The 144179-nt window shown below is 42.1% G+C and overlaps 1 protein-coding gene across 1 annotated transcript; it reads left to right on the top strand.

Moving 5' to 3' along the window:
• The first annotated feature begins 8043 nt into the window (after positions 1–8043).
• CRHR2 (corticotropin releasing hormone receptor 2) lies at positions 8044–120508 on the top strand. The gene is made up of 12 exons (XM_075705405.1): positions 8044–8161; positions 8304–8423; positions 49482–49567; positions 56776–56882; positions 72623–72740; positions 77283–77436; positions 80966–81026; positions 88034–88106; positions 101253–101338; positions 105703–105838; positions 107589–107630; positions 120368–120508. The coding sequence occupies exons 1-12, from the start codon at positions 8044–8046 to the stop codon at positions 120506–120508; spliced, it is 1242 nt and encodes a 413-aa protein (XP_075561520.1).
• Positions 120509–144179: the final 23671 nt, after the last annotated feature.

Below are 144179 nucleotides of genomic sequence, written 5' to 3' on the forward strand. Positions count from 1 at the left end.
TACTCTGTATTTTAGGAGGTTTCATGCATTTATGAAGGATTCAAGTTAGGTAACCCAAGGAATAGAAATCTATTACATAGGGTAAAGCCTAAGCAGTAATACTGAAAGACTCTCCCTAGTGACATGCTGGTGATGGGCTTCTTCCCTTCTGCGGAATGTCCAATTTTTGCTCAGTCTAATATCCAGTAGCCTGAGTGGAGATACATACTAGAAGACAAAGTGCTTATAAGAAAATTTGCTGTTGTTGCTCCCTGTGGAGTCTGACAGTGGCGAGGCACTTGTGGGGATTTAGAGGAGCAGTGTGCACTGATACTGTCCTGCTAGCTGGAATTAATCTTTAACTTTTCAAGATCATGTGCCCATGCATACATATCTTCAAGTGAGATCTGATCAGCCCTTATAATCAATGGATATCTGATTTGATTGCTTAGATATGGGTGTCCCAGAACATTTGAGATGCCTGAAGACAAATTGCCTGGCCTCCAGCTGCCACTTCAGAAGGTGTGAGTCTTCCCTAGGTCCCGTGTTTATCTGCCAGCCTCATGTGGCTATCTCAGATACGCGAGTATCTCAAATGATGCTGGACATGTATTTTTGGGCATTTGAATAAAAATCTAGGTCCTCCTTGGCTATAATGGCACCTTAGATACCTCATGAAAAGCAGAGAGTCAAAGCAGTCTGAATCTGAGAGCTGGCAACTCTATAGTGTTTAAATCTGTTAGAGTCCTGGATTTTGCACCTGGGTTGGGCAGAGATGCCCAAAGCAACATGTAAGCCACTAGCCCAAGGTCTCAAAGCCAGACTGATGATGCTTCTCAAAAAAACAAGCAAGTATGAGTTGGGTGGTTTAACACTATGAATTACAACACTGTAGCTACAACGCTGTATGTTGGGCAATGAAAGCAAGACCCATAACCCAAAGAATTAATTCTCTTACTGCACATGTTAAGGTTGCTTAGGATGCCCTAGTGACTAGATCATGGCAATTTGGACCAGGCTGGTTTTGTTGGTGGCTACATCATTTTCTGAAGCATCTGATTTTGGTCATTGTCAGAGATGGGCAACATGATCATATGTTATTAATATCTTGTTCTCTGCTTTCTGAGCTACATGATGTTTCAAAGCCAGTTACCATGCAGAGTGTCTATGTTTTTTCAGAGGAAATGGGGGATTGACTTCTGAGCATTTTGTTACCCTCCATCTTTTCTTTCTGTGCTTCCTCCCAGCTTAAGACAATACGAGATGACTACTCAGGTCTTCCCAGCATGCACTGAAAGTCATCACAACAAAGCAGAGTGGGAGGCAGGGAGAGCAAAAGCTTGACTGGTATGGCCTGAATTAAGCCACAAGAAATCTTTTTGCCTAATGTGTTGTCAGGAGGAGAGCAGGGCAAGACCCCTGATTCTATACATCTTGTTTGGCAATGGTCCCATTGTACTTAACAGAAAGAAAGTGGGACTAATGAGACACATTGTCGTTGTCATAATTTGTTCAGATGTGACCTAACCCCCATTTTTTTTTTTTTTTTTTTGCTTATGCTGTAAACAGAGGACCAGGCCATTGCCAGGCATAAATAAATATATAAAATGGGTCCTTTGTGTTCTTGTAAGGCTGTGAAGCATTGACCCTGAATCTGACCTTGTATAAAATCACAGTTATTCTGGAATGAATGTTTCTGTGCTCTCATATTGTAGATAGTGTTCTGCACATTCATCCAAAACACCTCACTTTAAAAAAAATAACATTGGCAGTTTATGAGTGTGTCAAGGTTGGTTCTTTTGTGTGTTCTTATAAACTGCCTTCAATGTCTCATCATTTGTCTCATGTAACATGATTCACTTGTACAGGTTTTATAGCTGTAGAGAATGACAAGTGTATTAATGTGCTGAAAGAAATATATTAATGTGTAGCTACAAGCCATTTATTATTTATGCTGTTGAATCTTTTTACACCCAAAGTAAATATTTTCTAACATCAATGAAGCTGCAAAGATTCATCACCAAAGACCTGCATTTTTGAATTTTATCTTTGCTCACTACAGTCATACTTCATTTCTAGCAATAAAGGGTGTCTCCTGTTTCTAACAAATGAGTCTATCAACTGAAACAAAGATCTGTATTTATCTATGTCTGATATTCCTCTCCACATACAACAATTTGAGACTCTGCACATTCTGTGTAAATCTCAAGTACATGCAGTAAGGACCAGATTTTGATTAGAAGAGTAGTACTCAATTTGAGAAGCGGTTTTCTTTAACACTCTACTCATGTAGCAGAGTATAATTCATTGTGAGAAGCTGTAGCGTGGTGTGGCAGAGAAGGTAGCCATATATGACATTCCTCTGGTAGTTCTAGAGGTGTACTGTCTGTGAAGATCTTTAAGCTGTTGTTAGTCTCTTGCTGCTTGAATTGTCTTGTTCCATATGGTATGAGGCTGTCCTGTTCCCACTCTGAAAATTGCTTTTACGTTCATTGCAGGCATACCTGGTATGAGAAGGAAAGATAAATATTTTACCAGGTAATGGTCATGTTGTCACTGCATTTGAAAGTGCGGTCAGATCCATTTTGCAGTGCATGTTGAGAAGGAGGGCCTTCAAGTTTATGATCCAGAAGCCACGCTGGTAAATTAGTAGCTTCCTTAAAGTGTATGATCTTGCATTCCTTACCTAGCTGTATAGTCCCACTAACTTTAAAGTCAGATGCTGAAAGGTCATTGCAATAATTAAGGATTACTGGGGGACATTTTTCAAACAGAAAAAGGAGAGATGAGGAAAAACTTAATGTGCCACTTGAAACCCTCCTGCCTCATATTTAAAGGTAACAAAAATGTAGAGGTAGACAAATGCAGAGGTAGACACTAAACTCCAAACTAGAGCATCTGGGCTATATGAGCAATTAGTTGATGACCCTGTATTTCTGCCGTCAGGCTTAATTCTCTCTCTTGCTTGTCCTCTAGGGCTTTAAAGACTTCATTTCTACAAATAAGAGATGCGTTTCTTCTCCTCTTCCTTTTCCTTCATCTTTCTCTCTGTCTGCCATTTTTCCATCAAAATCAGGGTAAGGAGTCCTTTCTTTGAGATTCACCTGAGTCTTTCCCTCACTGAGGATGTCATAAACATCACAGAGTGTTCATGGTGTTTCACATGAACCTTCATTAACTCCATAAGGGCCAGAGAGAAGTGAGGTTCAATCAGAAGGCGTTGTACTTGGCCTGCAGACCATAGCGCACTTTTGAATCAGTTATTTGGGTATGTAGCTGTCTTGCTTATCTTAACGCTGCAAACACAGATCCATGACTGTGTTAACAGACCAATTTATAATGTTAGATGATGAGTTTGGATGTGGATTTACTTGGATTAAAAGAAAGAGACTGAAAGAGCCAAGACTCAGACTCTGAGTCCACGTGATACTTCCATATTGGTGAGGTAAATTCCTGAAAGCCAATGGAACTAAAGAAAGAAGGGTGTCAGTGTAACCAGGTTGTTTGATGAATGGTGTGCATTTCTTGTCCTAAGCTTTGTGTTGCATACCAGAAGAGATGGGGGTGACTGTTGTGCCTGGAAACCATGAGCTCTTCGCATCAATGAGTAGGGAAACGGATGATAAAACCGTCACTGTAGTGGGAAAAGAAGGCTGGATGAGGTACAGTGGGCGTTTCTTTCTCTGAGGAAGGGAAATGAGGAGAGAAATGGTGCTTTTTTTTCTTTTTTTTCCAATACCTATCTTGGGTATTGAAATATATAGTGGTCTCTTGATTTTGTGGAGGTTGAGTGTCTGAGGAGAAGAGGTCCCTCTAGCAGGCATGACCAAGGAGCAGGCAGCTGGATCTGGAGGTACTGCCACCCCACACAAACACGTTGGCTGCCTGAGTCTGCCCAGAGATGAGTTTTGGTGTTGCTGGTTAAACAGCACAATGTCATCCTCCTCAGTCACTGTTAGTGGAGCAAGTTAAAAGCCATCCTCTGGCTAATTCTACCACCCGCGGGTTCGGCTGAGTTGGAGATTGAGAAAACAGCTGTGTAACAGCAGTGCAAGGGTTGGCATACAAAGATTTCCATTACCAGGGAATATTGTATCCCATTTATGAGCAGAGCTCATTTTTTTTTACTAGAACAGCTGTAGGTCACTTTCCAATATCTCATCTGGAAAAGAGGCTTACTGAGCTGTGTATGTGTTTACATGTTTATTTGTCTGTCTTGTTCACTTCCATAACCTTGCATATTCAGATGTTCTTATACAGATTGGTTGAGCATGTCTTGCTTACGCACACAAACCAACCAATGAATACCACCGCATAGGAACAAGCCTGCTTTTAAGTTGACAAAGTTTTTCTGTCTGCCAAGTGCAATTACTAGCTTTCTTGGGTTACTCAGTAATTTTTAAGGCAGATCTTTTCTACCTACTGCCTGGCAAGATCTAGTAACTGTTTGTATCAAATGCATCATGGATAGGTACTGCATCAGCAGAGATTCGGCAGTGTCAGCAGCTACAGTATTTCTGTCAATCTTTCATTTAATTGCATTTGCCTCTTATAAGGAGCAACATTTTCACGTCAAATGAGTCAAATTGACATGGTTGGGATTTCACTAGATCCAGCCAGAGGGAAACTTTCACTAAGCAGTTAATTGTACGCAGGGAAAGTTGCAAAAGTAGCTTTTCATCAAGAGGCTACAGTAGAACTGGGAAGGGATTATTAAACAATGGTGCTAATTTGTGGACTGAGAAACAATAAATTATTTTCTTCATTCTTACTCCCAGACAATTTGTTCATCACCTCTGTATTTATGTTTGGGGTGGGTTTTTTTGGTTGTTAAATATATGGAATGCAATAGTATTATCTGTGCAAGAAAACTTCTGGTTTTCTAAAGTTAGCTGAACTGAAAAGATGGAGGGAAGAATCATTTTAGACTGAAGATTTTCTAGCTCTTCTCACTGAAAATAAGGAATCATTCTCTTAATCCTGAAAACATATTTAGTTTAATTCAGGGCTGTTGTTTTGGGAGTTAAACACTATAAAGAACAGTTTTGAAATTAAATCCAGCTTACTGTTTGACTCTGTAATACTTGAACCTTTTGACAAATCTTCAACTGTTTATGCTGAAAAATACAGGGCAGCATTTAGTAAAGTGAAACATTTACTGAATTTAAAAGTAGTTAATTTTTTGAAACTGTCTTTCTTTGTGTAATTTATTACGTGATGCATTCCTCAAAAAATTCAGCAAACTCCAGTGCCCAAAGCCTGCAGACAAATTTTTGATTGCAGTGTGGTAGGGGCTGCACAAATAGCGTGAGAAAATAGACAAGGCAGACACTAGGTGAGAAATGAAGACTTTTGGCAAGGATATGTGATTTTTGCCCTGCAGAGAGGCAGCAGAAGCAGGAAAAAATATCTTATCAGCATCCTGGACAAGTACCCTACTCACTGATCACTTCTGCCTCAACTGAAATGGCCACTGGCCTCAGTGATGCCATTGGGCACTTACAAATGCGGTCTTCTGAGAAGATCTCATAGCCATCACTGAGAGACTCTGCTTGAGGAACAAAAAGAAATTTTCTGAACTCAACTGCACTGTCAGGAAGAAGCAAAGAAACTTGAAGTGTAGAGCTGGAGATACTTTGAGGGATAGATGTCTGTGAATTGCTTAGAGGTTTAGAGCACCCTTTATCCCCCTCACTTGAAAGTTCAAGAAATAGGTTTTTTTCCTCAAAGTCCTGTTTAAAGACGAGTATGGTGGTGGTGGTCATGTCATGTGAATGATGCTAAAGAAATTTTCTCTCCTGCTTTTGGGGATTAGAGATGTGTGGGACAAAGAGATCTAGTAGTGTTGACAAGGGTCAATTTGTTGAAATGCAGATTTCTCAAGAAAGGTTTCAATTTTGGGAACATTCACTTGGGGAGGAGCTCATGGCTCCAGAGAGAGAGAGATGCATTCACTTGCCTCAGAATATCATGCTGCTTAGAGAGTTAGGCCACTTGTTATTTTTGTGGGGTTTTGCATATTTAAAAAAAAAAACACCTTATCCCAAAACCACAATGGCACTCCTCCCCTCTCCCTCCATTGCAATCTGAAAATGTTACAAAATCTCCAGATTCCCAGATGGCAAAATAGCTTCCTCCTCGTTCTCTCATCAGTGCATGTTAATTGATTTGCCCTTCTAACCCCGTGATTTTTTCTTTTTCCTTTCTTTGGATAACACAGTTCTTTTGGTCCTTGAAGAGTAAAGAATGAAGCCCTTCAGTCTTTTTGTAATTTATTAAGTGATGCATTCCTCAAAAAATTCAGCAAACTCCAGTGCCCAAAGCCTGCAGACAAATTTTTGATTGCAGTGTGGTAGGTGCTGCACAAATAGTGTGAGAAAATAGACAAGGCAGACACTAGGTGAGAAACGAAGACTTTTGGCAAGGATATTCCTCATTAAATATGAGGAAAGGGAAAGTGCAGGCCATTGCAGGGTGGGAGACAGATGTTATTGGAAGTCCTATACCATTGCTTTGAAGTCAGTATAAACACCATGTCCAATCTAAAGCTGTGAACACAGACTGTAAGCAGGAGTTCATTTCTGGATTCCTTTTATTCTGTCAAAGCTTCTTCATTGTCCTTGCCTTCTGTTTCTGCATTCATCTCTGCTACTAGCATATATACTTATCTTGCTTTTCTCCCTTAAAAGTCAGTTTTCTATTTGCTTCCTAATATCCTTCTGAATCCGTGATCCTAGATGATCTTCTTAACAAGTTTTTGCCATTTTTTCATAAAGATTTCCTCATATCCTAAAGTAGCAAGTCAGAAAGGCTGGTTAGGTCTAAGCTGCTCTCCAGCATGTCCCAGAGTGCAGAACTTCACCCAGTTCCCATTGTACTGAGCTTTGATTTCCCAAAAGGTGATCAACCATCTGGGCAGCTCCCTCCAAACTTCTTCTCATCTTTCCCCTTCTCCAGACCCTGCTGATCCTGTTCCCTAATTACCTCAGTTTGTCAAGCCCTTTGCTCTTCCCTCTCTCCCCACATCATGGTTTCCTTGCTTAGAGGCTCTTCCTCCTGCTTCCTGGAGCAGTCTGGGTGCTCATCCTTTCTGAAATGCTTGCTCCCTCCTACCGCTGGAAAATGAGACCATGGCCTCTCTTTTCTTCCTTGTCCCCTGAATGATCCATCCTCCTCTCCAAAGCTCTGCTCTGCTCTCTGTGGCTTGCCCTACTGAACTGTCCAGCCCATCCCATCTGCATGAGGGGCTGAAAGATGTGTTTGCCTCTGTGCCCTGCTTTTCCCAGGCTGGGTTCCCAACCCTTCTCTCGGTCTCCCCACCCTGCCTCTCCTCTGGGTTGTTATTCCAGATTCCTTTGTTCTGATGCCTCCTTTCTATCAGACCATCTCCCTCATCCCAGCCTTTATTATTTCTCTTCTTTCTCAAGGCCTGCTCAGGATCCAGTACTGCACCTACAGGACTGGGTCCCTTCTTCCCCCTCCCTGTCCAAGCATCTCTGCTCATCCTCAGTGCCACACAGTAAAGGCAGGAATGGCTTTGCTTCACAAAAAGCCAGAGGAGTTATATTCATCTGATGGCTTTTCCTTTTCTCCCTGGCTCTAATTTGCAGCGAGTAGTTTTGCAAAAGTGCTCATCCCTGAAGCCAACAATAAAACTGTCTGTGTGTGTGTGTGTGTGTGCGCGCGAGAGTGAGAGGAGGGAGGGAGAGAAAGCAGTACAACAGTCTGGCAATGTGAGGCGGCATTGGAGAGCTGCTAGACCAGGGAAGCTGGCGAAGAGACGCAAGCCCCTTACTCTGGGCTCAGTGTGATCCCATTGGTTCCTGAGCTGCTGTTTTAAAGCAAAGAAGAGCTTGGAGGATTGAACTGCACAGCCAGACGCAGACTCTCAGCCAAGTTGTCAGCGCGCTGGGAGGAAGAGAGGCTCACACACACGAGATTGCAGGGTGTCCGCAGCTTGATGTTCATTTGTTTCCAGAAAGGAAGAAAGGAGAGGGGACAAAAAAAAAAAACCCAGAAGAGGGGGAAGGAGCCTGATCCAGTCCAGCAGTCCCGGGGGCAATAATGGATGTGACCATATCTCAGTTCATCTTAGAAGAATTTGATGTCAACTGCAGCCTCCTGGATCGTTTACAAGAGACTTTTTTAGAGAGTTCCTCTATCCCTTTCCTGCGCTTTGATGGTAGGAAACGTTACCTAGCGCAGGGCTTGGAAAAGCTTTATAAGTGCTAAGATTCGGTTTGCTTTGTGATGCAAAGTGCGTCGCTTTTGTGCTTTCTCAACTGCTTCTTTTTCCCTTTCTGTCTCCTTTTTTAATGCAAAAGGTCCGTACTGCAATGCCACAACTGATCAGATCGGGACCTGCTGGCCCAGAACCTCCGCGGGGGAACTAGTAGAGAGACCCTGCCCGGAGTTCTTCAATGGGATCAAATACAACACCACGAGTAAGTACAAACTTGTTTCCTTCTCCCACAGATCTGGTGTTGAGAAGGCACCTGGGGAGACCCAAAATGTATTTTCCATTAAAAAAAAAAGAAAGAAAAAAAGTGTTTGCCTGGGAATCAACATTTCCTCCACATTCCAGGCTGTATATTCAAAATTCCTGCCTGGAATGATGCAGATTTCTCAAAAGCGCAGACTTTTGGACAGCAATTTTTCTTTACTTAAGTGTATTTAGGTAGATCTGGGCAAAAATACCCTCTGCAATTCAGGGAGGGTATACTGTGGTTTGTGTGTTTGTTCTTGTGTAGATATGTGTAGCTGAATGTAGCAGTGCTTCAGCCATTTAGATAATTAAAGATGCTTGTGAAGTACTTAGTCTTAACACCTAAGAACTGTATTTTGAAAGGACTCTCCCTTTGAGAGGCTGTATGTGTGAACAGGGGGACAAACCAGGCTGGAAGTTGTATCTAACAAGCAGAAGGCTGGGGTCTGGAATCTGTTTAGTAACTTCATCAGCAGCTGGCTTATGAGGCTGGGGTGGCTGCATCATTACTGCAAGGGAAACAGTAGAGGATATTAATACAATATTCAAAGCAGGGGAGTATGGGGGCTCCTTAGAAATCTCTTGGAACTGATGCTTTAGTCTTAGAGGTAAACAATCATGATGACTCACTAAAAATTTATTATTCAGGCTGTCGGACCCAGGCACTCATTTCCTTTTCCTTATCTGTCAATACTGTTTGGACCTTTCATGAAGAGTTTTTAACATATTATTTCCAAATATGTGTACCCACTTGTTTGTCACTTATTTTTTCAGGCTACTCGGTGTGCTTTTGACTGTGGGGACATTTCATTCCACGTTTCACTCTGAACTGTTGCTCGGGTGTTAGTAGTCTAATTTTCAGGTAGTGTTATTGTTGTGTGTCTAGCATTCTCAATAAGTCATGTAAAAGAATGACCCTTTCATCATAGGTCCTATTTTTTAACTTGTTGAAAGTGAATTTAATCTTTCCCCAGCTCTAGGTGTCAAGGATCAAAAGTTCTGTGTGTTTGCTATGCAAAACAAAACCCTCTTCCAGATTTGTTCTTAGGGATCAGATTCTGTCATCCTTGACTTTGAGCAGAGTAAGGAGAGAGAACTGCAGATCATCCTCAAACCCTATATTCTCTGACCTGTGCTCTTTGCAATAAAATAGGTGGGAATATGCAAAAGGCTGGGTTATGCTGTCTTTGATTATACCAGATAGTCCACTACCTTTACAGTCCCAGTTGAGATCAGAAGAAAATTTCTGAGAATTAAGGCAGCTCAGACAAGAGCAAGCGTATCAGAATGGACCCTAAAAGAACAGCCATAGAAAAGGTACCTCAGAGAAGTAGGGGTTTTTTTTTTTTCCATTTCCTTTTCTTGGTGGAGGATGTCAGTATTTCCACTGCCTTATTTTTGTTTCTCCAAAAGGGAAGAAGGAAGGGAAAAAAAAAAAAAAAAGAAATGCATTATGGATGATTCCTTACTTATATCGTAAATGCAGTGGAGAGAATTTAAATGCTTTTCCTGTGCATAGAAGAAAAAAAATCTTGAATGCCTCATTTTATGTTGATAAACTCTGTTAATGCTTTCAGTAGTTCACCAATGACCTGATTTAAAGTTCTTCCCTGCTCCTCTCCTTCTCAATGGTGGCTAATGCTTGTATTACAGTACTAACAAATTTTCTTAAATTCATTGCTCTTAAAACAATGGCATGTTAATTAAATTAAAGACTGATGAAAATACGTTATTGAAATGCTATATATACTAATATATATATATATATAAATGCTATAAATACGTTATTTTGTCATAGTCTGGGGAAATGGACATTTTTCTCCTTTCAACAGAAAGTGTGAATAGTCATGTTGAGAAAATGTATGTCTGCAGGAATGATTGGTAGTGCATACTGGTGCCCAGATGTGGTAGCGTATGCAGCTTGCAATAGAGAACTAAAGTACACTTTAACCACTGTAGGTGGCTTTCAGTTGATCTTATACTCTTCCACGTGTGTTCCTCCAAGTTGTGATGCAGAAAAGGAAGGCAAGAACTATACTGAGATTTGAGTCAACTTGTACAATCAGTAGCTTCTTGGGAGATAGTAGGTGATTAAGGCTTGGGAAAACAGTAGGACAGCAGGTTAAGATTTGAATACAGAAATGCAATCTCTTCTGTGATTTGAAAGATGTGGCAACTAGTACATGCAGAACATGTCCAGAGTTTGGGAAGGCCAAATACTGGCACAGTCTGACTACTTTTACTTGCATGATTTCACCAAGTTAGTTTGTGGGCTGACTAGAGGGCCGTTTGTGGTGGGACTCAATGTGCTAAAAACCTAGACTGTGCACCTTGTGCAGATGATAAAATAAGCACAGACAACTGGTAAAAAAAGGGAAATAGATCTTGCAAATTTCAGAGGTGAATAATCCAGCTGCAAAGTGAAGGTTTGATTGGGAGGTGGCTTGGATCAACATAAGATGTCTGCCTGGGACACATAGTGTATTTTTGTCCTGTCTTGTTTTGCATTTTAATGAGGCAAATGGAGAAATGATGGTGTGTAATATTGTGCTGAATTGTTTTAGAGAGCAAAATCAGACAAGTTTGGAAAAAGCACTGTTCAATGCCTTTCTTTTACTAAGGGCTTATCCAGTTCTAGGACATAACTTAGGTATTTATTATACTGTCATGCATCCCGTGTTTGTGAGCTGCCACCTTTTAGGAACTATAGTATATCTTTAGTTTGGTTTGAGTATATTTCTCATTCTAATGTGTACAAAAATTTTGGATCAATTTCAGTATTTTTTTTTTTTTAAGAAATGAAGATCTCAAAGATTCCAAGTTCCTACCAGTTTCATAAAAGTAGCTCATCAGCTAGAGGGAATGAACCCAGTAGCATTCCCCGTAAACAAAAGCTTTTGCATTGTAGATACTAGAAAATTCAGACTTCAAAGTTCCCGAACTGTGTGAAAATACCAGACTCAGTCAAGCACAAGACACTGATCCATGGCAAACCAGGCTGCCCAAGTTCTGGTATTCATGGAGCTATTTCTACGCTTTATTGTAGTCTCTGTGCACGTAGTATATGGAATTCAAGACAAAATGTGACAAGTAGGTCACTCCACAGATCAGCCCATCAAAGGCTGTGGATGGACCTACCCTGGCTTGGTATCCATCTTGTCAGCTATCATGTTCTGATTGTCACCCTGTCTAACTCAGAACCTCTGAGTGCTCGGATGGGGAATGCTATCAAACCCTGCAATATTCCAGCAAATTTAATGAAAGGGTGTTTGAGTCAAAAAACTTAAGAACAAGAACTGGTGCACAAAAAATCCCCTCCTGTTTGCCACTATAGAATAAACTGTTTGCATAAAATATTTCCATTCTAACTGCAAAAAATTCCCGTGGTGATTTTGTGCATGTGTCTATGTTTCTGTTTGTCTCTTGGGAACTGCTGAGTGACTCAGGTAAGTTTCAGCTGGATTCATAAAACAAAGTCTGTCAGTCTGTGAGTATTTTTCATCTCTGACACTTTGTTACTTTAGTGATTTCTTTTCTCCCTCCTTATTTGGGAAATAAAGTCATGCTGACAAATCAAGATCTGGTTACCCTGTAGTATGATTTGTGAATATAGGCAAAATGTTCTTTGACCAAGGATCTGTAAATGGTGCCACCCACATACAACTTCTCAATTTTGCAGCAAAGCTTATGTATTATTCTCAAAGTGGAAAAAAAGAAAAAAAAAAGGAAGAATATATGTGTTGGTGCAGTGTGTGGCTGTGCACTTGTCTCTGCTTGCGTTCTATATTTAGCTAAAGATGACAATATCATTGCTGCCCTCTAGATGTGTTTGTACTTTGACAGTGTGAAGCTTTTATTCTTGTTTTAGGAAACAGATTAATTCACTTATTAGGATATCCTGAAGCTTGATTAATTCAGCAAATGGGCAGTAATGAGACTCTTTTTGCTGCTTGCAAAAATGTGATCATACATGTAAGTACTTACACCTTGTTACAGGCTAAAGTATGTCTACTTTAGCTCTTTCCTTTCGCTACAAATTGCCCTGTGCAATGAGGAAATCCAGGATTAGACGTTCATCTGATGGACAATAAGTGTTGACTCTTGTAGCCTTAGCTGTCTGATTTGAGTTTGTCTACAACAGCCAGAGCAGTGGAGAGGTGTCCTGTGGTGAGACCTGTCCATTAGGGGCTGGTCAGTTTGGTTTGCACTGGTTGCAGGCAGGAGGTGGAAGCATTGGAAGGGCACCGGCTTGCAGATTAAGACACACAAATCTAGGTATTTCCATGTAGATATCAACAGCTAATTTAAGTATCTAAGCTGTAATACAAGTTATTGGAGCTCTAATTGATATAGGGGATGAAGCCTAGAGAATTACTGAGCTCAGCCTAAATGTATAGATCAGTTCAGGAGCCCATGCAGAAGCATTAGTGCCATTTGATATGTCCAGGAGTATCTTGCCTGGTATCTAGTTCCTGTTTCAGAGGTCCCAAGCCTTGTGTAGGTTTGTGTTTTGTCCTCCAGGCCACATAGGTGTTGCAGATACTCTTAGAGAAATGGTACAATGCCTGTGTTTAGGCAGCTGAATTCATCCCTGGGTTGAGCTGAACTGAACCCACACCTGGGGATTGGCATTAGGAGGCCAGACTGCTTTTGTGATCAACAGGAACAAAAGGTCTCTATAGCGCTAACACCCTCCCTGCAAATCCCCCCGCCCCCAGCTCTCTTAATATAGGAAAGCTCTTTGACCGAGATAGCCACTTCAGATGAGTGTTTTGGGTATTGCAAAAAGCATCCTCATCTTCTCCAGAGACTATGCTGCTGAAAACAGGCACATAAACACTGCTAACCTTGCACTGATGGGGATTTGCTCCCTCCTTGCCTACTCCTTGTTCTGAGGGTATGTACACCATGGTGTACACACCGTGTCCTGGGGTGCATCAAGCACAGCGTCGCTAGCTGGTCGAGGGAGGTGATTGTCCCACTCTACACTGCACTGGTGTGACCCCACCTCGAGTACTGTGTACAGTTTTGGGCACTTCAATATAAGGACATTAAACTACTAGAGTGTGTCCAGAGGAGGGTGACAAAGATGGTGAAAGGCCTGAAGGACAAGACTTCTGCGAAGTGGCTGAGGTCACTTGGGTTGTTCAGCTTGGAGAAGAGAAGGCTGAGGGGTGCCCTCATCGTGGTCTACACGTTCCTCAAGGGGGGCAGTGGAGGGGGAGGTGCTGATCTCTCTCTGGTGACCTGCAACGGGACACAAGGAAATGGAATGAACCTGCATCATGGGAAGTTCAGATTGGACATTGGGAAAAGGTTCTTCACTGAGAGGGCGGTCGGTCACTGGAATGGGCTCCCCAGGGAAGTGGTCACAGCACCAAGCCTGTCAGAGTCCAAGGAGCATCTGGACGATGCTCTTAGTCATATGGTTTAGTTTTAGGTAGTCCTGTGAGGAGCGGGGAGTTGGACTCAATGATTCTTATGTGTCCCTTCCAACTTGAGATATTCTATGATTCTGTGATTCCTTGGTGGCCCTATAACCAGCTGCCTTGTTGAGAATCATTTGGAGAGGGTTGGTGACTTAGCAGCTGGACTGTTGTTCACATGGATGGACATGGGAGAAAGCCATTGGCACAAGTATCACAGTGGTACCTATTGACATGGCTTACTCCACACTGAAAGAAAAATTCCTGCAGTTCTTTGTTGTCTTATCTTGAACAGAGGCAAATAATCTTTTGTGTGCTGATGGAAGGGTGAAGAAGTGAATTAAGAGCTCTTCTGTTTTGCATCCTCCGTCTTTTGAAAAGGGTTAAAGAGATGATTTAATTTTTAAAAGACCAAAAGAGCTAATTTTCATAGGTTAAACAGCCATTCTTTTATCAAGATCTAACCTCTGCTGCTTTTCTTTCTGATTAATTATTGTTCAAAGTTCTTCTGGAGTGGTGGCTTCAGCTTGCATATGAAACATGAGCGTTGCTTGGAAATCATTGGTCACGGGGTCTTGTTCATGCTATATGGGTAGGAACTGTCCTGATAATTACAGAAATGTGCACTTTTATAAGTGGCTAGCCTAGAGGCTCAATTAACATTTTCACTTGTGTTTTATCTTGTGTATTTTATTGTCTTGAGCACTTCTGTTGATCACATTAAGATGACTTACTTTTTCCTCAGAGGTTATTCTGGCTTGATTTCTAAAGGGTGCATTTTTGAAAGCTAAGTCCCTTTGTAAAAGACAGAGACCCTTTATGCTCTGGTGGCCTTTCATCTTTATTGGAAGGAGAGATATAAAATGCCTGTCAACACAGCCTTGTAAGTATGAGTGGTGATTTCTAGAGGTATAGCTGGATGCAGTGAGGAGATGCAGCTGAGGTGTGGGCTGCGGAAAAGGACAAGGTGAACAGAAGCATCCCAGCCTGAGAGGCAGGAGATGCTAAGCAGTTCTGGTGCACTGCCGTTCGGATTGAAGGGCTTTTTATATATTTAAAACACATTTCTGAAAGAAGAGTTTCAAAGATCAAATGCACCACTTTCTCTTTTTGCTATGCAGTGCATGTCTGTTTTCAGACTCAGAAAAGTACTACGAAGCCCTAGAACCACTCCGACCTCATCCCTCTTCTGTAATCTTGTTAGATGTCCAGAAGGCTTTTATTCCACTGGACTGTTTAAAGACAGAAGGAGATTTGGGGTAAAAAGAGAAGTTTTGTAGCCAATTTTGATTATGGACTCACTACAAAAGAGCTGTAAAAAAAAAAAAAAAAAGAGTCTGAAATCTTGCAGAAGCCATGTTTTAGCCATCCTGGGGTGACCAACACAATATCTGTCAGCTAGGGAGTCAAGAGTACATGAATGTTAAAGGAAGGAGACAGATGAGAAACGAAACAAACATGGCAGAGGAAAAAGAAGGCCAGAGTTGGAATTCTGGGGGAGGGAATAAAACATAATTTCTAAGCTCATAAAGCTCCTCTCTGAGATCAAATCTGCAGTTGATTAGGTCAGCTTGACTCCAATAGCGCCATATCCAGATTAAGATTTCAACCATCTTTGCTCATTTTCTCTTGCTAGTTTAGGTTGAATTCTTCCACAAATACAGCAGTGGGAGGCTCTTGATTTCAGTGCATGCACAGATGGGAGAGGCTTTACTTTTTTTTCCTCAAGTTTTTCTTCTTTTTTTCTTTCCATTGTGAAGCATAATTTGTGGTAAGAGATTGCTCTGATTTTGCAGTGTGGAAAAAGAATGTTGAAAACAATATTTAAAAGGAAGAATGAAAATAACCCATCTTTCTTGCTGCCACTACTATCATCCTGCAATACGTGTGATTTGTTCATTAAGCACAGAACAGAATTTAATTGCATGTAGTAAAATAAGATTGTTACTGTTACTTCAGTCATGTTCAGGGACCTTTTCTCCAGCTAATTAAACGCTGAAGTATTTTTGTTCTTCACTTCTTATGTTATGAGGTGACTTTGCTATGATCCTGTTGTGTCTGTTTGAGATTATCTTAAGTAGGCTTGACTGTTGAGGCAGACTTCACACATTTCCCAGAGCCAGGAATTGCTGCTGCCATTCTGCACCAAGCCCATCTGATACTCTGCCAACGTCAATCAGACCTGACAGCAGTAGCAGGAGGCCCAGTCCCTTGCTTTGCCCTTCAGGATAGTGACCCTGAACTCGTGGCAGAGGGGTCATCACCCAGGACTGCTGGGGAAAGTGGCTTGTCGCAGCGAGAGAGCGGTGACGGGTCTCTGAGAGGGCTCGGAACCTTGTGACCCTCAGAAGGGTCAGCAAACACAGGGTTGCCCACATTATTTTTGGAGACTTCCATGCCCCTCTCTCTGAGGAAGCTGCACCATCCACCTCTCTGTCACTTGCATCAGATAGTGAGCTGTTGTCTAAGGTGACAGCAACTACCAGCTGGCAAACAGATGGACTGAGGTTCAGTTTCTTCCCACAAGTTAGGAATTGCAAAATCATGTGATTCTGGGGCCAGGGGAGGAGTGGAAGAGGGAATGGCTCAGGAACGGTGAGGAAGGGAAGGAATCAAATGCATTACGAAGGGAGACAAAGCAGGAAATCCTTATCTCACAATGTCAAAATGAGAGGAAAAATCCCACTGAGCTACATCTAGTGTGGGGACTCTTGTGGATGTGGGATTTCTTGTATTATTGTGCCTTATGACCCATTTTCCATCCAGCCAGGCTGCGGGAGGATGAGGTCTGAAACCCTGCTGCAGAAGGTGGAATCAGGCTGTTCTCGCTGGATGCTTGAGACTGTCTGTGACTCGCTGGGTTTCAGCCTCTGTGTTTATTATCACAAAACTTTAGGGAGAGTGTCACTGAAGGAATGGTCACCCGTAATTCCACCTCTCAGCCACAGGGTGTCACTTAAAGTGCAGGTAAAGTAAGCGTCCACAGGCATCTGCACTCAGTCACTTGGGGGTGGAAATGATGGATGGGGTGAAAGAAAACTGGTGTGAATAGGGGTCCTCGACTTTGTCCTGCTATAATTACCGACAGTGCTGCTTCTGCAGCTTCCCCATCCTGCTGGGTCATAAAAGAGACTCACTGAAGTGAATTGGGGACAAGGACGCAGTGGAGGAGGAGGTGGAGGATGTTCTGGAAGGAACCCTGCTGTCCTTGCCTTTTGGAGCACTTGCTTGAGAGCAGGTCACTGGCTGAAGGTAGGTGGTTGGTGGTGGTTTCACCAGGGCGGCTCTGAAAGGCTAAAGGAATCGAAGTGCTAAGCTTTGTTCCCAAGAAGGTGTGTGTTATGTTAGAAGGTGTGGAGCTATGCAAAGCATAATCTAACCATTCAGGGGTGAAGCATCTCCACTGCAGAAGCTTAAGAAGCCAACAGGAACCTGCATTTGGATGATACAGGGATTCCTTCTTGCTGTGCACACCATGTTCATTGCTGTGCTGCTTCCTATTATATCAACCTGATCTCTCCTGCCCGAGTGCTGTCCCCTGGCAGGTACTGTTAGATTTTTCCCTGTGGACTCTCAGGTACCTGACAGATGCTCTAGATGCTCCCACATAACAAGAATAACAAATAGGTATATTAACAGTGAGACAGTACCTTCCTCAGCTGTGCCTGCTGAACTTGCCTGTTCCTCATGGGAAGACTGTTCTGAAGATCAGTAAGTCCATTGACTGGATTTAGGTTCTTTCTATTTTCCTCTCTGTTCTTCAATGGCATGGAAGTATCTTTGCTGTTCATGTAATGGTGAATCTTTGCCACTTCTGTGGCTTGGAAGAACAGCACTTCAAGCTGTGTCCTGGTCCCAGTAAAGTTCTCAGACTCTGAAAGTCATGCAAGACTTTGCTCACAGTCTGCTGTCCTGTGAAAGGGAAACTCTTACTCAGTTTTGGACCTCAACATTGCTTATGACTTGACATCCAGATTAGAATAGCCACTCTTAGTAGCTTGGGAAGGTGATGAGAAATATGGTTTCCCATGGAAATTGGAGGGGAATGGATTTTTAGTAGATACTTTCCTTTTTCAGTGCAGTTTCATTCTGCTCAGATGTTATTCGTGGAGTTTGTAATTGGTAGCTCTTGGGACAAATTCATAAAATCAATAAACCTCGGATTGCTTTATGCTGACTTCTTTCTCTGCAGTGCTGGGAATAATAGAAGGCCAGCTGCTGCTCAATATGAGACTTGTGCAGTGAGAAGCAATCCACTGAAGCAAATGATAAGAACAGAAACTCAGTGTTTAAAAAAAAAAAAACAAAACCGAAAAAAACTCTCCAGATCTCAAGAAGAGTTTTCCCTGGGAAAACGGAAGAAGAACGAACCATTCCCAATGCAGTTGCATTGTCCAAAACCTCTGGTGGTTAGAAAGCACTGACCACACAGTGACACAAGAATTAATGCAGTTCCTTATCCTCCTAAGTCAGCCAGGGAGCAAATAGAGATTTGGAAAACAGAAAATGTGTCACAGAAATGAATCAAACAAACAAACTAGGAAATTACTTTGCTAGTGCATCATCACCATTTTAACTAAACTTAGATGTGAACTCCTAGTGATTCTTTTTCTCACTGCTAAGAATTTTGACTTAATTATTGCTGAATTATGCCAGTAATACCTGACCCATCAGCATTTGTGTATTTCAAAGTACATAATGAACAGTCGTTACTTCCTGCAGAATCTCCAGGCTTGCCACATTGATTGCTGCTTTTCAACTAGAGCAGCTAATGCAGAGTTTGGAAGCAGAGGGTTGTCGTGGTTTAACCCCAGCCAGCAACTAAGCCCCACACAGCCACTCCCTCACTCCCCCTCCGGGTGGGATGGGGGAGAGAATCATAAGGGTAAAACTGAGAAAACTCGTGGGTTGAGGCAAAGACAATTCATTAGATAAAGCAAAAGCCACGCACGCAAGCAAAGCAAAACAAGGAATTCTTTTGCTGCTTCCCACCAGCAGGCAGGTGTTCAGCCATCTCCAGGAAAGCAGGGCTCCATCATGGGTAACGGTGACTTGAGAAGACAAACGCCATCACTCCCAATATCCCCCCCTTCCTTCTTCTTCCCCCAGCTTTATATGCTGAGCATGACATCATATGGCATGGGATATCCCTTGGGTCAGTTGGGGTCAGCTGTCCCAGCTGTGTCCCCTCCGAACTTCTTGTGCACCCCCAGCCTGCTCGCTGGTGGGGTGGGGTGAGAGGCAGAAAAGGCCTTGACCCTGTGTAAGCACTGCTCAGCAGGAACAAAAACATCCATGTTATCAACACTGTTTCCAGCACAAATCCAAAACATAACCCTATACTAGCTACTATGAAGAAAATTAACTCTATCCCAGCCAAAACCGGTACAGGATATTTTCAAGGATCCTAGTTTCTGTGCTGATCTTAATACACTTGACAAACCAAATGCTCTGAGCTCTGCTTGGAAGCCAGTGGGGACAGGAAGGTATTTAGTTGCTGGAAATGGATTTCTAGGTATCATAAACTGGGGACACCCTATTCCTTTCCAAGACAGTAGGGTAAAATGCAGGGGATGATGGAGGTGATGAAAAGCAGGGGCACTTCGGAGAGACCTCGCGGTGTTGGGCTTCCATAGAGAAAGTGCATAGCAGGCTCCTGCCTGGTGGGAGTTTCTTCTGTCCCAGGAGCTCTGCAGGGGTGGGGGGAGGGAGAGAGACCCCTGACTTGGGAAGCCCTGTTCTTCAAGGGCTTATGTTCCTGTTCTGCGAGCTCCCTGCCTCACGATGTGGATGGTGATATCTGGGATGGGAAGTTGCAGGGATTTGCACAGTCGTGCACCTGTCCTCTGAGTGGCATGGGAGCCAGGTAACACTGCCAGCAGCTCCCAAGACCTCTGTAGAATGAACTCCCTTCATTCTTCCTTGTCAACACTTTGTACTAAAGAAAGCCAGGTTCCCACAGATCCACATTTGCTTCATTTTGGCCATCAAATCTGATCTTCTGAATTTCCCACTTCACATGAATCTCATGTATAAACTCAACCAGTTGCCCCATTACTGTGCCAATATTTAACAAATGTCTCCCTCTCGTTAGGACTCTCTAAAAATGAACGTTTCCACCTGTCAGCTGGCAGCACTGCACCAAAGCTGACTGTGACTAAGGAAGCCTTCTTTGCAGCACTAAAATAAGGTTTTTTTGTTTGTTTTGTTTGAGAAGTGAGGGAACAAAGTACTATTTGGATCTGCCTTCTGTTTCAAAGCCTAAGTCTCAAAAAGCACAGGGATGGATCCAAATGCAGCTATGGTGGTGAATTGCATTGCCCAGTCCAAGGGAGAGAGGATGTAGCAGTATGATGCTGAGTTTTGCTGCTGTTCTTTTTCTTGAGAGAGAGCTAAAAGATCACCACCAAGGTCTTGTCTTGTAGTTGTTATCCCTATCCACCTACAAACCCATTCTCTGCCTGGCCTTGTCTTTTTCTTAACCCCTTCATCTCTCCTGTATTCACTGCACATTTCTCCTGTAAAATAAATTCTGGCAACAATAATAAGAGCAGTTTTATTCTTACACAAGCACTTTATTTTATTCCTTCAGTGAATGCTGAGGGGAATAGAAGGATCTGCAAGCTGAACCAGGGAGGCGAGTGTGTCAACAGCACAGGCATCGTAGTAGCGTGTTTCAGTTTATAATGTCAGGGGAATACGTAAATGTTCTCCTGTAACTAGAAATATGATAAGTAATAGTCGGATTTTTCAGCAAATGTGTGTAAAGTATTTCCTAGAGATTCGTATTGTACTGATTCTGTTAGATCTCAGCTGCAGATCCATGGCTGAGTTACGGTGATTACATCAGCACACGGACCAGCAGAGGTGGCACACCTGACCACACTCATTCCAATCACAGGGCCTTGAGAGAATTTGCGTTGTTATTTTTTCATCACTTCCTTGACTGGTTAGATAACTGCATGCCTCCTGTCTGCCTGCAATGCGTTACCTCTTCTAGCCTCTCTCTCAAAACCCCAGTGCCATTTCCCATTCTCCACAGTAACCTGACTAGGCACAGAAAGTACGGTGAATGGCCAGACACGTGAATGAGTCACTGATGCACTGGGACCGTATGGAAATTGGGTGTGTGTGCACCCAGCTTCTAGTAAACCTGAGCTAAAATTCACCTTATGAAATCTCTGCGAAAGAAATTGATTTCACTGTGGTAAGTCAGTTACGTGTCCAAGTCCTTAAGTTCATGACTAGCTTTACTCAGGTTTTACCAGTTCCTTCCAGAAACGAAGCGTTTCTACTGATTTTGAGTGCTGAGCTGAGGAAGTCCTGGCTTTGCTTGGTGAAAAAAAATATGGTGTGGCAACTTGATATATTGCAAGTTGTACTAGATGAACTCTACTGCTCCTTCTAACCGGCACTTCTATAGCTTTGGGATATCTCTAATTTCAAATGGATCTTTCAGTGGTCTCTATCATCATTCTGTTGTTCTTCATGGACACCTGTGACATGGCACTTAGTGGTGGGGGTTTTTTTTATTTTCTAGGATACTTGAGCTATAAGCAGAATATGAAGAATTAGTATTACCTGATGTACAACAGAGCGAGAGTAGTCTTAGTCTTTTGTTTTGATTCCGTATACCTATTGATGTCTAATGTGTAATTTTTCTGCACCATTTTAGTTGTTTTAGTTCATCCTTTGCTTGCTTTTAGGGGAATCAAGTGAGACTCACAGGGCACTGACCTTTGTCTAGTTGCCATGTTACCTTAATGAAAATCAGCTGGAAAAGGCAGGGCTAATTGCTTTGATTTAATCCTGAAATGTCGATGACTCATTGATGGCTCATTCAGAAAAGCTATCTGCTCAAGGTAGAAGGACCGGATAAAAATAGCTTCCTTGAGATGAAGTTAAGCAGTTTAAGTGCTGGAAGTTTCAAATGTCTAGGTCCTGAGTGTTGCTTGCTGGGAACTTGAACTCTGACTTTGGTATCCACATCCTCTTCTACCTCAGGGTAAGAGGAAAAAACCTTCTGTTCAACTCTCAGAAGAGAGCACCAGTGACTTGGTTCAGATGTCCCTCTGACAAGCCTGGAGCTTGCATCCAAGCAGTGAGCTAAATGTCTGATGCAGGAGCCCCACCACACCTGAAAGATGACTGTTTCTGAGACCATCTGGGAAATATGTAGAACAGTTCTCAGAATTAAAAGATTTTTCATCTCACTGAGACTGACTGGCTTCCACTGTTAAATTATTTCTCTTCTGCAATTACAAAAGGTTTCAGGAAGAGTGGAAGTATGAGGAAAAAAGGATGGAGGAAGAGCAGAGCATCAGCCAAGCAGACTGGGAATGGAAAGGGAGGTTACTGGTTGAGGTGAAAGTGAGCAGAGAGACAGAGACTTTGTGCCTGGAGAAGAACATGAGTTAAGAGTCGCTGTGGGAATGGGTGAGGGTGGAGTTCCTGCAGAAGACTTTAGTGAATGGGTTAAGTGATTTAAAATGTAGAAAAGCTATTGTGCAAGAGTAAGAGCTGGCATGTGTAGCATGGCAGGTTGTCCAGAGGTGAGAAGCAGCGACCAGCTCCTAGACAATTAGGACAAAGTGCTGTAAGGTTAGGTGGAAAGATGGCACAAGAGAACACAGGTGAGGAACGGCTCAGATGTTAGTGCTGTCAAAGAATGCAGTGCATGAACACTGACAGGGGGATAGGGCAAACATTAGGAGACCTGCAGAAAGCATCTGTGGGGAGGAACTGGAGTGCTGTGCAAGCTGGCCACCAGCTGTGAGACAACAAGCAAAAATCTGAGTTGCCATCCCAAAGAACAGCAGGTGAGAGAAGGGAATTGTTGGTTAAATACCAGTTATAAAGAATAAGTGTGATACATGCTGTACTGCATCCAAGGCAGGCAGCATAGAATAACAGACGCAATTAACCGACAGCAGCGCCACCAGAGTCTCTGAGCAAATTAAAACTCAACAGAAGAAAATGTCAGAGCCAATGTACCTGTCTCGTAAATGAAAAGGTGATGTGCAGCTTTTTTTTTAGCATGTTTGGCCTAAGTACTTTCTCTCTTTCCACGCTCCTATGGGAAGAGATGTTCATAGACTAGTTTCCTTCATGATCTTGCTGTCTCTCCTCTGGCTTTCTCGTTCCCTGAGTTGGTGGGCAGGCATGTGACAGGACCGCAACCTCGCATTAGAGCCGCTTTGGTTCTGACTACGTTGCCTTGAAAGAGCAGCTTTCAGTGTGACTGCAAAGACTTGCCTGACCACAGCTTGCATTGGTCCTTCTGGGACACCACTAGCATGTGGGGTTGTTCTGGTACCCTGCTGCAGTCAAGAGACAGCATTTGTGGTTGTGCCAGTTTGAAAGGGATAGGACTAGGGTAGTTCTATGCTGAATGCAGCTTGGAACTGTCAGAATAGACAGTAAAGGCGACGTATTTCATACCTTGCAACTGACCTCAGGCAAGCTGCTTCAGTCTCCTGTCCTTTGGTCTTGCCCTTTGTAAAGTAACTCCAATAAATCAGGAACTCTGAAGCCTTCCAACTCTATAAAGACTTGTCTTCTGCTTTTTTGTTTTAGAGTGCAAGAAGTTCCCTGGTAATATTCCTCTATTCCTCAGTGTCATTAATTTCTTTGGGGCTGAGCAGGGCAGTTTTGAGGACAGAATCTGTGTTCTGCAGTCCTTTGTAAGAGTTTTCATACAAAGACTTTCAGATGTACAAAGTGCTAAGCAGGCAGTTGGATTTCAATATCTTAATATCGTCTCCAGGACTCTCTTTCAACAATAAAAATCTTCTATTCTCAGCACAGAAACGTGAACTGAATGGAAAGCATCCCTTTGTGTGTTCTGGGAAAACTGAAGTTACTGTAATTAACATCTTCAGAGTTGCAAAAATATCTATGAGCTTGGATATTTAATCTGTGTAAGTGATCGCTACAGTTACCAATATATTTCTGTGTTTAACCATATGTTTTCACGGCTCATCTGTATCTCTTTACTTTCATGCCTTATTGTCTTGATGCAGATCTGCTGGTTTGTAGCACCTGCAATTTTTCTGTGTGCCAAAGGAAATGCTTAGTTATCAAAATCACATTTATTCAGCTATTCGGTGCTCTTCTCTGCAATGCAGAGTTGTTTCCTAGGCTACATTTGCTAGTATAATACATACTCTGTTGTCAGATACCCCATCCAGTGGATTTTGCCTCATTCCTTGATCCAGTGAAGATAAATTATTGAACTGTCCTGCTTTATCAGTGGAGATTGTCTTCATTTTCCATAGGCTGCGTTTAGTTTTTCAAATATTTTTTTCTGAAAATACACTTCAAATACATCGCGCAACATCGTAGCACAAATGAAGAAGAGGAATTCAAGCTCTCAGGCACTAATGTGAGAAAGACAATATCGGAGAAGAAAACAGCCTTTGATCAGGCTCTGCATTGCCTTTTCATGCTAAAACCAAAGCAAGGGTGTTTTGATTCTCCGAAGGCTTATTGCCTGTTGGATATCAGCCCCGTGAACGCAGTTGCAACTCGTCTGCCTGTGAGCAGTGCGGGGGGGTGATGCAGTGTCACTGGGGTCTGGGCAGGCTACAGGCATAAGAAATGAAGTGGTAGGGAAACCAGTAGCTTAACTCTAGGTTAAAGAAAGTGCAGAATCAGGGCTTATACTTAAGTGAGTAAGTAGTAGAAGAAAAAAAGCTATTTTCAGGAAAAGGGGGAAAGAAGAGAAAAGTAAAGAAAACTAGGAATGGGGAAGGATTAGTTTTTTACTGTGCATTGTGGGGCTTTGATGCATCAGTGGGTCTGATATAGCCTAATACAGAAGCTGAGGATACCGTCTCTAACTTCATCCCATGCCCCAGCTCACAGACACTAATCTGTTTACGAGTCCGCTTCTGGTTTGCTGCAGTTTACAGCAGGTATTTGCTATAAATCAGTGTCTTTTGAGTGCCTCTAGTTAATGGTCATCTAAGCTTTCTGTGCTCTGGGACAAGACAGACAGCTAGAGCCAGTCAGTTTTACAGTTGCAATCCTTATTCATGAATGGGTGTCATTAACTTTCCCCTCCGTTCAACCTTCACAGCTATTTCCATTGCCAGCAATGACTGAGATGAGCTAATTACACAGATTATGCAATTTTGCTGTACATAATACATATAATTTTGTAATGAAGGAGTAGTGCTAGGTAGCAACAGTTCACAAAAACCTGCCTTTGACTACAAGGGTCTGGCAGGAAGCTTTGCAAGAGAAACTTTGCATAAAAGAGTTAAGTAAGAGTCAGATCATTGATAGGGAAAGAGATCTCGAGACATTTCTGTGCTCTTTTGGAAGTGCTAATATATCCACAAAAATATTTTTTAATAAGTAGGTTTCAGCTCCAGTATTAGCAATGTCCTGAATGCTTAGATGAATCTGATGAATGCATGCAAATATAAATGATGCTTTGCAGTTTTAGAAGAATTGATTTCTTTTTTTTTTTTTTTTTGCAAGATCAGGCAAGAGGTTTCTTTTTGTTTGTTGTGATATTGTGGTTTGTTGTCATGGTGTTGTTTGTTTGTTGCAGTATTTTCTTGTTTGCTTCTTCCTGTATGGACCAGATTATTGATCATCATTGATAGTAAAAGTTACCTTCATTTTGCTTGCATTGTTGTGCTGCCTAGGGACCAGATCTTTTTTTGGTAGGCCCTAAACAAACTCTGGAAAATATGTGCTGCCCCAGGCAACTACTAGGAGTCTCTAGAAGGCTGGAAAGTGTGAGAGAGGAAAGAGAGGAGGTGTACTGGATTTACTTGGCAAGGTTTTGATAGCAGGGGCGCTGCAGGAGTGGCTTCTGTGCCAAAAGGCCAGGGGCCACCCCCCTGTTGGACAAAGCCAGTTTCAGCTCTGTTTTAATTAAACTGCCTTTATCTTGGCCCACGAGTTTTTCATTTTACTTTATCCCCCTGTCCTGACGAGGAGAGGCAGAGAGCGAGCAGTCTGGTGGACAGCTGGCAGCCAGCCAGCCAAGGTCAACTGACCAGAGGAGGATGTGAAATAAATACAGCAAAATTTTGACTTTTTTTTTTTTTCAAAATTGGTAAAGCTTGGAAATATGGTTATGGGGACTGAATGCTACAGGGCACAGGCTGTTGTCCTAGGGAAGTGCTTCCAGAAAGATAAACCGGGGCATTTGAATGGCATTTGCAGATTGAAATTTCTATACAGTCTACCCAAGTTGACTTAAGTTTTAGTGGCATATCCTACCTTGAATACGGAAGATCAGTTATTTCTCTGAAGAACCACGCAAAGAGATAGGTCTGCTCTGCGGAGGTGTGATTGAAGTTGTTGACTGTTACAGATGGACCTAGTGTAGCTTGGCTTAGTACTGATAACATCAAAGCTGTAACAGCACAACCATCAGTTTCTGATCTTCTAGCCCAGCTAGGGCTAAAAGGCAGAGACGTCCATGCTTGGGTATGCTACTGCAGCGTCACTGCCCAGTTCGGCTTGGTTACGTTCCCATCGCTTCTCTGTAAATGCTCCATACAGTCATGATTCTTATAGAGCGGTTCTGGTGATCTCTGGCTGTATTTTAAGCCAGGTGTAAATGTTTTAAAAACACGTGGTCTATAGCTAAATGCACTAACTGGTGTTCAGTCTCAGAAAACAATGAAGATTCATTGTGCTGACTGAAAGACATTTTTATCTCATAACAGTTTAGTGAAGTCATACGGAGAAATTCGCTCTGCCTGCAGCACATATCCTTTCCCAAAATAGACGCCAGACTAAACTGATTTGTTATTTTTACCTGAAGTTCTAGGTTGGTTGTCTTACTTCAGAAGATTTCAAAATTGATCTTCTTTCGTTGAAACAATGTCACTGTTCTGTAGTAATTATCGTCATTCCCTACAAATATTTTTAAACTTTCCTGGAGTTTCTGATAGCACATCCTCTTTAACATGGTCCTTAAAATTCCTCAGGGCTGTGAAAGCTGAATGTATGTTTCTACCTTCTCTAACTTAGCTCCAAAGGTGAGGCGCTCAGTTTTCAGTCAGTCTGGTGCCATCAGCTGATTTTCAAGGAAATATACCATGACACCTCCAGGCTTTTGTTCACTAACTGCTCTCCATTCAACAGATCTTGAGGGAATTCAGTTTCCACTGTTTCAGCAGCATTTGTGAATCCATTTCCCTCACAGTTATCAAAAGGGAAGTTGTCTTTTTACACTGCTGTTTCACAGGATATTGGAAAGGGCAGGTGGTGAAGCTCTTGCTCTTCAGCATATTTTTTTTTCCCCTTTAACTAAGTAGTACTCTCCTAAAGGCTCTCTGAACGTTGCTACAGGAACTAGCACTGATGTATAACTGCATGAACTGCTTACTTCTGTTGATCCAGATGTTTCATCTGGTTACAGAATGAAGAAGTGTTTAGAAAGCTGCAACAGTTAAGGATGTGTTAGTGCTACTATATGGCTCACAAAATCCTTCTACAAATGTATGTGTAACTCAGTGTTTAAGTTCTGAGATCAGTTATTGTGACTGATCATGAACAACAGTATTTCAGGATGGAAAAATGTATAAGTGGAAAGTAAGTGGTAAAAAGGGAGAAGGTAGAAAGATTTAAAGGAGGATTTGTAAACTGGCTGTTGCCACATGTAATCAAGTAGCATTCTCTGCAGTCTGAAGCATCCTGTGAATAGTTTTCATAATTGATTTTCAATACTGAGGTAACAGAGGCACTTGAAGTAATTAGTATATGTGTACTGCATTGTAAATCTATTTAAACAGATAATGAGCTACATTCTTCTCTTAGACTAAACTAAATCCCAAATAGTTCTGTGAAGCTAAATGTTTCTTTCTGTCATATTCGGGATGTACAATCATGTAACAGCTAATTATAGCAATTAACTGAATTTCACAGATGATGATCAGAAGAAACTGCTACATGATGTATGTTGCATGTCCATGTTTCAAAAATAATGAGAACAAATTTTAGTTAACGTTGTACTCTCACTAGGAAGTCTGCTAACCTTCTTCTGTTGATTGATCCAAAGATGAATACTTGTGCATAGGAAAGGAAAAGACATTTTATCCTAAACACTTCATGTGTAATTGCAAAAAGAATCTTCTATCTACGTAAACATTTAGATTCTATTTTAAGAGAAGAGTTAAAGGGTGGTGCATCGAATGATCTCATTTTACATGATATAATTAAGATCAGATAGCTGAGAAGAAAAATACTCTTGGTAATGATTTCCTTTAAAAAATCTTTAATGGGAACTACTCCAGGATGTTGGAACTGTGTAAGTGACAGTAAAGTTGTCTTTTACTCACTAATGTTTCATTTGGGAACTGTTATGCAGCAAATTTCTCTTTGTAATTTACAGCAGGTGAAATGAAAGTTCAGCTGCGAACTCCCTAATCTGCTTTTTTGTTATGGATAGGTTGAGCCTGGCTTTGCGTCAGGAGTGTCAGGAGCACTTACATAAAAGCCATCCTTCCTTTGGTGTGCTCCACGTGGTCATCGCTTCTGTGGGAATGCAGGTTTGTTCCATGCTGTGTGGGTTTGATGGAGGTTACTGGCAACTCTGTCCTGGAACTGTGTTTGTTATTAGCTGTGACCTATGACTGAGTTTTTTTGTTATGCTATTTTCCAGTTTCTTCTTACACTGTTTCTTCATAACCTTAGCTCATAGAAACTTAGGCAAGGTGCTGTTTTCAATTTCATGTGAGTACATCTTACAGCACAGTGAGGGCCTGGGTCTCTGACTGAGGCTTCTGCTACTGTAACTGAAGTCAGTGCTATACAAAAACTCCAGGTGCCACTTCAGAAGAATCTAATTCGGAAGACTGAAAATGTTCTTCTGTGGTTATTAATTTGTCACTACTCCTGCTAAAATCATGGAGGGATCAAAGTCCAGATTTGGGAACTATTAAATTCTTTTCTGCAGGTATGGCTTGCTTCATGTATGCACCCTAGGTGACCCTCCCATATCATGCCCTTCCTGAAAGAAGGTACAATTCCATTTAGATTTTATTACTCTAGAATTCTTCTAGGCTCCATGCTAGAAAGCTGTAGCATTGTACTTGCTGAACCTCAATATCCAGAACAAATTCTTGTTTGGACCATATACATAAGGAGGGATTTATCTCACTGAATTTTAGCCATCTCTGAATGATGACTAATCTAAGCCTGTCATCTCAGTTCCATTTCTGGTCAACAGAGAAAGATGCATAGACAAAATCACCCTCTGGACATACCCATCTTTAGTAATGACCCAAGAAGGTTCCACGTCTGTACTGCTTCTGTGAATAAAAGAAAGTACATGAGGAAAGCCTGTTTTACCTTGGCTTGAAGATGGAAAGACTGCTTGAATGGGCTTTTAGAGCCATCATTGCAATGCAAGCAAAAGGGGGAACTCAAAGAATTCTTTACGTGTAGTTTCTGACAGCTAATTAGACAGCCTTGCCAGACTGGCTGAGATGTTAGAACCGCTAATTAGAACTTAGCACTATCAATCTTTGTACCACATTTTGTTACTTTTTAAAAAACTTTGTTCCTTTTCTTTACTCCTCTCCTTCTATCTTGTCTAGAGATAAGGTCTGACCCACATATAGAATTATATGACTTCAGGGGTGGCAGATGCAGTACTGACAGAAAACCTGCAGGTCTTCCAGAAGGTCTTTGCCATTTTGCATTACTCTGTGAAAGGGAGATGATAGAGCAGAGATAGACTGGGTCTCCCTATTGCAGTATTTTAAAATAAAATTCATGGAGCAAAAATGGAAACAAACACAGTGTTAGAGCTTAATAGAATGGCACTTACTCTCTTGAGGCACTGGGCCAAGATGAACGTTTCCAGTGGAAACTGTAAGTGACTGCTTATTTTTCTTACAGAAAAGGCTTCAGGATTTGGGTGCTCGTTTGTGCAGAGGTTTTATGTTTCGCTGCCGATTTTTTCCTGTGCACATTAAATTAAAAGTACGTTCAAATTGTCAAGCTAACATGCTTTTCAACAGTATTATGTAGCTTTTCTGTACCCCAATCATAACGTGCACATGAAGGTTGTATTGCCATAAACTGAAATTCACTCTTCTGCAAAGGCAATCAAGTTTCGCCCTAACTTAAAAAAAAAAAAAAAAGTATAGAAGTTAAGTTTTAATTCATCTATCAAATAAAACAAGTCTAATAACACCTTTTCCACATTTGATATATAAGCCAGTAGCTCATTGTTATTTGGCAGATGAAGTCAAAGCTGTGTTGCTTTGAAAAGTGTTATAAATCTAAGACACCTTTTCATGCACTTTGGCTTTTTTGAAGTCCAAAGCAGTTTGTCTGCCCATTCATTTCCCCCCCGCCCCCCCTTCTACAATACAGTTGTTAATGGCAAACTTGGGTTTAAGATTTTATGGTTTGGTATCAAGCAGAACATGCATTAAGCAGTCCTCACTTGAATACCCGATGGTTAAATAGTGCACACTGAATTTGCTCTTGGGGGGTTAATTCTGTGGTAGAAATGGAAATGGCACTGTGGATAAATCTGCCTCGGTGTAAGAAATGTAATGTATGAGTTCTCAGTAATGTGTTTCTTTTCATAAGAGAAAAACTATTACCAAAGAAGGTAGTAAGTATCTAAATGGGAGAGTGTCATCTAAGTGGAAGTGAATGATGAGCACTAAACACTTCTCCTAGGTGAATGAGCACTTTCAAACATATTTTACTTGAACTTATTGCTCTCTTTGTTCAAAGGAAATGATCAATCTCTTTAAAGACACCTTTTTTTCTTCTGTTTCTCATTGTGGTTTCTAAAGATCCTCTTCTTGCATTCTCACTGTAAACAACCAGTCTTAGTGCCCATCTTCCATGTCAGCATGACAGGAAATCTGCAACTATTTAAAGAGCAAGCAAATTCAGCTACTGAATCACAGCAGCATCCTGTCTTATGGTCCTTTGTGCAGTTCTTTGTATTTAACTCTAAATCTGATGTGTGCTGAAGCATCACCAACTCTTTATCCTCTTTGAAACACCTAGAGCATTTTACTCCACCTCAATTTCTTGGCTGATGTCCTTGCTGGATGCATCATTTGTTTGGGGATGATGCTGGGGTAAGAAGACTGCTTTGCTTTCCTCATACCTCTTTCTTTCCATCTTTTGTTTCCCCAGTGCCTCATTCATGCTTATCTTGTCCTTTGGGAACCACACTAAGCTCTGCAGATTGATCTGGACTAAAAAAACAACCAAACAAACAAAAAAAGAGTAAAAACCCCCAAAGCCTACACATGCCCCACTTTTATTGGTTATTTTCAGTCTGGATCCAACTGATGGTGTTTCTTCAGAATCCCTGGAGCCAGTATTTTGCCAAGGAAGGTGGTACATAAATCTGTGGCTGATGTGGCTGAGGGGAGACCTTATCACTCTCTATAACTATCTGAAAGGAGGCTGTAGTGAGGTGGGTGTTGGTCTCTTCTCCCAAGTAGTTAGCGATAGGACAAGAGGAAATGGGCTCAAGCTGCGCCAGGGGAGGTTTAGGTTGGATATTGGGAAAAATTTCTTCATGGAAAGAGTAGTCAAGGATTGGAACAAGCTGCCCAGAGAGGTGGTAGAGTCACCATCCCTGGAAGCATTCAAAAAACGGGTAGACATGGCACTTCGGGACATGGTTTAGTCTAGTCTACCCTTAATTGGTTTAGTGTGGACTTGGTAATGTTAGGTTAATGGTTGGACTGGATGATCTTAAAGGTCTTTTCCAACCTAAACGATTCTATGATTCTATGAAACCATCAGATTTGGGTTCTGAAAGCTTCAGTTCTAGAACTAAAGAGAAGACCTTCATAGTCAGCTTCAGAAAAAGAAAAAAGTGAAATATAGGGAAAGGTTTTCTTTATCGTTAACATGGTCACCTTTTCTTCTTGGTTAGACCAAATTCCTTCTCAGCAATCACAGAAGTGGAAGGGGAGTTTCAGCTTTCTGGGACAAGGGTCTGATGGCTTGGAAACAAGCACAGACAAGCATGGGCTATAGTATTAATTTATAGTATGCACCCTTTTGCAGGAAATTAAAGAATAATAATTATAACCAGAAGTAAAATTGACAAAGATGGCCTGAAAGTGAAGAATTAAAGGTATCAACAGTATGACTTTAAAGCAAACCAAATAATGTCGTTCCAGATTGATACAGAGTACAAGGAACTTGCTTGGGAAAGAATGAATGTTGAGGAAAAAGCTGAGCTAAGTTGAAACAATGAGAAGTGTCATTTTTAGTGCTCTGAGAAGTCTCCAGAATATTATGGGGCCTGATCTGTCTTTTTTCATACTGGGAGGAGAGTTGTATCACCAGCATAAGATTCATGTCCTGTATGTAAAGCAGTGCCTGTAACTGTTGAGAACTGGATGTGCAGCGTTTGCAAAATGTGCAATGTTTTGTGCCAGCATGAAGTAACTTGGTCTTTCCATCCACTTCCTTGTAGTCATGGAACTGTGTGGTGAATTAATCAAAGCGAATAGTGTTCTTTGCCAACTTTGGTAGTACCAATTTTGGACACAGAGTATCACCAACCTTCACTTTTCAGACACTTCAGTACCTGCAGGTGATGCCTAACTGACTCTGGGAAGTTTGCATAGTGGTACCTATTACATAGTTCTCTTCTGCTGGGTGATTGAGCTAATTCCAACGGTGATCAAGGCCCCACAGCAGTGCCTGTTTAGAGAGCATCTTCTCTTCCAGCGCAGGTTTGGGAGAACAATTTCTGTTCTCGCTGTACACAAATCCCTACCCCTGTTTACTGCAACAGTTCCCAAAACTTCCATTGCCATGGAGCCTCTGTTGCCTGTTGGCACTAAAAGGCTGCCCAGATGCTTATTTATTACCTTGACTGGTGCTGGGAGAGAAATACAAGGACACCTCTACAGAGTAGCCGTCTTTCCTTGAGACAGGCTTCCACGACAAGGTAGTTTGCGTTCAGGGGATTGAATACACTATACCATTATAAGGATGGCTCTTGGCCTGGTTTGAAATCCTGATCCTTTTCATGGTAGGGCTTTATGAAGAGTGTTACAGACAGCAATGAGATCGCATGTATATGGGTCTTAAAAAGATGCATGCGATGATGTTGAACGTGCCACATCATGTTTGCCAGGCTACGGTGAACCCAAAACCATATGGAATGGTTCAGAGATGGCCTGCTAATCATTCCTGGTCAAAATGAGCTCAGGCTCTTAAGATTCATCAGAGAGCTTAGCCAAGAAATGAAGCTGCTGAAATGCTTTTCTTAGACTGTCACAGCATGTGCTGACAGCACCCATTATATGCTATAAAATTAGAAGAGATTTTACAATCCCCTTTCTCCCTCCCATGCCATTTCAAACCCCCAAAGAGACAATAATTATCAGGTGATAAGAAAGCACCTTCCCACATAACAGCAGGTTTTCCAAATGAGTGATGCACTGTATTAATAAGGTTATGTCAGGGGAACAGCCTCTTTTCTACCTGCCTGAGCTTCTGCAGATTATTCATGGTCTCGCTGGCCAACATGTGATCACTCAACTCCTTGTGCACAGGGGGTTTCTTGTAAGGAGAAGGATCACTTGTGTGCGAGCTGGGAGATGTCTTGGGAAGCTGGACTGAAACAGAGACCAAGGAGCACTGCAGACAGTCCCATCTTGCACTCAGAGTGCCAAATGCATATCTCTGAGCTGCCTTTTCTGATTCATAAGGTAGTGTGTGCATGAAAACAACCCTCACAGAACAATATGGTTCTTCACAGTTCCCTCTCAAATTAATCTTGTACTTTTTCACTTCCTTTTTGATACCACTTGCAAAACAAATTTCCTGGTATCTGTCCAGTACTAGCATACATTAGACGAAATATTATTTCTCTCAGGTTTCTGATCTCACTTAAAGTTTTGACACATGCCGTCATAGAGGCAAGGATTGGCACATGATTCATGTTTCATGCTACATTTTGAGAAAGCATGCAAATGTAGCACTGTTTACAGCAATGGAAACAGTAATATAAAGCGTAGGAAGGGGAGCCCTGGGTGGTTTAAGCAGTTGGTGGACTTTCAAATTCAGGCTCTAACAAGTAGGTCCATTATCAATGTAGCACATATCAAAGTCAGCTAATGCCTGCCACCCTTCTTACCAGATAAAATATCTTTGGACACAGTGTTCTCCATAGCAGTGTTGTGCTTGGTTTATGTTATTTATTCAATAAACCTTTGCACTGGTTTCAAGGATGGGAAAAGAAAAGCTGATAGACAGGGAGGCAAAGCCAGAGCTCAAGCCCAGGGCTCTTTAAGGTAATTTCTGTAATGTAAGTTTCCTATTCCTTATTGTGGCCATGAAAGAAAGAAGATTTGAGCTGGGTGTTGCTTTTCTCCTGGAAAATATTTTCATGCAGTTGTTTTTAAAGCTTATTCTGCTCCCCAGTGGGAGAAGGAGGGTATTTATAGGGAGAGACAATCAACAGAAAGTGTAGTGCTATTATTAGCTGTAAAAGGACTTTAAGACTTAGAATTACTGTTGTATTTCCCTGTATCTGCAGGGACTTTACTTTCTCATCTCAAACAAACCTAATCTGTGATGGCTTAAAGAAGCTATTTATGACCTGTCACATCAGCAGTCATCTCCACAATCAAAATTCAGGCTCATGGTGTTGCTGAATGTTTTGCTTATCCTGTAAAATAGTATGATTATGGGGGATTTTGTATTGAGAAGAATTAAGTTGACTTCACAGAAATTGGAAGAACTTGCCCATACTTATCCCCTTTTTGGAGTTACATTTTTAGAAGGAGAATTGTGGCTCAGCAAAATGGCTTCATATCTGCCAAGAAGCATCTGGAATTTTTATGCTCTTATATCAGGTTTAGTTATGAAAGCTGGCAGGCTTGACTTTGGCAAATGGTCACCCGTCTCATGCTTGCAGTCTTGTAGACAGTCTGTTTCTTCCCTGAACTCCCCTGCTGGGTATTTAGGCTTAAGGAAGACACGGTGCTTTCTGGCAACCAAACACAGCATAAGCTGACAGTAGCATATGCTGTGTTTTTGTCCAGACATCCTAAGACATGCAAGTGTGACAGGATCTGTCGGAATCATCCTGTAAGACTGTAATTTTCTGAATGACAATGATACTTTAAAAATGCTGGACCTATGATCTGGACAAGAGTTTGACGTGAAAAAAACAACCAACAAATAAAATCCCTGTAAATCTGAACAATTGTTGTGCTTCATGATGGACGTTACTGTGCTATCCAGAAAACCCCAATGCTGACTCCATGATAATCAGGTTTTGTAGATCCTCTTCACCTTTTAGCAAGACTCATTCCCTGTGTTGTGTGTGATATCTTTCCTTTTGTTCCTGGGTTGCTCTTATTTTCTGAGGGCCTTTGTCTCTCCTGTGTGCTGCTTTCCTCTCACAGCCTCTGCTGTTGGACTGGAGGTTTCATCTGAATTCCATGTCAAAAAGTGTTTGAATTTTACCAGGCAAATATCATATGAATGGACGCATTTTGGAATCCAGTCCCATCCCTAGCTACCACCTCCTTTTCTCAACCACCTTTCTCATTATTTTTACAGAGCTCTTAACTGGGACCAGGTCAGGATTCCCGGTGAACGTTGACTCTATGCTCCATCACAAACCATTCATACAGCTGCTGTGCCGTGCTTACATGATTGCAACTCACATTTCATAAGGTCACCAAATTCCTGAATAAATTCCAGGCAGTGAAGGCTCTGTGAGAAGAACATTGTTCCCCACATTCCCACTTACCTCAGCAGAAATTAAACTAGAGGAAGGCTGCACACTGGGACTCATTTACCTCAACAGGTTGTACAAATTATCTTCTCGAGTCAGCCGTCCTAGGAGAACTCCAGCCTTGGGCTCCTTTCCCCTCTCTCCCACTATTGTGTTAATCAGATCATAGCGCCTCTCAATTCCACTGTGCTTTACTACGGGTAATAGAGTACAGTTACACCTCTCATTGTCATTATTGCCATCTCTGTGTGCGTTCAGTAATTATGGCAAGTGACTAATTGAATTCTGAATTTCAACTAAGAGGCAATTACTATAAAGATCAAACATCATTATCAGCTGGTGCCCTGACAGCTTTCCAGAAGGGGGTTAGGCAGGGAGCTTCATAGCTCTGTGCTCTCCTAGTCTGTCAGGCTGAGCAACAAACTGTGCTTCAGCCCTGGATAATGACTTTTCTCTTCCAGTCTTAGTGCTTCCCAGAAACTCACTGCCACTGCAGAACAATGGGAGAATTAATGACCCGTTAGACTAATCACCAGTCTTAGTGCTTCGCAGAAACTTCCTACCACTGCAGAACAATGGGAGAATTAATGACCTGTTGGACTAATCAGCAGTGAGAACCTTTTCTTAGACTACACCTTTCTCACTCATGTGTTTTTAGGTATCTACATAGGTGGATGTTCCCACATATTCTGGACCACAGAAGTTTTCCTAGCAATTTGTGCATGTTTCCTATGAACATTAGTTGGATGATAGCCTATGTTTCTTAACACAATCACATCACTCAGACTCAAGTGAGGGAAGTCTTTAAAACAGGCATAGGCATGGTTGTTCAACATCAAATTACAGGCCCATCCAGGCCAATATTTTGTTTAGCCCAGACACCTAAATCTAGTTGTCTATATGAAGACGCTTATATGTGCTCTAGGTGGTTAAGTTCCCGCTATTGTCAATAGAGATGTAGTCAGTGGAAGAACATAACGTAAACAGCCACTGATCAGCTGAATCTGAGTCTAGACTGTGCTGGCTGCAATCACTGGGGGTCAATTCAATTGCTTAAACTTAAGAATCTAGCACTATTTGGATGCCCTAGATTGAGTAGATGCCATGGACACCATGGGCTGTCTCAAATAGTACTCGATGTCTATCTAGCAACATGCATATTATAACCTTCACTTACATATAAGCATCTGCATCATGACATCAGAATTTATATGTCTTAATCCTGAGTTCAATTTCATCTCTAGGGAGGAGTATAAAAATAGGGTAACCATGAAGAGAGATTGCTCTTGGGTGCTGTTTTAGTTTCCAGTGATCCAAGTTTCCATGACTTGCTGAACTAGAGATGATATCTGTGCATGTTAAATGAGTGACAAATGTCTGATCTTTCTTGTGTATGATACTTGGCCTTTCAGCAAAGATTAATTTGAATAGGTGTGTGTGTGTAAATGGTAAGTCCAGCATGAATTTCAGACATTTCTCTCACAACAGGTTTTTTAGGAGTCAAATAAATTCTGGTTTCTGTTCAGCTAGAATGAAGAGGTTCAGGTTTTTTTGCTTTTTTTTTGCCTTTTTTTGCCTTTTTTGTTTTTTTCATGTGCTGACATCCAGGTGAAAGGAAAAGATGGTAAGCTGAGGAATAGTTGAATACAGATTGCTTCATGATCTCCCTCTTTTATCTTTCTGTGTAAAGATACATGCAGGTCTGAGTTGAAGACCATTGGGTTCCATGTGAATTGACATTTGTGTATGTGCTGTCTCAGGTAATTAGCTGCAAAGTGCAAATAGCCTTGGGAGGTCACAAACTCACCCTGCATCTTCATGTCAACTTCAGCACAGTAACAAAATACAGAAGAAAGTAACCTTCATTTGTTTCAAAACAATGAACTTCGCAGGCTCTCACAAGCTACACTTTTCATTTCAGGTAATGCAGCACTTTTTGACAGACACTGAAAAGGAGGGCTTATTTTTGGTTTTGCCCTTCCTTAGTGCTTTTGACACATGTGGCCCAAATTCTGTCATGTCAATCAGTATGAGGAAAAAACGTGTGCACTTGCATGTTTGTGAAAGCAGGGTTAACTGAGCATTTATCAAGTGCTAGTGAGCCTGTTCACTTGTCTCTCTCTCCCTGTCTTCTTGATGTTCCCTCAGCTGTTTCTGTAACAGCATGGTCCTGGCATTTCAAAACAAGAGTTTTCTTAATCACAAGCCATGAAATAATTTCCTAAGGAAATTAATAGTTTATAGGGCTAATAATTACAGACATGAATAACAATTCTGTTTTGTTGAATGATTAATAGAAGGGTTACACACCAGGAGCTGCAAGGAGGTGTGACAAAGCAGCTTCCAGGATAATTCCCCAGTCATCCTTCTGAGGAGTGATCGTTTTGGGAAGGGGCAACAATTTGGGGATTCCCTGCTGCTGTCTACACCTCAATCCTGAAACAGTTCAAAACGAAGCTGTAAAGAAACAGAATATGCACTGTCAAAGAGATGTATTTTACAAAACAGTTTTTGTTAACCCTGGAGGAATGAAAAGAGCGAAAAATACTGCAAGAAACTGTGGTTTTATTTCCAGAGGAGAACTGTGTGGGGTGACTTGCAAGGGATTGGAAAGTCAAAAAGAATGGGTACTTTCTTTTGTGTATAATTTTATATTAACAGGTATTTCACTGAACAAAGTTAAAAAGAGCCACTTTTCTCACAGCGTTGCACAATTCAGTCTATGGGATCTTTCTTAAGGTGCTAAAATGGCAATGCTTGCTGCCAGGCAGCCCCAGCCTAGGACAAGAGTGACCTGCTGAGCACAGTAGAGATACGTCAGAATCAGAAACTCTGGACTGGGACCTACTTAGGTCAGTAATGGGAGTGTGGAGAAAAGAGGTGGGGACAGAGAGGCCAGGCTGCGGGCCCTGGAATCAGCTGTTGTTAAGAAGGTGAAAGCATAGCCCAAGATCTGACCACAGCTCATCTCAGAAATGAGAAGCAAGGGAAGAGCTGGCTGACCCAGGAAGGAGATGAACACGGGATCCAGGTCTCGGCAGGGTTTACAGTGAACAGGGCAACACAGCAAGTAGGTTCCTAGCCAGCCTGTCTAGGAGGTAGCCAGGGGTTGCCTGGAGAAGATTTAATAAAGGTTGATTCTTGGACCTCAGCACTTAGGTGAAAAATAGGAGATGGAGAAAGAGGTACAGACAAACAGAACTGTATACCGCAGCTGCCCTTTTATACCTCTATAATCCAGAAAGTGTCAAACCTGCTCAGCTTGTCTAAGGAGAGTTGGGTTCAGCAGTGCTGTATATGTGAGTGAGAGGATCTGTGTAAGAGTGGGCACAAGACTATCATCTTTATCCGTATGCCTAATGGAGTAGGCCTTGAGCTAGAAATCCAAAGAAATGTTTTTCTAAACTGGAGAAGTCTGGAGAACTTCTAAACTTCTAAAAGGTTCTGTTCCTGCCTTTGATTTTGACATGTTATATGACCTGGGTGAATCACTTGAGCTTTTTAGCAGATAGGAAATCGATACAGAAAGTGAGCATAATTAGACTGCTTGAGCTTCTCATAAAGCATTTTAGGACTTCTTGGCAAAGTAAAATGATAGAAAGCCAAGCAAAGTTTCTTATGTGCTTGAAAGCCTGGAGAAACATCAGGTTGGTGAGCTAGACAGAGCTGAGGTCAGAAATATTTTTCTAGGAGAACATTTCTTGCCTAAAGTATTATTTATCTGTCTTCCAAGACTCTCTTATAAGGGCATTATAATTCTACATAAATGTCAAAAAAACCCCAACCATGACATCTAAGAAAACCTCTCTTTGCACAAAGCTTGGCTTTCAGGATGATGTTGGCTGATGTACAAAGTAATAAGCATTGGTTGGATAACTGTTCTTTCCTCTCCTTATTTTTGTCTGAATATCTCTCATTCACAAATAAAGTATGTGGAGAGGTATTTTTCTTTTCAGTCTCATGGACGTCTGACTGCTGTTACAATTACACCACTGTCACTTATGATTTCTAGAAATAGCAAGCAGTGTACTGGTGCATTGTGAATCCTACCTGGCTCCAGCTTGCCACTGCAACAATCAGAAGAAACCCACCAAAGAGAGAGGACAGCACATGAATAAATAATTTATAGCCCCGTGATTCAGTCCCTATTTTTAGATGCTTGCTGGTTTTCTGAGACTTTCTGAAAAAGAGCTAAGAATAGTATATACATGAAGTGACGTATCCTTTATGCAACACTGTTTTTTTCTGTCTCATTTGATCTGAATCCTATGAAATCTGAGCAGCCAATCTAAGGAATTTATATCATGCAGTTCCTGTTGGATTTACTGGGGATTGTGGCGGATAAGTATCCAAGAGAAAAATTTGTGCTTAATACCAAGCAAAATGTCTTATTTTGAACGTTAGATGAATAAAAATTATTTGGAGGAGACACTGTGAGAAACTCACAATATCCCAGTGCTTAGGACACTCTGAAAGGAAGGAATCCATTGAACCAGGTTCAAGTTCCTCTTGAAGTCCAACAGTGGAAGGGCCAGAGTAAAAGTACTCCATGTTATGAGTAACTTACGGGCTACGATGTTCAGTGCTGGAATGTTTTATTTTGTTTTGTTTTACTCTTGTGTTCTTTGAAGTTTTCTAAAATTTTTCTTTTTGGGGGGTAAAACCTGGGTCCAATGTACCAGACTTAACAAGAGATACTAGTTGCCTCAAAACTGTGTATTTCAAAAGCATTTATTCAGCTCAGAAAACGTCACCCAGCTTTAGGCCTGGCACTGACACAAGACAGGTTTTCTCCACTGTCTCTTCTGATTTGAAAGGCCAGCATTTCACAAAACATGTTTTAATGTTGCGTACCTAAAGAAAAGCCTCATTTATTTGTGCTTGCTTTCCATTGGCAAACTTAGTATAAATACCTCCATGTTGGGGCCACTATTGACTGGTTGCTATATAGTCTGCTTTGCTGTGCCCTGAGGCCAGTGCAGGAAAGGACTGGTAAGATGTGCTGAACAAGGCTAGTTGCAAGTTGGCATTCTAAAATTACGAGGTTGAACTCTGCTTGTGGTAAATATGCAGGTCTAACCTACCCTGAAAAGGAAAGCAATTTACTCAACTTGGTCAGAGGGCAATACAGAGGCAAAAAGAGTTTCATAGTTGTCTTAAAAAGGAGGGGGGCAGAAAAAGGATATTTAGGATATCAGCAAAAAATTCCCAGTGGGGAGACTTAACAGACTGTCTGAAATAGTTTTACAAAGCAATTTCCAGAAGTTCTTGGGGCTTACACTTTTTAATCTGGACTGAACAAATCCTGTTGGTAGGGAGGTGGACGACATGACCCACTGTGCTTTCAGTTGTTTGCTGCATCTGTGATTCTCTGAGATTGCCATAGTCACTGCTAACTCCACATTCCAAAACTTTGCACTTTCTAGGGAGTTTGTTCAGTGGGGGTTCTGGTTTTCTGGTTGAATGACCCTTCATTTCAGCTTGGCTGACAGCTGACATGGATCAGCAAGCTGTCAAAGAAGTCAGATACCCTTAGCTGTGCACAGCTCAGAACTTAACAGGCTGTGTTTTATTTATTTATTCATTTGCCTATTTATTGTCTTCACTCCAGTAGCATATGAAGATGTCTCATGATTATAGAGCCACTCTGTATGCGTGGGATCCAGGGCAAAAGGTATAAGTAGTTGGAGAAGGCAGATTTCCATTTTAATGATGACTGGAAAGTCATGATTAAAGTCAGAAAGTCATCTACATGAGACACAACAAAATGACTAAAATCTTTTTCAAAACCAGCTTAGTTCCAGTTGTCAAGGATCTAGTTGTCAAGGACAAGATCCATTACAGTAGTGCTTGCATTCAGTGTCTGGAATTGTCTTTCACCTGCTAATGACTGGAAGGATGTGGTTAACTTCCTGCTGAGAATTATATCCACTTACCTTTACGTTGCTCCTGTTTCTTGTTTGTTTCATGCTTTTAATAGACTTTTACTGACTAAATACAAGCCTGCCACCAGGCCAATCTATACAGATTGAGTTACCACTACCTAAAAGACTTTATGTTCTTCAACAGGGTCAATTAAAAAAATAAATTAAAAAATGCCACTCATCAAATACTCCTCTTTGCATAGTCCATTTGGAAATGCAGCAATCATCTGCTGTTGGAAATGAAATTAGGGTCAAGGTTTTACCTCCCAAACTGATGTAAAACATTGAACCTAAGCTGTGTTTTAAAGCTGTTCCAGAGCATAATAGTGTCCTGTTAATCAGAGAATCACAGGATCATTGAGGTTGAAAGGGATCTTTGGAGGTCATCTGGTCCAGCCCCCTTGCTCAAGCAGGGCCACCTAGAGCCAGTTGCCCACAACTGTGTCCAAATGGCTTTTGAATATCTCCAAGGAGGGAGACTCCACAACCTCCCTGGGCAACCTATTCCAGTTCTCAGTCATCCTTACAGTAAAAGTGTGTTTCCTGATGTTCAGATGAAATCTCCTGTGTTTCAGTTTGTGCCGATTGCCTTGATTGCCTCTGGTCCTGTCAACTGAAAAGATCCTGGCTCCATCCTATTTGTACCCTCCCTTTAAGTATTTGATAAGATCCTCCCCCTCAAGCCTTCTCTTTTCCAGGCTGAACTGTCCCAGCTCTCTCAGCCTTTCCTCATATGTGAGGTACTTCAGCCCCTTAAACATCCTTGTGGCTCTTTGCTGGACTCTCTCTAGGATGTCCCTGTGTCTCTTGTACCGGTGAGCCCAGAACTGGAAACAGTGCTCCAGAGGTGGCCTCACCAGTGCTGAGTAGAGGGGGAGGATCATGTCCCTTGACCTGATGGCAGTGCTTTACCTAATGCAGCCCAGGATACTATTCACCTTCTTTGCAGCAAGGGCACCCTTCTGGCTCATGTTCAACCTGGTGCCTATCAGGACACCCAGGTCCTTTTCTGCAAAGCTACTTGCCAGCTGGGTGGCCTCCAGTGTATACTGGTGCATGGGGTTGTTCTTCCCCAGGTGCAGGATTTTGCACTTCCCGTTGTTGAACTTCATGAGGTTCCTGTCAGCCCATTTCTCCAGGCTGTCAAGGTCCCTCTGGCTGGCAGTATGACCCTCTGGCATTATCAGCCACTCCTTCCAATTTGGTATCATAGAATCAGAGAATCATAGAATAGTTTGGGTTGGAAGGGAACTTTAAAAGTCATCTAGTCCAACCCCCCTGCAATGAGCAGGGACATCTTCAACTACATCAGGTTGCTCAGAGCCCCGTCCAACCTGACCTTGAATGTTTCCAGGGATGTGGCACCCACAACCTCTCTGGGCAACCTGTTCCAGTGATTCACGACCCTCATTGTAAAATATTTCTTCCTTATAATTAGTCTAAATCTACCCTCTTCTTCCTTATAATTAGTCTAAATCTACCCTCTTCTAGTTTCAAACCATTACCCATTGCCCTATCACAATGCCCTGGTAAAAAGTTTGTCCCCATCCTTCCTATAGGCCCCCTTTAAGTACTGAAAGGCTGCAGTAAGGTCTCCCCAGAGCCTTCTTTTCTCCAGGCTGAAGAACCCCAACTGTCTCAACCTCTCCTCATATGAAAGGTGTTATCTGATGTTATTGATAATCAGTATTTTAAATATAATCTTCATGTAAGCACTTGCAGTTTTGAAGCAGTGAGTTACACTGAATACTAAGACTTATCGCAGTCATCCAAATTCAGTGGTTTCTAAGAAGCAGAAAAATCACAGTTGGGATGACAAATATTACTGTTGCTGCTCCATTTGCTGGTTAGACACAACACTGAGGTCTTTTTAGATGAGTCTCTAGCAGTGTTGTTAATAAAGTGTAACGTGTTGGGGAGGAATTCCTTTTGCAAGAGTTTAGATGGCTAAAAGTCACACTTCTATTCTGGGATAATGGTTCCTGAGCTTATTTGTGAAAAACTGCTCCCATCCCGTGCAAGTTTTCCCAGAACTAGTCTTGTGATACCGGTACTGAGTGGCAGGGATGCTGAAGAGGGTTATAGGCAAAGCTGCAAACAGAGTTTGGATGTCTCCCCCATCATCAAACACCAGCTATCATGAGTGTGAGGAGCCCTTCAAAATGAACAAATAAAGTCTGCAGGCTTCTCTCATGCCTTTCCATGCCAGATCAAAATCATTATCCATTATTATTGGTGTATGGGCTGTTTGGGGATACATTGCTCAAATCTGGCTTGATCAGCTTCTCTTCATTTAAAAAACAACAAGATATGCTGGGGTTTCTTAAAAATCTTGTTTGCCCCCAAACCAGTCAGAGTTGTGATTGTCACGCTCAGGTTTTTGATAAATGCAACACTATTTTTCTTCTTCATTCAAGGAGCTTTTGATCTCCACCTTGGAATTTCTCACTTGCTCTTGAATGATTATGCTCCACGAAGAAAAGATCAGGTTCTATATAGTAGTATGTGTGTGTAAGTGGGTATGTATATAGGAGTGAGACATTCCTGTAGTTATTTGATTGTTTCTCTGACTTTATTCAGAGAAGAACCATAAAAAGAGACTGAGCTGGGCACAGCTTTCCGAAAAGCTGGAGTGAGGGAGATTTGGCACCATACTACTACCTAGAGCATCGTCACCACACTGCTCATTCATGAACACTTACCAACAGGAGATAATTTCTGAAGACCCTGTGAAATCTGCAGTGATAAAAGTTCCCTGCTCGCTGAAGAGGCTCCTAAGGACTATTTAAGCTACGAGTGAACAGTGACACATTGCCAACAAAGACTTTATGAAGTGGGTTGGAAGTGTTGTTCGCTAGGACTTCTCGGCGAGCGCTGCTTTTACAACAGCTTTGTACTTCAGAGATTTACTGTTCCTGCTACGGGTAGCTGGTTGCAAGGAATATGGTTTCCCAGTTCTATTCCTGCCAATGCTTTGTTACAGTCATGCTCAGATCTCCTACCTACCTTTTTATGATTTGATACAAAGTTTTTCAGAAATGGAGATCCCTTTTACATCACCTTAGAGCCCATGAGAACTGCAAACGTTGGTACTTCTACTGTGTTTGTGTATGTGTATCTATATTGCGTATGGAGCTGAAATGTTGGCTGGTGTGTAGCGTCAAGGTCTGGCATTGGGCTGTCAAAACAGCAGCCACCACTACAGAGCAGGAACAGTAGTGGAAAGTATTGCAGTATGCTGTCTGAGGGGCTCTAATTGCTGCGTTTGACTCTGGGAATACTGCCATTGCTGTCATCGGCTTTACTGACAGAATATGACTATGCTCAGCAGGACTGAATCAGCCCTTAGCGGAAATATTAAAATGAATATGTTATACTGGCTGGCCTGGAGGGGATGAAATACATTTTCTGGAAGTTAGCAACCTGAGTGACAGTCTGAGCATTACTGGATATTTCTTTCTGTTCAGGGAGTTCCCTTTTACCTACTTTCCTGTCCCCTGGACTGATATGTTAAGCAGAAGTAATCAAGTGCCACAAATGTTGCTAATAATCTACAACAAAAGGAAATCAACATTTTCAAAGTCAAAGAAGAGGCCATAGACTGAAGCATAGAAATTAATATTGGATGATGTGTCAAAAGCTATGTGTATAATGGCTGTGTGTTGCCTGTGTCATCATGAGTCATCTACTGCTTGTTATTAGTTTGCATGAAGATTAAATCTGCTTGTCCAGTTGTATTATATGAGTGCAAGTGCACACAGAGCACAAATAACCACAAGTTATCACCAAAAATCTCTTTATTTTGTGTATCTGTTCTTTAGAATAAAGTCAGAAAGGAAGGAGAATTTATGAGAAAGTACACTGAGTTCTTCAGTATGCCATTTGTCTAAGGAAATGAAAATTGGCGCTTTCTTTTTTTTTAACTAGGGAAAAAGAAATAGTGCTAATAGCTATTGTTGCCCTAGAAAGATCATGTAACTGTTCTTTTCTTCCTGAGTGTTCATTGTTTATTTCTACAATAGAGTTCTCCATCATGACTCTTCCATTTTCTCCTTATTTTTTCATGACAATCATTAAGAAACAGTGAACTTAATCCCAGACTGTTTCTGTACACTGTGCTTTAAAGCAAAGGGCAAGAATGCTTCTAGCACAAAGCACATTAATCTGAGTTCTCACTGGAAAACCAGGTGAGAAGGAATATTCTTCAGCATATTCAATCACCAAAGAGATTATAAGTCTCTTGGTAAGATCACCGACTGTTGGTTTCCCTCTTCTCTTCCTTTACATACTCTGAAGCTGGGGGGCACGTATCTTCCATTGCTGTCTTTCATTAGAACCAATGTATCTGTCATCTTTTTGGCATCTCTTTGCTGCTTTGATCACTGCTACAATTCTGTATGTCCCAGTAACTCAGCCTCTCATTGAGTCCAGCGTCTGTTATTTCTTCAAGTTCTCTGTGCTGCTTTTGACAGTAAGTAGAGATGCTATGAGGCAGCTGTTTGCTGCTATGAAAAAGACTAAGATGATTATTTGAAGTTGCCATTATTTTATCCAGGGTCTTCTGTGCAGAGATATACGAGGACACACAGGAAGTTCAGCACATGCCAGATGTGACTGACTGTCTGTGAACGCAATCAACCTCTGTCCAGTGCATATGCGGTTGGTCCAATGTCCCCAGGAAATACTAGACTCACTTACTGTCTGCCATGGGATTCATCTGTGCATGAACAAGAGCTGCTTCTTCCAGATGCCTGCAGTGAGGCTCTCACTCTCTAGTATTACCTCACTCACTAAATCAGATATTTCTCCTTTAAAGCACTGGGTAAAAGATCTGTGTTATGTTATTAAAATAGATATATGAAAATATATTCAGTATTTCCATGTGGCTATTAGAACTAATGCTGTAAGGTATTTGCAAGAAAGACAGACAGACGACCTTTGCTTTGGGGTATAAATTACTTATGACTACTAGAGTTTGGAATGAGACATTCCCAGAAGTCAGATCTACTTGCTGCTTTTGTTTCTGAGAAGTGGCTGTTACTGGAGGAGATTCTAGACTAGAGAAATTCAGAGTTTGATTTTATCCTCCTCTTCTACAGATACTCGCCATGTAAGAGTCTAGTGTGACAGCTCGTAAACCCAGATCACTGTTGTAGATTATTAGCAGCATTTGTGGCACTTGATTACTTCTGCTTAACCTATCAGTCCAGGGGACAGGAAAGGAGGTAAAAGGGAACTCCCTGAACAGAGGAAGAAGTTAGTGTGGATGGGGGGAGCACTCGTCATATTTACTTTCTTTTTCACCTAAGAGAAATCTTTGAAGGGAGCCTTGGGATCAAAGCGGTCTTCTTTCCCTAGTTTTGACACTCCCCCTCTCTTTCACCCAACTTCAAGCTATTTTTGTTTTCTGTCAATTTCTTATCTAGAGGGAAGTCAGAAAAAGAAGAGTGGTTTTCCTTTTGCGTGGATAAATAACTCCTTGATTCAAATGCGCCTTTCCCTCTCAGCTGTTTATGTAGACCCGGTTGGACATTCGAAGTGTCTCATTGCTACAGAGACTTAAAATCAGCAACCATTCTGCACAGAGAGCTTCAGCACTGGCCAAAAGGAGCGGCCAAGTACAAGAACTTTCAAGGGTGTAACTCGGATCCAACCACCTGAATCCCACTCAGACCTGATCTCAGAGAAAGGGGGTAAAAGGTGCCCCAAGACATATTTAGCTTGGGATGTTGAATAATAATAAACAGAGCAGTGAGGAAAGAAGTCTAATCACCTGTTTAGCCTTCAGGGGAAGATTGCACAAAAAAATTGCACAGAAAATGGCAATCTATACCTGATTCAGCACTGGGGAAGGGTCTGGAGCACTGGTCTTATGAGGAGCGGTTGAGGGAACTGGGGTTGTTTAGTCTGGAGAAGAGGAGGCTGAGGGGAGACCTTATCGCTTTCTACAGCTGCCTGACGGGAGGGTGTAGTGAGGTGGGTGTTGGTCTCTTCCCCCAAGTACATAATGATAGGAAATGGGCTCAAGCTGTGCCAGGGGAGGTTTAGATTGGATATTAGGAAAAATTTCTTCATGGAAAGGGTAGTCAAGCATTGGAACAGGATGCCCACAGAGGTGGGGGAGTCACCATCCCTGGAAGCGTTCAAAAAATGGGTAGATGTGGCACTTTGGGACATGGTTTAGTGGGCATGGTGGTGTTGAGTTGATGATTGGACTGATGATCTTAGAGATCCTTTCCAACCGTAATGATTCCTAGTTTTTAATTTCATTATAAATGATCCAGCCACCAAGCCAGGAGGTTGCTATTCTACCCTTAATTGGTTTAGTGGTGGACTTGGTAATGTTAGGTTAATGGTTGGACTGGATGATCTTAAAGGTCTTTTCCAACCTCAGCGATTCTATGATTCTATGATTCTGCAGTAAGAAAGAGAGGGAAGTATATGAATTTGTCTGTAAACTAGTGACAAAAGTGGAAACTGAGGTCCTTAACCTTTAGCACAAGTTTCTGTAGTTGACCCAAATGTTACTAGTAATTTTACTTTACTTGGCCTTGTCACTCCAAGAAGAAACAGTGAAAAAGTACAAATAGACAAATAGCAGTATGAAATCCCGTGATCTGTATGGATATGATGTAATCTGGAGCATTGAGGTGAACTGTTCCTTGTTGCTTTCCACGTGAACTTTCTTTCTCTGTAGGAAAAAACACCTTTCAAAAGTCTTTCTACCTTTTCAAATGGCTGTTGTCAACAGCACTTTTAGAAACACTTTATCTGATACTTTTATTTGACATCTTATTTTCCTGATGGCTGGGTGCTGAACTAGCACTGAATGACCATGGCAGAGGCCCAAGAAGAAAATGGGTAAAGGGTAGCCAGAACATCATGAAGAGTTCATTAGAAAGTTGTTTATATGTGTCCTTTGGGGATCTTTCTGAATTTCCTGTTTTACTTTAATTCTCTTGCTTCTAAGACACAGTTCAAAATAAGCATGGAAAAAACCTATTGCTTGGGATTGAGTGTGCTTTTGATGGGTGGAGGAAGGTAGTTTGTTTAGCAAAACTGCATAGTTTTCTCTCTGAGTTCCTTGTGATGAAGAGGAGTGCTTGCCAGAAACTGAACTCCCCTCCTCACCCCCAATATTACAACATGCAGTTCCCAGAGCTCCTCAGGGTGACACTGCAATTGGACATGAAATCTCTCTGCTTCGGTAAAGTAATTAGTGATTTTCACTCACATTCTGGGAGAACTAGCACCTTGGAAAAGGATCAGAAGTGGTTTCATTTTCACAGACGATGGGTGATCACATCCTAACCTAGGTGTACGCATTTCTGAAATCCACTCAGAGAAAATTCTTGTAAGGCCTCCCCAGCCTGCCTGCCCCAGGGTTGGCAGATGTGCTTATCTTGCTCCTTTTTCAGGTTCTTTGCAGAAGTTTTACCAATAATGTTGTTCATAGGAAGACTCTAGAAAATCAGTATCTTCAGGAATGTAGCTTCTAGTTTACAGTGGGATAAATGGGAGGGGAGTAGAGCAATAAGTTTACCATACACATACCATTCTCCTAGATGGAGCGCTAAACACCTGAACTTTTCTGCCCATTTCTGAATACATAATTTAACTGCTTTTTAAAATACTGTACTAACATTAAGCTTTCTTTTTCAATGCTCTTCTCATACCTTTGCTGTCTTCTGAACCCATATGCTGTAAGAAAACATTATCAATAAGTATCTTTAAATACTTGCTTTATCTAGATGTGTTTATGTCCATTATTTCTCCTCTTCCCTCCTCAGCAGGCTGTTCTAGTCCTCACAGAGGTGGGATAAGTTGATTTGCCTTGTGAATAATCTGTTCTGTAACTTTTTCTTAAATGTGTGAAATTGCTAGGCTGATTAAAGTCCAGCACAGAGTGTTCATCTCTTTTTTATTTTGGTCTGTACCAGGAAATGCCTACAGAGAATGCCTGGGCAATGGGACATGGGCTTCCAAGATAAACTACTCTCAGTGCGAGCCTATTCTGGATGACAAGGTCTGTATTTTTCCCTTCATTCTTCTCAATGACATTTCTCAGCATACATGAATGCAAAGCTAAGCTTAAGGTTAACATACTAATTTGGGACTTTTGAGACGGATTTAATTTCTATCTCTGCAACAAATCCTCCCTGTGAATTCAGGCAAATCACTTACCCTCTCTCCATATCCCCTACTCATGTGGCTTTTTAAAAAGGATGCTTTATTACACTCTGTCCCTGATGATGTATGTTTATGCAGATCCTTCCTAGCTTTGTTCAGAGCCTACGGCTGCTACAGTAAATGTTAGTAATAATAACAATAAGACCAAAAGCTTCTTTGGCACTGAAAAATAAGCTTTCACCAGCTGATTCCACCCTGTACCTATTAGTTCTGAGGTGTCATCAACAACTGGCCTTTCTGGATCTCAGTGTAATTTTTCCTTCAGCAAATATGTATAGGGGCAGCAGCAGAAAAATACATAAAAAGCAGACTCGGGTCCCAGCTGTCTTTGAAATATTGAGCCAGTCTTGCATTATATAGGAGTTTACAGAATTAAATTAGCATATAAGGTTAAGCTCCTTCAGAAAGGCTGCAAGCAATTATGCACAGTCCTTTTCTTGTCCAATGTCTCAGCTTTTCCATCCTCACACCGTTTAAACCTGGAAGCCTTTCATGCTATGTTCTCTTCCTCTTCCTCCTGTTTTGAGTGCTGTGGTGAGACACAAGCACACATAGGCTTTGTGCCATTCTCTCTGCCAGGGGTGACTTTCCCCTCTAAGAACCAGGGTGGAGCCCAGCAGCTCAGGCCTGTTTATGTTTTGGGGTTCATTCCACTCATTCTGTCATTGGAGTTGTGCCATGCCAGTTGCAAACAGAGAGGAGGAAGACAACATCTCACCTGCTAAGGGCTGCTTGCAGAGCTAATCTGGATTTAGTGCTTGGGAACTATCTGGACTAGTGCTGTACCTGAAACAGTCATGATGTGCTTTGGCTGTGGCCCAGCATCCATCCTGTAAGATCCATGTTGTTGCTGAATGTGGGCTTTGACAAGTGAATCAGAAAACAGATACCTACACACCAGCTGCTGAGGAGTGCCTACTCTTACCCACTGGCTAGGTAATTTGGTGGTAGCCCACCCCCCCCACACCTCCATTTGCTAGAGGCTTCTAGAAGGTAAGAAAAATTGTACCAGTACATGACTGCCATCCAGAGGGACTAAAACACGTTCCAGGTGGTCTAGCATAGTGGAGAGGCTCCCATGGCAATTTAAGCTGATCTAAGTTGGGACCACCCCAGTGCAGCGCCTCCTTACATTTCTTTCCCACATGAAATAAAAAAACTAGCTTTTTGCTGGGTCATTTTTCGGATGAATCAGTTCCCTAAACCATCTTATTGCAGGAGTGCTGGGGCCCACAAGCAAGGGGAGTGAAGGCGTGGCTGGGGTTGAGGAGGACAGGAGCCCATGGTAGCAGACCATCTCTGACTGAAGTGGATTTGCACTTCTGTGAAACCACCCTCTTAAAAATGAGCAAGAGGTGGGGTGTGTAGCAGCCAGTGCTGATTTAGAGAATTGGGAACAGAGCTGGGCAAAGAGTCAAAATCTTTGATGCGGTTTAGCTGGTATGGGAAACCTGAGCTGATAGCAGCAGCCTGCTGTACCAGCTCAGGAAAATGCTGCTGTATTCTAATGACACTCAATGTGTTTGTTTGCATGACTTGAACAGTTGCTATCTCTGCACAAGCAAATACAGAGGAGTTTTATTTGAAGAGGCTGGAGAAGTGTTGTGACTAGAGGACAGGAATATTTCCTTTGCTGTTTTTGCTTTTAAAAACTTTGCAGCTATAATGATAGCTTAAAACTTCCTAAATAGCATGTTCCTTAAACAGAATAAAGTGCAGATGTTCCCCCACCCATGTTTGCAAAAGCTTAAAAACTCATCTATTAGATCTTTAAAGATTTGCGACAAGCTTTGCAAATATTAATATTTGTGAATATTTTTGAATTCTCTACATAATGCTCAGTGTTACAGATGAATACGTGGGTTGCTATGTGATCTCAAAAAAAAAAAAAGAAAAAAAAAGAAAGATCCCCACAGATTTCCATAATCTTCCATTTTGATTAAAGGTGAGATGCAAGCACACATGTGGGTCTTTCGTTATTTATTGACTGATCCTAGCAGATGCTAAGCATCAGCCAGGAGGTACACCCTGTGTTTTGTGTTTGTTCTTAATACAGAAGACAACACTACTTTCAAGCTTGGCCACTCACAGCCGGAGTGCTAAAGAATTAGATGGTTTGACTTCAAAGGTAGTGATGGATACATGGGACAGGAACAGGACTTTTCAAGGTCAACTCCATGTCCAGCGCTACATGCTTTATAACAGAGTGTTGGTAATGTAGCAAGGGAAATTTTAGGGTTTTTCAGCTGTGGGTCAGTCTTAGGGGGCATAAGCTCCTGTAACACATTCACTGGATTACATTAATACATCATTGCTTTACTTCTGGTTCAGACCTGTGGCAGTAGCTGATAAAACTGTGCTCTGGGACTGCTTTGCTCCTAGATTCCCCCTTCGGCTGGGATCTAGTTGCCTGTGTGTAGTTACATGGTGTGGTTTAAAATGTCCCAGTGTCTCCATGCATGTGGCAGGTGTGACGCAGGCCTTCTGGAATACCTGTGTCCTGGAGGTCAGTCGCCAGGACCGAGTAGGAAGCACAGAGTCTCCTGAGTGCACCTCAAGGGGCACGGGATGCCTCTGTGTGTGTAACTGTTTGTAGCCCTTGCTTCAGATGCTGGTTCAGATGTTGGGGAGATACCCAAATGTAGGTGTCCTAACAGCAGACTGAATCCCATCCTCTGAACAATCAGTTAGCTCCTTCTCCAGGCACAGGAATCAGGTACAGAAATCATTTTGATCCAACTGGCTGTTTGATGGCATAATGTGTAACAAACGGAAAGCTTCTACTCAGCCTACAAGCTCCTGTATCAAAGGGACCTTTGCTGCATCTGGCACAAATCTGTGCTCTTGTTAGAAGACAAATGAGAGTCTCAGGCAGCAAAAAATACATCTGGCCTCCAAAAAGAGCTATAAATCAGGAACTTTTGTCTTGTCTGTGTGGCCTATGATAGTTGGATATGAGTTTGGTTCTGCTAATGTTTTCAGGTGGCTTCAAGCTGTGTAGCTGAGTTAGCACCATGCTGGGCTTAAGTTAATGTATCCTGCTTAGGAGCACAGTCACATTAGCCACAGCTACCCAGCTTCCAGCTGGCTCGGAACAGGAAAGCGGTGAACTCAGAGGCATCTTGGATGACAAAGATACTTCCCAGTTGCTTCTGAAAGTCTTTGGAGAGGAAATATGGTATCTTTAAACTGTAGTGGTGATGAGATCATCCTGGCAACAGGAAGAAATCTAAAGTGACTGAACTGGGAATGGAGTGCAGAGCCACGCAGGAAGACGTGTGCTGTAAACTCTGGCAGGACCTGTCAGGAAGTTCTGTTAGAGGGAGAAAGATCCTTGTCATCAGGAGAGCTAAGAGTGCTGTCATTAGGTGGTTATTCGTTCAAATCATTAGCTGGTTTGGTTTGGACAGGTTAGCAGTCACATCCTAGCTAAAGCAAAGGAAAAAGTCCTCTAGACAGAATGACTCCGTCCTTAGCCTGAAATCTGGCTGCAGGGAGCCCAGTGTCTCTTAGATTTGCAAAGCTGGTGCCGGTAAAGACATAAAGCTGTGCTTCCTCAGTTTACCTGGTAGAAGCTGGCTGGAAGATAACTCTGCAGTGTCTGATACAAGATGATTGTCATGCATGAGGAAGAGGATGTCATGGAAGAGGATTCCAGTGATGTGACCTGCTGTGGTCCAGAGAGTCCTTTTCTATATCCTTTCTAATGTAACAACTCTCCTCCTAAGCCTGAATAGGATTTAAATATACATTTTAGTGGAGTGAAACATCTTCCTGGAAGCAGAGGAATATTGGGTGACAGTAGAAGGTTGTTACCATTTTAAATGTATGTCTTCAAGAGGGTGAGACAAAAGAGAGTTATGCAAGTATTTTACATGAACTGAGCCTGGGCCAACACATGACTGATTCTGGGCACGTGTTTTTCAGCCCTGAAGGTGTTGTCTCCAATTCTACCAGAGATACAGATTGCATGTAGGCTGGTGGAAAGTGATCTTGCCACCCTGTCAGCTTAGTTTTTCATAGGCACCGAGGCAGTTCTTGTTTCTATGATATTTGAATTTGCCTTCAGGAAACCTTGTTAGTGTCAGCAAGGGAAAAAATAAAAGTCCTGCCTGTTTTTCGTTCAGCGTCAGTGCATCAAAGAGGAACTTAATTATGGTTTTTTCCAATTAATTTTCTCGTGTTTTGAACCATACCTTCTTAAAACTTGAGTGAAGTTGAAATAGTGGTTAGGAGCCAAAGGGGGGAGCTGAAGCGTCAGATTCAAAGAGCAGGATCCTTGGCCAGGGAGAAACATTGTCATCTTCTAGATTTCTAGCACTACATGAGCAATTCTGGACAATGCTCTTAGCTGTGGTTTAGTTTCAGGTAGTCCTGCGAGAAGCAGGGAGTTGGACTTGATGAGGTTTATGGGTCCCTTCCAACTTGAGATATTCTATGATTCTGTGAATTAAGTGGGAAAGTAAATAAGCAAGGCAGTTTGCCAGGGCACTAGCTGGTCAGTACGACATTGCATTTCAGGTAGGCACATCAGTTCAAGTGTGTTTTCCTTCCCTTTAGGTGTCCCTGTGACTTAAGGACAAATAAAACTCAGTGTAGAATTCAGATATTGTGGGTTTTGTTTTTTTTTTTTTCTCCTCAAGGCTATTCAGAAAATGGACCTGTGCATGGGGAAGTTTATTTTAGGGGATTTTGTAATAGACTTAAAAATACCTTACGTGGTTGAGTTCCGTCCAAAACCAGCACATTACTCCCTGTGCTGAAGATATAAGCAGATTTCATCATGAAAATGAATCCAAGAGGGCATGCTCGCTCTCTGACAAAGTGCTGGAAGATGCTATCTTCACAGAACAATGGAGCAGATTAACTACAGCTGCTGGTTGTAGTTTTATCCAAACATTCATTCACTGACAAATTCCTTTGGAATAAAATGTTAAGGGACCTTGTTAGAAAAAATGAAACAAAGGAAGTTCAAGCAAAATTAGAAAACTGATGCCATTTGTAGGATTTTACTTTTATATTTGTATCACAAGAGAGGAAATTTAGGTGGTTATTTTTCAAAGGTCTTTCTTCTGAAGGAGGACAACATCCCAAAGCAGGGAAAGATCTGCTTAACCTGAAAAGAAACAAATGCCAAAACTAATAAATAAATAAATATCTTTTTTTCTGGGGATTTTTTTTTTTAAATAGCAAACCTCTGTCAATTTTTAACCAGCTTCAGTATTTATCTGACTGGTTTTCTACTTCTTCCTATGCATCAGGCAAAGAGAGGAAATGCTTCTCTTTTCTCTGAAGCCAGCAGCAGCACACCAATAAAGAATGTTCCAGTTACTTCAAGATCAAATTTTGTCACATCACTAAATTCACTGATTTAGAATCATAGAATCATAGAATGCTTTGGGTTGAAAGGGACCTTGAGAGATCATTTAAGTGAGAGCACTCTTGTACTTAATTTTTTGTTTACAGGATCAAGAACCTACCAATAATCTCCTCAGCATCCTAGGAAATAGACACTAATATGTTAAGTTTCACCACTTAACTTGGAGTCGCTGCTAAAAACAACAGAACCTCTGGTTCGTCAAGCTCTCAAAACTGAAAGGACACCAGCAGATTCCAGCTCTTTCAGTCTACATTGGTTCTGCCCTCAGTTTGAAAGATAAGGATCATAGCTTGCAAGGAGTGTACCTCAGACAAAAATCCACCTGTATGGAAAGGATTTATTATTTATTCTTACTGATAACTGATTAATTTTTGCATGAAAACCAAACCATTTGAGTAGGAAAGTAGCATAACCTGGCTGATTAAGACCATGCAGTTTCCTAAAAAAATAATGTTTTATAACTTTTGAAACTGCGAGAAGATGTGTCTTTGGTAGCTTTGTCACCCTGAAATGACAAAGTCTTAAAATAGCATAATAATGAAAATAAGAAATCATAGAATCATAGAATGGTTTGGGTTGGAAGAGACCTTAAAGATCATCTAGTTTGAACCCCCTGCCATGGGCAGGGACACCTGCCACTAGACCAGGTTGCTCAACGCCTTATCCAACCTGGCCTTGAACACTTCCAGGGATGGGGCATCCACAGCTTCTCTGGGCAACCTGTTCCAGTGCTTTACCACCCTCACAGTGAAGAATTTCTTCCTTAAATCCAGTCTAAATCTACCCTCTTTCTGTTTAAAGCCATTACCCCTTGTCCTATCACTACATGTGCTTGTAAAAAGTCCCCCTCCAGCTTTCTTGTAGGCCCTCTATCCCCAGTAGGTACTGAAAGGCCATAATAAGGTCTCCTCGCAGCCTTCTCTTCTCCAGGCTGAACAACCCCAGCTCCCTCAGCCTGTCCTCGTAGCAGAGGTGCTCCAGCCCTCAGATCATTTTTGTGGCCTCCTCTGGACCCGCTCCAACAGGTCCATGTCCTTCTTGTGCTGGGGGCCCCACAGCTGAACGCAGTGCTCCAGGTGGGGTCCCACCAGAGCAGAGGGGCAGAATCACTTCCCTCGACCTGTTGGCCACGCTGCTTTTGATGCAGCCCAGGATAGGGCTGGCTTTCTGGGCTGCAAGCGTGCATTGCCAGGTTATGTGGACCTTCTCATCAACCAATCCCTTCAAGTCCTTCTCCTCAGGGCTGCTCTCAATCCATTCTCCGCGCAGCCTGTATTTGTGCTTGGGGTTGTCTCGACCCAGGTGCAGGACCTTGCACTTGGCCTTGTTGAACTTCATGAGGTTCGCACAGGCCCACCTCTCAAGCCTGTCAGGGTCCCTCTGAATGGCATTCCGAGGAAATTCTAAAAAAAGGAGGGGGAAAAAAACCTTTTTTGCTAAGATTTTTAAGAAACTGTGGACAAATCCAAACTGAAATGAAACCAAGCCTGTACTTCTGTGCCTGGGCAGCATGTTTGCCTTATACATAGGCATCAGCCCTGGGGCTATTATATCATTTTAAAGTCGAGAAAAGTAATTACTGTTTCCTAAACTGATTAACTGTTCCTTAATGTCAGTGCTTAGAGAGTCATGCTGATTTAATCATGTTATCTCTTTACCTCCAGAGGAAGTATGCGCTCCATTACAAGATTGCTCTCATCATAAACTACCTGGGGCACTGTATATCAGTAGGGGCCCTTATAGTTGCCTTTATGCTTTTCTTGTGCTTGAGGTGAGTAATTTGTTTGCATGCTTCTAACTTGGTTGGGTGTGACACTTACCGGGTTACTCAAGCCCTCTAATAACGCTGTCCAGGTCGTGTATGGTCTTGAAAAATGGTCCTGGCTTTTACACTCCCAAGCATGTACGTGGTTTCATTGACTGATGCATTGGATGAGCTGGAATGGTGGCTTCCATGCGTAGGACCTAAAGCCTATTTGTATTCAGGAAGAGAACTGTACATGATTTATTGATGCAGTAAAAAATTCAGTGAGCACAGAGTGCTTCATTAAGGGAAGCTGGGATTTGAGCGTGTCAAGTTGCAAGTCTTGGCGGCAAGTTTTCTTTTTTTATAAGGCAGTGCATGATAACATAAGGCATTTTGCATTCCCTGACAGATAATGCCCAGATCTAGACCAAAGGAGATAGAATGAAATCTTTGCATTTTGCTTTGGGTTAATTTCAATTTTTCTTCCATTAAAGAACTTAGAAGTTTTCTTAAATAACAAGAGAAACATCTTTAGAGGAGCTTTATCCCCACCAGTGCTCATGAAATGATGAATGCAAATCAATGAAACTGCGCAGAAATGCTTCCCTTCCCTGGTTCAGTGGTACAGAAGGGAGTTTGTCAGGTCAAATGGATATGTCAGTGAAAGAAAGTCTATGAAAAAGAATTAAGGCTACGGGGAGAAGAGAAGGGGCAGGAGGGAAGGAAACTGAGTGGAAAGTAATAGGTAGATGTGCATCGGTCATCATATGTATTGTATATACACAGCCTGAATATTCACAGGAATATTTTTTAATGTGAGTGGCCTGGTTGGATATTTCTGTACTATTTGTGCTGTCTTGTCTAGGAGCTTTCAACCTGAATTTAGGACCAACTGCACTAAGTGTTATGCAATGATAATCCTTGAGAAAGAGCTTATACTAGTAGCAGAGGAGAAACAGGTGGAGGACCCCCCCCCCCCCAGGATTACAACATGATGATTGACAGTGACCTAAGTGAAAGAATTACTGCTTTCCTAGAGTGGAGCATCCCTACAAAGTCTTATGCTGAGTCTTCCTCTTGAGCATTCCTAGCAAGAGGGTCTTATTAACAACAGGAATCTTCTCTCACCTTAGCATCTATAAACAGAATAATCTATGCTAATGGGAAGAAAAAAAAAGCTTAAAACATTCAATGGGAACATTTATGGTGCATTCTTTTAAACTTCCATTTCAACCTTTTTACTGTGCATATAATGCTAATTCCCATAGTGCTTGGAGACCTGAATTAATTTACACTGAATAAAGAATGCAAATTATTCATTGTAACTATGTTCCCTGCTTTGATGCTGAATCTTTTATAAATGCTTGAGTAAATAACACAAAAACAATTAGATAATATGCTATAAATGTATCCAGCTTCTAATACAGAAGTGGCCTAGCTGATCTCTTTTAAATTGTTCTTCTGGTATTTAAACTTTGACGTGAAGATTTAAATTTTGCAGTCAGCTTCAGCATTGAAAATGACTACAGCAATTAGGTACTTCCCTGTACCTGCTGTGAATTAAGATAGTCCATCTTTTCAAATTCCCACTGCATCATGCAAAAAAAAAATCTAGGGTCCAGCCAGCATTAACCAGCATGAGCTACTTCAGTGTCTGTAGAGTTACACCTGTTTTCAAAAGTTCTAAAGAAGCTCCTGTGAAGGCAGTCCAGAGTCATGTTGCATTACAGATTTCCCCTACACAAATTCTAGGTTATGCACATCTTCATCACACTTACCTTTTCAAAGTGTCAAAGAGCAAATAAGTTTTGACAATTGAGTCCTGTTATTTGAGGCTTTTTTTTCCTGTTTTAGTTTAGATGGAAGAAGGCATCTACTAACTGGGTGAAATGAGAGGATTTAGATAATTCCTGGCTAAAAAACCAATAGAAGACCCTGCAGGCTAGATCTGATAGTCCCACATCTTGGCTCAAAATAGAAATCTGTCAGTTCCTTATTCCTGCCCCACTCCACCCATTTACCTCACTCCATGAGTGCTTGCCGAGAGAGAAGATAGGGAAGATCTCCGGGAGACCTACAACTGCCTCATATTTTTATGCTTCTCACCCATCACCTGCTTGATTTTCCTTTGCTCCGTCAGTGCAGATGGAATCCCAAAGGCAGTCCTGTCTGAAGGAAGAGACTGGAGCACACCTACTCTATTGGAACATAACTGCTAGGAAGGCTGTGGGATCTCTCACACTGGAGGTTTTAAGAGCAGTTAAATATCTGGTTGGCATGGCAAAGAGTATTGCTTTGATGATCAACTAGTGAGATGGGTGTTCTGCTTTTGGAGATGAGCTTCACCATTCCTGTTGCTGCCCCGGCCCAGGTAGCTGCTGCACTGATGGGAAGCTTAGTCCTCAGTTGTGCTGAAGTGGGAAGGGGAAAGAACTAGATCTAGTGGCTATTCTTCCAAAACTATCCTATTTCATCTCGTCCCCAGTTCATGTCTTCTACATTTTCTTATGCAACCCTCTGTCCTCCATTCACAGCCCACCTTCCAAGCCAGTAGAAATGTTCTACCTAAGGAACCATACAGGAGACCCCAACACAACTGAGAAGGGAGGAGAACTTAGCCAGGAACTCCCTTTTACTGCAAAGACCTATTCCAGCCTTGTTTTCTCCAGTTCTGTCACATATGAGCCAATCCTTCTTTCTTGGCTGTGCAATGAAAAATAAGCCAGTAAACACTTCATTTAGCACCTAAATAATAAAAAGTGAAGCTCAACTTATGGGAGAGGACTTGATTTTTGTTGGCATGCTGACTGAATGGCAATGAGTCATTGAGGTAACTCCTAAAGATCTAAGTCAAGGATGGTTCCTCAAGGTCTAAATGTAGGTGGTCTTAAAAGTGTGAAGACCCATGCTGTCTTGACAACGCAAAACAAAACAAGCACAAACAAAAAGAAATATGCTGAGAAAGAAAAATGAGGAATTTGTGCATAAACCAAATGTGCTGTAGAGCTGCATTGATCTCCAATGCAGAATCTGGAGAGATTTGCTCAGGGCCCTTCATAGGGCATTGTTAAATGTATCTGCACTGCTGTGAATTTCACAGTCTGCATGTTCTCATTAATAGTAAAGGTTTGATCCATCCCTCAGGTGCACACAGGCAGTTCCTGCTGACACGGCTCTCATCATCCCACATAATCACATTCTTACACTAGTAAAGCAGAAATTTTCCATAGGAGGAATCCTGCTATCAGTAATACCAATCAAGCTGAAGGAAAAGAAAAAAGAAGCAAAAGGATTAAAACACTTATTTTGTTCTTTGGAATCATATTTTTCCTTTACCGTTGCTGATAATGCAGAAACCCAAATTGTTTTGTCCTGGCTTTTTCCTCGTTAGTGTGCTGTTATACCAGCCTCTGAGGTGGAATAAGGGTGCTTTGTAAAACTACTGACGTGTTACTAAACAATGAGCTGGCAATGGCCAGCAGTGACCTGACTGGATTCAATCAGAAGATGATTTATTTCTGCAGTAGTGACCAAAGAAGAAGTACGGGAAGACAGGTATTTGTTCTGGGAAATATCTAAGTCCCTGCTGAGTTTTGTATTCAATAAAGAAGGATGGTGCTGAAAGGCAGATACACCGAAGATTAAAAATTCCATGTCCTTCTGCACAGGTTGCTGGGTAAAGGCAGCTCTAAAAAAACCAAACCCACAAACATTGGCAAAACATTTTTTGTCACTAATATGGTGGTAACAAAAGCAAATTGAGGTTTTGAGGGAACCTTTGCTTTCTTGTTGCCCCTAAGTTTACCTCTTTCTATTTCCCCTTTAAAAATCTGATTTTTTTTTTTTTCCTCATTGGCCTGAGGCAGCGCCCCCTTTCTTTCTGGTGATTACAGCCAGATTTCCTAAATCTCACATATTTTTTTCTCCCAAAAGACTGAAACACTTCTTCTTGAAACAACATAGTCACTTTTTTCTTTCTTTTTTTTTCCCCCCTAACCATCTCCCAGGGTTTAGGAGAGGAAGATCTACTTTCCTTTATCCTTCCCTGTTCCAGGCTCCTTTGAACTGCCTCTTGATCTTCAGTCTGGCTTGCAATTGGTGAGACAGCTGCTGCAGGCCTCTGCTAGTGAGAATGGAAGAGTTTGATTAAATGATTTGCAGAAACCTGTCAGAAGACATATAGAGCATCCATACAGAGCAGGTTTCATAGTGCAAAGTGATCTTACATCTATCAGAGCCTAGATACTGAGGATATATCGAGGGTAGGTGATCTGCACAATTAGTAGTGGTTTGCACTTAAAAGTCATGTGGTATCTGATGTGATTAGAGCAGAGCAGACTCCAGATCTAAGGCACAGTCCTCCCAGGCATACCTTTCTGTCGTGGAGCAAGGGGAAAAAGAGCAAGTCTCAGGACAGGGCATCAACTAACTGAATTCATGAGTTCATGTCAGTGCTCCATTTTCCCCTTCATCTCTTGGCTTTCCACCTAGCCTAGTTAAGTCTATTCCATCTGTCACTTAGAATAGCAGAGCCTTAAATTATGATTCAGGCACATGGCATTTTTTAAACTTCATCATAAATACCGGTAATTGCAGAGCATGTGTTAGTGGATGCAATGGCTATAGGTTTGGAGACAGCCCTCTGTCCCACGCTGTACTAGTCCATACTAAAGTTCTCAAAGCGAGGCAGGAGTGAAAACAACGGAGCTCTGTAAATAAGCACATACGCAATGAGACGGTCTTTGAATACAAAACATCTGAAGTGCCTGTACTGCCTGAAATCATGTGAAGTCTCTCATCTCACGAACTCAGATAAAGGACAGAAACACATTTCCTATTGATTAACCTTAGGCCAATGTCTTTGCTTCCCACTGCCTTCACTCACCCTCCTCTCACATCTCGTATCTGTACGACTTGTTCTTTAGAGTCTTTGTAGAGAGCCTACCTACCACAAAAAACACAGAGGAGAGCAAAGCCCTCCTGAAGTCCTGGAATAATACCAGTAATTAAAAGTGTACCCAGAGAGCTATATTCTTAAATTGTGGAAGGTTTCATAAGCTGCATCTGAAATAGTGGTATTGTAGCCTAGAAATCTGAAGGCTCGCAAGGAGTATTATTGCTGCCTATAAATACACCACTGTTGGATAAATATTAGAAACTGAAGAGCTACTTACAATCAAGGACAATGTCAGCGCAAGAAGAAATGGGTATAGGTGCTCTACAGATAGACATGTGAGTGGATATTAGAGGATGATTTCCAACCCATAGAGCAGAGGGGTCCAGGAGCAATGTAATGGAGGAAAAAAATAACTTGGAGTTAGACTAGGATTTCAGGAATTTATGAAGGACTTCTATTCGATGACTTTATTGACCTGGGATTTGGAGGATCAGGAGGCCACTTCCTATCCTGTGCTTGAAATGTGTTCCTAGTGGTATATTTCTGTCCTTGCCAACATTTTAGCCGTGAGGCAGTGTTTTTGGAGATGGACACTAACTTGTTTAAATTTTGGTAATAGAACTGTGCTTTTCAAGATTAGATCTATGTTGACTGACTAGCTAAAACTTGTCTGTGCTCTGTTCTCTTTTTCATGATGGAATGTTTTTGGGAACAGTGGAGCAAGCCTTGCAACTTTTCCAAGGTTTCAGAGGAAGGAAGGAAGTAAAGTTTGGTCTTCACAGTTTAGATATGAATCATGCTCAGGAGTACAATTTACTTCAAAAAAGAACATGTCCTGAGTCATCTCTGAGAAGGAGAATCAGAGATGTTTTCAAGCCTAGGTGTTTAGTTACCCACTACAAATGCACCTGCAAGTGCTCAAGTATTAAATGGTTCAATTTCAGTTTTCATCCAAGGAATTGTTCATCTACATCCCTCACTAACTCCACTGTAGTTGTTCAGCACGCAGCCATCTTCTGTCTACTCTAAAAGATGAACACTGCTGCTTCACATTACTCTGTCAAGTCAAACACGAGAGAGGTGGCAAATCCCTGATTTGTGTCACCCCTAAATGGCACATGTACACTCCTGGTAGCACGTGGACTGCCCCTGCGTGTTACGGAAACAGCAGCTTCCTGGGAGAGGTGCCCAGGTTGAACTACTGGAAACATTTCTGCATGCACAGTGAGCACCATGAGGCTAACAAATTTAGACCAAGCACAGGAAAGTATATTTGGAAGGAGGAGGCTATGAATGATCCTATACAGTCTTTTCTGAATTCCTGGCCAAATATGCAAAAATAATGAAATATTTCACACTATGTTTTGGTGCAAATGAGGCCAAGGAGAGTGTCAACAGCAGCATCAGTGCCTCAGACTTTCCTCCTTGGTTTATCCATACACTATCTGCAAAGGTAGATAATTTAATAAACATTGGTAATTGTATAATTGTATTAAAAGCAAAAAAACATAAGCCCTGAATTCCCTAGCTGGTCATTTAAATTAATTTTCCTTCAGAATTTTTTTTGGTATAGTCCCACAAGGGGATTATGAATGAGGACATGCTGTGCACTCTTAAATTTCCCAAACAGTAGCTGTAAGCCAGAACAACCACTATCGGCTCTCAGTGACTGGCTTCTGAAGTCCTAAGTCTTAATTTGTGCAATCCAGCTGCAATGGTCATTCTTCATAGAAAACATTCCCCCGTCCACAGTCAACAGGGCAATGTCTTAGATAAACCCCAGAGGGCTGCAGCCACATACTGTGCCCCTGCTACTCTAAAAGCTCGTGTCTTATGGGGTACTAAAACCTGAGCTGCAAGGTCGCTTCTGCTAAAAAGATACTTTACAGCCCCATTTCCTGTTTGGTTCAAAAATGACTGACACCTGACCTCCATTGAGCAAAGAAATTAGAGGAAATTCCTAAATCTTTTTTCAAACAGCTAAACCACAATATGAACAAGCACATGCTGTACTAAATAAAGTCATCTGTATCTGACTTTGTCATTGCTGTGAAAATAACAGGAATTTTCTCCAGTGGAAGAGCTGATTGCACAGTCGAGATTGGAGCCGTATTCTTAGACTGGAGTATCCAGTGACTGGGTTTCAATTAGCCCATTTTTAACCATGTGGTTCTCAGGGGCACCATTTCTCTTTGTACACTGACTAGGAGCAAAGCACAGGCTGATGTCGTGTCCTATAGTTATCCATACTGTTCATTGTCAGCATGTTCACGGGTAGTTTGCAGAGAGCCATTCTTGACCCCTTTTCACTGTGCTGCGCAACCAGACAGAACTGGACACAAACACTGACAGTAAACACGGTCAGTCTGGTCCTGCCCTAGGGCGGTCCTGCCTGTGGTCCTGTTCTGTGTTGTGTTGGCTGCATCCTTCCAACCCTAGGAACATCGGTGCTTTAGCGCTTTAAGCCTTCATGTCTAAAGCAGGCAGAATGCCCTGTGTCCTGTGATTAAAAATTGTCTTGAAGGCAGGAGAAAGAAGCTTTGGAAAAGTCATGGCAGAGCACAGATGGTTCCACAGTGGGTTTGGTTTTAGGGTCTATGCACATCCTAAACACTAATGGAAGCTGCCGCTTCTCTTCACCTGAGCATTTCACCCCTGTCCTCACAATAAAGCTGTTACTCTCTTCCAGGGTTTCATTCTTCCCTTGCAACTGCCCCTTGCGTTTCCTGTGGGAATATTTATATTTCCCCAGGCAACTGCCACCAAGAAGCTCATTTTCCCTGCCAACCTCTCCAGCTGCTTTTCCCATCTGTAAGCATTAGTACTAGAATATATGCAGTGATTGAACATGAGCACGCAGGGGAAACCGTGCGGACCGCGGGGGAGGTCTCCATGTGGATGAAAGCAAATAGGCCATGACAGGCTCAGAGCCTGGGAAATAACTTGCTGTTAGGTATTCTTCCCACTCCACGCCATTTATGGCTTGTCCATGAGCTTTGCCTGCCCTAGAAAAGACTAAAGGGGAAAAATATTTTTTTAAGTATTGTCCATGATTCTCCTTCCTGCTTGTTCAACAGTCATGGAATGGGAGGGACTCCAGCAAAGTGCTTTCAGATTTCTCCTGCCAACTATTTTCAGACAGACTTTGGGACAGCTGTCTTAATTGAACATCATTATTAATGGAATACTACATGAATTAATAGAAGGTTTCCAAGCTTCTTTAATAAAGTTATCATTTGCAATTATTTCCATGCAGATGGTTCAACTAATTCAGCTAGCTTTCGACCATGCTGGCACATCATTATGATTGCTAATGTTAATTGTTTGTGTCATGCTTTGAATCAGAAAATAGTAGCTCTGCACATCCCAGAGGAAAAATACCGCTGTATGGATACAGTGAGGAAAAAAAACACGAATCAACAGAAAGGCTACTTCGAGTTTTACCAGTGCTATTTTAGAAACCCTTTTATACATCTCCATTTCTGAATCAGTGAGGCCACCTGTACAGAAAGAGTTGATCAGATTTTCTGCCTTTTCAGATCTCAGCATTTCTCAAGGCAACAGAATGGATTTTCTAATTCTCTCCTTTTGTATCCAACCATACAATTAAGGTCATTTGATGGAAATAATTAGCAGTGTGTGCTTTTTCTACCAACAATCAGAAACTCTTTCTGCCCACCTCTGACACAGGCTGCAGTCAACTGCTAGAGAATTTTGCTTTTTTTTCATTTGCTGCTATTGTTCCTAAGGTGGAAGCCCAGTTGTGACACCCTGTGCACCAAGCAGTTCAGGATGGTGGTGGTATGATATCGAGTCAGGGAATGACATTTGGGCTTGAAACATGGTCTGTTCTCAAATCAAATAAAGAGGCCATTATGTGTAATTTCCCACCATACACCTGGCTTTTGATTTGCTTATTAGGAAGGCCAAAGAGAAGTATGTTTGCTTTCACCTTAATTGCTTCTTTTTGTCTGACCTGCTGCAGAGCTGAAGCTAATGCTTTTATGGGGCTCTGTGTGTGTGCATGAGGGGGAGGCATGTGCTCCCAGTTCATCTTACCTGGTTTTGGCCAGCACAGCCAGAGACATACTCTGGGACCCCCGACTCACTGGAACACGCACATTTTCGTGTACCATTGTCCCCAAATTCCTGTAAATATAAAACAAGGTACTTCATAACTCAGTCTCCCATGAAAATATGCTGTCGCTTGCTACACTCCTCTATCCAAAGACTCACATCATAGGCCTTGAGGAAGGTGGCTGTACTCTGAGCAATGGCTCCCGGCAAAAAGTCCTGCCTGCCTGATGTGAGGACACCTCTGCCCAAACCAACAGGAGGAGTGGCACAGCAGCCGGACTCTTGTGCGGCAGGCCCTCAGCGGAAACTCTTGCCTTGTCAGGAGCAGTTGTCTGGAGATCACTCAATAGGGGGCAAAGCACTGGTTCTTAAGAAATCATGAGGAGCCAATAAACCCTTTCACTTACAGAACCAGGATGGTTCCAGCGTCAATAACTTTTCTCCCTCCAAGTCAGAAACTGTAAGTCCTTCTTTTCTCTCCTTTTTCAAGGAAATCCTTTTCCTTCTGCCTGCTCCTTCACTGCACTGCGTGCATGTGCCTGTCTGACACTACTTGCTGTATTTCAGGGCGATATTTCAGGCCCAAAGTCTGCTGTCAGGCACAGCCAGAAGTGAAATTGCTGCATGAACTGTGCTGCTTCAGGAGCGCATGTTGCAGATACACTACCAATGACTCCTCCCGGCTTGCTCCCGCAGCCCACGGGACTAGCAGTTTCCTGCTGTCCACTTCCAGTATCTTTCTATCCCTCCTCCCTCCAACTCCCAAAGGACAGGAGGGAATGCAGTTGTGAGGAAATGCCTCCTCATCTAGCCCTTGGGAGGGGACAGGCAAGCAGAGAAGAGGAACCAGCACAGACAAACTTATTTTATCATGAATAACAGCTTATGAGCTCTTCATTCCATCATGTTAGTAGAATAAGCCATGGCCTGACCCCAGTGAACATAAACCACAAAAGGAGTTCGGTGACTTCTGTGAGGAGCTGGTGCCACCAACAGGGTGATTTAATGTCATTAAATGTCATCTCTGAATCAGGAAAATCTTAAAACCTCTGACTGCCAGAAGCAAGGAGGTAAGAGGAAGGAACAACTAACAGTCTACCTCCCCTGTTTCCCATACTGTTTCCCAAACTGTCTTTTACTGGTCAGCACTTGGGACGGAGTCACAGCCTACATGGCTCATTGGTCTGACTGAATACGGAAGTTCTTGTGTCTTTATGTTGTGGCCTCAACCTTTAACTCTGTTCTGACTGAATTGCTACAACCTCTTTTCTTGTTCCTTCTGTCCTTGCACCCATGTGCCAGGGAAGAGTTAGTAGAAGAGTCGGGCCAAGGCCTTGACCAACACTTTTTGTCTGAAAAGTATCAGGGCAGGAAGCAAATACAGGAAAAGGCTCTTTAATGGAAGCCTGTAGCCTCAGTCCATGGTATCTTGTGACGTGCCTCAGGCTCTTTGGGATGGTGACTTGTGCTGCTGTTCTTGGAAGCTGGGCTGCATTCAGTCCACATCAAGGGTTGTAAAACAAGTGGAAATGACATAAACAATGTTACCTGACATGCAGATGAATATGAAACCTTCTATCATCTGATCTTTTAGGCTGGGAGACTTTAAATGGCTCTGTAACTCACAATTTCTTCCCAGTGATGCTGTAATTGTGTCTGAAGTAGCAGTTCAGCAGCCAGTCCCCTCATCTCCCATTTCTCCCCTCTCTCATGTGATTCTTTGCTCTCACAAGAATCATAGAATCATAGAATCGTTTAGGTTGGAAAAGACCTTTAAGATCATCCAGTCCAACCATTAACCTACACTACCAAGTCCACACTAAACCAATCAAGGGTAGACTAGACTAAACCATGTCCGAAAGTGCCACCTCTGCCCGTTTTTTGAACACTTCCAGGGATGGTGACTCCACCACCTCTGTGGGCAGCCTGTTCCAATGCTTGACTACCCTTTCTGTGAAGAAATTTTTCCTAATATCCAACCTAAACCTCCCCTGGCGCAGCTTGAGCCCATAACAAGGTAGCTTTCTGCTGTCTGTGCTCTCATTTTGCTGATGGTGTCACTGCCACACTCTCCAAATTGTGGTATCTCCCTACTGAGGTAAGAATAACCCCAAATTTCTTAGTTTCTGAGTTGTGAGGGAATGCATTCATGCCAATCACTGGACTCTAGGAGTTCAATTCACTAACTTGGAATACAGCTCAATGTGTTTCAAATTCCACCTCCTGCCATTTACAATGTGAGGTGAATTCTTTTTCAGTGCTGTCTTTGAGGGCAGTTATTGCTGTTTCTGGAGCACAGGCTTGTTTACTTTTTCACTCCACAGAATGAAGGCAATAATTAATCAAGGAGAAAGGAACTGTGGATCTCATTGTCATAGAACACTGTTATGACTGTTTAACAAGTTTTCAGAAAGGGACAGGTCATTTTCATGAATAACAGGAGTATTTGAATTTAAATTAAGGCTCATAAATTTAATCTAGCTTCCACCTACCAAGAGCCAGGAAAAGACCTGCGGAGGACAAATTACCCCTATGAGTATTATGAGTTTCTTCCTCAGGCTTTGAGATGAATGAGTAAGACAAGGTCAGCTTTGTGTTTTAACCAAACATTAGCTGCGCTACAGGTCTCCTATTACTCACTAGCTTTGTTGCCCAATAAGGGACATGGCCTTCATTCACTGTCCACCTCAGACTCCAGTCTAGCTACACAGATAAACTTGGTGCACAGGGTTAGCTCCTGAGCCCAGCAGAACAGTCTCATGTGAATAGTGCCTGAAACGAGGGGACCCTCATCTCAGTCAGAATCCCTTTAGATGCTTTACCCATACTAAATTACGATAGTAACATTCACCAGCAGTGCCTGTAAATAAGAGCAGCTTTCTCAGGTGGCTGGCAAGAGATCTTTCCCTTGCTACATCAATTGACTTAGCTGCAGTCCTCTGCTGCTGTGCCCTGCAGCCTCCACACACTACGTTAACCCTGTTGTTTCTCCCTCCCCAGTATGAACCTGGCACAGTTATTTCTGAAGCTTTTCCTGCCCTTGGCTATGAATTGCATTACTGCCACTGTGATTTCTGTGCTAGTAGTAGTTAGGAGACAGAAAAAAACAGAAACCATGTGCTCTGGGCTCTCTACAAACAAAAACAAACTTAAAGTCTCCAGCTGGGACTCTTACTAAAAGAAAAGGAAAGAGAAAAATAAAAAAAAGGGAAAAGGTTAAAACCATTCTGTGCCTGGGGTCACGTCGCTTCCTGAGCCATTGAGAAACTCTGTGGCACTTTCAAACATCACGGAAAGGGTAGTCAAGCATTGGAACAGGCTGCCCAGAGAGGTGGTGGCGTCACCATCCCTGGAAGTGTTCAAAAAATGGGTAGACGTGGCACTTTCGGACATGGTTTAGTCTAGTCTACCCTTGATTGGTTTAGTGTGGACTTGGTAGTAGTGTAGGTTAATGGTTGGACTGGATGATCTTAAAGGTCTTTTCCAACCTAAACGATTCTATGATTCTGTGTGTTTCTCAGCCTGACTATACTGGTGTTTCCATTAAAACCCTAAGTGCTATTAACACCAGCAGAGCAGTGGCCCAGACATCACAAAAGCAAATCCTGCCTCTCACCTGTTCGTGCTGCTTTGCCAAGGCAGTGGTGTGGTGGGGAATGTGACTGGAGAGAGCCTGCAGCTGGAAAAGCGAAATGCTTTCTCTACAGCCTCTTCTTCATTGCTTGGTTAGCCCCAAAGATACGAATCTTTTTAGCAGGTGAAAGCATCTACTTACTATCCATGCCACACACAGAGTGTCTCAGAAAGGGAATGAGGCCAAGGTACAAGGTTCCTAATACCCAAAGTATGGCTTTTGCTAAAGGTAGTGGGACATGGGAGCCAACTGTCCCTGTTTCATGTCCAAAGCATGATTTGACAAGGCTTCAGGTCTCATTTTGGTAAATACCAGCTGCTGGTCACATTTATACTTTGCTTAATTTTACACCAGGAACACATCTTCACTCAGCACATGTGGCTTTTTGTAAACAAGGAGAGTTTTGATCATAATTATCTGTAGACCCTGGGGGTTCCCAAAACAGACCAGACCCTCTTGCTCTGGATCCTGAACACACATCGCTAAAAGTTTGCCTCTGTCCCAAGCATTTTACAATCCAAACAACAGTCAATGGCTAGATGCAGACAGATGGGTAAAGAAGACAAAACAAGATGACCGAGAAGTAGTAAGGAGGGCAAAGATCATGCAGCCAGTAGATGCTGAGGTTGCCTTTATATTCCAAGCCACAGAACAGAATGTGATTTTGATGACTAGGAACCTACTGGGGGGAAAAGATCTTTTTAAGAACTGAACCAAAGAGTCTACAACTATTCGTTTGATTTTATTTGCCTCTGCAGCCAGTCCAATGTCCTGCTGTAAGTCTTGTAGCATTAAAGTTTCTTCCAGCCAGATTTAGTGATGTTCTAGCATATGGGATGATTAAACTACGTCTCAATGGAGGCATGCAGCAAGGATTTTCCCCACACACACACTCCTTTATCTTCTCTTTGTCAAGAAATACATTCAGGTGGCAAGTGTGCTGGATCTGTTTTGTTGTTAGAGCTCTCAAAAGCAATTAATTTCATGCCAGTAGCTCTACAGTTTGACCTGAATTTTCTCAGTTTCTAGTCCCCTGCCTCCCTCTCCCCCTAGAAGCAGTGTTTCAAACTCCTTCCTTAATCTGCTAATCCTTAACCTGAAGGGAGTGAATAAAACATCCAGATGAACAGCAGCCACAGGATATTTATGTGCAGAACAATCAACAGAGAATAGACCTTAATAGCATGTTTTATAGTCTGTCCAGAGCCAGATGGGTTCCTGGGGTTCAGCATGAAAGGCAGTAGGTGTTATTTGCCTTGTTTCTTTGAAAGCCTAACTGTGAACCTTTGCCTTTTGTCAGAAGTGAAATTTTCAAAGTGAGATGTCTTCAACATGTCCCCTGCTAGCACAGGTTACCCTGAGAGCAATGCTTTTGGGTTTTGTAGCCTAAATAAAATTGAATGGATCTGAGCAGCTGGAGATTTGTTTTCCAAATTGACTCCAGTCATGAGTCACTGAGGCTCTCAAAACGAAATACCAATTTCATACCTGGAGCCTGAGTTGTTAAACTCAGAAGCTATTTTGACATTGACTTAGTAGGGTTATACCTCTGAGTGTCTTTCTGTAGGCTGCAGTATCTCATATGTGGGAGGGCTTCTATTTGGTTTTTTTGCTGGATTGCAGTGAAATCTTAGAGAGATTTGTGAGGGTGAAGGACATAACAGAATTGCTTCTGGCCCTAAAACTAATCGAGTCCTAGGAAAAGTGCAATAAGCATTTTATGATAACAAAATAGTGTTTGTTATTAAGAAGGCTGGCTTGTTTGTCATGCAAAAGACCTGAGGTAACAGCAAAGTTGGTTACTGGATTGTAGCTTCTCTTTTGGCTGTCAGTGGGATGAGCTACAGTCAGCTACAGTTGAGCAGGTTTGAGAACACCACTTTCTGTGTTTGTCTGATGTTATCTGATGGCTTCCTTTGCAAGGAGGGCAACTGATATGGCAAATGCAGAATCCTAACCTGATGAGCCCAGGAAATGCACTGGCTATTTGAACACCTGTGGAAGTGATTTTAGCAAAGAATGAGAAGACAAATGATCTTGTCTCAGATGATGAAATGAGTAACTTTCTGTCTAGCTTCAGTGATACTTTGGGTGCTGGCACCAGCATCATGCACTGGCAGCCTCCTGGAGCCATTTTTGGCAGCAAGCACTATTTAAGATGTCCCCTCTTCTTTTTTTATGTCACTGTGTCCCAACTCATTGTAGGTCATATTTTACATTGTGCTCATGTTTTACATTGCATCTGAAAGGGGCTGGGAAAGGACTAAAACCAGACAGAGATATTTTCTGGTGAAGGAGAATACGCAGCTCTGCCTTAAGAAAGCTTGCCACAGCCAACTGAGCTCGGGACGGGAAACCAGGCAGTCCATGCTCTCCTATTGCATTAACGGGTCTGAAAACTTTGAACTTCACACAGGCGAGCCGGTTTAAGAGACTGACTGAATGTAAATTATTCCAGTTTTGCCACTCCAGAGCAGATATTTGTCACCAAATCTCCTTCTGTGAACAACGCAACAGACTCCAGGGCAGCCTTGTTGTTTAGGGACTTATCGATTCTAGTCAATGTTATCATAGAGCTGATGGGATGGGGTGGAGAGGAGCAAAAATGATAACCAAGGATGAAATAACCTTTTGAATATTTAGGTCTTTCCAGTAGATCCTGTTTCACTTGCTTGAATTAATTATTGTCAAAGAGAGCTCCTCATGTTATCAAGAAAAATTGTTGTACATGGCTTTGCAAAAGTTATGCTGTGTGGTTTCTGGAGGAAAGGTATATAGCAAGGAAAAGCAGCACAGATTTTGCCATCCTCCTGTTGCTGTTTTATAGTTATGTCATTTATTTGTGTTGTGACTACACTGCAAAATCCAAGTTTTGGCTTTGGCGCTGGCTGTGCAGTTTACCCTGAGAGCCAGAGAATGGGACCAGACCCAGGTATGCTTGCTGGTAAAGGCTACAGACAACCTCACAGACTGTTATTGCTGACCCATTGGACAGACAAACCTCCTGTTTCATAGTGTAAGAGAGGTAATGGAGGGGGATAAACCATGAGGAATTTTGTGAGTGAACAGAATTAGCTTGTTTATTTTATATAGTCATTAATGTGTATGTGCTTATATTCACTATATACAATGATTTAAATGTATTTCCCTGTTTAGGAGTATCAGATGCCTGCGGAATATTATCCACTGGAACCTGATCACCACATTCATCTTGAGGAATGTGATGTGGTTTCTGCTTCAAATGATAGATCACAACATACATGAAAGCAATGAAGTAAGTGCTTGGAGGCAGCATGTCTCTGCCATGTAGTTTGGGGGCAGGCAGGAATTTGAATTTGTTCAACTGATATAAATGTTACAAAGGGCACCTATCGATATGCTCAGAGTGACTTTCATGTAATTTCAAAAAGATGAAGAAAGTGACCTTAGATTTGCTAAATTTTCATTTATTTCCTCATTACCGAATATCAGAGGGTTTTTTTAATGTAAAAAACCTGCCCGAATGCTTCTCTCTTATCTTCATCAACCATAGATACTTTGCAAATTTATATACTGTAAGACACAGTATTTTACGAGACACTAAATTTGGTGTTTCTTGAACATTTTTGTCAGAGCATCTTGCAGTGATGTGCACTTGTGTAGGGAAAGCATTCATTCCAGAGGGCAACATCTCCATGAACAGGGTACAGAAATAATTGATTTGGCTGTTGAGACTCTGAGTCAGCTACTTTGTCCGATGACAGTGGGCACTTTGCTGTCTGGCGTCAGTGGGACTCCCAAGAAAATAAGAAACAAGGCCTGAAACAGTACAGTTGTTGCTTATTGGTATCTTTGTGGGTTTTTTTTACAAAATTCCATTTTTCTGCTAGTCTCTTCTTCACCGTGGTGCCCTTGAGGATGAAGTTCTGTGAGACGGGCTGCATCCAGGAGCAACTCCCTGTCACTGAAAGGGATGGCTCATTCCTCCAGGGACCCAAACACTTCACTCCAGCTCCTGCTGGGTTTTTTTGCCCTAGCTCTGTTCCTCTTCTTATTCCCTTGGGGAGGACTGAACCCTTGGAGACTGAACTCACTAAATTGCTGGAGAACTAACCTACCCAACAAAAAAACCAAGGAAGAGTATTTTGCTGGCATAGTGATCTAAGTCATCTTTCTGATGAGTGACTGAGAGTCAGAGCCAGTTCAAGGGACTGGACAGATCCACACAATAAAACATGGGAAGGCAGAAGGGGGCAAGAAGTGGGGGATCTTCTTTGCATGGCATTGAGCACTCTTGAGAAATGCAGTGTGTTACCATGCTCCCGTTTCTCTTACTTTCCATGTAATTTCATGTTCGTTCAAGTAACTCCCAGCTGCAGATGCTGGTTTGAGTGAGGACATTGAATCAGTCCCTATGTAAGTATTGTAAGAGAATCATAGAATGCTTTAGGTTGGAAGGGACCTTTAGAGGTCATCTAGCCCAACGCCCTTGCAATGAGCAGGGACATCTTCAAATACATCAGGTTGCTCAGAGACCCATCCAACCTGACCTTGAATGTTTCTAGGGATGGGGCCTCCACTACCTCTCTGGGCAACCTGTTCCAGTGCTTGACCACCCTCATTGTAAAAAATTTCTTCCTTATACCCAGTCTAAACCTATCTTCCTTTAGTTTAAAACCATTAATGCCTCCCCCTGTTTGGTCACCAAACAGCCCCAATGATACAAGGATTTTGGAGTGGATTAAAAGCATCCACTCCAAAAGAAAAAGCATTTATCTTGATTTACTTGGGCAGTAGTTCTTTCTGATAGTCCCTTGGCAGAGGTTTTTAGTGTTCTCATTCCCCTTGTAATATTCTTGTAGTGGAAGATTCTCCTTTTAGGGTTGTCCCCTGATATTTATCTCCATAATCAAGAAAAATTTAACAGTGTGCTACAAACACACATGCACACACATACACATACACCCGCTCTTCATACTCCCTTGCTTTGGAAAGCAGGTGGACTAAAGTGCCTATGGAATATGAGCTGGATCCATAGCTGATATCAGTCAGTGTGGCTCCACTCACATAGGAACTGGTCCTGCAGAAATTGAAAACCACCCCAGGAGCCTGGATATCCATTCATTTTAATGTCAACTGGGCACTCATCATCCTTGGTTAACTTTTCAAATGTAAGACTTGACATCTGAACTTTAATCCCATGCTTTGGGAAAACAAATAGAAAAGTCATTAGTACCTAGATAAAGAAGTCTAGGACTCTGAGGTTTTTGAGACATCTAGGCATAACTCTGTATTATTATTCAAGCAGATGCTCCTTTGAGAAGAGGTAGCTTCTATTAATTCACTGTTTGCTTTGTCTGTGTTTCTGACATTTTCAGGCTACAGAAGACGGTGGTATATGAGCTTTATTGTTGGCATTTTTTTGCTGTGTGATTTACTCTCATGACAGTACTGCAAATCTTAATACTGATTTCTACAGTTACAGAAAAATCAGTTGGAGTGAGGCACTCAAATACCTTTTAAAATGTGACCGCAACATGCCAAGGAAAATATAAACCTGCAAATATAAGGACAGATCCTCACATGCCTCAGTTTTCATTAACTCATCTTTTCTCTGCAGAACACTGCAGTCTTTTTGGGAAGGCGCTTTATACAAGCTTAGTGATAACTTTGTTATATTCTTATTGTGGTGTAAGTCAGAGTCAAAATAACACCACTGAAATCAATGGGAGCAACATCATTTATGCCACCTAATGATGTGATCTCTTCTGATCAGTAATAATGCAGTTACAGAAGCATCAAGGACTCAATGTGGAAACATTTTGCATGAAGTTACAGTGCTTATGTTAATAAATCGAGAAGAGGAATTGCTGAAGATACCTGGAGCCTAATGGTGGATACATATGGGGATCAAGAATCCTCAGTCAAATAAGTGAAATGGTAGAAATTAATGAGTTCTGCTAATTGGGTTTATTATATAATAATAATAATAAATCCAGAATTCCAAAAGGAATTGCTCAAAATTCATTTTATTCTGGTTTCCTATGGAAACGATGCAGAGGGAGATCTCACCACCATTGTGTGTATTTGTATCTGTCCCAGTACCTTCCCAACCCACTGGCCAATTCCACTCAGTTCTGACACAGGAACAACAGGCTCAGATAAAATTATTTTTTACAATTCTTGTGAAAATGGGCAGCTGTGGAGAGGACAAAAACTGTGTAAGTGTTGCAACTGAGGGAGGGAGGGGAACAAGAGTCTAGACATTATTTCAGAGAATTTACATGAGACTGCGGCCACAGGGAAAGATTTAATTCATGCTCATAACTTCAAAAAATCGAATATGAGACTTAGAGTCTTTGGAAACCTAATCTTACTAGTTTGGGGGCCAGTCAGGAATGGAGCCAAAATATTTGTTTGGTGTTAGCCAAAAACAGAGGGGTTTTTTTTTGGTTTGTGGTTTTAATTTTCCTTTGCTCAGGCCAAAAGGAGAAAAAAAAGAAAATTTACTTTGGTTTAAACAAAGTTTTGAAAACAAAATGTTTTATCTTCTTCTGAGTTGTTTTGGGTTTTTATGCTATTTTAATGATGAAGCCAAACTAAATTTCAAATCTTAATGAAATGATACAGAAATGAAAGCTTTAACACAACCAAAAAAAGTCTTCTGTTTATTTCAGCTCATAAACAGCAGTGATCACAACTTGTGAATGGGCTATCTTTTTCTAACTGTGCTTCTTGTCCAATAAATTCTTAGTCCACAGAATTTTTCTGGGTTTGATAGTGCATCTGCTGCTCTGTTGACTGCCTAGAGATCATCAATACCTCACACATATGAAGTCTGAAATAAAATTAACTGAGGGTCAAAAGTTTCAAATACTTTAGTAGAGTTAATTAAAAGGCTGGAGAATGGTGAAGCCAAAATGATATCAATGATACCAGCTAACACAGGTAATTAATGTCTTGCTTCAGGGAGTATGCTGAATGCCTGCTTGGTCAGAAGGAAATTTTCCCAGACTTCTTTTTGTAGCACTATGGAAATTACTATCAGCAGTTGCTTGTGATTTATTGATGTGATATTACCATCTGCCTCTCTGTAGCTAATTGTGTGTTCCACAATTGTGCTCTCACTGCACAGCCATTAGGAGAAGATACCTTTACTGATGCATTGAGCCTGACCAAAAATTCCTCTTGAAGTTATGGCAAAATTCAGCGGTGATATGTGTAGTGATGGGACTTACAGACTGAAGCACTAATGGCAGGAGTAGAGGGGATGAAGTAGCTGATAAAAGCATATCTTTAGAGTAAATATCTTTTTTATAAATGTCAGTGGTGCTTCTTCCCTTCAGTGGAAATGAAGCAAAACTGTGACATTAACTTTTATCTTATATTTTCTTTGAATTGCTCAGCAGGTGGGTTGTACTGCCTAAGATATGCTTAGACTTATGTCATCTTTGGATACAACCCTAGACTATGGCTCTACCTCTGTGAAAGATCATCTGTAGTGAAATGACCTGCCTCCTCTTGTCTTCTTTCCACACGGCTGCTTCTTAAACTTCTTGCAGACTGCTGGTGTGGACGTGCCTTATGGCATGTTAACTTCCCAGACATGCTCAGATATAGGAGATCCTGCACGTTGTGGTCAAAGCCAAGCCTCAGCAGAAAGTCACAGGCATAGGTGTGAGTTCCCAACAGCACCTAAGATATTCTGATTCTAAGTCACAGGTATAAATCTGCATCCTGTGAATGAATTCTACCATTGATTTTTAAGGAAATAACAAGACACAGAAATTTTTAAATGTTCTCACCATGATTTTAAAATATTCTGTTTCCTTTCCAGCCCTGGTGTCGATGTATTACCACTGTCTACAATTATTTTGTGGTGACCAACTTCTTCTGGATGTTTGTGGAAGGCTGCTACTTACACACTGCTATAGTGATGACTTATTCCACAGATAAGCTGCGGAAATGGGTCTTTCTCTTCATAGGATGGTGTAAGTGCCTTGTGTGTTTAGAATGCTGTTGCATGGTAACTGGCATTAAAGTGATAAAGAGCAGCAAGAATAAACTTTAAAAATCCCACTGTGGTGAAATCTGACATTCAAACCTAAACTTCTTCAGAATAACATGAGATCAGGTTTAATTCTTCACTGTGGTGATGATATAAAGCTAATAAGTTATTGCTGGATTTATCTTCTTCATTTAGATCCTCAGGCACCTGGTGTTAAGGAAAGAAAGAGGACTCCCAGGCTCAGCATTTTGGGAATGCAGCTGTTCATACCGTGTCCCTTTCACTTTGATCAGCAAAGCAATGATCACAACCCCTTACACACTGCTGCTCAACACGGCATGAAACAGAAAAGGCACTGTCCATGCCCTGTGGACCATTCAGTCTCAAGAGAGAGATGAGACACTTCTAAGTGAGGAGCTGACTAGAAGAGAAGCCTAATTATCTGCCAGTCCAACCTTACAGCTGTCTTTTGGACTGCTGAGGGGTTTGTTCCTAGAAAACAGCCCTTAACAAGGAGTCACATGTCACCTTTGTATTATCCTTGTGGCTAGTCAAAGACAGAAAAAGAGCTCATTGCATGCCATTACCTCCCTTCTGCTGTGTCAGCCTGGGCCAGAGCAAAGGATGCTGCTTTTCCCTAGCTGCATCGATATAGGCTGGTCTATCAGTACAGGCTGGGAACCGACTGTCAGAGTAGCAGTCCTGCTGAAAAGGATGTAGGGCTGCAGTGGACACAGGATGAGTATGAGCAATCAGTGCCTTCTCATCACGAATAAGGTAAAACACATACTGTATGGCCAGAAGATTGAGGGAAATTACCAATACTTTCTAATAAGCTTTGGTAAGGTTGCCTTTGGAATACTGTGGTCAGTTTTGGGTCTCTTAGGTCGAAAATGATGTGGAAAAACTGGAGATTATCCAGTAGAAGGCTGTTCAATATGATCAGGAATCTAGGGGACATGACCCGTGAAGTGAGGGTGAAGGAGCTGAGCTTGTTTAATCTGACAAAGAGGAAGGTAAGGAGGGATCTGTTAGGTACCAAGAATGATTTGAAGGATAATTACAAAGACGATGGAGCCAAATTTTTCTCGGTAACAGAAGATGTTACAAGAAGGGTCAATGACCACAACTTGCAGGCTGGGAGGTTCCAGTTGGACATTAAGAAAACAGAAAATTTACCAAAAAGGTAGTGCAACTTAGAAGCTGTGGACTCTCTGACCCTGGAAGCATTGAAAATTCCTGAAGGCTAAGCCCTGGCTGAGGTGAGCTAGTGTTGATAGTTCTGCTTTGAGCAGGAGATTGGACTGGATAGCTTCAGAGGTCCTTTCTAACCAATATATCCATGATTTGAGCTTGGCCAGGAGAGGTTTGGCAAGACAAGCCCCATGCGGGCCGCTTGTTTGAATGCAAAATCTGAGGTCAAACAGAATTAGTGAATTTGGCAGTTCTTTTCTTTTGAAAGAAGAAAGGTGGAAAAAAGTCACAAATATTTTCTTTTCTGAAAGAAGAGCGATATTTTGTTCAGAAGTGCCTCTTCCTCTCAGAATCGAGCAGAAGTAATTGAATTGCAGTTCTGAAGGCAGAAACAGCCTTTAAAACAAAATATGTCATTCAATCCAAAATAAAATGGGAGGAAAGAGGAGTTGTTGTAGAAAAAAAATATTTATGTGGGGAATTGATTCAATTTTTTTTCAATATTTTTCAGTTCTCTTACCAAACTGGAAAATCAGCTGCTTACACAGCTCTCACAGACCCCCTGACTGCTTTGGTCCCTAGTATATTCCTCCCTCCCTCTCTCAGAGCCCTCTGGGTCTCTGTTTACTAATGTAGGAGTGGTGTGAGCTGAACATACCTTTCCTCTCAGCCTTTTGGGTGCTTTCTGGCTCTGCTTTGCCTTGCCATACATGATTTTTTACCGTCCTCATTCTCAAGTCCCTGTTCTTCACTTCACAAGGAAAAGTAAGATGTTTTCCTCTAGGAGAAACGACATGGCACATTTTATCTGTTCGTGCCTAGCAAGAACACGGGGGAAACAAGTGCACCAGACCCTGTGAGTCAATGGTGAACAAAGCAGAAGACAACACAATCACTTGAAGGGCACAAGAGCCAGCAGGGGTGGCGGTGCAGGAGATCAGAGCTGCACTTTACTTCTTGCTGAGGTTAAAGATGACCACTTAGCAATTCAGTCCCTTCCCTACTGTGCTGTAGTTCTTTCCACTCTATCTCTTTAAAGCCTCCACTTCCCACAGAAGAGGCAACAAACAGGAGGTTAAAAGGTGGTGTTAGATAGGAGGCTGTGCTGACTCCTACATGAGGGTTTAAGTCATATTGAGTCATGAATTCACCTTACAGTAGCAGAGATTTCAGAGGGATGTGAACCTGGAGGTTGGAATGAAGGATGGAGCTGGAGAGACTTGTCTTATCATTTGGTTTTGCCTGAGTTGACAGGTTAAAGGTAAAGGGGGAATGGAGAGGGGAAATTCTCCTCCTCCAATTTTGAGATCGATCCAGTCTTTGCTTGGGCAATGCCTGGTGAAAAAGTTCCTGTTTCCCCAAGAAGATCTGTGTGTCAAAAGGCCAGCTCCACTTACTCTTCCTCATTTCCAGTTTACTGCTCCAGCAAATCCCCCTGAAACCAGCTAGACTCTGAAGGCATAACACAAAACAAGCACAAGGACAAGGCTCTGGACATGAGACTGGTATAACAATAGAATTGGAAAGCAGAGGATATGGCAACGCAGGGACATTAAGTGTACAAATACACCTCATCTGCTGCAATGAGGTTGCACACCAAGGAACTCTGCTGTAGCACCTTCTGGGTATAATTGAGAAAGCAAGCCCTGTAAAGCAAAATGCATGGCCTTGATAAGAACCCACATGTGGACACAGAGCACAGTGCACATCATAGGTAGAATGATATATATATATAAAGTTAAGAGTAGCTGGATCCTTTAGAAAGGGCAAACAATGAATGAATTCTGACATTGCAAGATATCAAGAGATTCTTTCTCATAATTCTGTTTCACAGGAAAAACTCAACTAAATAAATTGTTGAAAATTTTGAAAATGGGCTTCATCCCAAGAGCCCAATAAGTTTACAAGCTTCTTGCAGCCTGGGAAATAAAAATCTAAGCACCCACCTCCAAGTGATATCTGTAAGGTTTTGCCCTATCAACTGCAGGAAAATTAAAAGGGACCAAAATTGCCTTTAAGCAAGCCAAAATTGTTCTGATCACTTATACAGAAATATAGGTATGTATGTGTGTTTGTTAATAATTTTATTAACTTTTCTTACTGGTACTAGAGTTTTCTATTCCTGAGATGATCTTTTTTATGTATGCATAAAGAGGTCTTAGCAATTGCAATGTCTCAAGTATACCAAGATAGGACCACCTGTATTTAGAGTTTTCCAGTTCATTAACCAAGACTCTCCTTACACAAATCTGAATCTACCCCTGTATCATCCATACATCCATGTGTTGTGATTAACTCCTGATTTTTTGCTGTTGCAGGTATTCCTTGCCCAATCATCATTGCCTGGGCCATTGGCAAACTATATTATGAAAATGAACAGTAAGTCATGTTAACATTTGTGTTTATGTGGCACTCTAAATAAATTAAGAAATGCCTGCAGGCTGAACTGGTAATTTAGAAATAAGGCTGATTGATAGGAAAGAGGAAGGTCACATCACCTCCATCCAAATCCAGACCATCTCAAATTTCAAGTTTACTATTTGAGTCAGCTCCTGAAAATACCTTTCCCAAATATCTGTGGCCAAGCCCTGAAGCTCTCATTTTATAGCTTTATACATGATTTACAGTCAGAGTAATCTCCTTCAACGGGAGTTTTGCTTGAGTAAGAGCTTGGTTAAAACTACAGTTGAGTGCTAAAGGATTTAGCCTTCTGGGTGTGCAGAATTCAGTTAACACTCTGCCAAGAGTAGTCTTATTGCTGGAATTTTTGCATTTCTGTTTCTGGCTTTTCCAAATGGAAGCAGTTAGTGCATGAAATTGAAAAATATGTGAGATAAAGAGGCATCTGTGTTTTGGGAACTTTTCCTCCAAACATCGATACTGGTCAGATGCAGCTCAGCTTGTACTTTTCAACTAGTGTTTGGATGAATGTCTACTAGCTGTTACAGAAAAGAAAATTCTTTTCTCCATGAGTCTGTTTTTCATATGACCATACTGTCTGTCTGTCTAGTGCATCTGATTAAATGTGTCTACCTTGTAGGTGTCTGCATCTGCGCTAATCTGTGATCTCTTATGATCAGTGGTGATCAGTCAAAACAGTAAATGCAGTCTAGGGTGCATTTCATCTCATCTGGAAGATGTCCAAAGCAGGTTGGATGAATTAGACTTACCTGCGCTATTTCTCCTGACTATAAGGGAGGTGGATAGGATGAATGGCTGAGCTTTGGGCATTCGTGCTGTAGGCACGGGAGGAATTCTGTTATGCACTACTAAGTTCCTCTTCTCTGCTCCCCACAAACTTTTGAACCTTGACCAATCTCACTTCTGTAGCTTTAATGGTAACTTTGAAGGTGATAATCTAATTCCCAGGAGTTACACATATTGGCAATCAGACAGACACCCTTTCACTGAGGGCGAAGTTTTGTGTGATTCCATCCCTGCCTATAATAAACATATAGGAGAATTCATACTGCAGTCTCAAAATGCAAGAAAAACTTCAGTTGGAACCTGTTCCTTGGGTGTCCAAGTCAATCAGCCCTGGGAGATAACCTCAGATCACTGGATTTCCCTAATTTCTGTGTTCACAGACCTTCTTGTTTCTGGATGGCTCAAGGATCACAACATTCTGGGTCTGCTTCATGGTCACATTCCTTGTAGTCATCACCTTGCACAAGCCAGGGCAGCATGGCAGTTGTCTCATTGTGCTGAAGTAGGACTTTCAGCTCTAGAACTACAGCTAAAGGAACTAGTCAGCTTAAACAGCACAAACCAAAATAACCAAAACTTGTGTCTTGAAACCTGGAGAGGAGAAACACCACATGCTTTAATAATGGCAATGCACATTAAACATTCCTGTTGTGAATGAGTTCAACACCAAGGTTTGAGCACCTCATTTTCGAAGACTGCTCATCACTCCCAAGAGTAATAATGGAAGGTAGGACCCCTGACAGAAACATGCCACAATAACTGGGATTGCACTGCACACAAGGTGCATAGATGGAGAAACCACTGCATCATCTGTACCGCTGCCTCCTTTCACCATCATTGTATGCCTGCAAAGTGAACGTGAAAGAATCTCCCCTTGAGGTATCACAAGTATGAAGAAAGACATGACATGTTTACATAGGTATGTGTGCCACCTTTCACCAGCGAAGATGTAACTGGCCCAGATCCCGTGCAACAAAAGAAAGGGGGATACAAAATACAGTCAGCAGGGCAAGAAAGACAAAGTGATCCTATTTGGTATGCAGAATATCGAAGCTGTTCCTGTTGAGTCTCTAGGCTCAAGCTCTCTGCCTTGGGTGGATTATCAAATAGAGTTTATGCTTTTAAATCCATGTCATGGACAAACCCATATACTCTAACTCATATACTTAATTGGCCTCACATGCTTACTGGTAAGGGAGGCACCAGGTTTCTCTTGGTCGACCCAGACAGTTAAACCTAATGTCTTGGGATGTTTTCACCTTTCTGTCTTTAATGCTGGTGTTTGCCTTGGAGTGAAACATTCACATACATCCTCACTGCACATCACAGCTATTCCAAATGTGTTGTGCATTGAGAAAGTGCAGAATTTTGCTTCTGCCAACCACAGTGTGAGGTGTAATGGCCTGGAGCCTCAATGTTGTGCTCGCTTATTCTCAGCGGTGGGACCAAGATTCACGTACTTTACTCTGCTGAGAAATCGAGACTGGATGCTTCAGTAGTGCCATTCCTTTGATCTAGCACATGCACCCAGGCAGACAGGCAGAGCTCTCATAAATGAAGAGCTGATAAGGACATTAGGCTGTAAGGCAAAGGCTATTAAATGAAAACTGCTTTTTGCATTTGTAGTAATGTCATATGCAGCAGAGTCTCAGTAAAGTAAATGAACCGAAGCAAAACAAGAAGTGAATTACTTGCTGAGGGACTGTCGATTGTCATAAATATTCAGTCATATTCTCAAGTATTAGAGCATGTGATACTTCAGATAGCCCCTGCTCACTGCCTCACAGATTGAGGAAACAGCAGATTCTGCTGAACAGTCAAACTGAAGCACATGTAGGAATGCACCTCTGGTACATGTGTGTGATATGCACATGTGTGTATTTAACTTATGGTCTATTCTCCTCTCCAGTCCATCAGCCATTGGGACAGTTTAGACTAAACTTTGTGGCATTTACAAAATCCTTTCTCTGTAGTGGGATGATACAGAAATCATGCCTTTAATTTTAATTCTGTAAGTGTGTGCAAATATAGACAGATGAGATAAAACTAATCCCTGGCTTTGAGAAATAATTGCTGTCGGGATACTGGAGCATCTCTCGTGAGGAGAGGCTGAAAGGGTTGGGAGTGTTCAGCCTGGAGAAGAGAAGGCTCAAGGGAATCTTATCAATGCTTATAAATATCTTATAGGAGGGTATGAAGAAGGTGGAGCCAGACACTTCTCAGTGGTGCCCAGGGACAGGACAAGAGGCAGCGGCACAAACTGAAACACATGAAATTCCATCTGAACATCAGGAAACAGCTTTTTACTGTGAGGGTGGTAGAACACTGGAAGAGGTTGCCCAGGAAAGTTGTGGAGTCTTTATCCTTGGAGCTACTCAAGAGCCAACTGGGCACGGCTCTGAGCAACCTGCTTCAGTTGACTCTGCTTTGAGCAGGGAGGTGGACTAGACAATCTCCAGAGGTCCCTGCCAACCTCAGCTATTCTGTGAAAACAGGCTGATCTCCCCAGTCAGCCTAGCTGTCATGCTCCATTTATCTTGGCCACTGGGGGAATCACGTGTTATTCACCTATGAGGTCAGATCTAGCAAACTGGACACATGCGGAAAACGTGTACTCTTCTGGAGCTTCCAAGACTGTTTGGATATCCCAGTGGACAGCCCAAAATTCAGGACAAAATGGGAAACTCTTCTCCTTCGCCTGAAAATGCATTTCAACTGTAACTTCAGTTGTTTGGAGGTTGAACTGGGGTTCAAGTTATGTAGCTCATAATAGTTTAAAAGCTCAAAATACCACACAGGAAGAATGTTAAGAAAATGCTTCAACCAAATCCTTAATTTTTTCATTTTTGCCCTTACCAGAGACCGCGTTCTGCATAGCGAGGCAAATATAATTGGTACTGTGGCAAATATCCTGTCTGGGGTTTAGCAGTTCTTTAGCAAAATCTGACAACTCTGAAAAAAGTACTGTTAAGTCTCAATAAAAAAAACCACACAAATTATTAAGAATTATTGTAGTAATTTCATTGATGGACAGTTGGCAAGGGGAAGAACATCAGTAAGATCTAATTAACAATAATGATAAAACCAGTGGTGGTTTTTGTTGTATAAAGAACTACAGAGAAACATGAAGAATATTAATTAGTGCTATTCAGTAGAAGTGTGTTTACATATCTGAGTCTAATCAGAACTGTCTTCCTAAATTGTCCTCTTCAATATTCAGGGAGTGTTTGTTTATTCTTTCAGAGGTAAAAGAAAAGAAAATGGCTTTTATTTCACACAGATGGAATTAAAATTCTGATGCACCAAGTAATTTTCAGTGGTTTAGGTTTCTCTTTTTGGTTTTAAAGAAATGTGCAGTTCTGATTTTATTGCAGAAATAATGGCTTATGTTGGATTTAAATTAAGAGTTAAGATGACAGGCAGAAAAGTTTGTAGTATCTCAGCTAAGGTCCCGGGTTGAATGGTTAGAGTGTAAATATGAAATATCGCTAATCAAATGCAGACATATGTAATGTCACTGGCAAATACCTGTCCTCGCACCCTTACTCGCCTGATTTAATGGGTATATTAGAAATGTTTAGATTACAATGTAACAGTCTGTTTCATAGCCTAATGAGATGAACGCCATCCTAGAAAAGCTGCTTTTTTTTCTCCGCTAACTACAAAAGGAACATGAAGTGTCAAGCTCCCCTGTAGATGCCTGCGTTGTAGAAGTCTACCTTTGACCACAACCTTGTTTACTCAGATTGCGTGAAAGTGTGTATATACACATGATGCTTCACTCAATGCAACCTTGGTCTAATAGTGGGCTTCAGCTAATAAATGTCAGGATTTTGCTCCTCAGTATGGTCTTACAGTTAAGTATTATTTAAATTCCAAAGAGCAATGAACAGCCTTTGCTCTGGAACCTCATTTGTACCAGCTCTGTTCCAAATTCTCTGCTGATTTTTTCTAGTCCACTAAGTTCTGCCACATGCTTCAGTCTGCTTCTTATTAGTCCCTCCGCTAGCTTCCTCTGCTAGAACAGTCAGCTTCCCAGAACGCATCTTCTAATAGCTCTTGGTTCTCTGAGTTTCAGACAATATATAATAGTTCTCCCAAAATGCCCTTCAAAAACCTCTCTCAAATGTAGTTCTTGCAAGTTTTGGAGAGTTGTGTTTCCTGCCTTGGCATATCTTGTAACTGATTTTTTCTTCATATCTTTCCATCTCTGTAACAAAAAAACCCCAAAAAATCAGTTTCATTCATTTAAGGCTGGCCTGGGGATTCTTTTTGGATGATAACTTGGCTGGAGGAAGTACCTTATTCCAAGTCTTTCTCTCATCACCAAATTTTGGAAGATTAGTTGCAAAATTATCAGTTTACACTAATTTGCAGTCAGTGCACCAGGGAATAACAGACATGTTTTATATTTATAAAATATTCAAGGCTCTGTCATTCATTTGGAAGTTAAAAGATATAGAAATTGAATGAAGAAAAGGCAAACAATTGTGTGGTGCTGAATTGTGTGATACAGAATTGTGTTCCTAGATGATACCTGCTGCATATCTCAACAGTCCTGTACAGTCAGTTCAGTAAGAGCATTTTGCAATGGGCAAACAACTTCTGTTTTAGCAAGCAATGCATTTTGGAGAAAGTCTTTGGGGGCATTATGTGATTCAAAAGAACTCCATCTGACCCATAGCTTTCCTTATCTCAGTTTATTTGCCTTGAACTCATGAGGTCATGTCTTACAGACTGCAACCTCTTTGAGGCAACAAGTATTATTTCTTGCATGCTTGTAAAACTGCAGATCTGCACCTGTCTCCATGGTCCCCTTGGCTCAGGAATTACCCTTGGTTTCATGTCTCCAGTGGCACTAAGCTTATCTTTTGTTACAAGGCAAACACAGGGAAGGCATAAGTTTTGCTGTGTAGACTTATTATGTGGTATTCACAAAAGGGAAAAAAACTTTCAGACCCTTGAACTCCAAAATCTACTTCCTGAGGGATCTAGAGCTCCAATGACCTAAACCTTAAGGCATTATGACAGCAAAGTTGTCTCTGCTTGGTAGAACCAGGATCCAGACAATGTGGCTGTATCTGTAATATTAAAGTAGCTGGGCCTGGAATCGTTCCTGGGGCTGGAGTCCAAATAGCATGGAGTAGTTCACATCCATATTACTAAACCCTCTTGGCCTCCAAATCAGGGTAGCTGCAGTTTGTAGACTTTTGGGAATGTCCTCTGGTTCATGCTAGCTCCAGATTTGTTCCCCAGGAATAGTTTTTGAGTTGGCTATTGTTTGGCCTGGGTCAAAACTGCACCAAGGAAAATGTAATGGTGTAAATGATTGAGTCCAAACCTGAGCCCCATTTCTGATTCATTTACTGACTGAAACATAACTGATTTTTTACTCTCAGTTAAGAGAATGACGTGAACATCAGTATGGGTTGCTGTGAAATCACAGGTGTAGTCTGTTGTACAACACAGCAGGAAGAAAAACACTTGTAATTAGTGGAAGTCAAAGTCAAGCTAGCACTCAGTCACACATGACATGTCCACACACTGCTAGTTTGAGGCCCTTCAGTTTACCTGTGGTTTCACTTAACCTGAGTTGACTTTCCTTTGGTGATGTTGGATCAGGTATTTGCTAGCTTCAAATGATGTCTGTACTGTATGCTGGATTTGGTGGTCACCAGCTTGGTTCAAAGCCAATGGGATGAACTCCTTATTCATCCAGTACCTTATTTATACAGCATTTCTACGCAACTTAAAGACACATTTGCTGTAAGTAAAAGCCCTTTATGGAATTTAAGTGTCTCTGGGCACTGCAATAGATAACAGTTTTTTTTTCCTTACACAGAATATTTCTTTCATCCCTTTTTCAGACCCAGCAGGACACATCTTCTGCATCCTCCTTATAGCAGGTTCTTATACTTCTTGGAAACATTTATATGAACACTAGCCAAAAACATAGTGGGAACATGAATGGTCTAATGGGAGGAGAAAATGGGGCTCAGATCTGTGTCCAAACAAAAGGTGGCTTTATAGCAGAAAACTCAATCACTTGTCAATTATGTATATGATTAAACAACTTGGGGAATAAGGGAATATCTCTCTATGGTGTCCTTCATATTACAATCTAAAAGAAGTGCATTCCCCTTTATAAGTTATTTTCTTACTTGTTTTTTTTCTTACAGATGCTGGTTTGGAAAAGAGCCAGGGAAATATATCGACTACATATATCAAGGGCCAGTGATTCTTGTTCTTCTGGTAAGCATGTATGTGGGTGGAAGGACACTGCCATCTCCCACTGAGGGCTAATTTGATAGGCATCTGTGATGTTCCACATCTACTTTTATGTAAAATAAGACACAAACAAGGTCAAACGTCTCCAGCTGTTCTCTGAAGTTGCCACAGTAGCTAACACTGCAAGTCAGAATTGCAGTGATCTGGTTTTGGCTGTTTCCTTGACCTTAGGCAGTTCTTTCCTCCTCCATCTGTAGTGCTGTTTGTCTTCCTTTGTACAATGTTTTGAGATGTGGGAAGGAAAAATGTTCAAAAACAGGAGGCACATTACAATATCTGCTCATCCGCTTGAGGTTCTTGAGCACTACAGCAACTCTGACCTGCACACTGATGAGAAAAATGTAGTAATCATGATGAGGAATTGCATCTCCTTTTACAGTCATCTACATCTTCTACATCCCCATCATTGCTGTGTATTTGTTTGTTAGATTTCCTGTTGTTAAGTTTCATTTTCAGTGCCGCCTACAGTTAACAGGCTGTTTATCTGTTTACCCAACACTGTCTCCTGTGCCAATGAACAGCAGGCAGAGGAAGAAGGAAGCTCATTCATAAACTGTTTTGAACCTTCAACGTAAGTGCAGCGATGCTTTCCCAGAAAATACTGGGTGTGGATGGAAAAGATCCATGCTATTACAAAGGACAATGCTGGAAAACCCGATTCTACTCTTCCACTCCTTTGCAGTGAAAGCCACCTAGGAAGAAGGCAGATGTCCTAATAGAGAATTCACAGGGCTCAGTGGGGTCTCCTGTATTAGGGAACCAAGACTCAGTATAGCTGTCCCTTATGCCACTCTAACACCCATGGAGAAGGTGCAAATTGCTCCAGAATAGGTAGCCACTGCCAGCTTTTTCAAGGTTATGAAGCCTTGCGCTCTCACCTTGTCAGTGTTGTGCCTTTCATATGATTCAGCCTGAAAAAAGCTTCTCTGTTGCCTAGGAAGCCAGCTACTAATCTGTATGTTTCCTAGCCTGAAATCAGGAGAGTTAATTTCTGTGTTAATTGTTAAGATGCAGCAAACAGATCATATTGTGCATATCTGAAAAGAGAAAAAATGTAGTAGGAGTCTTTTTTTATGTAAAAATTCTTTTCTTTGTGTTCTAAGGAGAGAAGTACAATTGGTGTGATACACACAATATAATTGTGTGTCACCAAGGGAGCCATCCCAAAAATACAAACAGCGTCACAGTAAATTGACTCACTGATAGAAAGACTAACTCACAAACAAATCCTGTTTAGACAACACAAGGTAACAGGTTTGCAATACTCAGAGCATTTAGTTTTCACATCATTGGCTAGAAGTCTGTGAATCTACCATAACCCCTTTAGTCAAAAAGATCTGTAAAATCCTTGGATAGCATCTCTGGCAGATACCATAGGTAGCTTAGAGTCACGAAAATAGCTTTGTTCTCCCCAGAACAGCACTTTCTATTTAAAGACCCCAAAGAGGCACAGAAAATGGAGGTGCAGTTGGAGGCTGCCTCTTTATATACAGGTCATTATATCTGCCTCTAATTTAGAGCAGCCTTGAGACCCCTCTAAACTGAGCCAATAACTATACTGCCCTGAACTGACATCACATGTTGAACCTTTCTATATTGGCCTGCACTTGAGCTCTAATTAAACCATTAATGAGATAACAACAGTAATTGCACTGTGGAGTGGAAAGCAGCTGATATAATTTAGAGAAGTAACATAAGGCCAAGCCCTTCCTTCCCTCTCCTTATGGTTATTCCCATCAGAAAGCACTGCTGGGTAAGGAAAAGAGCTCACTGGAAATATAGTCTAAAAGGCAAATCTGAGAACTCACTCCTGTTACAGAACACTCCTGATTGCTAAAATGTGTCCCCACCCCTTTTTATTAAAACTGACAGTTGAGTCTTGCGTTTATAATTAAAATTTGCAACGCCGCAGTGTGTTAAAGCGACTTGACAGGCTAATTTTTTGATCCTTACGCAAATAAGCGTAAAATCGTATATAATTTATGACTCAAGCATCACTTATTGTTATTGGCGTTACTGACCCTTTCAAAGGTGCCGTGAGAAATACTGCATTAAGAACACTGAAGTTTGACGTCTACCATGTACTCAGGGCAACACAGTCAAACATCACCTCCTCCTGGTGTGCCAGTGTGCCTCTGCCTTAACATCAATGGGGACAAAATGCTGCTCTCCTCTTCCCTCCAGTGCTCAGCAGTCATGAGAAATGGAAGACACAAGGATTTCAAAAATGGTACAACTCTGACCTCTTTAAGTCACAGCTAATGAGTTGGATTTGAACTAATGAAGAATTAAAATGTTCAGTTGAAGTTCGTGTTTTATGAAGGAACACACAGGAAAATTCTGTGTGAGAACTATCCCAGCATACTGCTGGAAAGATGGAGACACATGAATGTTACTAGAAGAAATTAATATTATTTCCAAAAGAGGGCTCACACTAAACGCTCAAAGTCTAAAAACTCCATCAAATTACAGTTCCTGTCCACATGCGAGCACTCAGACTGTGGCAGTTAAAATTGGTTCCACTCAGTTTAGTTAGTTAAGAGCCAAGTGCCCAGTGTACAGCTCAGCTGAGTTTTGGTTACCTGTTAGACAAAGGCAGGATCATTATGTATTCAAGAGGCATCGTTATACCAGCCAGGGGCAATACGATTTGAATGCTCTTCTTGGTAAATATTCTTAGTTCCAGAGGGCTAAAACTTGCTTCTTAAGACACTGACTTTCTTTAAAAGATAGGAGCATTTTGTCTACCAAAAATTATTTCCACTGGTGTTGATTTTTTATTTCCTTGCCTTTATGCATGGAACTGCTGCAGCACAAGATAGCGTAACACCAAGAGACAGGTCATGCAGAGGTTCTGAGCTTCACTGGGAAAAGCAGACTGGCCAAAAATAAAGCCTTTTGATCATGGTAGCAGTCCTCAAGTCCATCCTTAAACTGTATTATTCTCTGTTACATCTCAGAGTACAAAAAATTTGAACAATGCAGTAGAGAGATTTGTTTCATTGCTTTCCTACTTGTCTTTAGAAAAAACTTGAACAATGACTCGAGCTGAAAACAGGGAAACAATTTCAGAGGCAAAGGGAATTGGGTGTAAATGCAGGTCCTGAATATTGGGCAAGAAACCTGTATTTTTATTGACAAAAAATGTGAGGGAGAAAGTGTAGGTAATCATCCTTCTTTGTTTCATTCCTGAATGAATTTTGGCTTGAACATATCCCAGGAGAGATCTAACCATCCAGCACATTGGATGCTTTGAAATTCAATTTCTGATAGCACTAGGAAAATACACTCTGCTAGGTATTTTCTCTTCAAATTAGTGGGATTTTTTAATTCTGGTATCTTTCCTCAGAGTGGCATAACCAAGTTTTAATCATACATCCCTCTCTGAAGGTAAAGAAAGGGCAAAGGGTTGGAAATACATGCCAGGGAACTGAATTTCAGCCTGGTTTTATTAAGAAAAATACATTTCTTATGTGCAATTTTAAATGTAATCCCTGTCAAAGAACTGGTGAACCATGAAAACACAGCAAGATCAGAGGATGAACCTCAGAAAATAGGCACTGGCGGCAGTTAACTGAGCTGCTTTTTTTCTCAGTAACTACTGTTGAGAACTAACCCCAGATATGAACTGCTCTGCAATACTTCTCAGAGCTAAAATTGTATTAAATTTTCAGGTTTTCAAACATACAGATCAAATATTTAGTTTTTTCAAACCTTACATTCAGCTTTAATAGATTTTTTTTCCTTTGTGCTTGAGAACTGAACAGTTTTCTAACCTCTGTTTTTTGGGTCTCGTCAAAAATAATTCACCACAATCAATGAACTGCTGGCATAAGTGGGTATATGAGCTGATAGGAAGACCTGGAGTTCACATCTGTCTCTGCCTTCATCAGCTATTTACTTTTGAACAAGTTAGATTGCTGCTCTAGGTCTCAGTTTCCCCAGCTATAAAGCAAGCTTAATGATACTTATCTTCCTTTGTAAAATGCTTTGAGATCCCTGGATGACAAGTGCTGTAGAAGAGTTAAGTGTCATTAAGAAGATGGGCTCATCCTTATTGCAGTGTGGAATTTTGCTCAGGAGACAGCTGACAAGTGTGCTGAAGTGGTCTTTATGATGTGCTAATCAGTAATGATGTAGTATTTTTGTGGTGGCAAGGTCAAAGCTTGCCCAGGTACTCAAGGTGTGACCACACAAATGAATTTTTATAGCAGCATCCTGTTCTCTGTTTTATTTTCTTCTTCTTTCTCAGCAATTCCAAACATTTTTTGTTTCCTTTCTTGAGTACCACTGGGAACTGAGATGAGGTTTTCAGGGAGCTAGCTAGTGTAATTCCAACATTTCTTTTGTGAATGAAAATACCCAAAGCTCATAACTCTTCATGTAAAGATTGCTTTTCCTCCCCATTGTGTTACCTTTATATCACGTGATTTCATGTGCCATGTTATCGTCTGGTCACTTAGTATTGTGAGTCCCTATACAGCTCTTTGCAATCAGCTTTTATTTTTGCTATCCTGAGTAGCTTAGTGTCACTAAAAATCTGTCAGCCTGCTCTTCAATCCCTTTTATAGATCACTAAGGTCTATGTAAAACAGCACAGATCTACTGGTAGCCTCCATCCACTGACAAAACAGACTATATATATATATATATTCCTGCCCTTTCTTTCTTGTATTTCCATACATAATGCTCTTCCCTCCAAACCTAAACCAGCCAAATTTCTATAGGAGCCTTTGGAAAAAGAAATTTGAATTCCTTTCAGAAACCTGAGTAGACTGTCAGCTGGATCTCCCTTGGCCGCATGCTGACTCTTTCAGAAGACTTCACAAACCATATAATCCTTCCCCTTTACACCTTATTTCTACAAATGCTGTTCTTTACAGTGCTTGCAAAGAATTTGTCCAGCTCCAGCTCAGCTTCAGGTTATGGGATATAGCAATATCCTATATATAGCAATCACTGGCTGATGTTCTAGAAGACCATGTCATGGAGAAAGTTTCAGTAATCTGAGTTTGTTTAGTTTTTCAAAACCAAGACTGTGGAAAGATACGGTGTTTCTTGGAAGTATGTCACAGAGGATAGTGGAGGTACTTAAGCTGAATAGTATTATTGACAGAAAGGAAATTATTGTAAATGACCATTAATATATTTAAGCTAAATTAACAAGACTTCTAGCATTCATAGAAGTAGGCTTCATTAGCCGTCTTGCAACAGAAGTAAAGGAATAGTAACAATTTATTTAATATTGCCCACTTGTGCAAAGGGTGTTTCAATACAACTGTTTACAATAGCTATAGGACTTGACTCAATAACTCTTCCCACCCTGTGTCCTAGTTTATCAGAGTAATGAGACTGTACACTGTTCACGCATTATACTTTTCTTCTTGAAATGTGCTGCTCTATGCTTTTGCATGATTATCCTAACACCACGTAGGTACGTAAGTGGTGTTCTTCTGAAGAACACAACTGTGTTTCTGTCTTTCTGCCATGCTGTTACATACATCTTTTTCCAACGTGTCTTTTGAAAGTATTGCAAGTGGGGGAAACAGGTTTACTAAGCAATGTAACCAATATTTATGGAATCCATTCCTTTCTTATATCATGCAATAAGATAAAATTTGTAGTGCACCTTAATCCTGATCTTCACTTCCTTTTGCTTGCCTGTAATGATCCACTCAAAATGTTGCAGTCTTCATTGCTGAAGTTTCTTTCTTTTGATCTTCTAAAGAAGTCATGAAGGTTTGTTCACTTCCCATTTTATATATAGAAGCATTGCACCTATGTATGTATCTATATGCATTTCATTTCTGTTTTCCCTGAAAAGCATCCCCTAGTTCTGTGCAAACATCTTCCTTGATGATGTAATTGCATCTCTGAATATTTTCTTAGTTTCTCCTGACTCTCTTCACATTTCTGCTTCCACTTCTGCATTGCTCTGTTCAGAGACTGAGTATTTTTTTTATTATTATTGATATATCTTTTTCATTTTCCCTTCTCCTTCCTATCTGACTGGCTTATGGTTTTTTCTCAACCACTGGATTGCTGATTAATTTAGTTTTCCTACTGTTTTTTTAAAATTTCCTTCTCTCTACAGATTCCCAATTCATCCACTGCTAGCAGGGTTGTAGTACACGACCTGCAAACTTGTGACATCCTAAGTTTTTCTTACAAGACATTTATTATAACTTTCACTGGTTTGCAAGCCTGCTGTCATAGCTACACATAGGATAAAGATAATATGCTAATTTGACTACATTCCATCCAGAATTCATCTCCAATTCTGCCATCATTGCTATTTCTGTCTTCCTGTTGTTTACATTTTGTAGCCATGGAGTCAATAGTGACAAATAAGGTGTCCAGTACCATGTACAGTCCTATATTTTCTCTTTCTATAATTTCTAATTCTGTTTGTGAGATGTTTCACAGCCAATAAGAAACTCATATGACCAGCAGCAGTTGCCCAGAAAACTTACTTAGAATACTTTCCAGATAGGAAATCATTTCATCAGCAATTTGCTGGATGGTTCCTCTTTGGAGGAAGACTCTCTCTGGAGTCTTCTCTTGAGGTTCTTAATATCAATGCATGGCAACTTGAACCTGCCCAGCCTTGTAAGTGGCAAGTGGACAATTCACAGTAGTATGCCCATGTTTTAGGTTGTCATGTCATCTTGGTCATCTTGAATGTGCTGGTGTGATGACTTGGTTGTCCAGGGGCTATCACTCCCTCCAGGCAAGAACTCTGTGTGCCATTGTTATTTTTGCCAGGGTATGTGTTTACTGGTGTTGCAACATTTAGTGTGATCCTGGCTTGTCAGGTGAAATAGTTGGAGAGAAGCCCTGTTGAGTCACATGTGACTAGAGACCCCATGGTAGTTGACTTGACTGGGGAGTGACCTGCAGTGTGTTTCTGTAACAAAACTTTTTGAGTAGAAGATGTTTCAGGAGAGACAGAAGGACTAGCACAGTAGTGTGAGGATCACAGATGGGGTTATGAGGTTGGATAAGAATTTCACTGCTGCCCTAGACTCTTCCACAGTCTCCCTGATCATGACCATCCACCACATTATGCCTCGCTCTTCTTAATCGCATCTCAGTTTTCCTGATCAGATAGCATTTTCTGGCACTTTGCTGTATGCCAAAAGGAGTCATTGTGGTGCCTCTGACCTGAAAGGGAAACTTCGGTGATAAAAGGCCCTGTCTGAGAATCATGTCAGGACAGTATGATTGAACAATTAAAATGAGGCATTAATAAACTGGCAGACTATACATTTGAGGTCAGGATGACAGTATATAATGCTCCAGCTAAAATGACTGCTCTGATGCCAATTTGGGTTACTTAATCCTGGGGTGGATTTTACCACATTGCATAAAAATGCAAAGTTTAAATAGAACAATATTGACATTTCCTGGGAGTGAAGAGGAGGAAACAGTCTAGGAAGCACAGAAGTACGAGTTTTCTGTGAAGCATCAAATACGAAGCCCAGCAGAAATGAGCAAAATAAATGCTAGCTGCGCATTTAACTCTCAAAAGAGAAGGAGAAGAGCTTAATGACTTCCCATTTAAACTCCTGAGCTTAAGGAAAACTGCAAGGAAGCCTTCACAGTCAGAGTTCCTCTTTTGCGCATCTTGGAATATTTTGGCTATTTCATCTCACTAAGGGAGATAAATTTCTTCTCAAATGGAGTTTGGCTTTTATGACAGAAAATTTTTACGACCAGAATCTTTCACTGTGAAGTTTCTTTTGGTTCAAAAGAGCTTCTGGGCTTGTGTGTTCAGATTATAATTGATCAGTGCCAAAGCAGGTGGTCCAAATGCTTTTTGGATCACTGGTTTATAACTCCATTTTGGGACTCTGAATTTTCATCCCGATTTAGAAATGGAAACACTAAACCTCCAAATCCCTGGCAAGATATGAAAACTACTTCTTTCCCATCTGTAGCTGGAGAGAGTCTTATTCCAGCAATAAGGATATTCTTAACACATCATAAATAAAAGAAAGTGAATAAGAAATAAGCTGGTTTATTCTGTCTTCAAGACCTTACCTTTGGATTCATTTTCTCTATTAACAAATATCAAGGGAAAAATCCTTAGTTCTATTTTCCATTATGAAGCAGAAAACATGTATAAACAGAAATGATTAAAAATATCAAGTGAGATTAAAGATAAATAAAAAGGATGCACTGCCTGTCATCATTGCTTCTCTTAAATGTCCCTTCATCAGTCTCCATTTATGGAACTGATGTATGGGGTTTGTTGGAGCTGTCTTGTTCTGAGAGAAATTAATTTGTTGACACAGAGCTCCAATAACAACAAGAAAGTCCTTGACAAATAATTGTATACTTTGCTAGATACAGTACAGAGGCTCTTTCCTAGGAAAACTCACTTTGCAGTAGTAAGATCTTTCTTCCTTTGAAATGCTACTATATATATATAAGTAATAAACACCAGAGGCTTCATCTTCTTTGCTTGTAGATCAAAATCAATCTGGTAGTCACTAAAACGGTATGGATTCTCTCCAGCTGAGAAAATAGTTCCATTTTCCTTTCAAAGACTTCAGCTTTTGCAAGCTATGTGCAGCAGCCGGTTCCCTGTTTGATTCCCGGATTCTGTCTTCTGTCCTGAACGAATTTAAGCTATTACTCCTATGAGCTGTGGTATCAGGCCCAGTGTGAACAAATGGACAATAAAATCCATCTGATTATGCAGTGAAAATTTATCTTCAGATTAAACACCTTTGAGTGCTACTAAAAGGTCCTACTGAGCGAAATGTCTTTCTGAAATGAAGGAGCATTCTTTTAAAAGAAATCATTAAAATTGAACACACTGCAATGTGTTTCTAGTAGGCAAGACCAGAAAAAACTGTTTTGATGTTACCACATTTGCATCTTTTGCCTTAGAATTTTTTGCTTGCTAAGATCTGTCTTTGAGGGGTTATCTTATTCAAGTCTTAAAGATCTCTCAGAGAAACCTTAATGGAGACAAAAGAGAACCCTTGATACTGGTGCCTCAACTGGTTGTCTCCACACTCTTTCTTTACACATCAGGGTATGCAGGGTGATCAGATGGCTGGGTGACAGGTCTGACATTTGTCCTTAGGTGACTACCAGGGCTTTGACAGGCATTTTAAATGAATTTATTAAATGTTAGCAAAATGTAATTGTGTGAGTAAAGGTCAAGTCTGGAGTTTGGACCAGTTTAAACTTGGGATCCTCCTAAGAATCCAGAGGAGTTTGGATCCAGGTTTACTATTTACAGAGCAGCCATTTATGACGATCAGAACAAGAAATAAAACTCCCAGGTCTGCAGTTTCTGCAGTTAGGTAAGGTGGAATTTGGGATCAGTGTTTCTGGAGCCTTGGGTGAGCAGTGAGACAGATTTTCTGTAAATGACAGTTATTACTGTAGCAGCAAAGTGCCAGATGGGTTAAGGCAGCCAGCCACTAGCCAAAGAAGTCATCTTCTGTTCCTTTGTACCTTTCCAAAAATCAGTGTGACTTTTTATTCACAACTGTTCCACTGGGAAACGTTGACTATCAAGATAGGATTTATTTAATCTAACTCAAGAGGAGAGATCTTTTTGCCTAAACATAGGTGCATAGTACCTTTTCAGATGCTGTATCAGCTCCACATGGGTCTGGCAGAGGGGATACAGATCGTCTAGAAAGCCCATGCCATTCTGAAGTAGTACTTTGAGGTCAGGCAGGATACACCATGGCAGCAAAAATGGCTCTCGGTGACTGTGTTTAGGCAACTAAATGCAGCCCTGTAATAGAGCCCTATAATATATGCCCTCCCAACAGGTCTGTCTGTGCAAGTCACATAAAGAGGCACCTCAAAGTGGGGAGAGTCATCTCATGCTGAAGTAAACATCTCAAATAGACAGGAGGAACTATAATGTAAAAGTAGCTATTTTTCTCCATCGGTTATTAAAGGAGCTGGTGGTAACTAGCTCAGGAGTAGATATCTGCCTTAGGACTATCTGAAAGACTACTCAGTTTTATTGCAGGCATGAGATCTAAAATATCCTCTCCAGTGTTTGAAAGACTGCACAGCAAAGGAGAACTTTGGGAGAAAGATAGAAGGAAAACAATATACCAATAACATTTTTGCAAGACCATCCACCTTGTTGACAAGTACATGACTAGAAACATTAATGGAAGAGGCAGGGTGACAGTCACACTGCAATGAAGACTTGAGATTACTGAGTACATCCTCAGGTGGATTTTAGTGTCTGTCTTCAGACCCACAGGCTTGACCACTGCCCATGTGACTAAGGACATGCAGCAAATAATGCAGGAACTAGGAAAAGGACTCAGGAGGAGTGGCTGATGCCCTTGTGCTGGCCTCTGTGTTCCTCTCTCCTAGAAAATGTTATAGAAATAATGTCCCTAGCAGGCTTTCCTCTCATGCCTGGGCAGCTTGTTAAAAGTGACCACTGATGTATCTGCCTGCCTGTTGCTGCTGTAGACAGCTGTGGTCTCTTATCAGCCCTGTGTCACAGGTACCAGGGCCACTCATGTGCAAAAGTAGCTCGGATGGTACCGTGGTCTGTGCTTGGGTAGCTGAATTGTCTCCCTGAACGTGGCCTCCATTGGGGTGCTCAGCTTTTGGTGGTAGCCAGCACACAGTGAGCTTCAACTGAGACAATCAGTATTAATGCTGCCAACCAGATGAGCAAGCCAGCTGTCACCAGGAATCAGTGCAAACAAACATGAAAATCTAGGTGAGAAGTGCTAATACATCCTTTGTGCATCATTGTTTTCTTTCTGCAACCCTTGGATGAGGGAGCTTAGGGGAAAGAGTAGGAAAATGAAAAACTGATTTATATAGAATAAGAGTAGAATCATAGAATAGAATCACAGAATGCTTTGGGCTGGAAGGGATCTTTAGAGCTCCCCCAGCCCAGCCCCTGCAGTGCCAGGGACAGCTTTAACCAGCCCAGGGTGCTCACAGCCCCGTCCAACCTGGCCTGGGATGGTTCCAGGGATGGGGCCTCCACCGCCTCTCTGGGCAACCTGTGCCAGCGCCTCACCACCCTCAGCGTAAAACATTTCTTCCTTATATCCAGCATTTCTAGTGAAGTAACTCCCAAACTTTTCAGCTAGCAATTCTTCTTCTGGACTGATGAATCACACTTCTGCAATTTAATTTCAGAGAAGACCAAAATCCCTAATTTTTCTGATGCATCCTGTGGCAATTTGAATTTCCAGTTCCCTGCTGTCACATCAAAGTAGGACTCATGAAACTTGAAATGTTTCCTCCAGTCCAGTTCATCATGTTAATCCCATGTGATTAGTCTTCTGGAACTTGTCCTTGCCTAAGAATCTATAATTCCATCTGGCACCTTCCATGATGATTGCAAAAGTGGCAAGTTTTGGATTGGTGCCTTTTTTGCATCCTTGATAGAAGTAACCCAAACCTGGCTCTGAGCTGACAAAGAACCTCAAGATCTGGTAGCAGAATTTCAGAGGCAGAAATTTTCTTTCTGTGGGTGACAGTAGACGCCTCCTGAACATTTCTCTTTCTGATATTGAGGCATGGTGCAATCACCAAAGTGAGGAGTTTAGGATTCAAGTCAAACCAGTGGTACGAAGCAGTTTTTGTCTCTGATAAATAAAGTGAGAACCAGTTGACTTCAGCTCATAAATATGACAAACACAATTCTAGCAAGAACAAGTATACAAACTGTACTGTTTTATTTATTTCTTATACTCCCTGAGGCCCTGCTCAGCTAAGAAAATAATTTCAAATAATTTCAAAAAATGTCACATGTTAACTCCTAGAGCAGCATTTTTGTATCTCACATAATAGGTGTTTAATGTACATAATTCCCAATGCTGCCAGTGTGTATTCAGGTCCTTATTGCACCATTTATTATAAATCATGTTACCGTAACCACAGGGAATGATTTGATGGATGCCAACATACTGTAACCATTGAAATATAGCACATTGCATAGAAAAAAAAGAGCATACATTGAGAACACCTTTAAATTGGCAGCTCTGCTACAGTGTTCATAAATAGTCAGAAGTCAATGGCAGAATTGTTCCCTTCATAGACTGCAAAATGCCAGGAGCCTTGGGACTCTCGAAATGTGTGTGAGATAAATAACTTCTCACAAGCTTAGGTTGTGACCTCAGCAATCCTGAGATAACAATTCTGTACTTCTGACAGTGTACATCGTCGACGATGTTGAGATAGATCAGTATGTTGTAAGCTACCCTAATTTATGTGTTGAAAGCAACCCAAAACTTGCTCCTGGGTGCCAAATCCTTCTGCTGATCACAGTCTACAAATCAGAATCTTCTTTTCAGTTTTTTTTTTTTTCTTTCCTGTTTACACTGAGAGGAAACTTATGTAAGAAACTTGCTAGCAGATGCCACAACAGTAATTAAAGCAAATCTCAATTCTCAGTGGTGAGACTGTAACAGAAATAATAATTACCCAGCTCAGCAGATTAAACAGGGAAGTGGTAAATCCATCATCTCCCCTTTAAAGACAGTGCAAAAAAATAGGCATTTTTCAGGTATGATTCATGGGCTCTGTTTTAAATGTCTCTTGTGGAGCGCAATGCGTAGCCTCCACTGAATGCAAAGGGAGTCCAGCGTGACTAGCTCACATGCAGATCCCTGCAGTGCAGCCTTGTACTGGGGTCTGGGGAGCCCTGCCTAACCACTACAGCCTGCTGTGGAATGGGAGGGTGGTTTCAAACGCCTGCCCTATCGACGCAGCACAGTGCTGCCAAATACTCTACGCAGGGAGCCTTGGAGGAGCTGAGCCAGAGACAGATGCAAACAGCCAAACAAATCCCACCCTTAGCTCCTTGTGGCACCCAGGAAAGGAGTAAAAGGGAGTAAAAATAAGTTTCTTGCTGGGACCATTAATTTTGTACTCCGTTTTCATTGCTGTTCTGAAAACGTTAATAGCTGTTGGATATTTGCTGCATAATCTGATATTTCTAGTAAACTTCTGAGTCTGTTGCAGTCAATGGTAAAACCAAGAAGTTGTTTTCAATCAGATCGGAACTGCAAAATGTGCCTTTTAAGGTGTATCACATCCTTTAAGCCATTGTTTGACTCATTCTTAACCTCTCTCTCCCTTCTTTTCCAGATAAATTTTGTATTTCTATTTAACATAGTTAGGATTTTAATGACAAAGCTGAGAGCTTCAACCACCTCAGAAACAATACAGTACAGGTAAGTCAGCTGGTGCTTCTTGCTGTTTGTGGTGTTAACAAAGCACTGCCTTGCCTGCCCTGTCCTTGTCCCATCGTTACGGTTTAACCCGGCAGGCAGCTAAACCCCGCATAGCCGCCCGCTCACTCCCCCCCAGTGGGATGGGGGAGAGAATCAGAAAAAAGTTAAAACTCGTGGGTTGAGATGAAGACAATTTAATAGGACAGAAAAAGAAAAGAAAATAATAATAATAATAATAATAATAGTAATAATAATAATAATAATAATAATAATAATAATAATAATAGAATACACAAAACAAGTGATTCACGATGCAATTGCTCACCACCCACTGACTGATGCCCAGCCTGTTCCCAAGCAGCGGCCATGCCCCCCCGGGCCAACTCCCCCCAGTTTTTATTCAGCGTGACGCCATATGGTATGGAATATCCCTTTGGCCAATTCAGGTCAGCTGTCCTGGCTGTGTCCCCTCCCAGCTCCTTGTGCACCTCCAGCCTCCTTGCTGGCAGGGTGGTATGAGAAGCTGAAAAGTCCTTGACTTGGTGTAAGCACTGCTCAGCAACAACTAAAACATCCCTGTGTAATCAACCTTATTCTCATCCTAAATCCAAACCACAGCACTATGTCAGCTACTAGGAAGAAAATTAACTCTATCCCAGCTGAAACCAGGACACCCATCTTTGTCTTTGCGGATGCCATTGTTGATCTCACAGAGGTCTTTCTTGTCCCTTGAGCTCATACAGTTAGGTACACAGTATTTATTTTTGCAGGCTAACCATAAAAGCATGCCTGCATTTTTTCTGTCCACTCCATTTCAATGTCCAAACAATGCAGACAGCGTAGACTTACAGACAGAGACATGTGCACTGCTGCAGCCACCAGCCTCTTTACCTCCTTCAGGCTTGCACATGCCCCAACACACATGTGAAATTTCCCCCTTCCAATGAAATATGAAGGATTCAGTTTCAAGTGAGGATAGGAACTTTAACAATTTCTATATGTACACAAGCATATGTATTATATAAACACATAATAACTCCTTTCACTGATGACTAGACCATTCATTCAGCAAATCTGGAGGATCAGTGAAAAACTGTTCACTCCCTACTAGGTTGCTTCTCTGTCCCAGTCTGTAGCTGTGTAGATGCAGAATGATACAATATCAAGACTTCCCTATAAGTCATGTGTATATACATATTAAGATCCTTGTTCACACTAATATCCTAGCAGAGCCAGAAGTAAAAGAAGAATGGAGCCTGCGCCAAAACATTCATATCATGTCTGTAATCAATAGCTGCATCATTACTGATGATTACTGTGCACATGCAGGTATTTACAGCAGGGTTTGATGTTCTTTTTAAAGTGTAGGGTATGGGAACAAAGGGCTATTGTGCCTCCTCCCTTCAGCTGGTACCAGCATTGATGTAACCACTCAATGGGTTGCATCACGGAACTGATCCTTAACTAATCATTACCTTTATGTGGGGTGGCTTCTCAGGTGGATCGGTTTCCTGAGCTGGCTGGCTGTACAACCTCACAAGCACTAGTAGGGCAGAAAGGAGAAGACAGGAATGTTTAGCCCAGGGCAGCAGAAGGAAGGTGGCCTGGCCCCTTCTGGCAGCAGTGTGGGCTTGCATCAGCCTAAACAGTCCAAAAGCAAATTCTTAGAGATCAGGAGATGCTGACTGCCCTTCCTCTCTTACCATTCGCAGTATCTTTCAAGATGTTTTGAGCATTTATGGACATACAGGTCCTCACACTGGGAAATAGCACAGGTTTTGTACAGTAAGATTGGTCACAATCCTCTAAATCATTACTAGATAAAATCTCAGTGTATCAAGCTGAGGCTTCAGTCCTGATTTCCTCAAATCAGCCTGCTCTTGACTTTGGAGGCAGTTTTGCTGCAGTAATGGGGTTTTGTTGTTTTGCCTGATTCCTTCCTTTTACTCCTGTCTGAGATTTGGGGACAAATATGAAGTTAATGCAGTGGTCTGATTTTCTTGTTCTCTGCACATTTCCTGAAAATTAAGGGGAAAATTGCCCCTTTTTCATTCTCAAACCTCATGCCATAAAACTAAAACTAGCATGAAAAAACCCTGATTCAAATCTCAGTATATTTTTATCCGTTCCGCAGTTTGCAGGGAGCGTTAGAGATATTAGATTTTGAGGCAATCTAAAGTAACTGCCTTCATCCTTGAACAGATGATGGTGATCTTATGCTCACTATAAGCTCTGTGAGGGAATCTTCTTTTTCACAGCACAGACAGAAAGCCATATAATTCCAGGAAAGCCTGGGGCAAGCCTTGCCACTCTAAAGCTGAGTACTCCAAACATTTGTTAAGCAAATATTAAATGATGTGGCAGCTACTTTGTTAAGACTGTCAGTCTATCCTGATGCTGGCAATGTTTTTGTGCTCCCCTGCTTGCCTACCTGCCTGTCTTTGTCTGCCTCTTACGGCATTATACAGGGATTCAATACAGACTTAGCAAAATTGCAGTCTTCTGTGTTTGTACAGTATCTAGCACCATGAGGTGCTGCTTTGCAACTGACATCCCAAGACACTATTGTAGCACCAATAATAAAGAATAGCCCCTAATAATTCTGTTAACAATCACTTATGCTTCATTGTGCACCATCTGTTTCTTTATAAGACAGCGCTAAGCAATTGAGTTGGGTGTGCAGGTGTGGCAGAGAGAGGGAAAGCATTTACACTCCAGACAGAATCAAAAGATGGGCATAGAGCAGGTCTCATGGCCACAGCATTCCCGCCCTGGTCAGCAGCTAAATTGTGCACTTACCACATCACCTTGAGGTATAAGAAATCACTCACCAAACCTGCAGAGAATCTCAAGGCTTCACCATAATGCAAGCCTCATTGATAGGACAGAAACTGTCTGGAACAAGGAGAGAGAGAAAGGGAGGGATATTAAAAAGTTGCCTGTTTGTCCCCTGGAGTTCAGAGTGTGGGGACAAACAGCAGGATTGAAAGGCAAAGGCTTTCCCAGAACACATTTCTCCAAGTGATCAGGCACTGGTCAAAAAGTGGTAACTAGCAAACTCACCTGTGGCTTCACAGCCCAAAGTGGAGGCTGCCACTCTTTCCCTGCTACCCTGCTAAACTCTATCCAGCCTTTTGGACATGCAATTGGGCTCCCTCTTAAATATCCTTTCCTGAGCCCTAGATACGTGTATTTTTCATTGCCTGAGGACCTTAGGAGCCTGTATCTTGGGTTACACAATAAGCTGGTGTCGTGGTTTAGCCCCAGCCAGCAACTAAGCACCACGCAGCCGCTCGCTCACTCCCCCTACCCCGATGGGATGGGGGAGAGATTCGGAGGAGTAAGAGTGAGAAACACTCCTGGGGTGAGATAAGAACAGTTTAATAATTGAAATAAAGTAAAATAGTAATGCTAATAGTAACAGTATAATAATGATAATAATAATAATGATACACGAAGCAAGTGATGCACAATGCAATTGCTCACCACCCGCCGACCGATACCCAGCCAGTTCCCAAGCAGCGATCGCTGCTCCCTGGCCAACCCCCCCCCCCAGTTTATATACTGAGCATGACGTCATATGGTATGGAATAGCCCTTTGGTCAGTTTGGATCAACTATTCTGGCTGTGCCCCCTCCCAGTTTCTTGTGCGCCTGGCAGAGCATGGGAAGCTGAAAAAGTCCTTGACTAGCATAAGCAGTACTGAGCAACAACTAAAAACATCAGCATGTTATCAACATTCTTCTCCTACTAAATCCAAAACACAGCACTATGCCTGCTGCTAGGAAGAAAATTAACTCTATCCCAGCCGAAACCAGGACAGCTGGTCACGAACTTTGGGACTGTTCCTGTGCAGGCAGGCTGAGAAATGTCTAGAACTTGGATGTCCTCCTGGGAAAAAGCTCAAATTATTTGGCCATTGTGCAAATATATGCTTCCACTGCTATCCTCAGCAAATGGTCTAGCAGCATGCCTCGAGAGATGGAGGTACCCACAGGGATTACTTGTGTTCCCTAACTCCGTTCACTCGTGTTAGACACTGGACAGAAGTTGACATGTGAATTTCCCTCTTAAAATGCTTCTTTCCTCCAGTGACTGTACATACTGAACAGCCCTGAGCAGGCGGTCCTTTTGTTTTCTTCTCACCCTGTTTGACATGTGCAAGTGCTGAACTGCCTTAAGGAGGCACCTAAGTTCCCTCTCTAACTGACCTAGGTACTTCACTTCCCTCTGAATTGCCCTGAGACTCATCCCCTCTCTCCATTAAAGGAGTGATTTTTTTGGATTGGGTCAATCTACAGTGGTTCAGATAACACAACCGTTCGTTCTTGTGTTCACTTGTGTTTTCTGTTTCCTGCCCACAGGAAGGCAGTCAAGGCAACGTTAGTTCTTCTGCCTCTGCTAGGCATCACCTATATGCTTTTCTTTGTCAACCCTGGTGAAGATGACATTTCCCAGATTGTCTTCATCTATTTCAATTCCTTTCTGCAGTCTTTTCAGGTAAGAGAGCAAGTTTACAGCTGGTATCAACTACTGCTGAAAGGATCCTCAGTGCTTTTCAGCAATGAAACTTATGGCAATGAAGTCCATGATAGAAATATTAGTTGAAAATAGCTCAGCTTTGTCCATGCTTACCTAATAGATATATAAGCATGTCATTTGGAGTGAAGATCTCCTCTCAGGTGTGTACTGGAGGAATTCCTCTCTCTTGACATCAGCACTATGTTCAGTCTGTAGCTACAGCTCCTCACCTGGTCTCCATCTAAAGTCAATGGAGAGAGAGAGATGATGTTTCATTCTACCCTAAACTGCCTGAGAGAAGGTGATGAATCACCCTCCCAAGGTACCTCTCTCTTCACAGAGCACACAGTGAGCTGAGACTTAGACTAGATGTTGCTAAAACAAAGGGAAACAACAGCTACCTGTTGGGCTTCCTTGATTAAGACGTTAGCTATATTGCCCAGCCTCTCACTCCAGCTCTCCTGCTGATGTGCTCAGCCATCAGACCCTACCAACTGAGAACTCATACGCTATCTCCTCCCTCCCCTGAATTTAATAGGAGTTCTGCCAGGATGTAAAAGGCAATGGAACGTGAGTAATTGCCCCAGCTTTCTGGATTTGGCATAAAACCAAAAGTGACTGAAGACTTTGAATGGTGTTTAGGCACACATTTCTGCTTAGATGTGTCCTACAGCTTTACCTCTGCTTAAAGACCTTCTTGAACTAGGGTGGAACCATGTTTGACATTTATATTTTACCTCTGATATCTGCAGGAACCAGCACTCTGATACCCAGGATGTCAATACAAATACACAGCACACACGCTGTCAAGCCAAATCTAGGGTTATGGATTACAAAAGTTTTAAGCTTTGGATTACTGTTTGTACTGATTGCATGTTTGGCTTTGAAACACAGAGCATCCCACCAGAAATCACAACCAAATATCCAACATGAAAAACATCCCTTTTAATCTATGAATAAAGGAATTTTAGCCTTTACCAGTGAACCGATCCATATTTTTCATTCCCTAAAATTAATTGTATTTTTTAGCTGCTGATGCTCAATGTCTCAAAAAATGCTACACTGCTTATTTCATTGTTAGTATTATGAAGACGTATGTAAGAAAGAAAACACAGGGAATCTCTCCTTTATGGTGACAATAATTACAGTCCATTGCTGAAAGCAAAATGGGTAGGATTCCGCTCACAGGTTTAGAGATGAAAGCGTCATCATGTTGTCATCTGTGCTTCCATTATAGTCATTACAATCTTCGCAGTCATTACAGGGGTCTAGTTGCTGCTGTCAATAGATTCCACAGAGCAATTCAGTTCAGGTGAAGGTAAGCAACCTGATGATACACTTGCCCAAACAAGACCATCTAAGGCCATTGGACACCCCCCTGTAAGTGTCTGAGACATCCGCATAGAGCATGACATAGAACCTGTGAGGGGTCTGTGCCATTTTGGGGAGACAGCTGGAAGCTGTAGATGTGCTTTAGCACACCTGAAGTGGCAATCCCCTTTATCAGTGGAAGAGCTGAATAGATTCTAGCTCTCGTGTCTCACTTGTGAGCTGCAAGACACTTAGTATTTTCTCATGAAGTTGTAGCATAAAGATTTCTTCTGTCTGGAAACGGGTGATCTCAACAAGATTATGTTTTTGCTCGGGATGATCCCAGAATAAAGCTCAGTCCCCGATTCTCTGTGTTAAAATACTTACCTAACAATTGACTGCTTTCTGTTCTTTCCAGGGTTTCTTTGTGTCAGTATTTTACTGCTTCTTGAATGGTGAGGTAAGTAGTGTCCCCTGCTGTCAGCGTCATTAATTCTCGGGAGGTGGAACCTACTTGAATGCCTGATTATAGGGACATGAGGAGTTTGTACATGGGGTCATAGTCCCATCAGTCTGTTGCTCTTGCACAAGTTTCTCTTAATGTGCATCTGAATTTCCCAACCCTCTTTGCAGGTTTCCTTTGTTCACAAAGCTTTATCAAATTCAGATTATTACCTGGCAAGTCAGGGCAGAGGAAAAGAAGTCTTCTCAGATTATAAAATGATTGTTCTTCATTTTAAGACCTCTTTGAATTTTCTCATTAATTGCAAATATGATTTCTGGGCATACATGAGCGTTACTTCTGATCTGGGCTCTTGTTAAGGATATGCCACAGGAGACCCATTTATATGGTGGCATTGCCATGCTGAGTTGAGTTAGTTTTTCTGTGTCGATATGTACCTCTGAGTGGTCAATACCTGTTGCATTCAGAAAAGAGGGTTGGGAACAGGGCTGGTGGTTTTCCTCAGAATTAATTTAAGGTACTGCTACTCAAGCAAGAAATGTTTCACTAATATCCCTCAGTGTTTGACGTACACCCCAAAGTGTGAGAGATTTGTATCTTTTCCCCCGCTTACACTGCTAGTGTCTCATTTACCTGCACTTAAGCGTGTCATCTTTGTCCAGTTAAAATTTGGGTCTCTGCAGAAATTAATTCAATGTCTTAATTATTCCTGCTGTATCAGCATATATTTTGTTTGTGCTGCTTCTTCATTTCATTGTGGGCTCCCTGTGTGGCACTGAGAAAGAATGGGCATGTCTTCTCACCCAGCTGCTCTGTAACATTTTCTATACCTCAGCCAATGAAGTACCACTTTTTTTTTTTTTTTTTGCTTTTCTTCATTTCCCCTCTTCCTCATAATTCTGAGGAGATGTTAACAAGAAGCCACACTGCTTTCGCAGGTTAGGCACATGCTACATTTATAAACTGGCAGCAGAGTGTTTTCAGTTCTCTTTCAACCTCCCTTCAATAGATTCCGACCACTCCATTTGCCTTTTAATAAATAAGGAGGTGAAATCTTCCCCCAAAAGTACAGACACCTCAACTGTGTGACTACAGTTACCTCAAAACCTTGCCATATATCTGAGTAGCTTCGTGACAGTACATTTTTATTTCTTGTGAGCCACTGTGCTTCACAATCTGATGAGGTTAAAGACACCAGAAGTTTGGCATGTCCCTTCAGTAGTACTTGTCATACTCATCAGGTTGACACTTTTAATGCAGAAGGAGAATATTCCATGCAGACAGCAGGCTTTTCTTCTGTCTTTTTTTTTCTTCTGTTTTGTTTTTTTTTTTTCACTGGTGTCACAGTGAACATCAGGGGCTGGAACCTGGGCCACATGATTTCATAGTCAGTCAGGACTTTGTATCACCCTAGTGCACTTCCATTTTGTCCACTTGGGCTGGGACCAGTTGGCTGTTCATACCAGGCTTTCATTCTTTTGGCTGTTCTGGGATTCTTTCAGCTGTCTTGTAGTGGGAGAAATATCTCCTTCGCTACAGCAGTCTGAAGTTTGCTGTCCAAGGCCATGAGCCAACTTCCCATCTCTTGTAACTTAAATGAGTTTAGACATAATCAGGCTTGTTGAAAGTCAGGATGATTCACCTCATATACTTCTTCTATGCTTTGATAACAATCTACTGATTTCCATAACAGTGATTTTCCCAGCTTTATCACAGTACTGTTACAGTTTGAATGGGCATTTCTGTGGGAGTCAGTTGAAGGTTAAAACACCCAACTTGGGTGATCTAGGTGATCTTGATTCATTTCCCTAAACATAGATATCTAGTGCCACTTGAGAAGCTATAGAGTATCTGAGGCATCCACATAGGTCTACCAGATATAATACAGGATCTACAGAAGATTCCCACCTTCTGACTGGGAAGTGGGAAGCCAAGTGGGATACAGTGTGGCTTCTTAAATGGCACAAGCTCTCTATGTCACTAATTCAAGCCAGTCAATACAATCTTTTTCTCATCAGCTTAGCCTACAATAGACACCTCCATTTGCTCACCTGAACAGCTCTAGTCTTCAATGGTAGTATGGACTGGCTCTCCACTGACTATAATGGATACCTAGACACTCTGCTCACATGTAGACACCTACAAATACCTGAATTTGTGAGCAAAATCTTCCCTGTAGCCATACGTGCACATCTAATGTGCAACTTCCACTTGACTGGCTAAACCATGTCAACTCCCTAACTACTTCTTTGAGATATAATATATGTCTAAAACCCCCAAATATTGCAGCATTGTCTACTTCAAAACTGTGAAAGGACTCTGGACTCATCTTAAGGTACTTTGGGAATGTTTCTGAAGTATTATAAAGGTTTTAAAGGATGGAATTCCTGCTCCGTTCTAGCTCCAGCTCTGCACAGATTAGAAACAAGTAGCAAATTCAGTGAATTTTCAGAGCTTTCTGGGTTTGTAATCATATTGTCCAGAAAAAAAATTGCATCTTATAGTATACTATTATAAAAGCTCTCCCTTGTGACAGTGCCTATCCTCCCTAGATCTCCACATATTCACAAAGCATCCTAAAAAGAGCTTATGTTTCCCAGGTCACATCCTGAAGGCCACATCACATCACACTGCAGAAGCTTGAAATAATGCTGTGTCTTGCCCCCTTGTGAAGTGAGAGGCCTGTACAGGCTACATTGCCAGCTGAGGCATATATGAAGGCCTTGGTTGTTAGCATAGCAAAAGTGTGTTTTCTTATTGTAAACTTCCATGTCTAAGCAGTGAAAGCCATACTGATTTACTGCTCAGTTAGATTTGCAGTACATTGTTTTCCTGCATTATCTGCTATGAAAAAGCCTGTATTTCTTAGTGCATGTGAACAGCATCACATCAGAAGTACAGAAGTACCGAAATATCATTTGCATTCTCCTGACATCAGTCGCTCTCAGAGGGGCATCCCTGCTAGAAGTGGTGATGAAGGTAATGCCACTCAATCCACCTGAGGTACCAGGACTCTTAGTGAGATCCACAGCAGATTTTGCTCTAAAAGAGGAAAATAGCCTGTAAGTAGTCCTTCAGTAGCCTGAAATCTTTATAAATATCACTGAAGCCTTGTTGAATTATTGTCTCTTCAGTGAGTCCAATATTCCTGTCTCTGTGATAGATGGGCTGATGACTTGCTATCTCAGAATGTTTTAAATACTTCAGGTTTTCCAGTTATGACAGGGTTGGGTTCTTTAAATGCATGTAATAGTCTTTAACAGTTATTCATCCCAGTGGCAAGTCTGGTCTGAATGATGACACAAGCAAAAAGGCTAGAAAATCCATTAATTTAGAGCTTTAATAACGCTGTGATCTCAGCTGCATCTCTACCATTTCATATTTGATACAGATACCACTGGGTACTTACAAACTTCCAATAGCTGCCTGTAGTCGAGCTCAAAACAATATGGATTGCAGATGGAAGTTATCAAAGTTTCTGTCTTTTTGTCAGTGTTCTATCTGTGAAGTTTGGCAAATGAAACAGAAAAGAATTTTTTCTGTGCAATGCCCCTTGCCTCCCTTGATTTAAACAAACATGTCCTTATTACTTAAGAGTGTTTCTCTTCCTATAAGCTCTTTTACCGCAGATCAGAGGAGTTACACAGCTGTGCTGCTTGAATAGATCTCATGTTCTAGTGGAGAAGGCAGTGCCTCCAGCACTCTAACTGAAGATGGCACCTTGGTAATACAAGATATCACCATAATAGGTCGTGGTCCTGATTTTGCAGTGATTTGGTCTGACAGTTTAGCGGTGGGATCACTGAAGGGAAAAAGTGAAGCTATTAAATTGCAGTCCATGCTAAGTATTTCAAATGGGATGAGTTTATTTCCTTATGCTTTGGAGCAGGCATTTGACCTGGGAACACAAACACCTCCCTTTCCCTCATTTCCACAACACACAATGTTTCACACTGGACTATCTTTGCTGGCTGCAGTGAGGATTAAGCCTATGGGCCAGGTCTTGAGAGAGTGTGTATCATTCGGGCCCCTCTACTGGAGATACGATCCTTCAGATTTTAAATATTAATGTCTTTCCAAGCAAATATATTATACACAAGTTATTTCAGTGAACCTAAGAAGAAGCAGCAGTTTAGATACAAAGTTGACTTTTTTTTGTATTTTATTGCTTCTGAAAAGTTCTGAAGCTGTTTTGAACAAACTGTGTGTGCCATGAATGGGCATGAGAGGCCGTTGGCACTTGACTCATATTAATTTGTCTAGAGACTTTATGGAAAAAAACATTGTATTTTTGGACACAGATAAAATCTGCCAGCACTAGAGGGCAAAAATATGCAAATTTCATTTAATCTGAGTGGTAAAGAGCATCTCTGGACTTCCAAGAAAATTTAGGATGACAGGTTTCTGAGAATTTAAGAAGTTATGAAAAATGGCATAATGAAAAATATGTATGCATTCACATTAAATGCCACTTAAAAAGAATGAATGTAGGTTGTGAGCTTCTTTTTCAGTGACTGCAAAAATCAAGATGCTCCTCAAAATTTTTTCTATCAACTCACAGATCACAAGACTGAATTTAATTTCACAAAACACTGTTTTTTTTTTAAAAAAAAAAGTTCAAGATGGAGTTTTTTGGAGCAAGGATAGATACAATGGCTTGAAACTGCACTGAAGAGAATACATTTCCACAAAATTCCTGTTGGACAGATTTTATTGCAGTTCACTAAAAAATCTTTAGGTTTTTTTACTTGATGAAATTTATTCTACCTAGATCAGTTTGCTTATAACAAGATAATAATGTATAATCAGGGATATGCTTTCATGATATCTCATCCTTATGTAACTTTGGATGAGAGTATAGATCCACAGAAACCACTAAATCGTCTCTTCAGCCTCTGTAGTACAAGCAGATGAATTCAATCCAGTGACTGAGCTTGATAACATGTGTTTAATTAAAGCCTGTCTTTCAAAAGGGTATCTGGTGTGGGATACATCTCACATGGTATCTCTGATTTTTCTGACAACGATCTTGAGAACTGAATGTTGGATAAAAACACACTATCCTATCCAGGTCACAGGCAGACCTGAAACTGAAAAAAGGCTCAGTGAAGATTATAGTCTTTAGGCATATGTAGAGTAGCCTTATAATTGTTTGCATGATATAAAACCCGGGAAAAATACTAATTATAGTTTCAGTACTGAAAGAGGCTCACTGTTATTAGGCCAATGGAGACAGTTGTCACCTTTGGCTTTTCATAGGAGAGCATCAAGGGAAGACAACAGAAGGCAGCAGTGACACTCACTAGCACTATAATCACTCTTTGTTGATCTCTAGGCTCACAGCTCACTTAGGGGTTCTTCATACTTTTGTCTCCAGGGTCTTCTTTCAGTTGTTTAGTATAAACCTTCTGCTCACAGGCAGATGGGTACAGCATTCCCAGCATTTCTAGTCTGTCTTTGATTGATTCCAGGTAAAGCATCTTTAAAGGAAGGTGGAACTTCCCTCCAGTTCCCTTTCAAGTGTGGTATCTACCTTCTCAGCCAGACCTCCTTGCTAGTAATGTTTTTCTCCTGAGAGAAAATAAAGTATTTCAGAGAGGGAAAGAGTCCATTTATAGTGTTTCAAATTCCAAATACATCTTTCTGTACGGTTGTGTTAGCTTTGGTCTTACGGCTGCTGTTTGTTGCAGTCTGGAGGCGAGGAGGTCAGATCTCAGATGCTGCAGCATCCCCCAGACAAGGAAATTAAATGTTTCCAGCCAGCCAGTGGTGAACCTCCAGAGGAATGAGAACTTCACTGATAGGTCTAGCTCCACTCCTGCTACCTCAACAAAGGCATGATGGAAACAAGAGGATAACAGGGGAAGGATCCCTGCCTCCAGAGAACACTTATCCTCATTATTAGCTGCTTCATGTAATTTCCAGTAACGACCAGTGTTGATCCCTCAGAGAGTTCTGTGATCCTTGGAAACCTTACCAACCATAATGGGAGATAACAACACATCTGTACCATAACAGGGTGCTTGTGAATGACGGTGACGGTGTGTGAGAATGACCCAAATTTATAAAGTGATAGTGCTTGATGAAGGGCTAGGCAGAGAAAAGCAGTCTCCACTAATTAAACATGGTGAAAAAAAATCATAGTGAGGGTGTTTAAGCACTAGAAGAGGCCCAGAGGTGTTTTGAGATCTCTGCCCTTGGATGTATTCAAAATGAATGGGTAAGGCCCTGACATAATTTCAGTCTACGCTGGACTTGCTGTGATCATGGCATTGGACCAGAGGCCTGAGGTCCCTTCCAACCTTAATTATTCTATAATATGTGAGTCCTATGTCCATAATAAGGTGGCTGTCCTTGATTTCTAACCATGTCCTGAAGGCATGCGTAACTAGCAAGGCCTGTGTCAGAAATCACCCTGCAAAGCATGAATTCTCAGCTCAAGCAGGTCTCAGATTCCAGTATTATCTGGTCAATATCAATAATCAGCTATGAATTAACATTTAAAATGGAAAGCAATTAGCTGACTTAGAGAGAAACCATAACCAGAGAGGAATAGAACAGGTTACTTCATTAGTATGGCTCTCTAAATTATTCTCACAACAAGTTGCAAGGCAAGGATAAATATGTTTAATTTTTTTGTGTTGACCCTTTACCCAGGCACCATCTGTCTCTCAAAATCTGTTAAGCTCAAAGTGGCTTACTTTGATCTGATCATCTTGGGAGGCTATTCATTACAATTGCCAGCTATGAATCACCACCTAAATGGTTAGTCATCCACCTGCCCATCAATCCAAGCAGACTTCACATTAATCATTCTGAACCCAAAGGACATGCATTAAGCGTTCCTTCAAATCACTGAATAAATATGAATATGGGGGTAGACTAGAGGGCTAAAGTTTAATTCCGTCTCCCACAATGATTGCTTTCTGAGCAAAGGTTTCCAACAGTGTGAGTATGAGTACTACTCCTAGATGCCCCTGAGGATGCCTGGTCAATATGGAGTCAACTGAAAGGATCAAACCTTCTCTTTGGGACCACCAGGCAGCAGTTAATTACAGGAATGCAGTCTCCTCTCAGTACCCATCTCCCACACACAGATGTGTTCTGGTAGAAAGCCACCTTCATTGCTGTGACTCCAGTAGGTCTCTTCAGACTGGGGTCCTGCCAGAGATAGAAAAATGAGAAGTCCAGGCATGGTGAAAGGTAGGAACTGGCCTGAGGGTCCTTCCCCACCTCATCTTCCTTTTCGCTACACCACTGCTGCTGTTGAGCGTGCCTCCAGAGCACTCCACAACAAAATCACAGAGGCTTGGGATGGGCTCCTTGCATTCATGTTCTCCCTCTCTGGGGGTTAGTTCTGGTCATTTGTGTCCCAGAAGGGAGCAGCATTTGCTTCCACCCCAAAATGTGTGGCAATTCCTTATAACTAGTCAGAACTGTTCTAGCTTCTTGAACAGTGATATGTGATAACAAAATTGCACTGTTGTGATCTTAGAAATAAAACTTTAACATCCCAGTCTGGCAGGTGCTGCAAAACTATCCACCTGTTATTGGTTGTATGGAACTGCTGCCAAAGACTCTGCCAAAAAACTGAATTGCAGACCAGTTAAGGAGGCTAATTTTTTAGGGAGAAAAAGAAACTTAACAATGTTACATAAAATAGTGGTGTGATGTAGGCTATTCAGGGAGAAAAAAAGCTCCAGCTGAGCTTCATTTTTGTAAGATTACAGGATTTATTGCCATGTTTCCTTTGAGCCTTGTGGATTGTTTTGACTACATCCCTTCCCTGCCTTAGGAGGATTAAATGCTGATAATGGCATCTGTATAGAGATGTTTGGTTCAATTTTTTGCCTAATGATAACATGGCCATCTTTGGTCTGAGAGTTTGGGTCTACTGGGAGCCTTGCAAAGCCATACCAATAGGGTGAGCGTTGGCTGTAGGACTGCATGTTTTCATCCTTCTCTCCATCTCTTTCATTCTTTTTGTTGTTGTTCTTCTGAGGAAGAGGAGAGGTTTTTAAGAATTTTTATGAACAGATGTGGGTTTTAGTGATTTTCAGATGTGATCTGAAAGTTTGAGAACGCCTCGGTTAGGTGATCCAATCAGGAAAGAAAAACTGTCACCCACTCACTTCTCTCCATCCCATCACCTGAATTCTTTCTCTTGACTGTTCTAAAGCAATCCTGCTGAGAGCAGTGCCCACACTCTGTAGGCACAAATATGTCGGTAAATCTGATTTGACCACATGTTCAGAAACTGTGATTATTCACAGTACGCAAAGTGCAAAGAGCTGAAAAGGGTAATTCTGAGAGCGTAGCTGTCTGCAAGAAAAAGGCAGACCAAGGATCAACACAGAGAACTGAGCTCTCCGCTCAGCAGCACAGATGAACTTTGTCATCTCAAGCAACTAAAGTTACATAGAGGTGAAGCTGATAATTTGTATTCCTGAGACTCTTTGTTAAGCTTTAACCGCTGATGATAGCCTGTGTGCATCTTTGGGCTATTACAGGCAAGTGCTGTTAATTTCAGGTCATAGATGTGCTAATGCTGACTCTAGGACACAGCACTGACTCTACAAATGCTTAATGGATGGAGGTAGTTGCTCTCATGGAGATTAACAACCAGGTTTGAAGTTGCTATTTTGCTTTGTCTTTTTCTATTACTCTTCTGCTGTGCAATAGCTTTTTTGGTGTCTTTTTTAATATGTTATTATAGCAGTCACAGCCAGTTTTCTTTTTTCTTTTCTGACCTAAAGTTAAGCTAGAATTTTGTTTCTGAGTTCAATTGTAAGAGATAAATTTGAGCTTAACCTTTTCTGCTTGCGCTCTGGTCACATCCTAATTGCAGTGAATTATTCTGTCATTAAGAAATGCTTTGCACTCACCCCTGTAAGTGCAGAGTCTATTTCCATGTGCCCAGTCCATTAGGAATGGCTCCAGCTGTACAAAACGACAGCATTTTTGTTACTACTTTTTATCTTTTCTCAAAGCTTGTAAGCAAACCATATCATAAAAGCCATTCGGACAACTGCTTGTTTAGACTGACGTCTTTATCTCCAGGTGACTCTTTTTGACTTGATTGGTTTGAAGCACAAATGATAAATCTAATCTGGCTGCACTGTCTGAGTAAGTATCTGTTCACACAAGTTGCTCAGAAACACAAAAAGGCTACCAGGTGACTTCCCCCTTTTTATAACCCAATGAAATCCTGCTGTAGGAGTACCTGGGATACTTGAATTCACAGGACTGCCAGTCTGCTATTAACATCTTTAGCAAGACTGTGCTGTACACAGAGATTTATTCGCTGCTTTTGCACCAGAGATGAAGCAATTCACCTCTTTGAAGGACTTAAGTGGATCACAGGCTCCGTGTACAAGGGTGAATTTCACTCCAGCAGAAAGGCAAAAAAAACTTTTTCTAGCAGTATCTCAGCATTTGGTGACACCTGGGGAGAAATGAGCATTCAAGAGGCAACATCCCTCTGCAGATCAAGTCCCATGTTCTTCATGGGACAATTTCCCATGACAGCGGTTACCCCTCTGACACTTTACGTGTTACTTATACCACTTGCCTTAGGGGCCCAACATTTAGCTGAGCTTTTGTATTTGTATTTGTATTCAGAGAAGCAAGATGGGGCAAGGAGTTACTCATTCCTCATATCTAAGTCACCTCCTTCAGGGGATTGTCTCACTTTCTCCATTGTCTGTTTTCAATACGAACACGTAAATAATTGGCTAAGACTAGGTATCAAGCTTTCAGATGAGATGCATCCCCCCTTGTATGTACTCTGGCACATATATTTGCCTTTGGGTGTATATTATATGCACCCTTAAATCCAGAATGAGAAATAAGTATTCCTTGGCCACTCCAGGTGGGACCATGATAGGTTTGCAAACAGTGGGCATCCAGGAAAGTGCAACACTGTGACACATCTTTCCACTGTTTCTCATGTTTTAACAGAAGGTTTCAGTGAACAAATGAGGTCAGTTTGATGAGACAGTGAAAGTCAGCAGTCCAGGCTGGCTTCTACTGTAGTAGCATACAGCTGAGTGAGCCCATCCTGACTCTGGCTATGTCACATAACTACCTCATTTAAGTAATTTTGTAAACTGACCAAACCCCATCTTGAAACTAGGGGAGGTGTTTTGCACCTACTACTTCATAATAAGAGGCTCTTCCACAAATCCCCTGCACTGTTTATTCTCATTTTCATTGGAAGTTCATTCGTGATGATCATGCCCCTCCTGGCAGTGCTCTTTTAACTTTAATTCTTCTTTCATTGGATGTTCATTCTTCCCCTTCTCCATGCAAGCAGTCCTTTCTCCTCGTAGCCTTTATTTTTCTAGGGTGTGTCCCACCTGTTAAGTGTAAAACCCGTTATTTTAGATTGAAACAAAGCATTGATTCAAAATCAAAAGAAAGAAACCCAGTGTGGCACTCTTCTCACCTTACTATAAACATCTGCATCTACTTGTCTTAAGTGTCAGACCAAGCAGCACAGATCACACACAGTCAAGAAAACAACCAAAAGAAAGAGATCCTCAGGTCCATTTTGCGCAATCTGTGCCTTCTGGAAGGTCTCTGATAGAAAAGCCAGATTTCCAGCTTCAGGATTGCCCTAACAAGGCATGAAAGATGGAAATTGCAAAACTGTTTTCCAAGTTGATACTCACAAGCCTGAAATGGTGTGTATTTCATGGACAAAGCTAGTGATGAGAAAGGATTGTTAGGTGCCAGACCACAACACTGCAGAGTTTCTAAGTAGTAGTGCTACAGACTATGGGTCTAAGTCCCTGAACGCCCACCAAGAAATAGGAGGTTTGAAACCATCTGAGAGAAGGAGCACAGGTCCCCCCTTCCCAAGTCCTCCTTATGAACTGTTGTATATTTTAACTATCAGGCCATCATTCCTGTTCATCTTGGGCACCTAATACTGACAGTGTGTGGTTTGGGTGGGAAACACCTTTGCTACTACAGCTCATTTAAGCACCTGTTAGACGGCATGTTGGAGCTGGTCTGAAATCAGGTTAGGGAGTGTTCCTCATGTTTTGAGTAGACTTCACACCGCACATGAAGACAGGCCCCAAATTTTAAAAGAAACGGAGAACAGCAGTGGCTGTTCACCTTTGGACAATTCATTTCAACACCATCTTCCCTGCAATCCCAGTGGTGATAGATACACCCAGGATGGCTTTGATCTGCCTCAGGTTCTGATAGCCGAGAAGCTGTGTCATCATGGGTTTCACGCAGGCTGTGCAAGCTCATCCCAGGCCTTGTACAGTTGCCATAGTAGCTGATCCATGTTGAGGTCTACTCTACAACACCACCACTGCTATTAATACCCAAGCTTTAGCCTGTTGGTGGTAAAATGGGGATAAGAGCACTTCCTTACTTTTGAGGGATGCAGTGAAGATAAGTACATCAAAGACTGAAAAACATTCAGGGTAAGATATCAATATTGTCTAAGTTTAGCTAAATTTATAATCCAGAAATCTAAAGCAGAGCTAATTGTCTAGGCTCACTTTATAACTGATGAAAGGAAACAGGTATTTTTCATCTAACCACAGATCTGGCCTACTTTGAACATCTGCTTTAGGAGGAGATGAATCATACCCTTTGCCCATACTGACCAGTTCTCTCTTGGTCAGGAAGAGAACTATGGGTCAGTAGCTGAGGTGTAATGTCTACATTCTGTTATTTATAACCCCACTTTTTAAACAATTATGGCTTTGGCAGAGGAGGCCCTGGCTTCATATAGAGGTTGTGTGCAAAAATGCTCTTTTTTCAAAGTTGACTGGATTTCAGGTTGGCAGTAGAATGTCAACATCCTTTCCAAGTATCATGAGTACAATTACCCATTGACTGTCCAAGAAGCCAGGCACAGATTCACCTCACCTGATTTTGTAGGCTTACCTAGCTGCTAGGTTATGGATCGGAATTGCTCTCATCGCTACAGTAAGCAGAGATCAACAAGAATATCCATAAATTGGTCTATATGTTTCATTTCAGCTTCTGACTTTGAGTCTTCTATGCCAGTTGTTTGGCAGGAATTGACTACAGTCTATGTTAGGAGTATCTTAAGCTCTCCCTCCCATTGTGTTTGAGGCTAGGTTTCCTATCACCTGTCTTTCTCTTGCTTATATACTTTATATTTGAACTAGAGCTCCCAGCTGTCTCTCTGGTTCATGCAACAAAATATGCCTGGCCTATTCATCTGGCATATTTGTAAGCATCTGCTTGAGGATGACCTTCTGTTGACTGTAGAGTAGCTCTCCACTGCCTATACAAGATGTTCACAGCGATTAGGTCAGGTGTGTCTGTGTTGCAGAAATCAATGTTTAGTTAGATGATCTGTGATTCCCCTTCATATACAAGGGAAGCCAGGGCAACTACAGGCCCTGTGATAGGTCTCTCGAAGACCTCCATCAGGTGCATGCATCTTGAGAGCTTGACTCAATTGCATAAGCTTAGACATTTATTGCTATTTGAAATGCTCTGCGGTATTTAAGACAACAGATATGAGACATGAGATATGTGAAACCCATGCTTTTCCCAGAGTGCTGTACCCAGGAGAATATCAAGTGCACTAGATGCCCATGTTTAGGTAGCTGAATCAAGCCCTGCATGTTTCATTGGCTTGACACATATCATCATTTGTCTCAGAGCTGTCTAGTGTCCCTTTACAGAGGACATCTGAGTATTCCAAGTGTTCATGTTCTTTTTTTTTCCATCAGGTCCGTTCTGCTGTCAGGAAAAGGTGGCACCGCTGGCAAGACCATCACTCCCTCCGAGCACGTGTGGCACGTGCTATGTCTATCCCCACCTCTCCGACACGAATCAGCTTCCATAGCATCAAACAGACAGCAAGCGTGTGATATGCCCCGCACATACACGCACCACATGGTGGCCTTCAAGGTTTTTCTTTCTTCACTACCCCCAAGCCCCGTTCTTCAAACTTTCTTCCTTTATTCTGCACTGCTCTCTTTTGCAATGAGGTGCCCATCACATTTTTGCGGAGTCACATCTCCCATATTCATGATGCTGCTTTAAGGCAACCAGGCAAAAGCCTCTTGGAGTAGGTGGTGGCGAAACAGATTCAAAGAAGAAAGAGATTCAGCACGGACTGCACCTTGTGGAAGTTCACAATACAAAGTCTAAAACAGCACACTGGCAGGAACAATCAATTTTTTTCTTTCTTTTTTTGTTTTTTTCCTTCTGTATTGTGCTGAACAAAGACTATTTTTAACATACTGCCTATCTCACCCTGTACATTGATTCCCAATGATTTCAACAGTTTGGTGTATAGATAACCCGTTTCTTGTTTCTTTGTAAAAATTTCTTCTCTGCAGAACTGTCATTTGAGAACATGTGGCAGCAAGAAAAAGAGCATCTGAAAGGTGGCGTGAAAAATCCGAATTTATCTACCTTCCCCATTTCTCCCTTTGATAGACTGGGAGTTGGCCAGGGCATCGCCGGACTCTTTAACACAGGGCACTTTGCCTTGCAAGAGCCATGCCCTGTTCATAAAATTTTGAAAAGGACAACAATATCTCTAGATAGCTCTATAAAATATCCTTATTCCTCTTAATCCCACGCTTTCAACATAATGTAAGTAGCCTTTGGAAAGTCTTTGGTTTTTTTCAGGTAAGAAGATTGGGGTGGGGAAGGACAACAGAACATGTTTTCTGGGTTTAAAAACTATAAAAGGGAAGCACTGTAAAAATAATAATGAGAAGAGGACGTTTGCATTGTGAGGATAGTGCTACATGCTGCACAAAGATTATCTATTGAGCATTTTGAACTAGAGCAGATGTATCTACTAGGCTTTTTATGTGATGTTCAAAAATACTGTATATTTTCAATAATAAACACTACTCTGGGTTGGTTTCAATAAAACCAGGCATCATTTTCTTTTCTGTGGAAAGGGAGAGGAATCCTATCTTGAGAGTGTTTTTGAACTTAAGATCAGGGAAAGAAATCCTGTTTGATAATGAGCCAATAAGAACAACCACCTCATGATAAAATCTGAGCAAGAGGGCATTTAAATCTGAGCAAGATGAATTGTCTCCCTTCTCAGTTCATGGTGTTACACTGGACTCTGCACTCTGCACTCCCCTTCCCTCCATTGGGCTTTGCAACAGCAGAAAGGAAAAAACAGGTTGTGTAATATATTCTCCATCACCTGTATCTCACCGGCGCTAGAGGAATTTGCTCTTTCCACTTTAGCATACTTATTCCAAATTTGCTTCACGTGTTTTAGAGGACTTTCCAGCACAAGCTGGATTTAAATGTCCAGATTTAAATTGGTCTCTTTCTAGTTTTCAGGACTACCAAGGACTGGAAAACATTTTGGATGACACTGATGTTAATCCCCTGCTTTTCATAGAATCATAGAATGGTTTGGGTTGGAAGAGACCTTTAAAGGTCATCTAGTCCAACTCCCCTGCAATGAGCAGGGACATCTTCAACTACATCAGGTTGCTCAAAACCCCGTCCAACCTGACCTTGAATGTTTCCAGGGATGGGGCCTCCACTACTTCTCTGGGCAACCTGTGCCAGTGTTTCACCACCCTCATTGTAAAAAGATTTCTTCTTTATGACTAGTCTAAATCTACTCTCTTTTAGTTTCAAACCATTACTCCTTGTCCTATTACAACAGGCCCTACTAAAAAGTTTCTCCCCATCTTTCTTATAGACTTACGTATATTCAGGTTCCTCAGGTGGTCACAAATGTGATCTTCACTTAGAGTGGGAGGGACTTTGCTCCCCCAGTCCCTGTCTTGCAGTCCATCCACTCAAGAGGTGTGGGAAGAGAGGTTGCCAGTGAACACTGAGGAAAAAAAGTTGATGAGTACCTCAGCCTTCTCCTTGTCCATTGTTACCAGTTTGCCAGTCTTGCCCATCAGGGGTGGGGGGTATGCTTTCTTTGACCTTCCTTTTCTCGTTGACATACCTGTAGAAGCCCTTATTATTCTTTGCATCCCTTGCCAAGTTCAGCTCCAGCTCCTCCTTGGCCTTCCTGAGCCCATCCCTACACAACTGGGCAGTGTCCCTATACTGTTCCCAGGATACCTGTCCCTGCTTCCACTGCCTGTTCATTTCCTTCTTGCTCTTTCATTTGACCAGCAGGTCTCAACTCAGCCATGCCAGTCTCTTGCCTTCCTTTCCTGATTTCTTACACCTGAGGATCCAGAGCTCTTGTGTTCTGTGGAAAGCATCCTTAAAGATCTGCCAGCTGTGTCCTGCTCCCTTGTCCCTGAGGGCAGTTTCACAGAGGGTCCTATTGACTAACTCCTTGAAGTTTGCTTTCCTAAAATTTAGGGCCCTGACTTTACTCTTTGCCTGACCCATATCCCTCAGGACTGCGAACTCCACCAGTGCATGATCACTGCAGCCCAGGCTGCTTCCAATCTTGATGTCACCAATTAGCTCACTTGCGTTGGTGACTATCGGGTCCAATATCGCATCCCCTCTGGTAGGGCTGTCTATTATCTGGCTTAAAAAGTTATCCTCAATGCATTCCAGGAATCTCCTGGATTGTCTACAGCTCACCATGATACTTTTCCAGCAGATGTCAGGGTGGTTGAAGTCCCCCAGCAGGACAAGAGCCTGTGAGCACGATGCCTCCTTGTAGCTGGAGTAAGGTTTCGTCAATAAACTCCCCTTGGTCGGAAGGCTTGTAGTAGTCACCAACCACAAGGTTCCCTTTACTGCCTTAGTCTCTGATTCTTACCCATAAGCTTTCAACTTGCTCATGGCTATTCTTCAGAGACAGCTCTTCAGTCTATCCACTTCTTGATGTAGAGGGCAATGCCTCCACCCCTCCTTCCTCGCCTGTCCCTTCTGAAGAGCCTGGAGCCATCGATAGCTGCACTCCAGCCATGGGATTTGTCCCACCAAGTTTCAGTAATGGCAACTGCATTGTAACTTTCTGGCACCAGAGTAGCTTCCAGCTCCTCCTGTTTGTTGTCCATGCTGCATGCATTGCTGTAGAGGCACTTCACCTGGGCTGTCAGCCATGTCACCTTCTTAGAGGAACACTCCTTAATTCCTTTGAGGTATTTCACTGGTGTTTCCCTGTCAGCTCCTATTACCTCAGCAGCCCCTGGCTCATCTCCATAAGACCTCAAGTGTGCTGCAGTGCAGCTAGCATGTCTCAGAGCAACAGGCATCCTGTCCTAACAGCTCGATCACATTCAACTTTGAGCTGATTGGCAATGCACAGCAAATTTAAATTAATAAATTAAAATTTTGTAACTCTTCCCCCTCCTAACTCTCATTTGGATTCATGTGCCTCAGTGAGATAACTGAGGGAGGAGGAAGAAGGGAGATTTGAGATTCCATCTAGTTAGACCTATCATCTCTGCCAAAGAGGAGGAGCAAGGAAGAGTCTTCACATAGCCTTCCATGTGGCATACCAACTAGCATGATAGAACCCAGTGCGGCAGAGATGCAAATAAGACTGGAAATGTGCCTGCCTATGCCACTCACTGCTGTCAATACCCTGAGTTCTGCAAAGTGATGCAAACTGTCTTCATGGTAGCTGGGAAACAAAAGTGTCTAATGAGAGAGGACTGTGTCAATGCTTTTATTCATTGCATGCATCACAATAGTGATGCACAGCCTCCTGGCATTTTGTGTTTGAAGGGACAGATATATCTGCAGGTTAGAAATACGTGGATTGAGTACCTCTGTGTTTGCTCTGTCTCTAGGCCAGTCTGGGGTGAAAAGGGAATTTGCAATGGAGCAGATACTGTCAGAAATTGCAGGTTATTGTTGCTACCAGGAGTGTGTTTTCACAAAAAATAAAATCCTTTTTCCAATTAGTATTTGTCCAAATCAGCGATTTTCAGTCCTTCCAGCACTGGACCCTGTTTCAAGCCAGCATGGTGGACATAAACCATTAATGGGATACAGCTTATGTTAATTTTGAAGTGATTGCCATGCTAACACATACACTACCTCTACTTGTTTTGCCATGGAAGCTTTCTGAAGTCTGTCATGCCTGAGGTACTGACAGCCACGGCTCATTTTCTCTAGAGCACTGTGATGAAAATCAAGCTTGAATTTCTACCGTCAGCCTTGTAAGAACAAGATTTCAGACCATCCCTGAAAGAGCAATAAAAAATTATTTTGAAGGTGGCTTTTTTTTTTTTTTTTGGTCTTCTCAGAGACTGCAGAGCCAGGGAGAACGATGGCGATAGATAGATAGGTGTGTCTCTCGGAACACAGCATAGCTGGTGGGGGTCATAAAGGCCAGAATTTGAGAAAAAAAGGCAAGGTGTAGGTTATATCAGGCAAAGTCCTAGGGAGTGACTGCTTTGTGGCAGCTGGTGGAAGGAATATAATTTATACCAGCTGAGGGTTTTCTATCTGAGATTGGATACATGGGGCTCAATCCAAAGCTCTTCACATTATATACAGTGAGTGCTAGCTTTTCTGCACATGGCTGCCCTCTAGACAACCTATGACTAGTTTGTAGGCTGCCTAACCTTTTAGTGGGCGCCAAACCCTCCTCATCAGCAACAAGAAGTGGAATAGTTGTGTCCTGGAGCTCCTGTTCTGGTTCCCCTGGAGCCACAAGCTGAGGCACACTATCTGTGGGCTCTCTGCATTTGCAAGGTGGTCACTGTCAGTCTGTTTTGTAGGCATACATTTCAAGTCTCTGGAAGGACTCTTACTGGTGTCAGTAGAATTGGTGTCAGGCTCACATTTGCCCTCTCAGTATCCCTTTGTGGTTCCCAATAAAGAGGCAATTCCTATCTTTCCCTTTTTCTCCTCCATACCAAGGACCAGGCAGACCATAGGACAATCAAGATCTCCTGATGAAAGCTGCAATAGAAAGAAGGAGTGGAAGTGCTTTGAAGGCTGTTTCTCTTTCCCCCGATCTGTCAACTGATCAATATCATCTTACTGCTTTCTTAAGTTCACCTATCTGCCTGTATCCTTCACTTGGTTTTATTAGGTGCAGTAAGATCCTACTCATTACCATAATTATGAGTCAGTATAGCCCATGTTAGCTGTGAAACCAACCCACCCTTCACATTTCAGGGTTGAAGAGCTAAGGTTCATCCTGAATTTTCCTCCTGGACATGCACCCAGCTCTGAAGTACAAGTGCAATGCAGCAACACAGCAACATTTTCACTCCACTGCTTTCTCTCTCCTATAGTGGGGTATTTTCTTTTTCTTAATAGATGCAAAACACAACTTTGTGGGCACAGCTGCATCTGCCTTTGGACTGCTTAGCCAGAGTGACTCTAAAATTTAGGGCCCTGACTTTACTCTTTGCCTGACCCATATCCCTCAGGACTGCGAACTCCACCAGTGCATGATCACTGCAGCCCAGGCTGCTTCCTTGTGCTGTGAAGCCTGCCCTTTGTCAGACAATTCTTCACTAGTACTGCAGGGAAGGGATCAGCTTAGTCATGTGTGTCTCCATGACACCTAGCACCATATAGTTCTCAGCCACAACTGGAGTCTCGGGGGCAGTATAAATAATCAGGGTGACTGTCACTGGAAGGGGGGACTTTTGTAAATAGAGCAAAAGTACGATCTAATGCTGTACTGTATAGTCCCACTAGTGGAGGGCTGACTTCTGTCATCAACAATATTTGGCACATCCAAGCCGGGATGACAAACTGCTCACCATTCCTCGAAACATCAGCCCAGGTAGCTGCTGATGCCATCCCAAGGCATGGCGTGGGATCAAGTCATGGGGCTGCTCAGAACTGAATTCATTTGAATTAAACTGTCTGGAAATCATCCCAGGAGAAAAATACCTGGGAGCAAAACAGATAAGCAAGAGCTTCCATTTTCCCTTTGATAAAAATGCTGGCTGAGCTGGAGGTGAGCTACACACCCTCATCTCAAGAAGACAAGCATTTCCAAATTTGCATTGGCATGTGCAAGTAAGTCTATGGCTGCCTGGGAACGTAAGGCACCCTTCAGGGATCATCCCAGCTCAGAGACCAAAACCCTGGCTGGACAAGAGGGCAGGAACAGGAGCGTAAGGGGAAGCGCTGGCCTAGGTGCACTTCTGGACCAAGGTTCCTGGGTTACTACAGGGTGGAGCTCCCATCTCTGATGGCAAATTTGCCAGTCAAACCTCGCCTCTTATCTCATTTTCAGCTACACCTTCACAGACTGGAGTCATGTCTCTGAGAAAGTTGTCTCCTCCCTGCCTTCCACACCAGCCATGTCTCCCAGTGGTGTTTGGCCTCCAATGGCACCATTTCCATCCATTTCCAAGGTCCAGGAGGGCTGTGAGTGATTTTCATGCTGTCTTTGACTAGTGACAGTGATTTGATGATTATTCAGAATACCTGTGAGCAGAGCTACTGAGATGATCCACAGATGTCTTGGACAGCAAAGGGGAGTCCCTTGGGCACATGTGCCCTCTCAGGAAGGTGAGGACCAACTGGCTGAGGAGCAACCATCTGGAAAAGCACCCAGGGACCTTGGTGGATGCTGAAATGAACCCAAGCCAGCAGTGTGGCCTGGCAGCAAAGGTAGCTAACAGCAGTCTGGGCTGTTTTGAGGGAAGTGATTATTCCCCTCTACTTTGCACTCATCAGACCACATCTAGATGCTGTGCCCACTTTGGGGCCCCCCGGTACAAGAAGACATTGATGAACTAGAGCAAGGTCAGCCACAGGCCACCCAGATGCTCAGGTCTGGAGCGCTTGCTTTTGCTAGAGGAGCTGGTTCGGCATGGGGAAGAGGAGACTTTGGGTGGACCTAATGACAGCCTGCCAGTACCTACAAGGAGGTTACTGAGATGACAGACCCAAGCCTTTCACAATGGTGCATGGCAAGAGGACGAGACAACAGACATAAACTGAAACAAGACAGGGCCAGATTGGATATAAGGAGAAAGTTTTTCCTCAAGAGGACAGTCAAGCAATGGGACAGGTTGCCCAGTGAGGGTGTGCAATTTCCATCTCCAGATTTTTTCAAGACACAACTGGATAAAGCCCTGAGCAATCTGGTCTGTGATGATAGATGAGCCTGCCTTGAGTAGGACCAGAGACCTCCTGAGGTCCTTACAACCTGAATTATCCTGTCATCCTCGTAGTAATATTGTCAGTCATTCCACTAACACTAGGAAAGAATGAAACATGAGCAAGTTTTGGCGGCTGTATTTTTTCTGCAGCACCTCAGGGGTGTTGGAAATATGCTCATGCTCCCATCTTCAAAAGAAGCTTCTTCCTTTGCTTTCTCCTGGCAGGGATGCAAAGATGAATAAAGACACATCTCTTTAGGGAAAACTATCTCCTTTACATTGTGATGCCTTTTAAAGCCCTATATCCCTTTCAACAAAATAATCATTCACAGCACAGATCTGGGATGATTCAGATGTAGCTTTTGGATCAGCAGGAAAAGTCTCAGCTATGCCAGGAAAATGGTTGTGGATATGATGGACTGACATGGATTTGTGTGTGTGTGTGTGTGTGTATGTATGTTTTGTGTTTATGTACCACTGTATGCACATGTACATACATGTCAGATTGTGTGTGAGTGTGTGTCTGTGAAGAAAACTGGTGAAGTTACTTTTGAATTATAGTGTATTATGTAGGAAGAGAACAAAGCTTCTTGAGTTCAGTGAATCATTATGGAAATGAACATCCATGAATGCTTAAGTACTTGAAACAGAACTCATAAAAGCTCTTCCAGGAAAATGTTTGCAGTGCTGAGTGTTGCAGATAATGCATGTGCCAGCTGGCATCTGAGAGCAAGTGTCAGCTCACTTTGGATCTGGACTAATTGCTTCCTTCTGACACTATTTAAATCTTTTCACCATCCTCCTTTGCAATAAATCCCCAGTCCCAGCTTGCAGTGGAGACAACACATTGCCTCATCCCAGCTGTTCCCTGTGGGAGTCAGCAATGCTGCACTGCAGTTCCATGGATGTAGGGATATCAGTTTAGGGTTTGGGTTTGAGTGCCATCACACAGCACATACAGGACAGGCGGTCAGGCCCAGTCAGCATGGGTTTATGAAAGGCAGGTCCTGCTTGACGAACCTCCTTCTATGATAAGGTGACCAGCTTAGTGGATGAGGGAAAGGCTGTGGATGTTTTCTACCTGGACTTTAGTAAAGCCTTTGACACTGCCTCCCACAGCATTCTCCTGGAGAAACTGGCTGCTTATGGCTTGGATGGGCTTACACTTCACTGGGTAAAAAACTGGCTGGATCGCCAGGCCCAAAGTGCTGTGGTGAATGGAGTCAAATCCAGTTGGCGGCCGGTCACAAGTGGTGTTCCCCAGGGCTCCGTTTTGGTGCCAGTTCTGTTTAATACCTTTATCAATGATCTGGACAACGGGACCCAGTGCGCCCTCACTAAGTTTGCAGACGACACCAAGTTGGGCAGGAGCGTTTATCTGCTTGAGGGTAGGAAGGCTCTACAGAGGGATCTGGACAGGCTGGATCAATGGGCCGAGGCCAGTTGTATGAGGTTCAACAAGGCCAAGTGCCGGGTCCTGCACTTCGGTCACAACAACCCCATTCAATGCTACAGGCTTGGGGAAGAGCAGCTGGAAAGCTGCCCAGCAGAAAAGGACCTGGGGGTGTTGGTCGACAGTGGCTGAACATGAGCCAGCAGTGTGCCCAGGTGGCCAGGAAGGCCAACAGCATCCTGGCTTGTATCAGGAATAGTGTGGCCAGCAGGAGCAGGGAGGTGATTGTGCCCCTGTACTCGGCACTGGTGAGGCCACACCTGGAATACTGTGTCCAGTTTTGGGCCCCTCAATACAAGAAGGACATGGAGGTGCTGGAGCATGTCCAGAGAAGGGCAACAAAGCTGGTGAAGGGTGTAGAGCACAAGTCTTACGAGGAGTGGCTGAGGGAACTGGGATTGTTTAGCCTGGAGAAGAGGAGGCTGAGGGGAGACCTTATCGCTCTCTACAACTACCTGAAAGGAGGTTGTAGTGAGGGGGGTGTTGGTCTCTTCTCCCAAGTAACAGGTGATAGAACAAGAAGAAACAGCCTCAAGTTGCTCCAGGGGAGGTTTAGACTGGATATTAGGAAAAATTTCACGGAAAGGGTGGTCAAGCATTGTAACAGGCTGCCCAGAGAGGTGGTGGAGTGCCCATCCCTGGAGGTATTTAAAAGATCTGTAGATGTGGGGACATGGTTTAGTGGTGGACTTGGTAGTGTAGGTTAATGGTTGGACTTGATGATCTTAAAGATCCTGTCCAACCTAAATGATTCTATGATTCTATGATACTGAGGAATCACTATGGAGGCTTGCATCGGATGGCAAATTCCATTTTAAATGCATGGTTTCATAGACTCCTCTGCCATCTTTTGCTTACAAGCAGAACTGAAACTCCGAGGAGATACCAGTACAAATCCCCTACATCTGACACATTAAATATCAGTATCAATCATTCCAGTTGAGCACATGTGGGCAGTGCTGGCCCCCAGACCACAGTAGCACAGTTTTCAAGGGTAAAATGGCACAAGGAAAGAGCACGATGAAGATTTGCCATTCTTAACAGTCACCTGGCAAACCTGGCAGCAGTCTGTTGGAGGATGAGGAAAAGAGAGAGATGCAGGACCTAGAGCACCCATACACTGGAAGAAGGGAGGATGTGCCTCCAGGGCATAGAGGTCAGTATGGCTTAAGGACCAGAAGGAGAAAAAAGAACCTGACTCCATAATCAGGTGGAGGTCTAATTTCAGGTAAGGGTCACAAGAATGAACACAGCAAATAAGCAGTGTCCACTGGAGAACTCCTCCCAGTGTGGGGAAAAGCTCAAGGGAGTTCAAGGAGAGGCTATGCCAAGGCTTGTCCTCAGAGTAAGGTCACTTCTTGCTAATTCTCTTCAGTGCAACATCCTGAGATGAGCAAGTATGAGAAAGAAGATTTTTGGCATCCTTCTAAAGCCTCACACCTGAACAGAAATGCAACTCATTGAAGGTCCCACATCTCTCCAGAAGATCTTCTCCTTTCCTGCTGGAAGGAGGGGCTGGAAGCAAGTTCCTCTTAAACCTTTTTCCACTATGAAGATGTTAGCACTGCCTAACAGGGTGATGCCTTGGATGATTTTCTAAGTGTCGCCCATTTAATAGATGGAGTCTTGCAGCAGGCTGTTTTGGGGATGGATCATCAGTCAGTTTGGGCTGAGGCAAATGGTGCTGTTTTCCTGGCTGCTCCTTGACTTGCAGAAAGATTTCCTTGCAGAGTGTTAAGACAACTTCGCTGTCCCCAACACTGAGCATTTGGCTGCAGTGTGCACAAAGATGGATGTGTTCATGGCACCTTGAAGAAGAGAGGAGTTTGCATGGTATGAGCTCTGAGCTAGCTGGAGGGTAGGAATAGCACAGCCCTGAACCCATGGTATGTAGTACATAGCTATGACTTCCAGCAGTGCTCATCGCCTTGGCTATGTATCACACCGTTGGTAACGTGCTATGCAATGTGGCAAGGTGATGTGTGCAAGCGAATGGGTCTTGGGTAGAACATGTGTTTTGATGCTGGGGCTGAGTCACTCAGGACGGTGTGGAGCAGGAGGGTGGGCAGAGAGGAGCTGCAAAGGGATGTAGCCAGCTTCTGACCACCCCGGTCTTTGGTCAGCCTCACTGTTTCTGCAATGTTGATACCTACTTCTGCAGACAGCCACCATAAAGGCTTTCCTTTTAGTCCATGGAGAGAAAGAAAGCACTTTTGGCATTTGTCGTGGTTTAGTCCCAGCCAGCGACTAAGCACCACGCAGCCACTCGCTCACTCCCCCTGCCCCGGTGGGATGGGGGAGAGAATCGGAGGAGTAAGAGTGAGAAACACTCCTGGGTTGAGATAAGAACAGTTTAATAATTGAAATAAAGTAAAATAGTAATGATAATAGTAACAATAAAATAATAATAATAATAATAATAATAATAATAATAATATACAAAGCAAGTGATGCACAATGCAACTGCTCACCACCCGCCAACCGATACCCAGACAGTTCCCGAGCAGCGATCGCTGCTCCCCAGCCAACCCCCCCCAGTTTATATACTGAGCATGACGCCATATGGTATGGAATAGCCCTTTGGTCAGTTTGGATCAACTATTCTGGCTGTGCCCCCTCCCAGTTTCTTGTGCACCTGGCAGAGCATGGGAAGCTGAAAAGTCCTTGACTGGCATAAGCAGTACTGAGCAACAACTAAACCATCAGTGTGTTATCAGCATTCTTCTCATCCTAAATCCAAAACACAGCACTGTGCCTGCTACTAGGAAGAAAATTAACTCTATCCCAGCTGAAACCAGGACAGCATTACAGTCCTCTGAGTTTGCTGCCCAGAAAATGGTATTTACCTATGTGGAAAGGATATTGTAGGTTCAAGAGCGTGAAGTTTTCACATAAATCCTTCAAATTTTCATAGACTAGTTCACTTTATTCCCTTTCTTATTTAATGCCAAAGAGCTGGAAGATACAAGCATGTCAGGAGAAACTTTTGGAAAAGAAATAGAGCATATCTATAAATTGTGGACTGATAGCAAAAATATGTAGTTAAAACAAAAACATGCATCATCTGGATAGTCCTATTGGATTCTATGTTGATTTCTTAAGTTTCTCCACTTGCTAATTAGTGTAGTAAAAAGAAAATATTTCTGATTACTATAATTACCATAGAGCAGTGCTATAGTGACCTTAAGCTATGAAAAGCCAAAGCCTTAAAAAAAAACTCATAAAACTTTAATGAGTTTCCCAGATGCTAACGAGCAAGCCAGCTTCTATGAAGGCTATCTGTGCTCAGCAGTCTCCAAAGGCTGTGAAATGAACCCTCCGATCCTTTTGACACATCTTCCCTCTGTGCTCCCAGGCTGCCAGGGGTCATGTCAAAGGCTGAACCGATTAATTGCACTCTGCATATTGGCATATGTCAAATGAGTGATTCAGTCTTCTGAGGTGCAAAAACGGTAAGTTATAAAGCTGCTGGCAAGGTCATAAGAAACAGCACCAGCACCCTGCAGGGATCCTTTCCTCGGGGTCCAGCAGTATTGTGTTGATTATTGGCACGGTGGCTAATGAGCTGCCCCATCAGGCTGAGCAGGGAATAGTGGTTAACCTAGGTCATCCCAACCCTGGCCAGCCACATCCAGCCTGAAAGCACATTTAGACAGTAGAAATTCTGAATGTCCTTCAGCTGGCTTGCCTGTGATTTAGTAGTTGATTCATTTTGACCTTGAGGATGCTCACTGATTGCTGATTTACAGCTCAGCAGTTCAGCCAGAGGCTAACTGATCAGCTGCCGTGTCAACCGGTGCGTCCTGACACATTAACTGATCACCTCCGATGTCTAAAACAGAGATTGCTTATTCCTAGTACAAGGGTGGGGCAACATCTGAACCGACTCAGGAGCAGTATGCAACCAAAGTCATGCAGGCCACAAGGTCAGCCCAGCTGCTTGTTTGTGAGACCTGGTGATTGCCATGGTTTTCTATCTCCCAGGAATCCCTGCAAATCTCCTTGCTCAGCAACCAGAAGGGGATTGGCCTCAATTCTGTAAATGTCTGCAGGTATTTCAGATAAGTCATCAAGTCTAGAGCAACCTTTCTTTAACAAAAGGATTGCCTAAACTTTTGGGGGAAAAAACAACCCAAACACAAATCTAGTCATCCTATGCTGTTTTGCCACAATAATGACACTCAAGTGAAAGTTGAAGTTCATTTTGAATATCTAGTATGGATTTTATTAGCCTTCAACTTGTTTGCATGTATGTATATGAGCATGCATGGTTTTTTGATCCTTCTGTTTGCTTAAGAAGATGTCTTATGGCTAAAGAGTGACTCATGAACCAAGAAACACTCAGCAACCAAATCAGGTGCTAGATTGGGAATAGAACCCCTACACACTCTTCCCACTTCTCCTGTAGACTTCTTACATCACTTCAAGGAAGTTTCTTTCTGTATCTGCTTGTATGAGTTTCTCCCCTGCATTTGTCTAGTTTGAGCACTTAGACTGGAAGCCCTTCGGGTACAGACTTCTCTCAGTAGCTGTCCATATAGCATCTAGCAACTAACACACTCTGGGCTCTTTTTCCAATGTGCAATACCAAAATGCAAAAAAACCATACTAATCTGTGAGGTGTACATTTCAATCCACATCTGAAACCTAGTGTACGATACTGGGCTGATATTGTCCGTCTGTGATTTAGCACAGACATCAGAGGTGTCAGTTGTATACATTGTGCTAACAACAAGCCCCTGTTCGAGGTGGCTGGCTAACAAACACACTGTCGTCCATAAATAATGTACATTTTTCCATGTGATTGGCCAAATGTGTATTGGGTTCTAAGCATGCAGATAGGCACCTAATGGGATTTTCAAACATTCCCATATAGGCTGAGTACTTAATTCCCACTGATTCCTGGTGGAGTTGAGTGCATATCAGAGTTAATTGACTTTGTAAATACCCTTACAGGTGCTCATGTATTTTTCAGTGTATACATGTTTTTTTGAAACACGTCTGACAGATCTTCTGCAAATATCCCTTGAACTGGATGGGAAGGCACTCCTGGACCTCAGCAGGCTTTGGCTGGACAGATCTGTGTCCCAGTGAACAAAACCAGCCGTGACAGCCGGCAGTGCCCAGCTGCTGAGTGCAACCACTGGTGCCAAGTGCCCCACGTGCTACAGAAAGCTCCATGGTTTCATCGATGCAAAAGAATTAATCACAGCCACCAGTTGGTTTCTTTTCTGTTTCGATAATTTAAATCTGACCCACTGAGAGCTTTGAAGATGCAGATCAAGCTTTTGAATCCAATATCATATACCTTGGGAAAAGAGCAAGTGGGAGGAATAGCATTGCTTTTTTTCCTGAAGTCATTTTGGATTTCTTTGATGGTGGTATATAAGAAAGCACAAAGAGGAAAAATCTCTGTTATTTTTCACTTGCTCTTTTTAATTTATGTGAGTGGGCTTTTTTTTTTTCTTTCTTCAGATTTTCTTGTAGGCAGTGTTTCCATTTGGCAGGGGTAAGTATATGCAAGTGGTACCATTTATATATCCAGCTCCATCACCAAATCAGTTTAGGTCGCTGAACCAGAACAATGTGACATTTTTCCAATAGACAGCAAATTCATGTCTCTTTCCCAAAAGGGAATTTCACAGGAACTGAAGCTATTTGCAAAACTGGGTTAAATGAAGCAATAATTTTGACTGAAGGAAAACAGGTTGTTCAAAATGCTATTACTGATGACTAAGCACTGCATTTCACATTTTAAAAAATTATCTTTTTTATTTTAAAATTGACCAAATTCTTTTAAAAAGGGGATTTTAAAAATAACTCATGTCAAATCACAGGAAGGTCTTTGCCTGGTGCTTCCTTCTGTTTTGCTCCATTTCTCCAGCATTGGTGGGTCAGCAGAGGAGGCTGGGATTACTCCTGCAAATGTCTACAGACTCTAGTCCTACCGTGAACACCTTGTAAAGATGGGCTTGTAAAAATGGGAGATTCTTACTGGTTCTTTTTTTCTCCCTTGGATATCACAGATGAAAGCTGCTTAACACATCTCCCGGTCGATCTGACTACCACACACTGCCAGTTCCCAGCAGGACTCTTCTTTGTGGCTTTCCTTAAGCAAGACTGGCAGCCCATGAAGCAAATGTCTGTCACTTCAGTGACCATGGTTCTTATGTTTCCCCTCCAACTTGCCCAGACAGCACGTAACAAAACACAGACTTATTTCAAGCTCTAAAATCTTCATCAGCTTTGGACGTGTTGGCATAAAGATGCTTGGCTGGCTTGTAGGGCTTCCTACTAAGGACAGTATCTTTTATTAAACCCATTCCTGCCACTGGAAAAGGTAAATGAGCTTTGGGCACGAGTCCCTCTTCTTCACATGTAATAAAGCAAAGTTTTTATTTGTCTGGCTACTGAATTTCTTTAGAAAAAATGGAATTTAGCTTTTTTAAGCTAAATTTTAATCTCTCTCCTCCTCTAACCTGCCAGGCGGTATGTAGCACACTTTCCCTTCAAAACATTCAAGGTATTTTCTCCTGGGTTTTGCAGTCAGTTGTCATCTGAAGAACTGATAGTAGCTTTCCCCAACAGAAATTGAGGAGCTTGCTAAAAGCACATCTTCCCCAAGCCATATTACACTGGTGTTCTTTGAAACTTTGAAAGCAAAAATGACTATCAAAGGCAAGTGAATGCCCAGAGAACTGGAAGGATTGGCTAAATGGATGGTGTCCATTTAGCAGCTGCCCATTCCATTGAACTGCTCTAAAACACTCTTCCTTCCAAAAGCATCACTTACAGACCTCACAACCCTAATTCACTTCAGTGCTTTACCCTACAAGTTATCTCCACATGTTTTGGTGGCTGCTTTTGCCCTCAGTTTGACTTGAGGTTATGGGTGAGTCCTTGGGAGAAACTTGGATGCATTTTCTCCCCTATGTGTGGTGATAATACTGCCATGAGTTCTCACAGGAGCCTCTGAATTCCAGCCAATTCAGCAACCACTCACTTTATCCTCAATTTCTATTTTTCCAGAAACTTTATGCTTATTTGTTGATCCTTGCTTGGCATTTTACTCTTCATTTCTCATGTATCTAGCTCCAGAACAGAGACAGCCAAGTCTTCCTTTGCCAAGCCTACAGCAGCTCTGAGATGCTTTTTCCAGCTGGTCACAGGAATGTGCCCATCACAAGGGCATTACTGGGAGCCCAAAGAATATGAACCCAACTGGATATGATCCTGCCAGCAGGATGTTCTTCAGGGATGTGAAGAGACTGAGTGCCAGAGAGAGCGATATGCAGAGAAATGGTGATTGAACTTGTAGAGGTTTCCAAGGAGCAGTCAATTCACAGTGTGGAGCAATAAGGACCAACCTACCAAACAAGATGATTTAGTGAACAACCTGCCCAAAGGAGGGGAGGGATGGTTGATCTGAGGAAAGGCTTGTTGAGACCAGAACAAGGGCTGGATGTAGAAACAGTGTAGATGGCCTGTTACCATCAGTACATGCTGCAAAGACTAAATGGTTTGAAGGCATGGGAGTCTGCATGGAAAATAGTCAGTCCTGGCGCTGGAGTAGGAAAGTGATGTTCTTGCACTGGTCCTGAGCTCCATGCTGTGCATGCAAAGTTCACTGCCTGGAAGAAGTAGCACACAACAACAACACAAGCAGCCGATGCTGTAATCAATAAGGTTGCTTGAAGGTTTTGTTTCAGCTTTGCTGATTTGCATTTTCTCACATTGCGTGTTTTACACATTCACTGATAAAAATCTGTGACTAGCAATATGTCTCCATATTTGTGCTGTTCTCCAGGCTCACCTTCACCTTGTTGACAACAGCTGGCTTGCTCATCCCCATTCTTTTCCCCCACTTGGTGTACACAGGCTTTCAAAGCTTTTTCACTTTGGTCAGCATTGACAAGTATTAGGAAGTTGCTTGCAAAGCAAGAAAGAGAAAAAGTTACATAAAAATATTTTATCAAAGTTGCCAACATCATAAATCTTCTAGGAAGCATGTAGTTCTGTAGTTGCCTCTCCTGCTGAACTCATAAAGGCAGAGATGTAAAATGAAACAGACCCAATCTGGCACCCCCTCCAACTCTCTGTGCGCCTAAGGATTGAAAGGAAAGCCTCAAGCTGCTACAGACCTAAAACTCATCATGTGACTCCTTCAATAAATCAGCCCTTCCCACACATTCTGAAATGATTTTAGCTTCTAGCCACAAGACATTTGTGATTCATATGGGACAGGCTCCTTGCGAAAAGATTACAAGAGTCCCATCTGCAGCATAAAACCGAAAGACTGTGCAGTCAAAATCAATTAAAAAGCAAATACATCAGACCTCCTGCTCCCTGTTTTAGCAAGGAAGGATCACATGCTTTTCCCTATCAACTACTCATCAGCATCATTTTGAATGGTGTTATTTATTAGTTGTTCCTATCTGAATCAACAACCCAAATAATCAAACTGTCTCAGCTCAGTTATTTTATTGTTTACAGGCAATTTTGTTGGCATGACGGTGTCTGTATACCCCTTGAGTATGCCATATATATCCCCTCTGTGCCCATATTGAAATGAGAATCTTTTGTTTGCCAAGGCCAGATTAACATCTGTATCCAGAATCATGTTAAAGACTCACCTTAAACTCTGCAGAGATCATGCCGAATGTGTGTAGCTGTTATCTTACAGAGGGCATTTGCTGCATGGGATTCAAAATGGGCTTTCAAAAGGGTGCCGGTTTCCCAAGTATCTTTTTGCTGTATGGCAATGCAGCAGGATTCCTGGCTCACCAGTGTCCCAACCTAAGCAGACATCTCAAATCCGCTGCAGAAGCAGCGTATCAAGGACCTTGCCCCTCTCCAAGGGCAGGTCAAGCTCACACCTCTCCATCGGGATTCACCTTGCTGAGAAGGACATCTAAGTCGAGGTGTTGGTATGCAGGTGTGTCTGAGGAGCTGGTGTCTTCATCCTCATGGCAGGCAGTGGAGGTCTCATCCATGCAGTGAGCACAGCCCAGAGAGTTGTTTATCCTGTCCACATGCAGGTGTTTGCCTTTGGGTGACCCCAACAGCTCCCATGGACTGTATTGACAATATTCCCACTGGCTACGAGAGGAGCTTGGAGGCTGGCTCAGACACCTGTGGGTTAAAAAGAGGTATCCCCTGAGCTGAACTGCAGATCTTGGTTGACTGACTTATCTAAACATACCTGCTAAGTGCCACCTGAGATGGCCTAGGGTGTCTGAGACATCCACATGGGGTAGCAGGGTGAGAATCAAACCAGGCAGGGCTCCAAAGGTGCTAGCCACCAGTAGGTGAATCACTGGTGTGGGGCTCTTCTGTATCACAAGTACCACATCACGTTATCATTTTATATCAAGCCAAAGAAAACCACTTTGCATTTACTTTACCTCTCCTGTACCTTCTGCTCTTCATTTGCAGTCAAAATGCTCTGATTGTCCTACATTAGTCACCCAGTTTTCTTCTTTTTGTCATTTTCTAAGACTCTCATTTATTTTGGTTTTTTTATCACAGCATTGGACAGAACTAAGAAAAAGAGGGAGAAAGCCCACGAGGTTATGTGCCTTTCTGCTGTGATGACTGAGTTGGCACAGTGCAGCGAGCAGAGACCAGCACATTTGCAAACCAAGACAAATGTAGGCTTGGTGCTGTAATGAGACAAGCTGGCTTGAGCTTCATCTCACAAGCTGGCAGTGTAAGGAGAAGAGACAGCAAAGAGCAAGGACTGCAAGGTAATGAAGGGATGGACAAAGAGGAGCTCGCTGTTATGTTTTCTGTAGTACAAGTAGGTGTCACACGCTGGGATCTCAGCCCTAAGGAGTGATTGCAAGGCTAACAGAAAATGGCGCTGTCTGGGGTCCACCATGATCAAATAAATTACTTCTCAGGAATGGAAAATAATATGTGTATTTCTTTAGAGAGAGCCACAGGGTGGTGAGGACTTGAGTGTGGGGGGTTTTTTGCTGTTTGCTTTCTATGCCCCCTGCTTTTCTAGTATGATTCCTCGGGGCAGGGGTGGGGGGAGAGAGAATAAAAGCTATAAAATGGTTATAACGCATACACAGTGCCAAGGAAAACATTCCAAAGTTACAGTGAAGTTTTCCATTGTAAAACCACTGGCTTTGGCTGGAGAGCTGAAGGAAGAAAACTCTGTCGAAAGCAACTCTGAGCCTTTTCTGATTCAGCTTTTGGGATGGGATGTGTCATAACCTCTGGAGCAGACCCATGCCTGGTAGGCAAGTTAGAAGGTAGCGTCTCCTGGATGGATGGAGACAAGAGAAGCCAATGGTCTCATCTCCAGCAGTCCTAGGGCATGTCACCCCTGTGGGTTCAAGCAGCCTGCAGGTGGGGCATGGCTCCCATCTGCCCAGCCTGGGAAACTGGCAGAGCGTGCGTAAAGCCTCCTTTGGGGAAATCATCAAGGGCATCACAGACATTTCTTCTTGGGTGACCCTTTGTACCAGATCCCACCATTCTTATGTGGGGAAAGGAGTTTGATGTGTCTCACTGTGCAATTTATAATGCCAGATACATACCACATGTTATCTCCATTTCCCCTACGCATATATATTGCCTGAGGTTCCCATTCCCTGCACTTCACCTGTTACCAGCCTGAAAACCACTCTCCAATGTGCAGGACAATCTCTGCCCTGCTGCCATTATCCCTCAGGAGCCAGCAAGGAATATTTTATTAGTAGCATCGTTACTGTCCCTCATTCACAGTTCAGAGTGAAGAACAAAGTGAACAGCAGGACACTGCCACTGGGAAGCAACAATCTTCCCATCAGACCTCTTGTCCTGTTCATTACCTCCCATTCTCTAAATTAAAATTCCAGACCATGCTTCAAGCACTTTGAGTATAATAATATAACACTTTATTTACTTGCACAAGAGGCTGGCTACACACGCATAATACCTTTTACATATGAGATCCCCTGGGTTACCAGTGAATACTTACCATTTTTCCACTTGTTGCAGAAAATAGGTTTTGCAGATTTGCTACCTCTCCACCTAACTATCTTTTTGGATACTGCTAGAATCTTCCTTGTGCTCAGGTAATGTATTTCAATGCTTAGCCCCATTAGTGGAAAAATAAAATTGCTTATGTCTCAGCTAAGTTACAGAAACCTCTAGTGTAGCAAGCTTTCTCCCTAAATAGACTGGGGGATTCACCCAAATGCAAATGCTTACAGCCTGGCAGCTGCATTTGAGCAGTCAGCCCAGACCCTGGTCTGTACAGTCTGTGGAGTCCAGGCTGCAGAAGTAAGTGACTAACAGGCTCTGCTTGTCTAGAAAGCTTAAAGGGCAGGTCTCATCTGAGGACAGCGAGCTGCCCTTTGTCCTTCATTACTTTGCAATTATTCTGTTCTGCCACTGACACCTCTCCTTATACCGCCAGCCTGTGAGATGATGCTCAAGCCAGCTTGTCTCATAGAATCATAGAATCATAGAATCGTTTAGGTTGGAAAAGACCTTTAAGATCATCCAGTCCAACCATTAACCTAACATTACCAAGTCCACACTAAACCAATCAAGGGTAGACTAGACTAAACCATGTCCCCAAGTGCCACATCTACCCGTTTTTTGAACACTTCCAGGGATGGTGACTCCACCACCTCTCTGGGCAGCCTGTTCCAATGCTTGACAACCCTTTCCATGAAGAAATTTTTCCTAATATCCCATCTAAACCTCCCCTGGTGCAGCTTGAGCCCATTTCCTCTCATCCTATCGCTAACTACATGGGAGAAGAGACCAACACCCACCTCACTACAGCCTCCTTTCAGGGAGTTCTAGAGAGCGATAAGGTCACCTCTCAGCCTCCTCTTCTCCAGGCTAAACACCCCCAGCTCCCTCAGCCGCTCCTCATAAGGCCTGTGCTCCAGACCCTTCACCAGCCTTGTTGCCCTTCTCTGTCTCATTGCCCTTGCTGTCTCGTTACAGCATGGAGCCTACCTCTGTCTCAAGACACAGGCCATGACAATCTCCATATGACTTCGGTATTCAGTGAATTTCTCTGCTTCTTTCATGTACAAGAAGGTAAACAAAGCAGGGCTTCACATTATGCCTAACATAGGATTTATCTGCAGTCTTCTTTTATGGGTTTATTAGCTAATTCAAACAGAGCCTGGATCAAGAGCCATTATGGACTCAAGTTATTCCAGGCCAAATTCACTGTAAGTAAAGAAAAATTAGTTGGTCACATTAGTGCTCAGCAGAAAATTGAAAGGGAACTATTCAAGGTTTGATACAAATTAGTAAATGCACAGACAGTGACATTTTAGAGTCAGACACAGGAAAGTTAAAAAAACCTATTCTGTCTTTTTCACATATGCATATTTTATCTGTAGTTCTTTGGAGAAATCAGTGAGTTTAACTGACTCTTGGCCATACCATCTTGCTGGAAACTACTTGGCTAATTTCATAATAATGCAGTCAGGAGCCTTCAGCGAGTCAGATGGAAAAGATCCAGGATCCTCATGTCTCAGTATTATAGCTTTTTCCAGACTTTTTTCCTTCTCTCCTGATCAGGAATATATTATTATGTATCTGTATATATTTGATCTAGCACCAGGTTTTGCAGGTAGTGGCAGGTGGCAGTAAGTGCACTTTTCCACCACTTCATTTGGTTTTGTCTATTCATTGCTCCAGCAACTCTCTGAGAGCTAAAACATGTCTTTGTCTGCTTTGGTGGAGTGGATCAGAGCAAGGGATTGATACAGAGACTCCAGGCCTCAGCTATCCATAATTGAGAAGAGTAGAACTCACCATGACATAGAAAGATTTGAATCTCCGAAGTGAAAAAAAAAAAAAAGAAAACATTCATGAAATTGGACCTCGTAAAGTACAAATTCTGGCTTATTGCTATGGGAAATGACCACCAACATCCAAGGACACAGTGGTGTTTGCTTTGAATTCACTTTTTCAACTTCATTCTTGACCATGACTATAATAACTAGTAATGAAACAGGCATTAATCAGACTAACATTTTTCACATTTATTTTCTTCTTGTTGTTCCTGGCACAAGGTGTGTGTAGGTATGCAGGTAACAGTGGATTATTTTTAAGTAACTTGTAAGCACTTCCATATCCTTGAGATTGAAAGCAGCCTGGGCAGAAGGTGGTGAGGCTTGTGGAGGCCATTAGTTCTCACAGAAAGCTCATCCCAGAGCTTTAAACTAGCTCCCAGCAATGTTTGCTCTTCCAGAAAACTCTACTCTTATCATGGGAAGTCCTTTGCCAAAAGTTAACCACTGGATGAGGTCACAGGTGTTTTCCTCCAGTCCTTGTTCTTATGATGTGTGAGACATCAGAAACGTGGACACTTGGAGGCCCAGATAAAGATTACTAACCTTCTAAGACAGCTTTTTTCAGACCTTTGCCCTGTCAGGCACCACTTTGTGGTCAAACTAGACCAAATCCCAGTAATTACAATCAAAATGAAGTGGCATTTGACACATTGTTTCCAGTTGCTGCAAATAATGGCATTGTAGTAATAATAATGATCTTGCTGTTATGCTAATTCTGTAGTTTGAATGGATTTAGCTTCAGTTCCCAGGCTGCAGATCTGCCTTTGCTCATGTCTACTTTGTCGGAAAGCCCTGTACTATCAGAAGTCTTTTGCTTGCAAATTTTTCTCTAGGTCATGATCAGATCTTCCTTTATCCTCTTCCTCTGACTAAGCAGATTCAACATCCAGGTTGGCATTCCTCTGAGCAGCTGTGGTTGTCTGGTTTACAATGACAGAGTTCATTGAATTTATTATATTGGCTTACTCCCTGTTCCCTCTAACAGTCACGTAGTCCTCTCATGTGTGGACATCCGCAGTGTAGGCAGCGGGGGTTCTCCTGCTGCTGGTCAAGGACAGTCCAGGCCTTTTAGCTTGCTTAGCACTCCTATTCTGCTATTCCAGATCCATGTGTCTGATGGTATAGAGCATCTCAAATGTTTAAGCAACCGTATCAAGAACTGGGAGTTAGTTTGAATTAATGTGACACCCCCACATCCCCCTTATTTGGCCAAACTCTTACACATTCCTTTAGTCCTTCCTCACCTCTTCCTAAAACTATTTCAGATGCAGCTGGTAGGTCTTTACACTGATTTTGTTTTCTGTAGCTTCCTCTGTTCATTTTGCACAGGGAGATAGCACTGAGATGCATGCCAGGTAACAATTTACCTGTAGTTTTTCTCAAGATTTTCCTCTCTGGCCTGAATAGCTGATATAAACTTCATCTAGATCCAAAGAGTCTTTGGCTCTATGGAGTTCAATGCAGGTTTCTCCATGAGGATCAGAGTAAAATTGTCTGGAGGCCAGGATAAGAAAATAATTTTTTAAGGCACTATCAGTGGATGTGCAGGTGGGCCATAACATTCGGAGACAGAGCAGATGCTGCTGTAAGCCCTTTCAGATGTCAGAGATGTCCTGATCCAGGCCCTGAACAGGCATCTCTCCCCTTTGCCCACACCCCCCGCCCTGCCTTCAGAGAAGAGGATGAGGTTGGTATGAAAAAGAGAAGGAAGATACTTTAACTGAGAAGTATTTGAAACATGCATAGAGTCTGAGGAGGTTATCTGGACTGTAGGGTTTTGTTTGGGTTTGGGGTATTTTTTGAGAGCGCTTTTTTTTTTTTTTAATAGCCTCTCTGCTGTCTTTTGCTCTTAGTACACGAAAAACAACTGAGCTGTCAAGTTTCAGTATTTAATATTAACAGAGGATGTAGTGTAAGCTAGGTCTTGAACAAATAACAACTAGGAAATAACCCTTAGGAAAGTATTTACTGTTTCCTGTTATGTGATCATGAGCTTATTCCACCATTTTCCTAACCACAGTCTTTAGCAGCAGCAAGGCAAACCAGGCCAGGGTGAATTTTACGTTTGGTTTTAAGTTAAAGGCTGGCAAGGATCGTGCCCTCCATAGACAATCTGACCCTCTCTGAGACTGAAGAGCCACAGGGATATAATTTTATTTCATAATTCTCTGAGCTCTATAGTAGAATCCAGCCTAACAGAAATACTTACCTGACACAAAGATGTCATTGGCTATTTTCTGTGATGGCTCTAGGGAAGCTGTAAGCCTTC

The sequence above is a fragment of the Pelecanus crispus genome, chromosome 2 (assembly GCF_030463565.1).
Source record: "Pelecanus crispus isolate bPelCri1 chromosome 2, bPelCri1.pri, whole genome shotgun sequence".
NCBI classification, from domain to species: Eukaryota; Metazoa; Chordata; class Aves; order Pelecaniformes; family Pelecanidae; genus Pelecanus; species Pelecanus crispus.

What these genes read in the sequence shown, in the direction of transcription:
- CRHR2 (XM_075705405.1), top strand. Translation starts at nt 8,044, where the DNA reads ATGGATGTGACCATATCTCAGTTCATCTTAGAAGAATTTGATGTCAAC. An exon ending in CCCTTTCCTGCGCTTTGATG is followed by an intron (nt 8,162 to 8,303) that starts GTAGGAAACGTT and finishes TTAATGCAAAAG; the next exon opens with GTCCGTACTGCAATGCCACA. An exon ending in CAGTGATTCTTGTTCTTCTG is followed by an intron (nt 88,107 to 101,252) that starts GTAAGCATGTAT and finishes CTTCTTTTCCAG; the next exon opens with ATAAATTTTGTATTTCTATT.